General features: G+C 45.9%; 1 protein-coding gene across 3 annotated transcripts; it reads left to right on the top strand.

The window, feature by feature from the left end:
• The first annotated feature begins 32,340 nt into the window (after nt 1-32,340).
• SHROOM3 (shroom family member 3) lies at nt 32,341-137,982 on the top strand. Of its 3 annotated transcripts, none has more exons than XM_064450687.1 (10): nt 32,341-32,491; nt 104,943-105,071; nt 115,374-115,505; nt 118,512-121,764; nt 124,838-124,914; nt 128,418-129,338; nt 130,417-130,935; nt 131,781-131,931; nt 136,065-136,337; nt 136,992-137,982. In XM_064450687.1, exons 3-10 carry the CDS (start codon nt 115,447-115,449, stop codon nt 137,349-137,351), a joined length of 5,613 nt encoding a protein of 1,870 aa, XP_064306757.1. In that variant the 5' UTR covers nt 32,341-32,491; nt 104,943-105,071; nt 115,374-115,446; the 3' UTR covers nt 137,352-137,982. The 3 variants fall into 3 exon arrangements, with proteins under 3 accessions (XP_064306757.1, XP_064306756.1, XP_064306758.1); XM_064450686.1 differs by lacking the exon at nt 32,341-32,491 and adding an exon at nt 44,097-44,273; XM_064450688.1 differs by lacking the exon at nt 32,341-32,491 and adding an exon at nt 87,160-87,241.
• Nucleotides 137,983-143,435: the final 5,453 nt, after the last annotated feature.

Raw genomic sequence — 143,435 nt, 5'->3', positions numbered from 1 at the left:
AAGAACATGGACACAAGGGAAGAGTGGTTGTCTGGTAGCTGCTCAGCAGGCAACTCTGAGATCCTTCTGGCAAGATCAACTGAAGCTGAATTTGTCATTGTTTGGCTTGTGTCACCCAGCTGGTCAGGTCAGAGGGCTTCTCTGACCTGAGCTTGCAAGTGATGGACAGGTCTGTAGAGGGCATTATCACAACATAATCACATGGAATGAAAGGAAAGCTGTGTGTGCCTTTCTTAACTCCCCTATCGCCCCCCTATTCTCCAAATCTTTTTCATTTTACTCTGAACCTGTTGATGCTTCTGTTATGTAATAAGGTTTTCACAGCAAAATATGGCCTGGAGAGTGGTAAATGGAGCTCTTCCAAGGACCCACAAAGATCTGCAAAGATTCTGTTGCACTGCTAAAGGAAGCGTTGATCATGGTCAGAAATATTTCCTGCTGGGTTGTAGCATGCTCTCTGGTTTCCTTTGTCCCTCAGACACTAGTGGAAATTCCAGCTGGCAAGGAGGTGGGGGGTATTTTGCTGGTTTAAGTTAGCTAAATCGGTTTTGGAGTAGAACAGAGGATCTGTAAGTTCTCAGCGGTATTACTGCTCTTGCCAAAAGCAACAGCAGCCAGGAAGAAAAATGGTGGAAAACCAAAGACCCTGGTCAGGAGGAGACGAGAACAATAATTCTGTTGGCCTGGGGACTTTGAAATTCCTTTTGTCTTTTTGTACATCTGTATAATATGTGTGTTGCTGGGTTGGGGGGGGTGTAGGAGATGTGCATTCGGAGCAGGCGGTGTCAGAAGTTTGGTTGTTCATTTGGATTTACAGGTTTTATTTGGTCGCAGCATATTGACCACAGCATGAAAACTAATTTTCAATTGAGGAAAGCTTAAAGAACATAGAACTGTGAAATATTCTTGGTTTGGTGACCTGTAGAAAGAGACTAGTTCTTGTGGACCCTGAACCAAATTGCGGCAAGAGAAAAAGAACAGAAAAAATTAGGGGTATGTGTTGAACTAAGAAGTTTTTTCTGACCCTGAAAAATAAATGCAGGTGAATTTTGAAATGAAAATAATAACTGAAAACAAACCCAAAATATTCTGCTTTAAAAATGCCAATGTTAAAAGTTTCAACCCTTTTAAATTATTCCTTCTTCCCTGCCTTTTAGGGATCAACACCATTTACTGCATTTACCCTGCACTGGAAGCAGCCTTGTTCATGCCACTCAGAATCACACTAGAGCTAATAATGATGCCCCGCTCTTGTCAAAATACGTCTTTCCAGATAAAGCTCAACTTGAATGTGGAGCAATTTAGACTTCATACAACCTATGAATGACATTCCTTATTATCTTTGTAGCTTCTTTTGACCTTTTGTCTTCTGGTGAAATAGAGCTGAAACTTGCCAGAATCCTCCTTTAAGACCTTTTCTGAATAGTACAAGGGATATATTAAGCTCCTAGGAAAGTTTAGGTAGTGAGGTAGAATTTTCATGAAGGAATGGATGCGGTAATATCCCTGGATATTATTCCTGTGCATTTGATATTTCTAATGCAATTGAGATGCTTCAAAACATATCTTTTATAGGGGTATGCAATGATATCCATCAATTTGTGCGGTTACTCTTTTTCAACTTGTGTATAGGAGCAATAAGGGTGGATCGGAATCACCCTGTGCTGTATAGTCTGAGCAACAGTAGTTGCCCAGACAGGAACTAGAGGAGGTGTGTCTCTAATCAGCAGTTCTCCAAAGCGTTCATAAACACATCAAGACCTGGCACAGTGCCTCAGCACACGACAGTATTCTGCTCCTCTTAGAGCTCCCCATATCCTCCGAGCACGGCATTGCAGTGAGGCCATAATGAGCGCTCAGAGACCAGCTGGCGATGAGGCACAGGGCCTGTGGCTAAAGGCTCTATAAAATTAGTAATAGGAGGCGGAGTGGCAGTCGGGAAAAGCAATACTGGCTGACCAATGTAGGCTTGGTTTTGTTATGCGGCGTTGCTGGCATTATTCCAGCATGAGAGGTGTCAGCAGAAGAATCCCAAAGCACAGAGTCATTCAGGACTGTGGGTTACTTTCACACAAAAAGCTTTCATACAAAGCTTTTTTTTTTTTTCTTTAAGAGCTTCATATTTCTGCTTGCAAGAAATGCCGATTCATTTCATCCTTGGCTACTGACACAGTTTTACAATGGCTAACAAAAAATGTTTTATGGGCCCCTTGATCCACTGTAGCCTATGGAGTAATGTGAATCAAGCAAGGATGGGTCAGCAGGTCAGGGATGCAGGTGAATTAATCCTTTGTTGTTCTTGCACTTGTGAAATTGTATTTGTGAGGTACCACTCACATTAACGAGAAACCAACTTTTAATATTTTTTGATTACCAGCAGTTCTAAAACAGGCAGTCAGAGCTCTTCTGCATGGCATATTATTTGAAAGAAAAGGCATCTCCATGTTAGTACTGGCCTCATGATCAGATGTGATTGATAAATAATAATATTCACAGGATAAATATTTATTGATTTACATTTGGGTTATATATGCTGTGTGCTGCTTAGAAAAACATTCTAAAAGGTAGCCATTATCCTCTCTGCTTGATGTGCACGTTGCAAGCCAAGGACTGGAAATGGCTTGTTTGATGTCAAATAGTCAATGTCACCTTCTCTAATCCTTAGACATGTTTGCAATTCGGTACCTGCTGGCAGAGATCCATGCACCAAGACCATGTTAAGAGACTCAGCGCTTAATGCAGGAGATAGAGATTTTTTTCTTTTACCAAGGACCAGTGGCTTGCAATTTTCCCTTCAAGTGTAACCAGGAAAACATCTCTGAAAATGACGCTGAGAAATGGCACAAACGAGTAAATGTGTTTTCGGAGACTATGGCAGTCTCTGATGGGGAGGAGTGCGATAGGTAGTGGGATGTACAAAATGATGTTACGCATCCCAAAGTGCATTGTCACCTAACTACAGGATTGATGTGCTTCCCGTCTTTGTACGCTGGGCATTTTTGGCTGCTTGGTGAGTTGAAGAGAGCTGATGTTATTGTATAACCTCTTTTTCTGATCCAAACTGATGAATCTAGTCAACTTTCTCTGGGATTTCTTACGCTCCTTACTGGCACAGTATCTATTGTGTGAAGATGGAGCACAGGTATGGAAAAAGGGAGATTACTTATGAAAATAATTTTTCCATTTTCCCTCATCTATTTCAAGTCAACAGAGATTTTGTTGCTGCATGGGGAAATAAATGCCATAGCAAAGGCCTACAGTCTTCGTACCTTAGTGTTATACCTAAAGGGAGTTGATTTTTACACTTCCGACTCCCCAGAGTGCATCCCCTGGGCACATACTGGAGCAAAGGTATGCGTGTCCTTCTCTTTTCTTCCTGTATCCTGAATAAGGAAGACAAACATACACTGCCTTACACCCAGCTATCTATATCTTTCGGCTGTAAACAGTGTGGCATTGTCAAGGCGTGCTTGGGAAAGATCAGGCAAACACAAGACTGCAAAACAACCGTGCTCTTATTCCACTTGCTTGTGTGTGAAAGGCATTGTTAGCAGCCCTTCTCTATCTGATACAAATCCATTAAATCATTTCTGTAGCACAGTCATCCGAGGCTTTCCTTGGCTGTCTGTAAAACGCTGGCCAGATGTAACACCTATCTTGTCCCTATATTGCATTGCCAGTAAATAGCGCTGCCAGAAATCTGCAGGGAAGGTAGGGCAATAAGATATTTATCTATCTTTATTATTATTGGTAACTGCAGCTGAGTGAAAAATGGTTTTTCAAGTCACTGGATGTTAAAAAAGTACTTGCATTTGATCCGGATGATTTGTTTCAATAACAGTTTTAGTTTTGACAATTCCCAGAAATAACTTCAACTACTAAAATCAAATAATGAAATTTTAATTTAAACTGAAAAACTGAAAGTTTTTGTTTTGAAAATAGTGAATTTCAGGCTGTTTTCTGTTTAGTGAATATCTTATCAGATCAGTATGTGTTTGGAAAATGTTCTCACTACTAACATGTCACCAGTTGGAGTTAATCACCTAAGTCACATAGACATTAGAAAAGTTGAGCAGTCTTGAAAGCAAAGTAGATGAGAACTGGATTTGCAGGAACACTTAGTGTCCAGGGAGGTTTCCCTGGTCCTTAGCTCCAGGACTCTTTAAAAAATCTTACTTTCTCACTCAAGTTCCCGGTGGCTACTGCTCTTGTTTATTGATACGCAGAAGTTCTCACTTGTGGTGTCTTTCCCTCAGAAGGGACACTGTGGCCCTTTGCCCATGAATACTGCAGCAGAGAGGGGCAGGGAAAAAGAGTACTGTGAGGTTACTCTGCTATGATGGCCATCATCCCCAGGGCTGGCAAGGGGACCTCCACGGGAGAACAGAAGTTCCTGCTGCCAGGGCTAAAAAGCTCAGCTCTAAGCAGAAGATTGTGAAGACCTGGATAAGGCCAAGAAGGAGCAGCTGTGTGCTCAACATTAGTGCTTAACCTCCCCCCACATCCCCGGCTGCCTAAACCTTGTTATTTCAACTATTCCAAATAGTTCAAACTTCTGAGATTTGTCTTTAAATCTGGGGGTAGCACTAATCCAGGGAAAGAGGTTTTGGTAGTGTAAGGCCTTGTCAGTAGAACAGCTTGTGAGCGTGAAGCAGCTTTTCTGAAAGCTGGCGTATATACACTGGTCTAATACTTCCGTGCCAGTGTAAGCTGTTGACTTTGCGCTAGATTCCCCCATGTAGGCTCCATTTGCATTGGCGTCATATGCATGTGTTAGAGTAATGTGGACATCACCAGCCCAAGCAGGCCTGTAGCTCTCCCACGGCTGAGACCAAAGGTTAGACAAGCGATACTTTGTCACGTTTCGCCATTCTTTACTCAGTATTACATGACCTGCACCACAGCCACTGAGCTCAGGTTCTGGCTGCGCTGTGTGCTTCATGTTTGGCAGCTAACTGCACATTGTTGGTTTTTATCAGCCTGGTGGAGCATGCGATGGGAGCAGGAGCTACCTGGGTGCTGGTGCTCAACATAACCCTCTAGCAGCCCACAGCAATGTCAGCTGGAAGCTCAGGGGACTTGGCGTTTAACCGACTGGGCCAGCTCTAAGGTTAACTGAGGACAGCTGTTGCATGCAGGACACTGGCTTGCTCTGTGGCAGCCTCATGCATCTCCTCTCCATGTGAAACACGGGAACAGTCTGAGCAGTATTGGAGAGGAGGACGGGAGCACAAGCCAGACCTCTCTGGGATGCGTGCGTGTGTGTGCTAATGAGGCCCAGAGGTGGTGCCAGCCAGCTATCTCAAAGTGTAGTTTGCACATGAGTGCACCAAGAATGCACCAGCTATTCAACGATAATAAGTTTTTATAAGTGCACGTTTCTGACCATGTCAACTTTTGTACCCATTCAGCTGCTAAAATCCATGGAATTTTACACTGGGGAAACAATCACATTTGAGAAGAGCTTGTACAAAGGGGACCTCACATTGCTTCCCAGCTAGAGCCTGAGCAGTTGACTGGCTTTTCTAGCACAATATCACACATGTATTGCTAAAGCAAGATTAACACTTTAGAACAAGAAAGATTAGTCAGCAAGATCAGAATAGAAAACATTCTTAGAGAGTTATATTAACCATAAAGAACCATCTGCTTTCCACGACTGCAAAAGCAAAAGGAGCTTTTTCTTCCACAGTTTTGGATGGTAGAGTTCTACAAACACAGAAATGGGGCCTAGTCTGTTCTCAGCTCAGAAATCCCGTTATTTTCTCTAACATTACTTATGTGGGTAAAGTAAAATGTGCTTAAGGGTGTGAAGGAGTTGAGAAAACAAAAGAGAATCGTGTTCCTAGAGACCTTGGTGTCCAAATACCGAGACAACACCAGAAGAAGCTGATGTGCCCAAGGGTTCCTCACACTGAAATGAGAGGGGAAAGCAATATCTTCTCCTTTAGAGAAAAAATGCTGGAAGCTAGATCATCCCTGCTGTAGAAAATCACTGGTGAGAGAGACTCAGCAGCATCAAAGAGGGACAACAGAAAGAAACGGGGCCTGGGTATGAAGAGAGAATAAGGATCAGGATGATGCTAAATAAAGGAGGAGAGAAAACAAGAAGCAAAACTGCTTGGATAACTTTGCATTTACTTTGGCTAAAATTGACATACCGAAGGCACAAGAATTTCCCACTCAGGTGGGATGAACAGGCTGCATCAGGTTTGAGCTGGTGTAAATCAGCATCATTTCATTAACATCAGGAGGCTCACCCTCAGGTACATTACCTCTTCTTGCTTTTTAAGACTATCCTACAACTCATATTGCCTCTCAGTACTGTCCATTCCTTAGTTTAAACAGAAATGCTGCTGGGCTTAAGTAGTTCCCGATTCAGGTGTTGTCACGTTTGCACTAGCAACAAGGTGTCGTCCTTTTTATTTAGAAAAAAGCTCTTAGATTGACTCTTTTTTTGTCCACGTTGCCTTCCTGAATGAAATATTGAAGTACAGGAGACAAATGCACTGAAATCTCATTTCCCACACTGCTAGTCTGATATCAGTTTACCACAATAACCACTCTCTGGAAAAATAAACATTAGCTCAGAAGAAGGCAAACTACAAAATACAAAGAGATGAAATATTAAGGAAATGGTGAGCATTCACTTGAGCTTGTACAGTAGCACTTAACTTTTTCACCCCAAGGTCTCAAGTGAGGTGAACGGAGTTAGTGAAACTCATTAACCATGAATCCATTGTTCATTTTAAGCTTTTTCTATGGGATGATCGATACTTCAAAAACTACATGGGAACTGAAGGGAGATCAGGAACAAATAATAAAAGTACAACCAGATTACAGGCCTGATCCTTTCTCCACTGTCGTTTCGTGCAGTTTAATTCCTGGGTGGTGAGGAAAGCAGTGTGGTTCAAGGGAAGGGGCCCTGAGGGAGGACCAAGGAATTTCTGCTTAAAATCTGATTCCACCTCTCATCCCCACTCATGCCATCTTTATCTCATTTTTGTTTTGGGGCCGGAAGAAACTCAGCAGGCTGTTGAGGGTGAAATAAAATTTTCAACTCTGCCATGACAACTTTCTGTCTTTAACAATGGCTTTGCACAGTCCCTGCAGCAGCGAGGTGTGGGTTTTCAATAACCTGTGGTTTATATAGTCATTTTTTGTGATGCAAAACACTGCTGACCTCTCTCCAAATATTACACCACCAGAGCAACCTGCTGTGGGACAGCACACAGTTTTCAGGCTAAGAATTGGGATCACCAATATGTATGTTACCGGTTCAAGACAAAAATGCAGTAGGAAAATACTCGTGCTTGAGCTGTACCCACTGACCCCTGGGAGATGTGTGACAAGAGCAGACACTGTCAGTGGGAGCAGGTGACAAAGTCATAGTTGTAGGTGATGGGCCACGGGACTAAAATGGACACAGAAGGCTTATTGAAGTGTTGCACAGGGCCTTTAAAAGTAGGACTGCTGAGAGCATCTGTGAGGGGCATTATGAACCTTCAGGATGGGAATCTGCTCTTGACACTGTCCTGCGGTAAACCTGGAGTCAGTGAAATGTCAGTAGTATTTCTTCCGCTGTGCGCTGATGTAACTGAAGCAGAATTTGGTTCTAGCTACTTAAGTGTGATGGATGAGCATTATTATCTGCCTGGAGAAACTGAGAGGTGACAGCAAAGGCATCTGAGGACAGCCCCTGCGAGCTGGCCAATATCCCATATCTGTGCTATAGCATCAAATGACGGCATTTTTTTATCTGAGCTGCTTCTCTCCCAGCAGCAGGGAAAACAACCCCTTTCCTGTCTGATACACATTTACTTTATGCCTTGTCCATCTTTTCCAGGCCACAGCTGGGCTTTGAATTATCTGGTGATGGGAGAAAGCAAAGGGGGAGCTGTGCCTGAGCTGCAAAGAACAGACATTTCATAGAACAGAGAGGCCAGAGCTTGGGAAAAAGCCTGTCTTGTTCTGGAGGGGGATTTAAATGACCCTACTCCCTCTATGAGTTAAAGGAGCTGGTCTGAGCTTGTTTCAGCATACTGAGACTTCTCTTTCCCCAGGTGAAGACAATGACTGAGCCTAGAATGGGCAGATAGGAACTTGAAAAAAGCCATTAGAGCTGGAAACAGGGAAAATTATGGAGTAATACTGTCAGCTGGGCTGGGTTGGTTCATGGTGAGGAAAGGGTGTGCTCACAGGATCATGCTGTCCGGGGAAAAATTAAAAAAAAGAGGGAAGAATTGTGTGAATAAAGTAGAATTCATTACTGCTACAGAAATAAAGTACGATGGCCTTTTCCTCTGAGTTCTGAAGAAAAATGTATGTGATGCTGAATAGCCATGTGACCTTTTTCTTAAGTTGTGGGTCAGTTTTGCCTTCTCCATCACTCCCATGAAAGCTACCTGATTCATCAAATTCATCAGATATAATGCATGTAGGAATGATTTCCAGAGGTTAGTGCTTTAGCTGATGTAAATCAACACATTGATCCTACCAGAACAACACCAGGATCTCAGCTGAGAAATTGGCCTGTGTTTTTCCTTCACCCTGCCTTTCTCTGGAGTGACTAATGCGGCCCTAAGGTACAAAACTAATTACTGTAAGCATACTTCTCTCTCACAAATGAAAGACTCAGGAATTCAAGTAGGCAGTGTTAGGTATGAAGCTCAGGCACAACGCTCAGCAAAATTTTGAGAGAAAATAATTTTCTATCTGCCTTTCAGATTAGACCCTTTGGATAATTCACTTGTAGTAGTTTCAGGGGGATTTTCCTGCCTCACCCTGCTCTTTGAGGAAGGATGCCAGCAAGACCGTAGTAGTGCGCCCTGTTATATTTGGTCTTAGAAAGCTAGCTTTTGGGATAGAAATTCAGCAGAAGTAAAGCAGGAGTAGAAGTGACACCATCTTGTAACAGAATTTCGCGTACTGCTTCAGCAGTACATTCAACCTCTGAACTGACATTTCAGAGGGGAGGAGACAGGAAAAAATGCAGAGAAACTAATAAATGCATGAAGTTGTTCAGGTGAGTGAGTTCTTTTGCTACCCAAATAAAGAGCTACAGGGGTGTTCTTCTGAGAGAAGCCTTTCCTTTGAAAAGGTCGGTTTAGCAAGGAGCACTTATCATCATCCCAAGAGAGAAAGAGGTGTCTGTTGCCTGACATTTTCTTAAAGATGAGCCACTTCCATGTTTGCTTGTGAGATTGGAAGGGATCCCAAAAGAATTTGGTTAAGCAACAGCATGGATACTTATGTTGTTGGAAAAATGGTTCCAAACCTGCAGGTTTCATACACTGTGCTATGGATGGGGTGTCTATATGATACAAAAAGCTGCTGTAAAGAATGGTATTAGACAAGAATAGTTTGTAAGGTCCAGTGCTATAGAATGGACTGAAATTCTGCTGTGTATAACGAAATGTGGTAATTAAACTGAAGTCAATGTTTGTGCTATTCAGCTCTTGCTGCTTCATGTGTTTTATATTCTTAACATTGGGGGTAGAAAACAATAGGTTATATATTTCAACTCTATCCTCTTTTCTGCTGTATTCATTCTGAATGCCTAGATAATTTATAGGGACTCTCAGCCTCTTCTGCTTGCATCTTGCATCTGATTTATTCTCAACAAAGGGCAATTTGAGCACATAAATCTCACATTTGTGTATGCGTGTGTGTCTTAAGTCATTCCTCTCCGGGTTTGTGTATATGTAAACTCACAGGATGCTTAATAGAGCATTTGAAACCCGATTGTAATAACTGCTCATTGTGTGCTTTATTAGCAGACAGCATTCCTCTGTGATTCTTTCTCTTCCCTGCGAGAAGGTGAACAAGCAGTGTCAAGTATCAGCGTTACCATTTATTGTATCTACCATACATCTTAGCCTGACACTTCAGACAAAAAAGATGGAATTACCAAATGCGTCAGCCTTCTCCCGAGGCCTTTAAGTGCTGGAAGGGCAGTTGGTGGAGACGTGCAGAGAGCAGATAGTTGGGGATAAGGGTGAATGTGGGGGTGAAATGGCAGTAGTGGGAAATTCCTTAGCACTTCATCTTTGTCCTTGAGCATTTGTGAAAGCTACTGAGAAAATATCACCTGGGAGAAGCAGAATCTGCTCTCCACAAAAGGTGTTTTTAACTTATGATCTCATGGTGCTCAGAGAATAACAGTTGGAGAATGAAGCCAGTGGGAGCTTGTGCTTTCTAATGAGAGAAAGAGGTTGTTTGCTGGGTAACTAAGATCACTGGAACTGGAAAGTTCTCTTTTGGTTCTTTTTCTTAGCTTTGTACCAACTTGGCTGGAATTGCATTTCTTCTTTGCCGATTGCAAGCTTCCAAGGATGTAAAATGCTCCTGTGACGTTTGCTGTTCAGGCACAGCCTTCAGTTTCTGTGGGCATGGGAAAACCTCATCTGCCGAAAGTACTTGTGGTTTCTTTTTATGTGTGAGGTTCAAACATGCCAAGAAAAGGGGCTAGGTGGTCATGTACAGATACATTTCTGGCCTAAGGGAGCCAGAATAACTCTAATGCCTTCAAAGTCCAGTTAACATGGCCTGGGGAGCTCGGCTCTATGCTGTATGGCTTTAGTTCCCTGAACCCAGTGAACCATCTGAACACAGTGAATCCTGTGGCCAAATTCTAAACATTCTGCTGAGGTAATGGAGCTAGACAATGCAAGAGCCACTAGATTTTAAAATGTGGTCTATGTTTTTGGAGTGATGAGGAAAATGTTGTTAGCTGGTTTTAATGCATTTTCCTATCACATTAGTTGATCTGGATGCATTTATTTCTCCCTCATCAATCAGATAGTAAAATTCTGATTTTAGAAGTGTGTTCTGTCCTCATAGTACTCTAAAATCTGTAAGTAATTCTATATACTTGTAGTATTTTGATGCCTAACTCCAAACTGATTTCACCTGTGTGCCTTTGGGGACCTGGGTCTTAATACTGCTCTGCATTGCTTTCTTCTCTGTACTTCCTGAATGAAAGAAGCATTTGTGAATCTATGAGAATAGGAGAAACTAGAGTATCTCAAAAGGTGACAGACACCTAAACATATTGTGAATATTTGGGCAAAAGCCATTGTTCTAAAAAACAGTTTTTAAACCAAAGTGGTAGGGTTGCAGTTTTGCCAGCATCTTAATTTCTTGTTGGGCCAGGAAAAAGCCATATTTGAAGTTGTAATAAACCTGCAGGTTATCTGGCTGTATTTCAGCCTGCCTTATCAGTCAAACTGGCATGTGTCTTCCAGTTCCAGAAATGTTATTGTGATGATGATGATGTGTAAAATGGAAACAAGACAATTAGCGTTTCAGACACGCCAAGCTGGCACTTGAACCAACTTATTCTAACTCAAAGGGAACAAATCTGACATGGAGACCATTCAGTCTAAATGGCAGCTACAAAAGAGCAGTATGCCTTTATTTTCTGATCACGGTAGGTTAACAACTGCTTGTTAGTCCCAAGGTGCTCTCTCCTTCCCCGAGTCCATTACTTTGGAAAAGAAATGGGTTTTGCCCTTGTTACTGAAATTAAGAGTTTTGATCATGAATCTCAGTAAGTGGTGAAGCATGTATTATGAGCTATTAGAACTTTATTGGCAAGTGTCAGGGCAAAATTGTTTCCGGGCTTTGAGCACAGGAATGGATGACAAGAGCCTTTTCATTTATTAATCACTTTAGTTCACATCTGAAACTCAGCCAGCTGAAAAATAATCAGCTCTGGAGAATGGGCACATAGAGCAGAACACGGTCAGCTCATAGCTTGGTCTTGACATCTACAGTTTACTACTTGTACTTTAGGAGGACATGCCAGGTTTAATGACTCCGGACAATGATGAGAAAATGTTCATTATATGCGGAAGTTTATTAGATTAACTGACTAGGAGACATTTTGTGGAGAACTCTGCTGAGACACTGCCAATCCCGATACTTCACATTTTAAATTGCATATTAAGTGTTTTCAGTTTAACTACAAAAAATATATCACCAGCGGTTGGATGCTGAAGCTAAAGGTTATAATTAGAAAAAAGGGGTAGCTTTTTATTTGTGAAGGGCCATTTATCAGTCGAACAACTTATCAAGTATCTACCACAGCAGCTTCTGAGTCCTTGGAAGTTTTAAACTGAAGGTGGGATGTTATTTTTTTTTCCCCAGAAAAATGTTTCAAATTAATTTATGCAGGAATTAATTAATCATGAACCTGTGTTACTATGCTGAATGTTTGCAACCACTTTTTCTGGCAGCATAATCTAGCAATTTATCTCATGGGGTTTGTGGCGTTTACAAACTTGACTAACAAACTGCAGGAAAATTGTAGGAGTCTTTTACGTCCTTGCAGAAGTTGGTACAAGCTCACAAAACAAATGGGATAGGCCTATGACTGCTTTCTCAGGTCACAGATCTTAAAATCTTATAAAGGCAATATTGTAAAGACTTTCTGTGGACAAATTTTCGAGTGATTTGCACTCAGAAGTGATTTATGTTTGCAAGATTTTCTAAGAGTTGCTCAGCACCAACCTTACCAACAACATCTGGTCAGGAAGGTGACCAGCTGTGAGAATGCAGCACCAGTATTCATATTTGTTCATAGAAACTGAATCAGATTCCTTTCTGGCTTCCTAGCATCCCTCCAGCTCTCTGTCTGCTCTCAGTATCTTGCAGAGGAGGGAAGGTAAGATCAGGAATCAAACTGTTAATCTGTTTGAGAGGTAAAATCAGAAATGTTTTAAAAAATTCTTATTGCACACGCACATTTCATTTATAGGACTATCAGTGCAGTGTCACAGTGGCTGTATTTAGTGCTATGACTGTGTTAGTGCTAAGAGAGCGTTTGTTCCCAGGAGAGCAGAAGGGAGCATGATTTGCTCTCAGGAGCCTCTTGCTCTAGGCGTAACCAAAGCACACAGCAAGAGACAATCCTGATCACGAAGAATATATCACTTAACTGAAGGGATGGAAGAGAAAAGCGGACAGAGGAAGTAATGCTCCTTGGTTTGTAACAGAGCCCATTTGATATCACTTCCGTAGTGTTAGCCTCCAGATGATTCAGTTTCTTACAAAAGGTATGTGTGTTCAGCGGGCTGGGCTAGACAAAGATGCTGAAGGTTTTAACATTTTAACAGCTGGACTGTACTCTTGGTTTGCTGATATCTGAGACCTTTGTTTGAGGGCCAACAGAAATAGCTGTGATTGCTTTTAACATGTTTTTTGCTGTCAGATCCTATCTGAGTTCTAGAAAGTCTTTAAGACTTAAATCCCCTGTAGCCCGTGGAGATGGAGGCAGCAATAGATATCTCCATAGACTGATGGACCAGAGAGCAGATGTTGTGAAGCATGTGAACTCCCATGGCCTAGTAGGAGGAGTATGTTCATGTGGGAAGCGGAGTGCGTTTGCAGTCACATCCAAGAAGGCAGTTGGCAGATACTGATCAGCCCTGCTGTCCCTCTACCGAGGTTACCCTTGCTGCTGCTTGGAGTGGATGGAAAAGGAGAGGATTTAAAACATCTTTGTTCATTAAAGTATGACAAAAGACCTTATTCTGCCCAGGCATACATCCCAAAAAGCTGTTTAGGGATTGAAAGAATCAATTGAGGTGATCCTGCAGTAGCAGAACAAAAAATCTCGGCCAGTATAATTAGCTAAGTACTACATGCTGTTCCTTCAGCCGCCACTTAGTTAATCAGTCAGGACACTGAGTGATGATACGTATTTCAGGCAGACGGCTGAGTGGAAAACATCTCTTCCTCTGATAGGCAGGCTGAGATCATACACTGGCCAAAATCACCCGGGCTTCTCTGAAAGCCATGCCGGGGTTGCACAGTTCGTATGCATACATTTTATCAATAATTGAAACCAACTTCCCAACAGATGGACATCCAAAATGAAGGCAGTTCTCGGGACAAATGGTGACATCACAAGTGGCAAGTACAGAGCAAGAGCTCTGTAGCCAACGGAAGACCTGTAAAGTGAGGGGTGTCTCAGTGGTTTATGCCAGCTGAGGTGCTGCATGGCAGAGACTGATGGCAGCATGCTCAGTGCTGAAGTGTAGTCACTTAAAAGAACCCTTGTAAAAGGAGTGGGGGGAAAGGAAGCGTTTTCTGCAATATAAGTTGGAGTGAACTGCCAGGAACAGATTTCGTCCCTCGGGGTGCAGCAAAACCACTCAAAAATGTGGACTCCTTCAGTACTTAGATAGATAGGGCAAAGCTGAGCGCTGTGACACATGTCATCACGTGTCTCTGTTAGGCATTCAGGTAAGCGTCACTGTGCAGCTGCCCCAGCTATCCCATTGCAGCAGCTGTGAGATAGTGGAGAGCATGAGCACTGTGGGAAACTCAATTCCTTGCCCCCAGAGCTGCTAGTTAAGCAAGCCTGACTCGGGTGCAACAAGGCTTATTAAAATGCATCTTTTAGTCTAGCTGATTTGTGGAAGAATACTAGTAAGGAAGAGAGGAAGGCACCTCTATTATATCTATCCTCTGATTCACCAAGTCTGGGATTCATGAGTTAATTTCTAAGGCAAAGCAAAGATGAGCAAAAGGGCAACCTGGAAGTTAAACATCGGGCTAGGACTGAGGAATGTCTTGGTTCTGTTTTGGGGTAAGTTGCAGGCTGTTTTATGCAGTCAGCAAATCCCTCAATCTGCCCACACTTTCACCTGTGAAATGGATAGCATAGCACTCCATCCCTATCTATGCTTTGCATGTTTTTTAGCCCTATGAGGACATACATAAGCGTAGTGTTGCAGCTGTAATTTTGGTAGGGATCTCTAGGATCCACTATTGTGCCAACAGCAACGGTCAAGAGGCCACCACCATCACTGTGCTGTTTGCATACATAGTGAGAAACTCCGTATTTTAGCTATCCATGTGATTAAGGCATTAATCCTTGCCCCAATAAGGGCCAAAATGCAGGAGAGAATCAAACTGCTACGCCTCTGTTCAAATCTGGGGGTCTGTCCTGTCAGCAAAAGGACGATTCCACAAAAAGAAGGTCAGCTGGCTCTGGTCCTAATTCAGCTTGAGGAACAGATGCTGGGATTTTTACCATAACTGTTGCTCTGTGCAGCTTTTCAAAGGGCCAGGACTATAAGTTTTAAATTATTATGTTGGCAAGGGCAAGAATAAACAGCAGCAGTTCAATATTAGCATTCACAAAAGCCTCTGCTGGGACAGCTGGACTTGTCCCATTTCCCCGTGGTTTTGCTCTTCTCCTGCCAGGCCCTTTGAATGTGATCTGAAGTCTTTAAAGCTCATCCAAACTTTTCACATGTTCAACACAGTCTGCTTCGATACAAATTAGGCAGTGCCTGGTTTTAAATTACTAGGTTAAAGACACTCCCTCTGAGAGAAGGGATATCTTTAAAAGTTGTCCTCTCCATGAGATACCCTGCTGCTGAACTAGCGGACGTGAGTCCAGGGTCACGTCACAGGCCTTGCTGCTCTCACTCTGCGCAGTACCTTGCTCTCTGGGTGGTGCTGGTGGAGGAACCATTGAAGGGCTGAGGTGGTGCTTGGTGTGAAGAAAGCTGGGAAAAATCTTCCCCAAGATTTAGTTCTTAACTTAGGTTCTGGAGGTTTTTAATGCATAGGATCAGTGGCACAACTGACAGCAATAGAGCTAGTCTTGTGAATCGCTGCTTACTGCTTCTTGGATTAAGACAGGCCTAGCATGGACAGGGGCTGCTCTCTGAGACAGTGGATCGGGCTGTCATAGAGAGGAGGCTGCAAATTTCCAGGTTCAAAGTGTGGCTTTGCTTTGCATTTGGCAGCCTTGAGGGAGGGTTGCAACCGGCCATCTTTAGTCACAGCAGAGTGAAATACCCATTCCAAACCCTCTTACAGTGGGAGGACTTCTCTGAAAAATAATTCTATATGGGCATCATCCAAACCCCATTAAATGGAAAAGCCATATACCGAATTTAGCAATGCTTCGTCAAGTCTCCAGAAGTATATTAGTTAAACTGATTCCAAACAGCCTGAGCAGCATCTGCCACAATATTTCTGCCTTGAGGTTTCGGGTGTACTTTTTGTTCTTTCCTATTAGAACTTTTGCGCAATCTTAAAGTTTTCTGCAGCTTGTTTCTCTCAAAGCTGTTGTTGCAAACTTGTTTGCCAGAGGGACATTTTCATCATTCACAGGACCTATTTTTAAATTCCACAAAGATTCCTTAAGTGAGAATGACATCTCAGAGAACTGTACAGGATGCTGTGGGTATGGCAGCTGATCTCAGGGACGTCGCGGAGCGACTTGGAGCTGAAACAATTGACCGTATTCATTGAAGCGGCGGGGAGACCAGAGGGAAACAGAATGTAGTTACCTTCACTGGAATTTGGCCAGCGTCCCAGCTACCATTAATGCGTCTGTTCTTACAGGAATGTCCTGGGATTTTCATTAATGTATGATTCAGCTTATAAAAACATGCCTGCTGCCTTAGCCCCTGGAGCTATGGCAATGAAAGAAATGCGATTTAGCCAATGCGTAACAACTGGCATTAGCAGGCACATTCTCTTCCTTTCTTGTTACTTTTGCTCCCCTCACCTTCTTTCTTCTGCCCATCCTCAAGATGCAAGAGTAGTTTCCAGTGCATTGCGTAAACAGCACATGCGATAAGTCCCTGTCCCTCTTTCAGGTAGTGTTGTGAGCATATAGTCTTCACATACCTGCACGGTCACAAAAGCGTGCTCTGTAAGATCAATCAAATGCATTTCAGAAGGGAATAATCTCTGAGAAGGCCTGATCCTGGCTGTCAGACTGAATTACCTTCTGCCAAGAAATGAGGGCCAGATGGGTGTTCTTGACTGCTCCCATCACCATGAAGCAGGAATATGATTCTTTGGAGCTTAACACTGAAACCAAGAGAACTGAAAAGGTTGTGCAATATTCAGATGTAAAGCGTTCCCTGCTCCAGCTAAGCTCAGCCACATTCATACATCACCTTGTGTCTTTAATGTTGATACCTCTAGGAGCCAACACTACATGCAAGAACAGAGGAAACTAGCAAGTCAAAGGGACCTTCTCATGGTGCAGGAGTTAGGGCACTTTTGTGCGCTGCCCTAGTTTAGGTATAAAACTGGAGTAAGCCTAGCAGTACTGATGGAAAAATGCCTTTGTAATCCAATTATTTCCTGAGATCAAGGGCCTTTTTCTGCTGATGGCCAAACAGGTCATTTCACATTGCCCTTGTTAGTGCGAATCTCGTAGTTGTTTGTCCTATCAGTTTATTTTCGATTACATGTTTGGGAACAGAAGAGAAACAAAAAAATTGAGAGAACTGTGAGAAACCAGGAAATGGTACCAAGTGGAGGAGAAGGCAGGAACGGAATGCACATTTTAAGTTTATATTTGAGCTGCTTGTGGTGGACTTTTCCCTGGCACATATGGCAGAACAAGAATTTGAAAACCTTACTCTAAAAAGGCATTTATGTGTCGTATTGGTGGGTGTAAGCCCTGCATTTTGCATGCAGGGCAAGGGGTAAATACAAGCTTCCACAAGGTTAGCAGCCATCTGGACTGAATATTGAGGTTTCTTTTCACAGAGAAAACGTTTTCAAAAGACTAAGTTAAAAGCAAGAGCTCTCTGGCGTGCAGGAAGGAGGAAGACAGCGGGCAATGTGCCCAATGATTTTACAGGTATGTTTACCTCATCCATCTCTCTGGCACCTGACAGCAGTGCTGGCTCTGAGAACTTGGACCTGCCTCAACCTGAACTGCAGCTAAATTCATTTATGTGTCAACTGCAGCTAAAAAGAGTTTTGCCAAAAAGTGGTTGGCTTGATAAATGAATAAGCTTGGAAGTGCAGCTATAAATCCCCTTCCCTAAAAGAAGGGCTTGATAAGACAATTCCAGGAAAGATGTAGCTACTTCAGAGGATTCAAGCAGGGAGAGGAAGAGGTGCTGTGCACCTATCTTAATGAACTTCAGTGCTGCTAGTACAGCTGGGACAGGACATAAAAGAGCAGAGCCTTACTGCCTGAGCTGTTAACTTGATTTTCTGGGCATATTCTGGAATCTGAACTCCATGCTCAACTCTGATGCTGGTGATCCAAAAATAGCTAAGTCCAAAGTCCCCCCTGCACATCTGTATGAGCTGTAGCGGTTTGGGAAGCTTGTGTCTTCTGCAAGAACTGTTGAGCTGGGGGAAAAACTGTTGCCCTCTTGAGACAATAAAGGCTGGACCTTAGGTAAACAGGCAGTGTACTTTATAAGGACTGGGAGCTCTTCCTATGCGTCATCTGTCAGGATACCTGTCAAAGAAAAGCAGAGAGCAGGCACTAGTATCTTTGCTTTTCTATCGCGAGAGTGGCTTTAGGGAGTACCTTTCCCTGTCACCCGTATCTGAAGGGATATTTTTTAACATAGAAGAAAAAAAATATGCATCCTTGCATAGCCTAGCAGCTTTGGCATTATTAGTGTCCACATCTGTGGTGTAAAATTAACAAGGAAGTTCCTGGATTGCTATGAAATGCCTTGCTAATCACTAGCTAAGCCTGCTTTTATCATCTTACTTTCAAAATTGCTCCAGCATTTTCTTGAGCTGGTTAAAAAACCCTCCATGCGCAGATTGAAGACATTTAGGCTGACACGTGGGCAGGGGATTCAAAGATGCACTTGGCCTCTTGGGTACTAGTTAAAGAATTGACACAGAGCCCTTACAAAATGAATTCAGTGCTTATGAACATGAAAGTTATCCAATGTTTAGCAGCCTAAGATGCTTTCAGGACAAACTAATAGGGAACAAACATGCTCAGAACCGTGAGGTTAAGTGTACTATCAGCAAGAATGGTAGAGAGCTGCGGAGCAAAGAGACCAGAGAGAACGTGGCTGGCAGAGTGGGAAGGTTTGAAAGGTATCAGCCAGACGGACTGAAGAGGTCAGGACCCCTTTTCTCTCATTTTGTAATTAGACAGAGGACAGCAGCACTCCCTCATAGGTCTGGCTGGGTTTTCAGTATCTAAATTAAGAAGTAAGGTATATAAAGAAATAAGGTTTAACAGTTTATTCTTGCTTTTCCACACCATAAAATTTATTCACATGTCTGCCTTTGAACCTTCGAGATATTCACTCTGGCTTAAGTGCAGCAACTGCTCTATCTTCACGACAGCAGTAATAATTGAATGGCCTTTCAGATTAATTTGCTGCTCATGCATAACTTATGTTACTGAAAACAGAACTACCCACAGGTCTAAAGGGTGAAATTCAGACTTAGGACTGAGCAGACAGGTTTTCATTCCTCCTCTTATTACACTCCCTGAGCTGCTTTTTTAGCCCATCATTAGAAAAGCATCCCTCACGGTTGAGACCCACCAGCTACAAGTGAGATAGTAGCGCAGAGAAAAGCAGTTGTCCCTTGAATTTCGACCTGCCACAGGATGGCAGCAGGGTACAAGGAGAGTGGCTGCAGGGTGAGGGATTTGAACGAACAGACCAAAGCTGTGCATCAACCTCGCAGTTTATTCCTCTACCTCCCTGCTGCTCCCAGTAAGACCACGAAGCCCTGCAAGGCATCCACAAGGCCTGAGCAAGGACAGGCTTTTCAGCTCTCGTGCTCTTTTGCCTTTGGATAGCTTGGTAGGACCCTGTTTAGGATAAACTCTCGTGCACAGCTAAGACCGCACGCTTTCATGTGGGGAGTAGGTTCTCAAATGCTCAGCCAGCCTGTCCTGGCACAAAGTCACAGGATGATGTGGGTGTGCAAGTAGGTGTGCACAGCAGAAGGTAGATGGTGGTCAGAAGAGCCTGGACGCTTTGAACTTTAAGATATTCATTCTTTATGTATGAAATTGAAACCAATTCTTCCTCTCCCTCCTGTGCTTTTGATAATTTCTGAGTATTTGATTGAAATTTTTTACTATTTGGGGGTTACAGTAGTGTCACAGAAAATGCTGCCAGGGAATTCTTTACATGGGTTGATTTGGGGCAAGACGACTCTCACAGATGGTTCCATGAACTGCGCTTCACGTGAACACCCATCCTGCAGATAGCCATGCCCGTGTACACAACGTGCTCACATGGTCTGGTGCATGGGGCACCAGAAGCAACACATTCTGCTGCCCGAATACCTGTTTTTTAAAAATAGCTGCTGTATTTGGATCTGTGGAGCTGGCCACCTCACTGAGGATCTCAGAGAAATGATCTTCCTTTTGTCTCTGACACCTCTTCCTTCAAGGAAGCACTAAAACATCCTGGAGGTGCAGTGGGGAGAAGGGGGCAGGGAGGAAGGGTGACAAGCTGATGTGTAGGCAAGCAAAATGAATCTCCAGGGTTGTGAGCCTGGCATCTTTCATAGGCACTAAATTAACTTGAGAAGACTTTTTAATAATTATAGAAGGCCAGGGGAATAAAGAAAAGGTTTGCCAAGTGTGATGTGATGACAATGGCTTGGACCGTAAAATTCCTCTTTTGTACTGGCACCGTCACTCTAAGCTGCGCGCTGTTGCCATTATCTGGTCCGAGGGGAGTTCTCGCTGCGGTATTGTGGAGTGTGTGTGACCTGGCAGCGAGTCAAAAAGCATCGAGCCGCCGTGCTGTGATGAACTGGCCCAGCTACTTCTGCAGAGTCCGTTAGCATTTCCTTCTCATTACCTAGGGATGCCAGCAGTACTCTCTTGCCCTAAAGGACACATCTCTTGATGATGAGCTGTGTTTTAGTTGCTGTTGGCTGCTCTCAGCTTCGACCTTCAAAGAGTCCCTAAAAATTTTGATGTCTGATTCTCATTAAAATGAGCAAGAAATGAATACCTAAATCCCATAGGCTGCTATTTAATGTCTGGCAGGAGCTCCTGTTGGTTCATCAAGCATGGCTCTACTGCATCACCTGGGTTTTTCCTCTCAGATGTAGACCATTTAGTTGTTATTAGTTTGTATTAGTAGGGTCAGGGAGGAAGGAGGAGCATGATGAGGAAGGGCATATAGGGCAAAAGAAAGAAAGGGAAATGCTAGTGCAATGCAGAAGAGGACAACCACAGCAAATAGAGAAGAATGAAAACTATGGAGACAAGTGGGGAACCAGAAATATATGGAAGAACATCCAGGAGCAGTTCCTTTTGGTTGTAGAAAAGGGAAAATTGCCTTGAGAGAAAATGGCTGGGGACCCGGTAGAAATATTAAAGAGGGGGAGTCTCATTTGGCATCAGTACAGCGTGACCTGGCAGTCAGAGTAGAGTGCAACGCCAGCACTAATGTGTGATTCTTTCTGTGACCCTGGAAAAGTTACATAAACATTGCTTCTGTTTTTATTCCTCTCTAATTTAGGAACAATACTTCCTGCTGTCTTCCCATGGTGCTGAAAGGTCAAATTAGCTAATGGAAGGAAAGTTCTAGAAGATCATTATTACTGTTGTCATTACTATTATTACTGCTATTTATAATAACAGGTATAATGGAAGTGTTAATACTGGGGAAGGGTAATAAGGGAAAGAGAAGTGGGAAACATCAAAAGCAGTAACTGGTCATGCTGGGGCCAAGGATCCATCTCCAGGAGAGATAAGTACTACTTGTTCCAAGAGCCAGAAAACCCTGCAGTTTAGGTTTAAGGTTTACCTAATTTACGGAATTACCTGATTGCAGGGCAGATTTTCTTGGCATTTCTGTTCTGAATTCATGTGAGCAATATGCCAAGGCAGGAAGTTCACTGTCTAATCATGTGGTGAAAAAAATCCTCAACAACTGTACTTTGAGAGCCTGCTGGTTGGTTTCTTTCTTCTCCGAACCCATCACAGGTGCACACATCTCAGCCGTATTTTCTTACATGGCCATATTTTCCAGTGACACCCAAAAAGATACAATCCAAAGAAAGTCTTGTGGCAGTTGGTCACCCTGTCAAGCTACAACCTCTAGGGGTTATGGCAATACAGGTCATAACAGCAAGCACTGAAAAGTAATACAAAAATCTGGGAAGACATGCAAAGCATCCTGGAAAAAGAGCACAAAGCATTGCCATGTAGCAAGGATTGGAAGGCAAGTTCCAAATGTTGTCATTTGCTCCTTGTTTTTAGAACAGGCAGGAGGGAGGTTAATTAACTAACTAGATTTCCTACTATGGCAGTTCCTGTGATGCTAGTTTTGGCTTTCCCCAGGCTTGAAAAATTGTCCTTGGAGTAGGTGACAAATATAATTTTGCAGACACGTCTCCAACTGGTTTGTTTTCCTAGATGGCAAGGACAAGAGGAGGGAGGGTACGTCAGGGCATGCTGTGAGAGGAGAGTATGCAAAGCAAAAGAAACTGCCAAGAGCAAAATAAATAATAACGTGTTCCTATGCCTATCCATTTGCACTCAGTGCAAAAGGTGATGTTTCTTGATGTGGGCCAGTCCTTGCACATTTTACATTTGGTTTGTGAGTGAATGTTGGTCCGTGACATCCCACAGTTTAAGGGATACCCTGTGGCCACCAAGAAGGGCTGTTTGGAGGTAGTATGGGGGGTGTGTACAGGAGCCTGTGGAGAGGATTAGAGAGAGCTAGATGCCATTGACTCAAAATCCTAGGGTTTGCAGGGTTCAGGTGATCTCTTAACAGTACCTCACCTCACTTTTAATAACTACAACTGTTACCACAGGTGCATGCTGCTTTGGCTCCTGCAGTGATGATCAGGATAGTGACGGTGATGAGGATGATGAGTGGCACCCTGCACACCAGGAACACAATAGGAAGAGTGGCCAAGGAATGGGAGTGTGTGAGGAGATGTGGGTTTGCTAGTGATCCTCAGTTGCTATGCTCTTCCAAGCTGTTCTGCTGCAATGGACTCAGTAGCTGCACAGTAGCTTTGAGGCAGTGCTCTCTCATATGTTGGGTGGCCACGTTTGATAGCCCCGCACCTAGGCTGTAATGGGTTTGTTGTCTAAATGTCACAGGAACTGGGTTTTTAATTATTGAAATCTTGTGAGAAATGTGAGAAAGGACTGTGAAGCCAGGGGCAGGATGGCAAAGCAGGGTGAAAAAAGGAGTCCTGAGTGCAGAAAGCTTGGGTGTGTTTGAGGCAGAGCAGAAGACTTTTCCAGCAAACTCTTTGACAAACAGCTATTTTTAACTCTCACATTACAAAGCAAATATTAACTCTCAGACATGTGCAGTCACTGGCTTTGTGTGCTCTGGAGAGGGGCGAGCTGTGTCAGATACAACAGAGTAACAGGGAATGAGTTATTGTAGCCCCTTGAGCTGATATCGCCCTGATAATCGCTGCAGACCAAACAGGATCAAGTTAACGTGCTCCAGGCCCCAGTATTTGTGTCACCTGGTTATATACCCTCTGTGGCATGTATGGAATGATTTGTTTGCAAAAACCAAAGAGTGAACAAAGAAGTAAGGCTCTCTGATTCCCATGTGCGCTGGCAGGGTGTGTTCTGCAGGCAAGACTCTGCTGGGATAAAAGCTGGCCTCATGCAGGAAATAGAGGAAAAGCAGGAGAAAGCAATCCCTCAAGTTTTAATGCTACAAAAGGGCAAGCGTTACTCTGCACCTGCACAGGCACTGTGTTTCTGTAGTGCTCTGTCTGTGACTGAGGCGCACATCAGTGAGAAAGGTAGGAAAAAGCATTAATGATGTCTCAGATCTTGGCTCCCTGGACACCCTGACACGGAGCAGCAGGCAGCCAAGTGCTGGGAGGGCCAGGAAAGCAGCCATCTCCTGTCCTCTAGCCACCTTTTTCTTGTCTCTCTGGGTTAGCAGGAGAAGGACTGTTTGCTGCCACTGTATAGCATGTCAGAATGTCGTTTTGCAGTTGGTCCCTGGACATGTCACAACTGGCTTTATGCTGGCTGAAAACAAGCTGATTTTTGCCCTGTCCTGCAGGTGCTCTGGCTTCTCCTTGCCTTTAGGTTCAGTCCACATGTTGCAAATGTCACCATGTAGCTGAAAGCAGGCTTTGCTGCTGTCTTTCTGCTTCTTGTTGTCACAGCTTTTCCACATCTCTGTTTCCTGTCCCTCTGTTTGCCTAACCAGTTCGTTTATACTGTAAGGCTTGGGGCAGGAACTGTCTGTGATGATGTGTTTGTACCATGCCTCTAAAAGAGGACCCGATATGGCTCTAGCCGTTACCGAAGAGCAAACACAGATTAGTTCCTTGTCTTATATATATGGGGAGAGGTGGAAAAACTTTAATGTTAGTTTTGCCCCTTGTTACAGAAAAGATCCTGGAGGCTTCTTGAAGGCCTGAATCAAAGCTGTAGCCTAGGTCCCATCTTTCTTTGTGGTTTAGCTGAAAGAAGACTTGATTTTCCCTGCCCTTTCCACTTTCAAATGTAAAAATCTCTGTGGAAGTCTAACAGTTCCATGCTGGAGAAGCTGGAAAATTATCTGAAGCCTTCTTTCCTCTGCTGGCTTAGGAATTCAGAGTCACCAGGAGGAGTCAGATGCAAACTCATCCAAGCATGTCTCCTTATCTCTTGTAGTTGAAGCCGGCAATCTGTTTTCCATTCACTTCTTGCCACTTTTTGCTGAGGGGCTGACTGCTGAGATTAACCTTGCTCTCAGGACAGGAAACAATCACGCAGGAAATGGAAAGGTGTGGAAGTGTTGGAGCCTGCAGGGTGGTCCTAGGAATGACCTTGAATCCTCACCACTTGTCAGTAACTTGCATCTACCCTCCATGGATCACTGTGGCATTTCTGCAGCTGGACCGCTGCTTTGGTGCCCACAGCCACTTTGCTTTGGTGCCTGCCCTCAGTAAATTATACTTGAAAAGGTCTTAGTCCTTCAGGGAGCCTCTGCACTGGTGCAGGGGCACTCCACTATATTGCCTGCACTCCTGGTTTCCAGATCATCCAGGTTCAGAGACTGTGGCAAAGCAGACTGGTTACTCCTTTGCTCCTGGGCTGGGCTTTCCCCTGAAGTGGGGACAGCTGGGTGTGCAGCCAGGCACTGTAAATGGCACAGGGTCCCTGCTGTTCTAGGAGAGAAGGGGCTGTAGAGAAGGTGTGATGTTCAGTCATCAAGTGGCAGCAGGTTTCCTTCTGGGTCTTTAGCACTTGGTGGGGAAGAGGCAAGACTTTGCTACTGCTGCATGTCCTTCATTTTGGCTTTTGGGAACACCCCTAAAAGGTGAGGTCCCCTTTGTATCAGAGGCTCTGTACCATTTTCGCTCAGCATCCTGGACAGATTCTAGTTTGGGTAAATATAACTCACTTGACTTAAATCCCTCCTCTGAGAAAAACATGGGTAGTTCCTGCTCATTTCAGCTTTCATTAGGCCCAGCCATAGGCACAGACAAAATAAGGATTGCCTCAGACAGCAGAGCAGGGGAACAGGAGAGGAGTAAAGCCACAGGGACTAGGAGTCATTTCTCCAGGCATGTCTTGAAGGAAGCTCTTCTGTGCCAGATAGGGATGGATGGCCTTTCTGTCTGAGCAGCACCTGCCTTTGGCCACCTGGAAGTGGGGGAAGCAGCTTTGACAGCAGAAGTGCACCCCAGCACTGGAGGGGGGAAGAGAAAAGGGGCTGGGAGCTGGCTGTGATCCTTGGCACCCCACTTTCCTCAGGGCTAGCTGCACCACTTGGCTATCCGCAGCCAAGTGCACCTGGTGCTGGCAAAAGAGCTGAGAATGCCCAGCTTCTGCTGTCTTGGTCTCCCCAACTACCTGGGGAGAGCACAGCACTGGGGGAAGCTCTCTGCCACAACTTTGACGTTGAATTCTGTCATTCCTGAGAACTGAGGCAGCATATTATATATATCCTTAGAGCCTGAGCTCATGAGTTCAGTGGAGGGTCAGGTGAGCTGATTTTGTCCTGACAGGTAGGAAATAAATGAATCTGTCTGTGCGCAGAGACACACAGGCACACACACATACTGCAAAGAAGCCGTGAGCTGTCTGGGACAGTCTGGTGCAGCCCTGAGCTCGTGACTTTTCTCTGTATGGGGTCAAATACTGCTGAGTTTCTCTGATGTCAGCCACAATGCTAAAATCAGAGCTGGTGACTGTCACTGCCAACATGGTGAGTAGGTGTCCCTCTAGATTTAAAGTGGTGCCTCTCCGATCTAGTGGCTGGAAAATAACCCTGGGGATGCCAGAGTTGTTCGTGTTGTGAAAGGTAAGGGCTGGAGTTTTCCTTACTAGATGTCTTGCTCCAAGCCAAGTAAGTGTATTCATTAACATGGTTCAGGCTGAGTGTGGGAGAAAATATGTCATTTTGCCTGTGTTAAATAACAGATAATTTTTTGGAAGTACCAGAAAGATTTCATAGCACTGCTAACCCTTCAACACTGTGTAGTTTAACTTGTTCTTCTACTGAATCAAGTTCAGCCTCTCAAGGTGAGTTTGTTCTATGTGAACCTTGTATGACTACCTGGAATAGATAGCCTCTCTACTACTATGCTTTGTACTTAGGAGCAGAAATGTTACTGTAGAACAATCCAGAGCACTATGAGAAAAAATCCCTTCCTTGCTTCTGTGCGGAATAGAACAATAACTAATTTGGCAACACTTTCTTTAGCTTGGAGTAAATGTCAATAGCTAAATTCCCTCAAGATGCATGTCTGCATCAGGGATGGGGATATCCAGCAGAGACACGGCTCCAGGAGGAGACCTTTGACTTAACTGTTTTTTGCTTGAATTGTCTTGGCTGCTCTGTCACGCTGACACAGAGGTTGGGGACAATGAGGAAGAATTTCTGTCTGCGGCATGGGAAACACTCACTGCCCCCAAGTTGTGACATGGCATTAAGTCTGAATGAGGGGAGCAGCATATTCTCTGGAGTCATTCAGCAGCTTTGCAACTTTGTTTTTAGGTTTCAGAACCATCTCGAACTCCACGGGGGCTTAAAAATTTCTATCTCCTACATAAAGCCTAAATCAATCACTTACTCAATGAGTTTACTGAGCAAGCAAAATTCGTCCCCTTGGGCCTCTGTGTGTGCTGCTCTGTAGTGGGTGCGCTACACAACTGGTCTGGTGTGGCCTAATAGTGGACAGGTAGATGAAAGACCCCTGTCTCACCTGTTTGGTGTTCCAGTCTGGGCACTGAGAAGTGATTAAAGCCTCGACTGTTGAATACAGTCAGTTTTCCTGTGTTTTCTCTCAAACGCACAGCTGGTTTAACCCTTTCCCCCAAGCTGCATTGGTGCTCATGACCTTGTGAAGGACAAGGCAGAAGTGAACCCCAGATTGACTGGAAATGCAGATTCTCTGGAATCTGCAGAGAATGAAGATGGTTCCAGCAAAATATTTGAAAACAAGGGGTCCAAAGCAGAGAACGTTTTTCTGTAATGCTCCTGGGTGAGTCACGGACTCCTTGCAGCGAAGGAAGCCACCTCTCTCAGTTCCTTCATGGAGCAAAATGTCTTCCTCTGTCACCCTGTCGGTTCCTATAAAATCTTCTTCGGCAGCTCAGGAATTCTGGACAGCCATCTCCAGCAGTTCATTTGTGATGCTTCCCTTCCCATCATTATAATATCTGACACCAAAAGGGCAGTAGTTTGTCAGTGCAATTGCTGCTGTTTATGTCAACACCCAGCTATGCTGGCTTACTGTTTTTTCCAGAGCATCTCCTGGTGTCATTCAGCAGTTATACTAACCTGCTGCGTGGCACAGCTCTCACTTGTGTAACTGCGTACAGTGTGCATATATATTTGCTTACTTGATTCTTTTTTTTTAATTGAGAAACTTTAACAAGTAAGCTTACAGTTTAGGAATCACATGCACTGTTTGTAATATAAAGGACACAAAGATGGAATAATCCATCTTAAAAGCTACAGAGAATTTGTTGTTACAAAAGCTTCTCAAAGAAAGGGAGGAGAAAAGAGGAATAAATAAAAAAAACTTCTTTAAAATAATCAAGAAAGGATCTCAGACAGCATTCTCTGAACCTACAGTAACCATAGCAAACCGAACAAAAGACAGTAGTAATAAGTCTTATGTATCCTTGGTGATCTGCTTAAGCAACTTCTTGCTTTTACAGTAAGCCAGAAAAAGGGAGAACAGATGCGTTCAAAGTCTGCTGCAGGATCTGTTGAATGACAAGAAGCCTCCTCTAATGCAAGAAAACAGACTGGAGTGTTAATGTAAAGCAGGACCAGGGGTAGCCTTTGGGATTTTCAGGACAGGACAGTGGGCATGGAAGGCTTTACTGCTGGAAAGACAACTGAAGGGACTTGAATTTCCGTCAGCCCGAGGAGACTATTGAGATGTTTTGATGTAGGTGTATTTCAGGAGAGCCTGGCTTGGCAGGGAAGGTCTTGTTCTCTGCCTCTGAAAGAACCTGAAAGGATCATCTAGATATGTTTGTGGAAAACAGAAAAAAGGAAGAGGTGTGGGGGAGATGCTGAAATCACAGAAGTTTGATGGGATTTCACAGGAAGTAGGAACCACCTTGTAGGTGGTTGGTGGAACACCCTCTCGAAGGGGATACTTCCCTGTTGCATGGTTCTAACTGGCATGGACTCTCCCCAAGGTCAGGGCCTGTGAGCTAGGGATTTGCAGAGACAGCCCTTGGAATGAGCCGAGATTTGGATCATTGCCACCCACAGAGAGCTCACACTTTAAATAGACAGGACAGACAAAGGTAGTAATGATTGTGTCCATTTTACAAATGGGGAACTGAGGCACAGGAACCAAGGGTCTTTCTGCTACTGACGAATGTTTTGCTGTACAGATGCTCCTGCTGATTTCAAGGAGAGGGGTTATCCCCCCCACGTGGCAGTGCCTGGGCAGCTGGCTCTACTCACTGCACCTGCAGTAAGACCAGCCATTGAATCCAGCCCTCTAAGGTTTGGCCCAGCACATGAAGTTCAAAACCAGCCTGTTTTGTAGGTATTCCTCCACCCTGAGCTCGTCAGTCGCCTCTCATAACTTGACTTGGCAGAGTGGTTGGCTCAATCCAGCCAAAAGGAAAAAAAACTTCAGTCTTTGGCTGGCCCCTGCTGGCTTGTCCTGTTCCTGATGGATGAGCAGCGATCCTACACCCAGAAGGTTCGCTGGCGGCATATCACCTTGTTTTTCCCAGGTTAAATAAACCATAAGAGGTCTTATTGGCTATTGACTGACCTCTTACACTAGGTCCTGTAGCTCACGGCGGTTATGTTTTTGGCGTAAGTGACTGTTGAGGGCGATTTTGGCAGTGCTGTGGCTGCTCAAACTACTCCGACACAACTTGTACACTTAAAACAACAGAATGGATTGCTGGCTCTGCTCTTTCTGGCTGACAGCACTTAGAACCACTTGAGATTTGGGAACAGCTGAAGACTTGCCTTCTCATTTACTCTCACTTGGGACCTGGTCCACAGGGTGAGACAGGTTGTTCAGAGAAGGTAACCACATGCAGAAGTGGCCTGCCTGCGTATTATTTGTCTGCTGTGGCGTGCATACCTTTGCAAGCATCTTCCATCCTTACCTGCTCAGTGCAGCACAGACCCAGCGGAGTCTCATCCTTGGCTTGGTTCAGCCTTGCCCAGTGAAGCAGGTGTTCATTTAAATAGGTTCCACGTATGCCGAGGTTTGTTTGCTTTGTTGATAATTGTTACGCTGGGTAGAGAAAAAGCTTTGTGTTTATAGTGCAGCTTGTTTTGTTTGAATCATTCAGTCCTTTCCTTGAAATATCACCACTCCTTAAACACAAATATTTTCGGCAGCATTCAGAGAGAAGAAATGAACGTGGAGCATCTGAGCCTTGCTTTGGGAGACAGTGCCTTGTTTCTGGGCTTTTGGTGGAACCTTCAGAGTCTTTTTGCCTCTCTCGACTCTCTGAGGAGTGGCAGTGCCAGGTCACAGGCCTGTTGTGAATGTTTTTCTTCAGGAACTTTAATGAATTTGCATCCAGGGAACCCCAGCCAAATAGATGACACAACTCTACCTAAGCAATAGACAGATGAGAAGGCTAACACATTACTGATAGGTGAGGTAACTACGTAAACAACAGAAGATCAATCCTCATCTCCATTTATAGTCTCTCTAGGTACGTAAGTAATACGGTTTTGATGCTGCCATCAAAAGCTTCTAATCACAAAAAAATGGGTCTTGTTTTAGGTCTTGCTCGTCAATAGTTTATGTACACAGGAGCAAAGCAGATCACTTGCAGCCTCTGGAACTACTTGCAGATGACTGTATACTCGTCCTAGCAAACTCTTCTTAAAGGCATTCTTTACTATGGTATTGCGGCTGGCTACACGGCCTTGCAAGCTGCAGTTTAAGAGCCCTTGGCATAGGCATAAGCTGGAACACATCTAGATTTGAAGAAAGATTTCTTTCAGAGCTGTTCATAATGTTAGCAACCTTATCAGAAGTGTTGCGGGGTTTAGTCTTTCCTTAAAGTCTTTGATTTTACATTATTTATAAAGGTGATTGTGGAAGAATCCAAATTTCCATTTTCACTAAAAAAGAGGACAAAAAGAAATGCCTAGCCCACGTGATTGCAAAGAGAACATTAAAACAGTTATCCCGTGGAGTGAAAAAAGCCTACAATACAAAAATACAACTTGGATTATTAGAGGATAAAGCACAGACCACAATTTTGTGGATTTTTTAAGGTAAGGGTTCATCAAGGCAGAAGTTAACAGAAATGCTCTCAGCCTTTGAAGCTGTTGGTATTTGTTACAGGAGATATTTTTCCAAGAATGTCTTTTCTCCATTGTATGTGATCTAACATAACAAAACAAAAACAAACACAAAAATCCCTTCGGTTGACTATGTCACAAGTTAATCTAACCCATAGTATCCCACTCTATTATATTTCATAGAAATGATACCCACCTATTTTCCTTTACAGCAGCAACAAACCGGACCAACACTGCATTTTTAGTTAGTTATTTATTCATGCTGGCAGCAAGGTCTAATGTTTCATCTCTCACCCTTCCTGGTAATTGTGATACAAGGCTCTTTATATGAAGACTCATTCCTGTGGTTTTATCCATTCTTAAGAAGAAAAGAAAAATCTCATTCGTCAGTGGAATGACTTCCTGGTACGACGAATGACAATGATTTTTACTTACCGTTGTAGGGAGTTCAGAGAATTTATTAGCTAATGTTTATGGAAGTCAGATTTTAAGTTTTAGAAGGTACGTGAGCTGGTATACTATTGTTCAGAAGAACAGACTGGCTTTGCCTGTGAGAAATTACCATTCAACACTGAAACCAATGTTCCGGTAAAAGTCTGGGTTGTATGTCTGCATGTGCTGAGTTACATGTCTGGGTTATGGCTCAATTACACTTTGCCTGGCATGACCTGAAATAAAAGGAACTTGCAGAAGTGTGTGTGCAATTTCACTGGTACCCCTGCAAATTGCAGCCCTTCCCCTGGCTGGATCAGAGTCTTAAGCCAATTCAAATACCTGTCTCTGTCTCAGTATGATGTCTGGGTGCAGGCCTGAAGGAAGAGATTGTCCTTCTAATGTGCCATCAGATGTTATACTTAAGTCTGGGTCACATGACAATTATGAACACAGGTCACAGCTTTTGTTGAACAGGGACTGCCAGGTGCTTTGAATATCAGATTTTGTGGTGGGAAGTTTTGTAATAAAACCTATAGCAGTTGCACTCTGAACCAGTGGCACTCCTGAGTCTCCAGAAACTCAGGATTTGCAGTGCATTAACCCATATATATAACCTTGCCCTCTGCTGTGCTAGTATGCCTTTGCAGAGAGGTAGTGCATTAGTGCACAAGGCTGAGATTCAGAGACTCTGGGCCAAATTTTCTTGTCCTCTGCCTTGTCACTTACTTCTTTGCAGACTTGGTGTATTTCTGCTGGCACACTGATGGAGAATTCATGTGCATGAAGGACTACATAGTGTACGTGATGGCCCGTACAAAACAGAGGAAAGTGCCCCAGGATTCTCCTTCTAGCTTTACCACTACACATCCTTGAGCAGGCTGCTTACTTCCTCATAAAATCAAAATAATTATCCACTTTCTTTAAATCCCTAGCTGAAAAACCCTGCAGAGGTGCTGCACGTCATTAACTACATACACCTATGTGCATCTGCTTTGTTGCTGGCCAGTAAGCAAGAAGCTGTTGTTAATCAGCCAGCTAGATCATGAAGAGGAGCTTGCACAAAAAAATCACATCCAAGCTCTTCTAATCCCGGCTTTGCTCTTGGGTTTGTGCCTAGGTTATCAGAAGGCATTCTGTGGCCGTTTTGCTGATGTTTACTGCTTCCAAACACCAAAGACTTTTCAGGCTTATTCAAAGCAATGCTTTCTGGCAGAATTAATTTGACTACCGATCCCCAGCTTCTGTCTATATGAAACATTGGGGAGGGAAGCACGGACCTTTGAGGAAGCTGGCTGGCAAAGGGAGACATTTCTTAGAGAGCTGAGTTTGGGGCTGGTAGACCCAATTCCTTCAACAGAAATGCGTGCTCAGCTCTGCATGTGATAGCACGTCTCACCGTTTCTTTCTCCTCTCTTTCCTGTGCAGATCGAAGAGGGAGGTAAAGCGGACTCCCTGCCTTCCAAGCTGCAGGCTGGTGACGAGGTGGTAAACATCAATGAGGTGGAACTGAGCAGCTCCCGGAGAGAGGCCATTTCCCTTGTTAAAGGGTCCTACAAGAAACTGAAGCTAGTCGTCCGCAGGTAGGACAGATCCACCACTCCTTCCCTCCCTCTCTCCTGCCTGCAGGGTGACACAGTCATTCCCCTTATCTCTCCAGCTCAAAGCCTATGACTTGGCCTAATCTTGGCAAAAACCTTGTTTAAGCATACAAGCCCAAGGGTGAATGTTTGTTCTTTCCAGCCAGCATTTCTGACTCCTTTATTACTGATACCTCCAAGCACATGAAATACTTGTCCAAATCTCTCCCGCTGCTCCCCTGCCACATGACAGTCCAGGATTCCTGTTCAGTGATGTACAAGCTGTCCCGTCTTCCTTCAAAGTGCTTAGGGCTCCCTGTGAAAGAGTGGCAGTTCTGTACATAGCTCTTGCCTCATTTGCTGCATGTTATCGCTGTTTCTGTGACAGCAGAAAGATTTCCACTGGCCTCAGCAAGATTTGGAGCTGTTTCACGTTCTGCAGGTGAGTGATAGAGTGGCTCTGCTGACCGAGAGCAGTCTGACCAATATTGTATTCAGGATGTGGTCTAGGGCAATGTGCATCCACTTCACCTGCATCTTCTGAGCAACAGCCTCTGTGCTATCACACAGTCATCTCTCACATGCTCTATGTCGCTGTTTCCCTGGCTGTCAAAGGCCTTGTAAATGGTAATGAGCAGTGATGCCAGTGTGCAGGGTTTGATGGTGTGCTGAGTGTAACTCAGCTAAGCAAATAGTGCTGATGATCTTTGGTGACATGAATAATAGATATGTTTGTCTTGGGGTCAGGAAACAGAACTTGAATCTTGATGCACATTTTGAGTCAGAGGTGTTTGGGTCTGGAATTTGAGTGGGGGTGGGGTGGTGTTAAGACCTTAATAGAGATGCTTCCTGTGTGCTTTTTACTGTGGGCATGGCCAAACAGTTTTTTCTGTGCCATTTAGGTGATAGCTGGTATCGCTTAATGCAGCGCCCTGCCCTGAATTTCCACACTTAGCCAGAAAGGAATCTGGGTCAAGACCAGCATAGCTGAGGAGCTGTCATTAGCCAAACACAAGGTATCAGCTTGGGTTGCTAAGTTGGAACAGCTGACTAAGGTCTGAGCGGTGATGTCCGAGTAGGGCAGGCATGAACAGCTTAGACACCGTCCTGCTCTTTGGGTATGTTCCGTGCTTATACTGGCTCTATTCTGGTTTTTATCTAAAGCACCTTTACTGACAACGACCTTATGACAAATTCTGGATGTTAATATACAGAACCGGGAGATGGTTTTTATAGCCATTGGGAGGATATTTGCAAAAGTAGTTCATTGCAATTTGAGTGTTTTCCACAAATAAATGGCTTTTATTTAAGGCCCATGTAGATTGTAGTCCAACTGTATGGACTGAACAAATTGTTTAATTCAAACTAACTTAGCAAAACTGGAAATAGAACCCTTTTGTCACATCTTAATTTCATTTTGCCAAGATGAACTAGTAAAATGACTGGTTCTGTTTGGCCTAAATTGAGAATTGTTTCTGGCATTTGATCTGTCCACCTAAGAAGTAGAAAGAAAAGGAAGGAGAAAAGGATAGACAACCAAAGCCTGGAGTCCTATTGCAGTTGTTTCATCCCAGACTTCTTCTTTGCCCCTTTACTTAGATATTTTCATTAGCAACATTTCTCTGGTGGGGACTAAAACCTGCCTAAGTTCTGAAAAGCTCTTTTGCTTCCTACAAACTGGAAGAAGTACATTGGGAAGATCGTTCCTGTGTGTATCAAACTGGACACCAGGAGTGAATAAGCACTCTCTCTGCCTGGATATGTACGCCCACACACACACATACATATACATACCTGCATGCGTGGACATATAGGTATGTATGTATGCATATATGAGTTTATACATAGAGAAGTGATGTCCTCGAGGTCAGCAGTGTCAGTCAGGCCAAAATTCAGCAGTTCCTAATATTTCCTTGGGAGATGCCTGAATCACAGGGCCACATCTCTTAGAAAGCTTTGAGGCCTCTTTCTTCAAGCTAAAAGAGAAAATTATCAACTTTTTGATTTCCTTGACTACTTTTTCACAGGCAGTAGAAATCATGAGAGGCAGAGCAATCCCAATGAGCATCAATCACAGGGTTCTCGTTACAGCTGAGTTACTGAAAGCGGAGGTGTCCCACCTCTGAAAAAAATTGATAATCAGCCAGCAGTGTTTGATATTCTGAAATTACGCTTCACAGTGTAACGTAATAGTTTCTCTCTCCATTATTTTTATGTTCCCAAGACGTTTTCACCTTTTCTTCTTCTTTTTGATGAGTATGCAAGGGTATTTGATGTTTGCCTTTTTTGGAACACTATAGTGAACTTGAAGAAAATTTTATTTGGAGGCTTTCATGGTTTCATTTCATCACTGCTAGAAAAATCAAGCACATTAACTTTAAGAGGTATTACATTCACATACTATTTCTTTGCCAAGGTATTTTGAGCCCTTTGTGCACCTTTAAAGCTCAGTGGTGATCCATAAACTTAGAACTGAGAAATTGCAATTCAGAGCTAAGAGCCCAGCCTTCACTTCAGGTAATTTGACACAGTCCCAGCTGACCCTGCAGTCCTGGCATGAAAGCAGCAAAAGAACAAAAATGTGAGGTCCCGACTTCTTTGTGGGCAGTGGGTCACAAGTTTTTCTGAATCCTCTCTGTCACCAAAGGTGACAAGACTCAGGACTCTGGCCAGTTGGTGGCAAGGTAGAAGACAAAGATTTTGTCTCCAGTGCTAGAGGGAAAGCGGATGAGAAGGGATAAAAGTAGGACCCCAGTGGAGAATGGGGAGAAAGAGGAAAGCAGCAAGGGGAAAGTGAGGTTCTGCATTAAATAAAAGCTTCCAGCAATATGAAATTAAACGAGGCAAGATGCAAAAGAAAGCAGCAAGGGGAAAGTGAGGTTCTGCATTAAATAAAAGCTTCCAGCAATATGAAATTAAACGAGGCAAGATGCAAAAGAAACAAATTAAGGAAAGCAGCTCAGTGCAGAACCTGAGCCACGTGGAGCCTTCATCTCAGTTCGGGGGATGCTGCTGGGCAGGCAGCATGTCTGTGTGACGAAATGTGAACAAACAAAGGCTTGCAAGCCAGACCTGAGGTAAAGTTACAGCACCAAGGATGTGCAGATTATCTTTACCCCAGACATAATGAGTTTAGCCATTAAGGCTGGTAAAGGAAGCGCTAGTGAGCTTCCCACTTGGGACCGTTTTTTGTTGTGTGGACAAGGAGAGGATGTTTTGCAGTACTACGTCTTCTAAAAAGAAGGGTTTTTTTGAGTGCTTGAGATGCTGATTTTTGTAAATTGGCCATAATGATTTAATTGAAGTGCATTAGGGTTGCTTTCTGCAAATACCGGCAGACTGAAAACTCACTAACCAGTCATTTGTGACCTGAATTTTTGGTCTGTGATTTCAATATTCATGAGGGCTCTTGCTTAGGAGTGACACCAACTCACACTGACATGGACTTTGCCCCTTAAAAGTCATATGCAAACAATAGCTAAGTCTGCTTGGTGTATGTGGTTTTGGTTCTTTCCAAGGCATATTCAAGGTCAGCATGTTTTTGAAGGTTTCAGTGGTTTGGGTTTTTTTTTTTTTCGAGTTAAAAACTCAGGAGCTCTCTGTAGCAGTGTGATGGTGACTCCAGACATGACAATGGACAGAAAGCACAGATTTTTTTGTTCAGATGTATTGTAGTTAGACCATCAGGGGACCAACAGAATACATTTGACCCACTCCATGCACTTGTGTAGCCCAATTAACATACTCAGATTGCTATTTAATCTTGCTTATTATTTAGGACATAGGTAAGCTTTTAGTACCAGTGGCAGCACAGTGAGCCTCTACTTGCATACTAAGCAAAAACTGATGTCACAGCACCTTGCTAGGTCTGTAGACAGGCTGATGCAATGACATGTTTTTTCCCTTGGAATGCCGCCTGCAAAGCTCAGTACTGATGCACCATTGTCAGTCTTCATTAGTCTGTTATTGATCAGTTTAATGGAGGAGAGTGGGAATAGTTCCAATGAAGGAAAGGTGAAGGGAAAATCAGAGAAAATGCAACATGAGAGGAAAGACTAAAATACATAGAGATGAGAAAAATGACCTCTCTCGCAAGGACACTTAATAAATATGAATGGTTATAAATAAATTACCAGGACCAGAGTAGTTAGTGCATGAGGAATTCTGTCTGCCTTTCACTCCTGTGCAAATGTCCTGCTGACATCAGGGAGGGATTTGCTGTAGGAGAGACCTGTAAAGTTGTGTATTTATACACTTTCTGCTTCCTTGCTCATGGACTTACAGTAAGGCAGAGGCAGAGAATGACCAAGTGAGTCCTAGTGTTAAGTAAATACTGTGCCCATTCCCTAAGACAATCCTTATTTGGGAGATAACTGTTAAATGATTTTTCATGGATGCTCTCTAGCAGCGTTTTGTTTGTCTCCTCCTCAGCTCAGGAGCCCTCAACGGCAGTTTTCAAATGTTCAGCTTTCTCTGCTTCTTTAACAGGGCTGCTCGCATCAAACTTGTTTAGAAGGCTGTTCCTAAAGCCAGTTCCTTTCTTTCTGCCCATTCCTTGCTACCTCCCTGTCCTTGTTTTGCACATTCATTTCCAGGAGAATAGGCTCAGGCATGTATTTTTTCATTCCTGTAGACCTCAGGTCTGCAACTGGTGTGCTATGAGGAAGCTTGCTGATACTTCACAAGCCAGAATAAGCCAGAGGAAGAGCTACTCTGCATCTCAGGGAGTTACAAAGCCTTCCTGAGTGAACCTTAGGTGCACTTTCTGGTCCCTGCTACACTGAGTTACAATTTCCTGCTTCACATACCCTGCTGCTAGTATCGTTTGTGTGCCTGCTGCTGGCAAGGTGGATTTAGCTTGGTGGTCCATTCTAGTCCTTTTTCTGCCATCTGATTTTTAAGACATTTAGAATTACACAACAAAATTACCTGTTTTCTCCTTCCCTGCTTTTTAATACAGGGCTTTTTAGGACACTTTGCTGGCCCAGAAGAAAGCACATTCATTTCATTCTGATGTATTTCATACCTGAGCAATCAGGCAAAAAACATACCACCGCTTGAGTGTTCAGTCCTGCTAGCCAGATCAAATTGCTCCAGGTAAACAGAGGAGTGAGGGGAACAGCCTTTAAAATTATCACTGGGCAAAGAGACAAGATAGCATTGTGCTACAGGGAAGGACAGAAAAGTATTGCTTCACTGGTGACAGAGTATGGGGGTGAGCCAAGAAGCTAGATCTTTAGAAGAGAGGTCTCCACAAGTATTTCCCGTGATAGTCTTCAATATATCCATATCACTGCTGGAGCCAAATGTCTCCCACTGTGGGTATGAGCAGAACCAGTTCCATGAAGCTTGAGGAATCCACAGGCTGATTCTGGGCAGATTTTTTTGCTCGTGGGTTGCCAGTTTGGGAACAGGTGCGAATCACTATGAGAAACTGGAGAGACCAGTTTGTTTAAAATTGTAGCGGGAGGCTTGCCTACTGTCCTCAGCAAACTACCTTAGATAGTTTTTGATACTCAGTTGGTCTTTAACCAGCTGGAGCAGACTGTTTGCAAGCTAAAGCTACAAGCCACAGAAATAAGGCTTAGTTGTTTAATTGTGCAAGATGAGTTATTTTTTCCAACTTGCTTTTTTCTGTCACTTCCTCTCCAACTTCAGTATCTAAGCAGAGTTGGGTGCAATTAAAAAAGATCCAGGCCTTTTCAGTGGTATCAGTTCGATCTAATTGTGTTGTGCATGCTTGTATCAGCTGAAGATAAGGCTCAAAATGTGGGCCTTGCCTTTCTGCTTTACAGCGACCACAGCGGCCTACAGCAGTTGCCAAAAATAGACTTTTCCACAGGTCAGTAAGCAAGAATGGCTGTCAGAGCGTCACACTGTTTACATAGTTTTATATTCAACATGTTCGTAACAGCAGCAATTAGACCACTGAGGCATGATGGCAAATGTAGCTGTTGTGCGAATATCATGCTAAAGGGAACCACAGTCACAGGGACAACAACTCTCAGACACCCTTTCTAACACAAACACAGTTTGAACTAAGGCCTCCTACAAGCCATTCCTCAGAGTTGCTGCAGCATTCACTGTTGCCTGGTGCAGAGAGGGCAGAGGTGAAAACATGAAGTCATTCTTGTTGAGACGACAGTATGCTGTGAAGTGAGCTTGCCACGGGCAGTTTGGTCCACGTTCTTGGTGGGTGTAAAGCAGCTCCATTGGCTTGAATGGAGTTCAGATGAGTTACCTCAGGTCAGAGTTTGGTCCTTTGATTCTTTAAATTCTTGGATCCAGTGTCAGTCTTGGTTAATGAATGCAAAGCTCTATTAAAATTTGCTAGTGGAGCAGCAAGTAACAACTTTCTGCAGAGAATTACTGGTGTTTTAGGCCCTTACTCTGTACATGCTGACATGCAGGAGCCCTGCAGAGCTCTTCTGGGCTGCTGTTTTTACCGTCAGGCCATCATGTAGGTTCTGACTTGGGATGTGAGGGGCTCTGGTGGTGACACTTGCATTTGCAGAGCCAGTGAGACTGCGTGAAGTATGAATCTCTGAAGATCTGTGGTTCACAGCAAAACTGCGTACTTCCAAGGTGCACAACATATGTTGTTAGCATCATACCGATCATACAGATACAAACGACTATAGGAAGCCTGTTCAAGTATTATTTATGTGGTATGTACAGTTTTATATCAAAGATGAAGTACATCCAGTTCCTATAGCATATAGCTCCCCTAACATCTTGTTGCACTCTTGAGGCTCAAGGCACACAAGCTTAGTGCTTCTGAGACCACTGCAGTAAAAGCCACCCCTCAGCCTTATTCTTCTCCAAAGCCGAGCAAATCCTCTGCTCATACAATCAGCAGTAGCTTGAATGGGGATCTGATGTTTGGGGTTTGGTGCTAGCCATCACTGTCAAGATAGATACTGCAATTAAAGTACGTGGCTGCCGCTGCTCCTGATACCTACTAATAGCTTTACTAACAGCTTTACCTGTCCCAGTTCTCACAGTAAGTTTTTTGTAGACATTTGACTGTATCATCTCTCACTTTCTGGGACAGCTCTGTTGTGAGGTGTAAGTAAACACTGAGATACAAACACAGCAAAGATCAGTATTCCAGGCAGTTGATTCTCTATTTTCAGTGTTGGTGGTTGGTGGTTTGTGCCTGCCTCAAGCTTAGAAGTGCCTGCAATTCTTTTCCACCTCAAAGAGCCTTAGGCTAAAAATACAAGTCAAATAAAGGAGGAGTGGGGATAGAAAACATTATCCTCATTTTCCCGTTGAGCTAAAAACTGTACAAAAAGAAAGGATTAAGCTTATCCTTGGCTATAACCGTAATCTGCGTGTTCGTTTTCATGCTTCCCTACAGATTCCCTGTGTCACTTGGGTTGTTCGGCTTACTCTCTTGGCACATCCCGGTCCCTGGGCCCCTTTGTCTGAACTATGAGACCTGGGGGAGATGCTGGGAGGAGAAGTTTGCTACAGTCCTGAGACCCGGAGTGTCAGGGGGAAGCTGGCTAAATCAGGTGCTGAGGGGACTGACAATTCATCCAGGGATGCCTCCCCTGGAAACACCGCTCCTGTGGCAGACAAAAACCTGCCACAGTTTAAATTAAGAATTAAGGTCTCATTTAAAGATCTCTGTGGCAAGATCAGGAATTAAACCCAGGCATCCTGAATACTTACACCTGTGCCGTAGCTACAAAGTTGTTCTTCTTTTGGCAGCAACTTTCTATAACTAAAGCTTTAAAAAAGAAAAGAGAGAAAAAGTCTTCACTCTACCTATAAATGACCCTATCAAACTGTAGAAGTGTGGGAGGAAGATGTCAGTACAACTGACATCTGAGGCTCAGGGCTGATTCGAGCCCATGGAAATTGGTGGAAAGATTCCCACAGACTCAAAAAGGCTTTGGCTCAGACCCTCACTGAGCAGTGATTTCCCCTAGAGAGAGGGGAAGCTGCTGGCATTTTTACAAAAAGCCAAGTGCCAACACAATTCTTCAAAGAACCCTGTGGACTAATCCTTTCCTCTTATGACACTAATGTAATTTTGTGTTGTATTTGACAGTGTGCCAAAAAAATGCATCGAATAAATCCAAGTTTTGTGAATGAAATTAATTAGAATAGGCATTGGCTCACACCCTGCTCTGGAGCAATGCAGGAGCATGTTTCCAAAGAGCTGCTATGCGGTGCCGTTATTTTTTGTTCAGTGACGATGACTGGGGGAAGAAAGGAAGGTTTCGTGCACATGAAATTTTTAAGACTGACAGCTTGAGAGGCCAGAGCTGGCATTAACACTGGTAGAGGGCTGGCAGGGTGGTCTTGTGGCTAGCACTGTTATATGCGGTGCTGTGAATGCCTCCACAGCTTTCCAGTGTGCCCTTGGTCACTTGTCCTTGTTTCTCAGCTCCCCGTGTGCCAGGTGTCGCCGATGCTCTGTTGCGTGAGATCTTGGGACAGGGAGAGGGTCTTTTAAAGGATATCTTTGTAACACTCTACAAAAATGAGCCTGTAGTTGGAGTCTTACTTGAAGAGACAGCTCCTCAGTTGATGCAACTGGGGGCGACCAGCCAAAGCCCATCAGAGCCCTGACCCATTGTCTGTACAGTATTTCCGAGGTCTGCACAGCCTGCTCCCAGGTGAGTAAAGGCTTGAAAATCTGCTCGTGTGTTGGATCAAACTGGCAAGCCTTTAACTATCTCAAACATCAGTGTTTTCATTAAAGGAGTTTTCTGTGCATTCATCAAAATATTTGCGGTTCCTCTCTCATTAAGAAGGGTCAATGCAAAACACGGGGCAGACAGCTAAAAGGTGAACAGAATTTAATTTTGAAATCACTGGCAACAGCCTTGCTGTCTAGGATTTAATTAGCTACAGCTTAGGACCGCCAGGCTTTTAGGAAACTTCCCACAGTAAGTAGTAAATATGAAGAAGATCTAAATACGATTTTTGAAAAAAAAAAAAATAAAATTTACGTCTCTAATGGGGATAGCACAAAAATGCCTTGGAAAAAAAAATTGCCAGCCTCCATAATGTGTTATCCTATATAGGACATTAAAGACTGACCTCTCACCTGAAACTGCATTAGAAACACGGCAGTTTCTGGCCACTGCCACTCTGCATTAGCTGCCTCTTTCACCGAGTGCATTTGGATTAGTTTGCCTTCTTCAGGCAATAATCAAACTGGGGTTTGATTTGTCAGAAGGTGACACCGGAAAAGCTGGGCAATCTCTGCCAGCGCCATACAAAGTGCTTTTTAGGGTGTGAATCTCCTTCTTTTGGAATTTCCTGAGGATTAAGTTGGAGCTGGATCAGATCACGATAATATGAAAACTTGAACAAACAAGCATGTGTTCTCCTGACTGATCTGTGCCTCGCTTCTCTACCTCTGTTTGTGTCTAGGCTGACCTTTGGTCGATAGGGCAAATACCTGGACTTGCATGAGGTTCTGGTTACCTGTACAGGTGCAAAGGACTGTGGGATGACAGCTTCGCAGGGCAGCTGCGGGGCAGAACTGAGAATAACTGAATATCATCATCTTTATTGTAAGAAGCTCCAGTTGCATGGCTTTAATTTCAAGGGCTGACTATATTGATTTATAAGGGGTTTGTTAGTTGCCTGGCATTGATATGTGCTGATGTATACATATCCTTAGCTGGGTTAAATATTTATTTTACTCAGCTACACTAGTTACCCAGGAGTATCATACAATTTCTCAAGACCTTTTCCATGCTTTTCCTGCTTGATCCAAGGTTTTCTCTGAAAGGAAAGGCTATTGAACATTAGCGTAATCCTACTGATATAAATTGAGTTTGCCTGGATTTACTTCAGTAAAACAGATGTTAGGGTGTAGTGGCTTTTCATTTTTTCACGAACGGACTTGTAGGGGTCATCCAAATCCCTTGGTAGTGTTTCTCCCTTGTGGCTGGATAAAAGCAATATCTCAGCCAAAAGAATAATGGAAAGCAGAAACTGCACAGACATTATCAAATGGTGTTTTATATGCATGAGTCTTCCTATTTGTAGTGAAAGGCAGCCTGACTCACTCACACAAATGCGGGTGGACAAGGAGTATTTACATGCATGCACCTGGCCAAAACACTGGCTACACCAATAGCTCTAGCATACAGAACTATGGTTTTTTTCCAATAGCCTTTTCTTCAGCTTTCAGCCTGCTTCAACTTTGGCATTAGAAGGGAGACAGGGATGGTCTTCAGTACATGTATGTAAAACATTTTCATGGAGGTTAAACCTGTATAAGGACACCATAAAATTTTTTTCATTACATAATGTCTAAGCTAATTAAAACCAGAAATATTGGTTAAAAAAATACATCTTTCAGACACTGAAAAGAGCCAGTCAACTCAGCTCAGAGTTACCTCTTAGTCTTCTGTGCTTACCAGGCTTTTAAAAATTATTGCTATCGTGAGGTGAGGTTGCAGGAGGAGAATGAAGGCAGTAAGTGCCATCCTCTGTCCTGGGGAGACGGGAAACTCCTCCAGGTGTTGGGCTGGGGCACTGAGTTTGGTTCCTCCTGCTGATAGATGTTGTTATGTGGCTTTACTCCTCATACTCGCCTCCCTTATAAAAGAGAGAGAGATCTCTCCTGCCTGTAGGGTGTCAGGAAGTTAACTGCATTGAAGAGAATGATGTATTCAGACCATTGAAGTAAAGGGGACGTTGAAGTTGGAGAAAGAATGCTAAAAAGTGTGGGCAAGACTGTGAATAATGTATGTTTTGCTCTAACAGTCTGACTGGGAAAAGAAAATATTTAGGGTGAAATAGAAGTGAAATTGTGTGTTCCGTTTGGCCTGAAATGAAACGTTTTGCTCCCTATAGGAAAACCATGTTAATTTAAAGAATGTTCCTTATAGTTAATGTATGTTTTCAGCATTCTCTTGGAGGCTAAGGCAGCCTGGCTGGGTAGGGGGTAGCTGAACCTCCCTGGCTGCCTCAGGCTGACAGCATCTATATCAGGATGGGTCCAGTGTGTTGAGGGCCACGTACTTTTCTGTGATATTTCCATGGACTTCATACAGAGCCATGTGCCTACAGCCTTCTCCTCTGCCGGGGCTCAGGCCCGGTGCCTTGGCGCAGGAGAAGGGGCAGTGAGACCCACAGAGCTGATGGTTGGCAGAAGGGAACCACTGTGGGCATCTTTTTCAACCCTGAACCTGCAGCTGAATTAGTGTGCCTCAACTTGTGGGCCAGTGAGCCACAGAGACCGATGTCCCTGCTACGCCCTTCCTTCATGTGGGTTTTTATGCCCCACTCTCACTTCCAATTACTTTTTTCAAATGAACTTTGAATGGTGAATTTCAAGAGAAACAAGAAATGATTCCTGGCTGGCTGAAAACACTTCTTTATTGAATTTAGTTCCTTTCCTCCTCTCTCCCCAAAATCCCAGAGTTAATTAGAAGAGGGGGCCAACCACCAATGTGCTGGGAGTCAGGACAGAGCTGACTGGCACTTTCACTCAGCAAATTTCCCCTTTCCTCACGGTCTCTGCTCCTGTCTGTCAGACCTGCTGACGACTGCTTGGTAGGAGGGCAGTAATCTGAGCTGCCTTTGCTGAGCAAACCTCCTGCTTTTTACTGCGAGATTAGTCCTGAGGTGCCTCTGTGCACAGCACCTGTATCTGCAACTTGTTATCTTAATCACTATCCACCTGTTTCTCCGCTTTCCGAGGCAGTAGTGCCGTTCCCTCCTCTGAGGACTGCACTCGCCAAATGGCAGGCTGCCTCCGCTGCAAGGATGGGAATACCTGAGACTTGGTCTTGTGTCTCAAAAGGTAAGCAGCCTCTCAACAGCTACAGCAAAGCAATCCAGGCACAGCTTTGTGCTTGCGGAGGCAGTCGGACCTTGCGGCCAGGCTTTGAGAGAGGGAGGACAGGAGCCTTAAGGACTCTGTTGGTCCTAAACGTCATGAGCATCATAAACTTCAGAGCAAATGAGTGTCCAGGCAGTGCTGGGGTGGGGGTGGTTCAGCTGCTGTTGTAAGCGAGCTCTCAGCGAACGGGGAGCTGGTATCTCACCGCTGCTCAGGTTCTGTCACTGGTGAAGCTATAGAGCAGTATAAGCAAATCTATCATGCTTTAGGCTAGAAGAGTGCCAGAAGCTCGCAGGAGAGGTGAACTGAGAGCCTCCAGAGTTGTACAGCATGCTTAAGGCCATTCCATCCCTTGGTGTCAAAGGGTGCTAATAATAATGCCATGCACTTGGGACGCTGAGTCTCATGAACAGAGGATCTGACTCACATACACACCATGATGTGTCAGTTGCATTTTACAGTTTTATAGTCTGGAAGAGTCTTTACTCAATTATGTGGCACTCTTTTTAGCCTTCACCTTTTATAAGTTGCGAGTTGTTTAAAGTGGGTGTCAAAGAAGGCCAACACTTGGGCTAGCCATACAGTCTGGGATATAGTCTCATTTGATTAAGATGGTAACGTTGCAGATAGCAGAAGGAGAACGTGAAAGAGACTGATTCTTAAGAGATGGCAATTGGCATAGCTCTAGTATGGGCCTGCACAAATTTACGTTCATTGAAGATCTCTCTTACATTATACACACCTACACCCCCTTTTGGATGAGTTGTGAATCATAAAACTAAGTTCATTGAACTTGGATTTTGATTATTCCCTGAGACATTAACTCCTTTTGTAAACTCATTAACTAATCTTGAAACTCATTACCTGCTTCATTGCTATTAGGATATCTTTAGGCTGGTTTGGTGGGGTTTTTTTTTGTAAATATAGGCCAAACCTTTAGCTGTGCACTTTGGCTGAAATTGTTGTAACTGTATGTTTTTTCTATAATGTGGTGATTCAGTCCATTCAGTGAAAGTTGGCAGCATGGGTGAAAGCAAGTTGAAGTGGTGCTAGTGGAATAATGGGGTCTGTGTCCCTGTTTGTGTAAAATGGAGTGGGTTTTGGTGGTAGATTATCTACCTTGCCTAATATGTATTCATTGTTCCAATATTTAAAGAGCAGGGAGATTTTGACAATAAAACCAGACCTGGTTACAGCAGCAAATTCCCAGTCACTTTAGACTGCCCCAAATTTCCACCTTTTCCCTTGTCTGAACCAGGTCTTTAAAACCAAATCAAAGGAGTACCTGGCCAGGGAAAGACTGTCCATGTGTTGTTAGCTGCAGCTCTTCACAAGCCAGCTGTCCCATCTGAGGAAGATGTGCGCGGTGAGCACGTGTATATTCCTGCCTCTGTCTGCCTGCTCTCAGGAGCACACATTTGCTTATGTACGTGCCATCAAGGGCAAAACTGGTCGGCATGTGAGTAGCCCTAGAGGGTCCTGAGGCAGTGGGTCTGACAGAGATCCACAGCAGGTAAGAAGAGGCTGTTTTGCAGCACAGATCCCATCACCCTGAGGCATGGCCTGATGCCTGCATGGGTGGGCATGTTCCCAGCCTGCAGTGATGTGAGGAACCTGCTGTCCTTTGCTGGAGGACCCATGTAGGTACACCACGAGGCTGCAGAGAGCTCTGCAAAGGACGGCATCAACTCTTCCCCACTTGAATCTTTCACGTGCTGTGACTCTCTCCTGAAGGGGACTGCAGGCAGGCAGTGTTGCAAACGAAGCGTTCAGCTATAAATTAGTGTGGACAATCATGTATGGGCAAGGGATTATCTTGGGTCCTAATCCACTACCTGCCTGAGTGATTTGACATCTCCTGTGGTCTTCATATCAGATTGTAGATGAGCCAGACATATATTTCTTATCTGTTCCTGGGAACAATCTGAGCAGAGTGATTCAGTGCTCTGTAGTATATAATGTGAAGAAAGGTGGTGTATGTAGTACCTGAAATTTGAACAGATGCCTGAATTAAAGAGATTCAGTGGTTGGCTGCTTCAAGTGAATTGAAAAAATCATCTAGAGGTGATGTTACTCTTCTCTCCGCTCTGTTTTATAGTCTCTTAAAGATAAGTCTTTCTGAGGTCTTCAAAGGGTTAAAGGCAATACCTCACAGAAACCCAAGTGGCTGAAGAAATACCAGATATTAACATTTACCTCAGTTGCCAAAGCCTGGACACTTCTTTCTGCTTTTTAGAAATTACAGCCTGCAGGGACCATTTAACAATAAATCGTAGCAACTTGGCTGTTATAGGGCAACCCATGTGCATAGGCACTTAAGGGCTGTGCCAGCATCTCCTTTGTTCAATAAAAGTAACAGCAGGAATTTGATTAAAGACTGATAGAAAAGAGAGGGAGAAACATAGGAAAGATTAAAGAAAGAGCGAGCCACCTGGAAACTTCATTCCTCTTTTATTTCTAACTTAAGCTCATAAATACCAAATCTAAACCATTGTATGTGTGAGAGGGAGGGAAAATTTCCTGCATGCCTGCACAGAAAAGTCTGCACATGCAGTGGCACAAACCGACTTTTAGCAAAAGTCATACTCTTCTCAAACTTAATGCTTGCTCCTTATCTGCATCAGAAGAAAAACGAACCAGAAAATAACTTTATTCCCTGGTGCTTTGGAAGGACAACATTTAGGAGGGTCAGGCAAGTCACAGCCATAAAAGAGAGTGGTGAAGGATTTTGGCTGAACCTGCCGATGAGCAGCGAGCACATTTCCCAGGCTGCCTCGGAGCAGCCCTGCAGCTCAGCACAATGCGAATGGCCAGCTGCACACGTCCAGCGCCGCTCTTCATGGCTGGCCTACAGCATCTGCCGCTTTGTCTACATCGTTGTTGTATCCCCCATCCAAAAAAAAAGAAGAAAAAAACAGTGACTCCAACAGCCAAATGCAAATAAGCCCCAAAGAGCCCTCTTATGTGTGATCAGCAAGCGACAGGCAAATCACATTCAAATTCCTTACTGCAGAGCCAACACGTCTGTTGTTTGGGTTTAGGAGACCAGAACAGTACGATTAAGTGTCAAACGTGCGTGTGGGAGCGATGGCGGATTGACTTTTCTTTAGCCTGGTTGTCCTCTGGGACCTGCGAAGGCTTTGCTATGCGGTTGGAAGCACACTTTGGTTCTTAAGCAGGACTCTGCAGGGTGCAGAGAAGAAGGCTGAGACCATGAACTTCCCCAGAGCAGGGGCTTCTCAAAAGGGTTTTGTATATTTGCGGGGCTCTTGCAGGTAATCTTGCCCTGCACTAGACTTGCTGCTCTGTCTGAGCAGCAAGGCAGAATGCTGTACCTGGAGCTCATTGCTGCTGCTGCTGCTTCTGGTGTCTTCTATACACCTGGGCATCTCTGCTGCTTAAATCATGCTTTTCCCCACCTGGTACTTCTCTTACTCCATATTTACGTTGTTTTCTCTCTACACACTTTCTCTCACACTTTTTAGCTGTTACTAATGTCCATTAGACAGTGAATCCTTTCTGGCAGTGGCCATGGCTCCGAAGTGTGCTCCCCTAAAGTGTTTCAGATGTGATGGTGTCCTCTGCAGCAAAGCAGACATCTCTGCTTCAGTCCAGCCTTTCTCAGCTCAAGCCATTACCCTGAAGGCTGCTGCCTCCTCTGTCCGGGGCACAGGAAGATGCACAGCCCTGGTCAGGATCAGGCCCTCAGGGGCTGTTTTCTCTCTCACTCTGATTCAGACCAATGTGAGGATGCAGAAAGTGGCAGTGTCTGGGATTGAGCTTCAGGTTAACAAATTGCTTTCTCCCAGAGATTCAAATGCTCAGAAGATAAAGTATTGAAATTGTATATCACAGCTGTGGGAAAACGCAGGGATGGAGAGGGGCAGCGGAAGGCAGAGGGGGCGGGAGGACTGAATGTCAGCCCGCTGCTTGCATCCCGGCCCCACGGCTTGGCGCAGGCACCTCGAAGACAGAGGTCGGTGGGGTGTCGGTGGGGACCGGCCGCCCTGTGCCGAAGCCACAGGACCGGAGGTATGTGGGGAATGCGAATGGTATGCTTGAGTGGACAGCTTCAGAGCGAGGCGTGGGGATGGCTCTCGCTGCCATCTGTTGTGAGCCCCGCAGGCCCATAGCAACCGCGTCTCAGGAATGGGGCTGCTTTCTTTTTTTTTTTTTTTTTTTCATAAAGAAATTCTTCCTTGCCCTCTTCCCCGCTCCTGCATACGGACACTCATGAATAAGCGGGAATGGGGCTGGGATTCCTGCTACAGTGATGCGTGCTAAAGGAGAAAAAGATCTTTTAGAGCTCAGCTTGTATTTGGTCTAGGGAGGCATTTTCCTTTCTGAGCTGTGACATTCTAGGAACATGAGCCGATGTGTGTGATTTATTGTTAATTGCCAAAATCTCATTCTATTCAAATCATTTGTGAATCTGTATTTGCCATGAGGTATATTCAGTAAAGTCTCCAGTGGCTGTGTAGCCACGCAGTTGTCCTCCTTGGTAAAACAGAGTCCACTTCTGCTTTATTATTACAAATGCCAAGGTTATAACTGATGTAAATAACCCCAACGTATTGATTTGTTGTGCCTGGCATTTTCCTTGCACCCCGGAGCACTTCTGTTGTAGGTAAGGGGCTTTGCTGCCTAGTGAAGTGGTGGGACCAGGTTCCTGGAGGTTGTAGGTACTTCAGCATCGCTGATGCTACTGAGAGGTGCAAACTTTTATGCCAGGGAAGATTTGCCACGTGAGAACTCTGTCACCTAAAGACAACAGTGTTGAGACAGCATGCTGCCAGGAAGGGTTAATGCTGAAAGAGCCTTTATTCAGGCAGCAGGGGTAGGAAATGTCTGTCTGTCTGTCTGAGTGAATGGTTTTACTCCTTCCTTTCCCCTGGAAATTCACTTCTGAAATGCAGACTTCTTTTCCCCCCACCCCTCAACTTTTTTTCCTGCTGTCAAGTAACTGTGGCCTCATTCCTGCAAATTGCTCAACCTCTTGCTGTGACTCAGCAAAGCTGATTGTTTTTAAGCAAGTGTTTTAATTCCTTTAAGACAAAGAATTATATTTTGTAAGAGTACATGAGAGTTTTAAGAGGTCTGAGGTGAAATATTCAGAAGGTAGGGCTGTTTAACACTATATTTATTTCTTTGGTATTTCTATGCCTAATGTCCTGCAATAAATACAGAAATTCGCAGAGAAGCCCCCATAGACGAGAGGGAGTCAGGGAACTGGCAAACCAAACCAAATCTCTCAGATGTTTCATGCCATTTGCAAAGAGATGTCATGCAAGAAAAGAGGGAAAGGGAAAAAGCAGACAACCCCCCTCCCATCCAGTGCTCCAGGCTGTGTTTGAAACTGGGCACACAGCTATAGTGGCTTGGTCACAGGGAGGAGGGTGCAATTTCAGTGAAAGCTGATAGGTACATAGGGGGGCATGAAACTCTCCCTATTACAGGTATTTATTATCACTTGACAGCTGTCAGTTTGCAGTAGGTGATTTGCCTTCCTGTTAGCTCTCTGAGAACTAGGTATATTTGCCTAAGGTTGTAGAGAAGGGTAAAAATCCTGCTTTCAAGTGCAGGTATCATTTAACCATGATAAGAAAGCAGGTAAAGCATTTCTTCTGCAAGACGGCTGCAGAGAACAGGATAGTAAAGTCTTTCTGGTCCTACCGAGATGGGAAAAAACAAGTCATTAAAATCTGATACCTACCCCCTTTTAATGAGAGGAACGTTGTTCAAAGAAATAATCTCAGCCCTATCACCACCAAACTATTTTCAGGAGCCATTAGCCTTTCACCTCCTTGTATGTTTTTTTCTTTTACTTTTGTTCTCATTCAGGGAAAACGGCAATGCTTCTGCAACAAGAGATTGGGGCTTTAGCTCTAATCAGGAGCTTACTCGGTCATAACCATGCTCTCGCAGCCTTTCCTTTCCAGTAAATGACCTGCGGAAGAACTAGGGGAGTAAGGCATAAAAACAAGCATTGAAATCAAGCACTCAGTGTCTTCAGACATGCTTATTCCTTCAGTGAGCCACTATGGTTATTTTTGTGGGTTCTGTAATGCTCCCTTTATCTTTACCCTCTTCTTCCTCCCCACAAACATTTTTCAGCAACTGGGGGCTGTGGTCTGTTAGTTGCCAGTTTGAACTACAGGCATGAGGCTGTTAGTATTTCTGGCCTAGCTGGAAAATGCAACGAACAAGAAGAAGCCGTGAATGGATGTTATGAGCCGCACTGAGTAGACACAGAATGTGACTCAATTTAACTCTACCTTAGCATCAAGGTATGCCTTACGTTTCTTTGGTTTGCTGTATTCTCTACTTGAAAGCTGTTGTCATGTAGAATAAGATCCTTCGTCCATGCACGGACTCTCCCACAATCCCTCGGCTGTAAGGAAAAAAAGCAAAGTTGGGTTGCCTTATTTTTGGACAGTGGGGATCAGTAAAGGAAGGTTGTAGGTGACTGAGTGCTATTAAGGTTCAATCTCATTCTCTCTCATCAGTGTTTATTACAGAATTTTGTAACTTGCACCATTCTGAAGAACATTTTAAAATGAAACCAGAAATGCAGACTTCATTCTTTACTGAGACAGGGTGCTATTGCACTCCTATGTGACGTACAATACTTGCTTTAAAGTTCCAGCTCCTGGCTCAGGAGATTTGTGAAGCTATCTGGTTTTCAGGTTTCTAGCTCTTATCATTCAAAGCCTAGAAGGCAAGTCAAAATCCTACATATCTTAATTGTGACAAATAGATGGCTTTTAATCTGCTGATGTGATTTTGGTGGCCTATTCATTCTTTTACACAGTTGAAGAATAATGTGTCAGCATAATGCAAGGGGCAGACGCTTTTTGTGATATTCAGGCTTCTTCCTCCTACAAAGATCACTCGCTCCCTTCATGGCTCCTGGCACCGCATTACCCTTGAAAATCCAGCCCATGGCATCAAGAGAGCATCCATTCATCTCACTGTTTCGTGTGAGGCCGCTCCAGCAGAAATCTGTCTTTTTGCAAGAGCACAGCAACATTTATCATTGCATTATAATAACTTCTTTGGGGATGGGGGAGGAAGGAAAATGAATAATTTCCTTTGGCATCATTTCATTATACACTTCCACCCTGAAAACCATTAGAGTTTAGAGAGTGGAGAGGAGAAATGTCTGCAGAAGAAAAACTGTCTAATGAAGCCCACTGCAGAAGGGGCAGTTCTCCCTCATTGTCAGTCTGTCTTTCTTCAGACCACAAGAAGCTGGCCACAGAAGTTTTTAAATCTTGGGGAAATATAAAGCCTCCAATCTGCTCAGTTCTAGGAACAGCTACTGATTTGTTCAAGGAAAAAGCTATGGAAGTTGCCTGTTCCTTGCATCTGACCTCCCCAGAGATGTTTCCCAATTCCTAGCTTCATAAGGCATCATGTAATACTGGACTATCCTACTGATTCACCCAATTTGAGATCTTGCTTCAGCCAGTGGCTGGTAGAGGAGGTTCAGGAAACAGCCCCTTAACACACCTCCTTGGACAAAACCCTTGTGACAGGACATGTCACGGTGATTCCACATGGAGGCTGGCTCCAGGGTAGGACAACTGCTGGTCCAAGCTTCCAAGCCTTTCTTAGCTGATGCAGCTGGAGGTGCTGGGGACCGTGACAATCACCAGGTCTGGGTTAGTCTTCCTCTAGGATCCTGGTCCCATCCAACACTTTATCCACCATCTGTATTGAAACGCAGACGCTTGCTTGAGATGAGAAGACGAGCTATCTGTATCCTCTGTCTCATGATGTCCAGGAGTCCATTTCTCTATATAAATTTTAGCTGCTGTTGTTGCTGTTCCTGCTCCACAGAAGGTCTCCAGAATCCTTAATGTTCTTCGAATATTTTCTACCTCAGCCCCAACATGTAGCGTTAGATGGTCTTTGATGCTGATTTTTTTTTCCTCCTGCATTTGTTTTATTCAGACTGGGATCTTTTTTAATTCCAGCCCAGTTTTATTTCAAGTTATCCATCATCAGTACATGAGGAAAATTTCTTTGTTGAAGACAATTGACTGAAAAAGAATGTAAGTTGTAAAGGAGATATAAAATATATACATGTTTATGTCAGTGCTGCTTGTCCATATTTATTTCTTTTTCTTCTTTTTATCTATGGATATCAAAGAGTGAAATATGCCAAGAATGCCACTGAAGTTATACTGACAGTATATTCAGAGCAGTCCACGACAGCAGCTGTATTGCCCATATATCTTCAAGCAGAAAATTGTACATCATCTCGGACAATGCATCGCATTACAGACCTACACAAGGGCCACATTGCAGTCACGGTGGGAACCATCACTCGAGTCCCCTGGTTTGTTTGTGTGCACAAGAATCATGCTTATAATATTGCTGTAACATAGCACTTTGCATCTAATTTAAGCAATACTGGGGCTTTTGTTTGTCTTACAAGGTCTAACCTAAAGACAAAAGAGGTAGTCCAGCCTGAAGTTTATGAGACATTACCAGACATTCATGTTCACACATACACGCTCCGTCAGAGGAATTTATGGCCATTACGATGTTCTCTAATGGGTACAAAATGAGACCGTTACATATTCACTTAATTAGTTTGACAGATTTTCATTTAAATATAAAAAGACTTCTAGTCTTTAGAGAACAAAAGGAGGGCTTTGTTTCCAGTGCAGTTTTTGACTCTGCTTTGCTGGAACAGGAGGTTGGGGGTGACAACTGAAGGGAGACGATTTAGTGTGAATAATTCTCATCTTTTGATTTCATGTTGCCATTTTTTTGCTGCTTTTCCAGTTCCCCTGGAGTACCTTGAGGAGAGCTGTGTGATGTGGCCCTTTCAGTTGCAGCCAGGAAAGCTCAAGTGAGAGCTTGGCTTTTCCAAAGCATGATGGATGCTTTGAGATTTGGGGGGTTGGAGGGAGCTCTAAGAATATTAGAGAGCTGCTGTGAGCCCCGAGTGACTGTAGTCTCCAAACCTATTAGCTCACTCTTCTTGCTATTGGTCTAGTTCTTTGGCCATAGTATCAATGTAGGCGACTCCTGCTTTAATAAAAGTTGGGAACACACATTATAACTTGCTTACAGTTTTATTATGCCATTTTAGTGGCTCCATGCATTACAAAGAGTTCCAGAGTACAGCACGAGCCTTGACACACAGCAGACAAGCAATGCTGGGACTTGATCTTTGTGGGAGCCCATTCATTTGTGCTCTTTAATTAAAAATGCTTTCTCAAATGCCTGCTTTTGAAGATGGACTGTGGTTCCACGTCTCATAGGATAAAGTGGATTGGTGTGGGCCCTGGAGCTTGTAAGCTCTTTTCTCATATTTGTAGCTGTCCCTTGAGAGCATAAAAAACAACCAAGTGAGGTTGCTGTGGGCTCACAGTGGTCACTGTAACATATGCTATCCTGAACTTTGCTCAAGCCTTTCCAAAAAACCTAATGCTTACCTGCTGTAAGCTTAGTGGCATGGAGTAGTCTCCAGCGTCCTTATCTATGTGCCTAGGCATCTCCTAGACAGGATCAGACTGTGTTGGTAAATAAATGCCATTGTCTGAAGGTGTGGTAGCAACACAAACTCGGTCATGCTTGAAGTTACCCACGTGCCATCGGAGCAGGAGGCATGTAGAGAAAATGTGCTGCAAAAGCAGCTGCTATCCATGTGGAAAAATGTTGGTGCTTCAGCAGAAATCTTATTTTTAACCTTTTTTGGAAATAGAGGTGTATTTTGTTCATGGTTTTCACTAAGAAGGGGAGAGCTTGTAGACTATCAAGCGATATGTCTTCTTTCCCTCTCTGCCTGTGTTTTCTACTCACTGCTGCCGTTTCACTCCACACAGATGGATCACGTGCTGCCTGGGGCAGTACAGCACTCTGAGCGAGCAGCAGCAGTGGGTCTCTGCACCCATTTTTTCTGCTCTGGACTTAGCAAAGAAAGTGTCTAATCCTTCCATTGTGGACTTGCAGATTTCCCCTTTGTGTCTCATATGCATGCAGCATGATAGCATGAAAAGAGGCGGGTAGCTGCCCCTACACACCCAACATTCTGCTTTTTATGGTATTTCCTTAATAGGACAGCTCTGCCAGTCCAAATTCTTCTGAGGGGAAGCCCCTTTGATCATATGACTCTGCAGAAATGTCTGTTCAAATTTCTGAGACACGGGAATTGCGCAGTAGTGTCCTTAAGCCTCCTTCTTAGCGTGATTGTGCTCCGTATGATATTTTTCCGTAAGGGTCAGTAGGACCATGAGGGCTAAGGAACACAGCACGTTCTACCTTAGCAGTGTGTCTCCCACAGAGGAGACGTGTTTGGGCCAGAGAGAAAATAACATGGTGCATACATGCAAACATGTGAGTGAGAGCATCCCGAGAGAGCCACAAGTAGCTCACAAAAACTGCTGCCCTGGAAGCCTCATCTTTCCAGTATGCCGAGGAAGATATTAGCAGAGGAAGTTACTCTGAGAACTCCAAGGAATTGTTTGAGGTTGGTGTAGGCTAAGAGTAAACAGTCCCTTTTTACTGTGCCACATTTCTATGTGGGGACAAATTTGTTTGTGGAATTACTTCATTATAGAGGTGAGCCTAGCCTTAGGAAATTAAATGCATGTATGTTATTTAGCAAAAATATAAAACGTGATCCTAGGTACCATCTCTTCTGATGAGCTGAAGGAATGTGTCCTTGCTCCTCAAGCTGTCAGTGTCAGATACTGTGGTGGCTGTTAATGGGAATAAAACAACAATGACTAGAGATTTTTCACCTTAATATCTTTAACCACCTGGAACAACATGACCTTTGCCGTGGAAGCCATGCAGGGTACGACCCCAGCTCTCCAGGGCACCAACCACACTAACGTGTATCACAGGCATCCCCTCCGTGTGCTCGCCGCAGGTAGTGGCACCCTAAGGCATGTTCTCCATTTGCACTGAACTTCTCCTATCTTCATAGAGAGCCCAGGTGATGAACAGCAGGTTTTGTGATACCTTGGATGTTATCATGGGGCACCTTCGGATAACACTTAGTACCCAAGTCCCTTACTGGCTTTGTTTCTTCCCAACATAGCAACTAGTTAATCTTAAGCAACCTGGGGCTGGGTGTGGCCCTGAAAAATGTCTTCACTGAATTTGCATAACAGAGACCTTCTAAAATGCAAACGGTTTTGAAGGTTAATAGTATTTTAGCAACATATGCATTACTCTTTCTAAGAAGATCAGTGTTCTTTTTACCCTAGTGTTTTGTCTCTAGTGTCACTTAACAAAGGGAGCTTCGGAGTACATAGAGTTGGCTCCTTTCAGTAACTTACCTGGCAAACAGTACACCCTGGAGACCAATTCTTGTTTTAGTCTTGCATTTTTTAGGATCTTTTTCCCTATATCATGCTGCAGCAGCAGCAAGTTCTGATTCTCAGATACTTGGGGATCACAAAAAAAGAGGTGGTTTGGGTTTTTTTAAGATTTTATTTTAGTTATAGTGATTTTGCTCTGGAAAGGTTAGCAACAGCTATACCAGCTTGCTCTGTACCTTTTCCCATGCCTTTTTTACGTCTCTTCTATCTGCGGTCATCTATCTTTCAGTTTATTTGTTTCTTTGCATTCCATATGCTCTATTGGCATCACTTCAGCTGTGGTTTTTGTTCCTAAATTGGTTGGGATACACAGCTTTTTCAGTAATTCATAATGGAACACTTCCTTAACTTTGCTTCTATGTTTTGGAGGCAACATGTTGGCCTGGTCACCTCTGCATGATGACCACTAAACATAACCATTTCCAAGGACATTTCTGTACTGACTGGCCGAAATTCTTAAAAGTCAACACGAGGTATCCCCCCGAGACCTGTGTGTGCATCCAGCATATCCAAACCAAAACTCCTTGGATTTTGGTAGATTTGGATCGCTTTAGGCTTGGATTATTCACCTCAGATCTGCTGTCTAGTACAACAGGTTAGTGCCCTTACACCATTTAAAGTGTTTCTTTGGTTTATAACCTGCCGTCTGTGGGGCCACTCACCTTTGTGTAACCGGCCTATATCCTAATCAGAGCTGACAGTTTGTTCCTGCATGGAGGTTACATGCTGGGAGCCAGGACTAAGTGCAGAGCGACTTTATTTACACATCTAAGTGTCTCTTGGATGATGCTGGTAAATGCATGGATGCTTGAGGTTCCCTGTGACATTTTAAAAAACAGCTTTTGTACTAGAAGATCTTGTGCAGAGCACATACTGGCTCAGCCACTGCGACACTTCCCACACCTCCCTTGAACCATTTAGAGCTTGTGGCCCGGTTGTGCTTTGGTTTAGTATGAATGTCCTGTCCCAGGACACGCCTCCCGTATATTGTGTCAGGCTGAGAGTGGGAAAAAATTTTTCCACGGGTCATGCACGCCCACACTCTGGAAATCGAGCTGTGAAATTTATAGAGAGCACAAGGCATTTTGCCACTTTCATGTGCTAAAACCTCAGAAGTGCCTGATGTTTATCCTCAGCTGCTGGCATACCTGAGAAATCCCCCTGCCTTGTCCTTCCTGGAGATTGCCAGGTTGGCTGCTAACGTCAGGTAAGAACTGACCTTTTCCCTGACCGAATGCAAACACAGCACTTTTTGTGTTCCATTCAGGATCCAGGTGCACTTACTCTGTCTTGTTTAGCTCTATCTCCCTCGCCTAGCATAGGCTTTTTAAAATGATCTAATAAAAAAGGGGTTTGGGCCTAATGATGAATTAGTGCTATTGGAATTTTAACTGCTCTTGTTTTTTCAAGTTATTCTTATCAAAGAGGCTGTGCTTCTGGAAGAGGAACAGAGGGTGCTCCTTTCAGTAAAGCTGCAAAGCAGGAAATGATCAGCCAGCCCTTCACAAAATCATACCTGAGCATTTACTTTGAGCAACAGTGGGACAGACCCAGACTTATAAATCAACCTATTAAGCCTTCAGACATGAGTTTTTGGAACCTCCTAGGTGTTTCTGTTTTCTGGTGCTGATAAGAAGTCTTTTTAAGGGCGCAAGCTTCGTGATATCATTAAGGACAAGAGCAAGTGATGTTGCTTCAGGCCTGGAGTCAAGGCAGTGAGGGACTTCAGCCGTCTAGAAACAAATACCAGCAACTTTAGCTCTGCATGAGAATGCACATTGAAGAAATCAGACCCTCTCAGGCTGAATAAGTGATTTCAGAACAAATTAATGCATTGAATGAATGTGGGCTTTCCACTCTTCCCTTTAAGAGCATCAAACCAGATGCTGATACTTCTTAAAATTATCTCTTTTTTAAGGGATCTTGACTCATACTCTTGAGTAACCTTTTCCAGACCATGACTGTTTTCCAGGAACAACTAGCAGAGGTCGTGTTGTGCAGTAGTCAGAGGTGTTGGCTGCAGTGTGTGTCCCAGGAGCTTAGCTTTGGTTGTGGTGTAGGACACAGCCTCTTAGATCTCTGTGTGCTGCTGCTTCAGCTTCTCAGAGAGACATAGGGACCATGACTTTGTCCCATTTGCTTCCTGGATTATGAGCAAGCTGCATATGGAGATGTCAGGAAACGTCCCCGCCTCTGCCAGTCTCTTTGAAGAGGGTCTCTCTGTGACTCAGACCTCCCTAGTGGTTCTCATGTGGCTGGGAGCTCCATGTTGCCTTTTAGTGCAGCATCAGAACATTAAGTGTAGCCAGAGTGAGGGGCTGAGGGGGAAAGGTTGATTGTCTTTTTGCAGTTCAGTCCTGCACCATGGAGGACAAGAGGCATTTTGGTGTGTCTGAAATTGAGCCCCCCAGTAAGACCTGTGTGCAGTCTTAGTACATGGGCATATCTCTTTGCTCTGCAAAGAGACAGCAAGCCTTCATGTGAATGTTTAGGGGCAAAGGAAAATACAAACTGTCAGCACTTATCATTTAAATTTGGAAGCAAGGCAGCTAGTATTATTCTTTGCTGTTTACCCAGCTCGAATCCCCTTGGAAGCTTAAGGAAAGAGTAATTAACCAATATTCTTAAAAAATCAGCAGTATACCTCTTTACTCATAGAAGGCATTGAAATAAAGGCCTGTAGTTACATTGTGTAAAGTCTGATTACTAGGTGTACGATTTCAGACTCTTGTTGGATTGCTATAATGATGGGTAACTGTTTCCTCTGGGGCAATTTTGTGCAACTTGATGTTTTGCATCACGCAGGCATTGGCTAGGAGCAAAGAGGCAGTGCACGGGCGGCTTAGCACGCAAAGATACGCCACTGGCCCAGACCTCCTATAGCAAATGGGATGGAAATCTTGTGACTTTGGTGAAGCGATATCCGTTTAACCTAGAGAAAAGTGCTGGTCATTTTAAAACGCAGGAGCTTAGCACTCAGGGAAAGCACTAGCCTGTTGGTCTTTGTCACATTGTGTGACACTGCTGAGGGAGAAATGTAAATGGTGGCTCCTCAAGAAAGAGCAAGATCTGTCAAAAATCCCATCACTCCCCAGTCAACTTCCATTGCTCTAAAAAGAAACCCACTGCTCAGAAAAGCAATTGCTTAGTACATAAATGTGCCTTTGATGATAAATGGGCCCTAGAGTTGCAGAGAAACCTGTATCTTACCCAGCAAGCTGGCTGGCCTGCAAACAGACAGCCTCTTTCTCCCCACAGAACAGGCCTATATCAGCCTGAACTTTTCAGCAGTGTGTTACTGACTCCCCTCTGTGTAGGCTGGGAAGGGACACTCTGGTCTCTGTGTGCTCTGCTCTCAGCCTCTGTCCTTGCAGGGCTGGCTGGTAGGAGAGCAGTAGAATAGGAATCAGATTGTCACTGCTGAGCAGAAAAGAGTTTTCTCCTTTTTTTGAGGGTGTCAGGGAGAGATGAGTAGGGGGCCAGGATGCCTGGGTTTCACTTCTGCCTGTGCCACGTATTCACTGTGAGAAGAGAGGTAAGATGTTGTCTGTTGTGTATTTGGATTTCTCTGTCTGGGCAGTGTGTGTGACAGTCCTTCCTAAGGTGAGGGATGTCTTGAGGCTTAATTACCATGTGCAAAGCACTTTGCAAAATACATTGCACCCCTGAAGGTATGAAATGGCAATTAACAGGAAAAAATAAGGTCTTTCTCTCTAATTTTCAGAGGAATGTCTTTGTACTTAGACTTGGCTGCTGTAACCACAGCCCAGGAGATTTTCCTGCTAAGTAGATGGTGAGAACTGCTTCTTAGCAGAAGAAAAATATTGCCTTCCTCAGCCTCAGTCACCCCAGAATGAGCCTTTTGAAGCTAAAAAGAGAAACAGATTCTTCATCATTCTCTCTCCCATCCAACCTGTGGGACCCCCCAGGTCTATTCAGCCCCACAAACCCAGGAGCAGGAATCCACCGGTTACAGGGAAAGGCATGCAGGACGTTGCTGGTGGTGGTGGTGAGTGTTCAAACTTCATGTAGCTGGAAGGATGCCATGTTTGCGGTGCCAGGCAAGTAGCTGTAATGACTTTCCAGCACTTGGAAGATGGGGGCTGTGGTCACGCAGCCAGTGTATGACTTTTGCCTTTCTGCTTCCCCTTTTCCCCACTGCCTAACTGGTCTTTGCGATGGGGCTGGCACCATGAGCACTACAAACTTGGTTTGTACTTCCCGTGCCTCTGAAAGTCTGTGTGGTAAACAGACCACCCCAGGTACCTGTAACTCTCCATGAGTGTTAGAATCTATAGGATTTCACAAGTGAAGCTGAAACTCTATGGTCTGCTCCCTGCTGTCCCAGTAAGTCATGGTGTTGGCTGAAAGTCTTGCCTCTTGACTCCAGATCTCTGCTGAAAATCACTTCTACGCTTATGATTCTGGCATTTCAGTACCCCCGAGGATTCTGCAGTGCGTCAGCCCTCGTGGGGTTCCACCAGAAATGAAGAACACATGACAAGGCACAGGGGGTACCATAAAGAAGTTTGGCTGCAGAGGAGAACCCAGGGAAACGCAGCTTTGTACTTTCCTTTACATGTATCTTTGTTTGTTTGAAGTTGAAGATAAATCATAAGCCACAAGGCTGGAAGCCATTTTACAGCTCATGGTGTAGGAATGGGTGTGTGTGGGTGCGGGCACATTCATTGCTTCAGAGTAAACCAAAGGTAAGCCATATTTTTCTGCACACTTGTTGAAGACAACTGTGCAGGGAAAGAAACAGTGAGGAACAACAGGGCGTTTGATTTTGCTTTGAATATTGTCCATACGTCTTTTTGGCTATTTTGTTCGTTATGCAGTTTACATACCAGCAGGCTGCAGGTAAGACTTGTCCTTTGATGGAAGTAGTGAGGCAAGAGCCTCTTCTCCTACACATGCTGTTTCAGGAGGCAGCAGTAAGTGCTGCGCTGACCCTGTGAGTTGTTGTGCAGACTGAACAGAACAGAACAGCCTGAGCCACTAATGGATCTGTAACACTGAGTTGGAACAGCTCTCATAAACAGGTTTTCCTGTAATATGCTTGTTAATCCCAGCCTTTCCTAAAGTTGCTTCTATGTCTTTGCATCCCCTGTCACACCTGCGTGGCGCAATGCCACACGATGACATTGCTACACGGCACATCCAGCCTGCGATGTGTGGGGCCACCAGGAAACCACCAGCAGTTCTTTCCAAGGACTTTTGCCTCACTGACAAGGACAAATACTAGAGGAAAAGAAAGAAGAAAACCAAAGGGATGGACTGGGAAATGTGGGAAAGTCACAGTGGATGAAGGGGCTGCAAAAGCACCGCTGCGTATGTCTCAGCAGTTTCCATCGCTAAGGCTTCTTCTCCTCCTTCTGCAGGTTTACATGGGCACCCCCTCCCCTCATGACTGCAGTGGGATTAATCAGACAATAAGGATTACTCATGTGAGTAAAAGCTTGCAGGCCTGAACTGCCAAGTGTTGCCCACACTCACGTTTGTTCTTCCCAGCGTTGACCACACCCTGGGAGATGTGCAGAGGAGTATTTTCCAGGGCCCTGAACTTTTTAGCAGCAGTCGCGAGGTTAATTTGAGCTGTTTTATGACCTCCTGACCCACAACATGCTCTGGGGTGAAAGGTGCTTTGTTCCTTGTCCCAGTTTTGTCTGAGCCTCCGAGGAACGGCCAGCCTGAGGAGTGAATGTGCTGTCCAGATAATGGAGAAAGGTCCAGCAATGTCAGCTTTATTTGGCGTTAATGACTGATCCTGAATTTCTGTTTTAGTGGATGGTAGGGTGGAGCTACTCCTTTGCAATGTCCTATATCCTTTTTTAATAAATGGCTTGGTCAACTTCATGACCTGGTTCCTATCAGTGGATACTTTGGATCAGGTCTAGTCCTGCAATGCTTTGTTGAAAAGAGATAGGTGAAATGAGGGGAGTAAGACAAAATGTTTTTCAAATAACTGAACAACCCCCTGCTCATGAGCTGGAGGCAGTAAGGTATGCTGGATACAGCACTGGCCTTGGAATCAGGACACTGACTTCTAATTACTGCTAGTTGTTATCTTCATGGTTGTATCTCATACGAGCCCTGCTCGTGGGTTAGGAACCAACAGTGCTTGCTGCCATAAAGCAGAGCAAAAGGCAGAGCCAGGCCCTCAGGCAGCAGGAATCCCCAAGTATGCCCTGTGGTATCAGGCAGTCCTCACCAGCCCAAAGGGCATTACGGCCATCATTGCATCACTGTAACCTCCAGGGCTGATTCAGCAGGTCATGCTTCTTTGTGACAGAAGCGTATTGCCTGTGAAATTACAGTGTGGGGTTATTTGGCCCAAGTACGTTTCTTTTATTAGTGACGTGTGGTGTGACGTTTTTGTGTTTGAAAAGCAGTGAGTGGCATAGCAGCGCAGCTGGTCTGTGAGCTGCTTTGAAAGAGGCCATTGCAGTCTTGAGCTGTTCAAGAGACTTGTCTTGTGAAATAGATGAGCTTTACCAAATGCCTTCCATCCTCTGTAAGACTCTTCTTCTTGTTTATCTTTCGTGATAAGAAGCAAATGTGATGTCGGAATGTCTTCGTGGTGATTTCGTTTTTCATGTAATTTCCAAAGAACTAATTCACAATTAAATGAAGAGATGCCATTTTAATAACCTCATTAAGTAGGAATGCATCTCTTTTTGAATGTATGGTATCACTTGTGCCTATTAGGTATGTGAGGTTAGTTCTCAAAGCAACACTCAGTAGCAGAAAGTCACGTGGTTTCTTACGCATTTATGCACTGAGCTGCATTCCCTGAATCCCATCTGCACCAACAGACCGGTGTTATGGAAAAATAGTAATTTCTTTGGAGAAATCATTCCCAGCAGCAGGACATGAAACAGCACTAGCTGTTACTGAGAACAGTTCTGAAAATTGAAATTTTGCGAAGTGTGCTGTTTGGTGACAAACATCGATAGCTGCAGTTCTGTACCGTCAGAGGTGGTGCAACTGGTCTTTGCAGCCTTCCTCTGCTCTACAGGGATTATTCATCTTTCCATTAGGTTCAGACAGGAGAGACCTCATTCCACTCCCAGCTCTGCCACTCATCTCCAGGGTGGCATTGCATTTGTGCTTTACCTTTTCCTCAAGAAAAGACCTAACAGCTAAGCATTATTTTTTCATAGTTAAGGCGTACATAAGAAGACCTCGCTTTAATTTCAAAGTCATTAAAATATTTTCTCTCATGGGACTTCACAGGCACACATCTTTCATCTGACTTACCCCTTGGGAGGGCGGGGGGTGGGTGGGTTATGAGAGTTTGTAACAAATGACTTTTTAAAAGAATGAATAAGGGTTCGTAGTTACCGTAAGCTGCCTAAGAATTCTGAAGGATCTTATCTTTTTAATGAAAATTACTCTAGTGTAAATCTTATGCCAGCTCTGAGGTTGTGCTGTCACGTTTCAGGTTCCTTACCCACATTTGCTCTTAGGGACCAGCGTTCCAAGATGGATTCACCAAAGATAAAAATTTGCATGATGGGAAGATTTTTATTTTTCAGTGTCGCTGCCTTTCAGCTTCCCTCCAGGGAAATGTAGAGTCCAGTATAATAGCTGCCGTGATTGCTTGCTGGCTGAACAAAGCAATCAGAGTTCATGCTGGAGGGAGACGGTACATCGCTGTGTTCCCGTAAGGCAGGAACAAGTAAAGTTTCTAAGAGTATTCCAGGAAAAGCATTCCCCGATTATCTTTGGGAAGATTTCGCTGTGATGGTGCGCAGCTGTGGTGCCCTTCCCAGCTCCTGAGCTCTGCCACTGGCTCTAGTGACTCCTCCTCCTTCAGGCAGATACCAAACATCTTGCTAGTTCCTTCTTCTGGAGAAATAGAGAGGAATTGGGTAGAGGCTGGAAAGAGGATCCTTGGGAATTGTCCCTACATCTTACACCCGTGCCTTAAAAAAAAAAAAACAAAGCAAGAACTTGACTGCTAACCCATGTGGTTTTGGGTTAAGCCAAGCACTATTCCTGATGTTTCAGGGCCTAATCTCTAAGAGCCATACGTATTGGTCACCTACCTTTATCACCTGGCACTTTGGTAGGACCCGAGGGTGGTGGTGATGTCTGTTCCCTAAAAGCAGGGGCAGAATTTGTCCCTGAGGTCAAGGGACCAGCTTGCCTTTTTGCCAGATTGGAAGCACAACCTTTCCAACCAGTTTGTCAGCTCAATTATTTAGCAACCTGCTTTGTTTATGCTATAAAACCTGGCTCCTGCATTGAATGTGGATTGCCAGAGGGCACCGGAACAACAGACTGAGTTGCTCTGAATCCTGCACATAAACTACATCAGGCCTTAGAGGTGTAAAGAGGAGGTCTCTCTCTTGGTAGATTTATTCTCAGTCACATTCCTGTGACCGTGCTGGAGGAAACAGGGTGAGCAAATGGGGCAGAATACAGCTCATGCGATGTGGTTAGAATAGCGAGAGCTGCAGAGCAAAGACCAGAACACATTCTGCACTGCTACGGGATTAAAGTCAGGCTGACAGACAATAGGGGCTTTAACTCCCTGCAGATCTTTCACCTGATATTGTCTTTAAACCCACTTGGGCTCTAACAGAAACAAAGGTGAATTAGAGGAAGATTTTCCTTGAAACCTGAGCTAAAGAGTCTTGAGGATGTTAATACTCACCTTGGGCTCAGACCTGCAACATGCCTTTCATGGTGAGTCCCCATGAGTTCAGTGAGCTGCTCCAGGCCTGGGGGTCATGAGGTTTGCTCTACTTACAAGTACAGACATAGTTAAAGGCAAGCCAAAACCGCATCATTTACACTTCAGTCTGGCTCTGACCTGTCCCAGAGTTTGGAAAATGCTCCACTCATATTTTCATTGCCTTTGTCACTTACTGGGGATGTTTGTTGGGCTGCTCAAGCAAAAGGACTTGTTGCCTGCCGTCAGGAGTTTATTGTGCAAGGCAAAGTGCAGGCATATCCCTTCAGAAATGCCTTTTGCATGCAGTGCTGCCATGAAGGTGATCAGCAGACCCGATAGGAAGGCTCACCAAAATAAGTGACTCAGTCGCGTGCACTGCCAAATATTCTGGTTTGATCCAGAAAAGCTTTTAAGATCATGATCAGCTTTAAGAATGTGAGTAGTTCCACTGAAATGATCTGGATTACCCCCGTGCTGGCGTTGGGACAGCATGCACGGCCTCGCAGGATCAACCCCTTGGATAGAGAGGCCATGTGCCAGAGAAAGGGAGAGAGGTGACTGCAGGCACTCCTGTCACAGAGTAGCACCCTGGGATTTAGGGCAAAAGCACATTGGACTTTTCTGTTTAGTGCCAATCTGCCTGAACTCCTCAAACCGTGCAAGCTGAGATCAACAAAGGAGGCTAAAACCTCTAACACCAGTGTATCTTATTTGCTGACAGCAATGTCAGGCACAAAATCAAATTCTTTCTGCGTGTCAGGTAAGTCAAAGACTGCAGAGTGCCCCAGAAGGGGATTCTTGGGGATTTACGTTCCATCAACAAGACGAGTGATAATTAAAGCCTGAATATTTCTGCTAAGCTGGGAAACAAAAAAGAACCATCTTAATTCCTTAAATTCCTCATGCCAGGCTGTAAAATATATTCCATTCATGCCTGTGTCTTGCTGCTTGTTCTCTCTGTGTCTCTTTCTTTAGTATTCAGCCACCTGTTTGTAACCAGTGTCCTGCAGGTTCTCAGGGCGGCTTTCTTCTCCACTCTCTCTGCCCTTGGTCTTGTTGCTTTGACACTGAGGCCTCGTTGTCTGCGAGAGACAGTACATTAGAGCTCCCTGGCTTGCCCGGCTCCCATAACTTCATTCTTGGAAAGTTTCTGAGTTTCCCGGGTGATAAAACATGAGCAACATTTGCTCTGACCTGAATCATTTCTGAAGGCATTCAGCCCTGTTTTGTTATGAAGGTTACTCAGGGTGGGTGGTGGGGCATGAGAATTCCCAGTGATGGCAATTCCTGAAAAGTGTCAGAAAGTCGCTGCCCGCACCTTTTGCGCCGCAGGATTGTTTTGATTAGTTTTTTAGTGTATGCTGAAAAATACATCTGACAAGCTGGAGGGTGAGAGGCACCAGCAGAACAAATCAACGTGCTCCAAGATCGGCTGTCGCTGCCTTCCCCCGGCCCTCACCAAAAGGAAAGAAAAAAAAGGAGGAAAGGAAAAAAATCCAAGCTCCCACTCTGTATATATAGCAGCTATCAAACTGTCGCAGATCACTACTATTACAGCTTGGGTTAGAATAATATAATAGTAGAGTGTTTTCTAGACTTGTAAAACCTTCCGGTTATTCGCTGGAGACCAAACTAATGAATCAAGCAGGACAGTGTTTAAAACTGTTAAATAACCTGTAAAATGACAAAAAAACCCACCCAGTAAATACCTCTGGAATGTTGTGGGTTGACTGCATGGGATTTTTTTTTCTTTATTCTGCATTATTTATCCCCTTAAAATTAATACTGTATGCATGATGGGTGGCTCAGGGCTTTACAGAGACTTACAGAGAAAGTTCACTAACAGTTCTCAAGCAATTATTTTGGAGTCTGGTTCTGTTCTCATTTACTCTGGAGTATATGGGAAATAATGATGTGCACTGTATGTCCATTTCCCTTGATGTAGTGTATGCTAGGGAATAATAAGACCTTGAATTTCTGGCCTCTGCAAAGAGAGTCCGGCCGTTCTATCTTGCTTTTACTACATTTCTTGTGCCCCCATCACACCCACTGACTTTGCCTTTCATGAATCTTACCAGCACATCGGCAGCTCCTGCCAGAGGGGCCAAAGGTCATCCTGCAGCATCTCTGCCATCAGGAAACAGGAAGGTTCATAGCTAATATTATGCCAAATTAACAGGCAGGGGTTTAATGCAACATCAGTTATGTATGAATACTTGCAGAAGGAATAATGGTCCTGCTTTAAGCAAAGCTCTTGGGCATGCACTTCAGGTTAACATAAGCACTAAAGTGCTTTCTTGTGTTGTGTCTTGGAAGTGATGAATGCCAAGTTACCTTCATTTTTTCCTGAATAAAAAATCTTGGCTGTGACAGGTAACTTGGAGCCTTTTCCTGCATAAATTTTGTCACAATGGCAGTAAGGCAGACTGAAGAAAGCTACCAAAGAAATCTTAGCGGGAGTTTTACACTATGATATCCAGTGAGCTTGTGAAGAGCTTACTGGATGTGGAATTGTGAAACTTCACATTTTGTTATTAAACCCCTCCAAGAGGCGAAGGAGCTTTTGGAGACCTACCAGTATCACCGCTTTAAACAAAATAACATCATCCAGGTAGACAGTTCTGCAGAAGAATGATTTATGTGAGATCCAGGGACTGAAAACACCTCTGTGTTTGATATTTGGAAGTAACCGGTTGCTTGCCACTGAGATGCCATCCTTACCGAAGTAATTTTGCCTCGAAAGAATCAGGATTTTACTGTGCCGCTGATGGAAGGAGGTAGAATGTTAGATGGGAACCTTTGTGCCCTCTCAGCAAACAATTGATTTTCTTTTAGATGGAAAAATATAATTTTCCATCTGGTTATGATTTGCAAGGCTGCCAAACCCAGTTTGCTGAGCAAATCCCTGTAGAATGAAAGTTGGGTCACGGTCCCTTTCAGTCAGACAGACACCTCGGCCACCTGCATTCAGGAAAGCACCTAAGCCTCTCCGTCACACTAAGCCTGTGTGTGAGTCTTACTATAGTGGACTTCAGATTGTGCTGCAAATTAAGCATGTGCACAAAACGTAGGGACGTGCTCAACAGCCAGTGCCAGCTTCAAGCACCCTCCCAAATTAGGGTAAAAGTAGAAGCTGATATTCTTCCCATGTTCAGGGTGACAGGGTGTTGGAGGAGGCTGATAAGAAAGATCATGCTCCTGTTCTGTGCTGCATCAAAATTAGAAATGGGATTCACCTACACCAGGGTCCTGAGTGCTGGACGGGAGTAAACTACTTTGCTTGTAGGATAACTGAGTGAAAAGTTGTGTTATAAGAGCGTCCTTTTTTCTTTAGAAATATGGACGTTCTCAACTATCTCACAAATTGCGTAATTTGAGTTTCCCCCCAGAGTTCTCTGTTTATCAGGCCATTGAGTCAGTACCTTTGGTGAGATCCTCCCAGAGGAGCTGTTTCTGCAGTGAGCCCTGCGTATGTGAAAACCCAGTGACCAAGGCAAAAGGCCCTTCTGAGGGACTTATGCCCACTTGGAAGAAGTTGGTCACCCAAGACCAAGCCCTGTACTCCGAATCCTCTTGCTTTACGTTTAAAAGTAAGGGGGTGGCTTAAAGTTTTTAACGCAGCTTCCTTTCATAGCTGGCCAGAGTTTCTGCACTATTTGTGTCTTCGGTTTGGTCAGGTAACTCGAATGCTATCAGTGTTTATAAAAACCTGTGCTTTATCTCTTGAGCAACAGAAAGGTTTCAGCTGGGTGTAAGATACCAGTAAAGGTGCTCACTGATATATTTGCCTAAGTAGGATATGCTTCTGAAAAGCAGATGTCACAGCATTTATAAAAGATGATCATCTGTTTTTCCTTACTATAAGAATTGTCTGAATCAGAGCCTGACTGTGTTTTCTGCAGGCAGAATAACTCAGATTAAGAAGCTAAATGCAGCTTTTATGTGGCAATAAAAGGAAATTTACATTGCCTTAAAATGTTCTGCCACCTTCCCTGTGGAGTGCTTTCACTTCAGTCATTGTTAACTGGCTTTATTTAATTCCTTGCAGTCACATAATGCATTATCTTGTCATGTCGTGTATATCAAAATCCACACTTTATTTTCAGCATCACAGATACCTTTGCAACTGCTTCTTACCTGAAGTCATAAGGGTGTCTCTACTATAATAGAAATGATGGCTTGATGGACTTTGAAGAATAGCACGTGCTCAGAAATGTCGGATATTAGCATCACCCTGCTCACTTACCTGAACTGAAGCCAGTGGCAGAGACAGATCCTGGTTTTCCTCCCACATTTTATGGGAGTTTGCAAATTCTGACCATGGAGCAAGCATTAGAGGACAATCCGCTTCCCTTTTGGCAGTACCGTTGACAAGGGTTTATATTCTAGATATGAGATGTGAATGAATACCCTGCCATTTCTGCCCTGTTGTGTTTTATTGTTTAATTACAGTGTTACACAGAGCCCCTATGGGGTCTCATGGGTGCGTGGACAGATGATGCTAATCCAATCAAGACAAACACTAAGGCAAAATCTTTTAATGCCCGAAATGTTTGACAAAAGCCATGAAGTATTAGCAAGGCCATGGTTAGCATGTACAGTGATCTTTAATCCAGGGTGTAGCTGCTTTCAGCATTAGCAGCTCTAGAGATGTAGATGATGAGGAGGAAGGAACCGTACTTGGATAATTTGACAGAGCAATTGGCTACATGGCAGTCTAGTGACCAAATGCAATTAAAAACATTCCTGTCTCCAGCACAAGGCTTGTGAGTCTGTCCTGGCCATCTGTAATTAGAGATGTTGAGTGGATATATTGGTTTTGGAGTGAGATTATTGGTACTTTCCTTGCTTCTGGTCCTCCTGTTTTATGGTGGCGTGTTCTTCGGGATGTCTGGAGGAGTTCAGTATCAGAAGCGATCAGGGAAGGAGCAGAGGAGGAAGTAGTGCGAGCAGGTTGAAGATCAAAAGAGAGCACTGCCCTGCTGCTTGCGTACTCTCTAAAGAAAACATTTTGAATTTCAGCACATCGTTAATGAAGCTCAGGATAGACTGATCTCCTGTTACTGGTACAGTGAGAAGACATAGACCCCTTGCATGGGAGAGGAAAATAACCATAAATTTAGCAAATACACACTGTACCAGGACAGTGAGAAGGCACGGCAGAGCTCACTTGGCAAAATTAGCACCTTCCCCCCAGAGCAAGCCCAGCAGATTACCGTAAACTGATGGATTACACTGAGCTCTCACGCCAAGCCTGTAATGTGCTTGCACCTTTATTTTCCTCAGCCCTGCTTCCCATCCCAACCCTGACCTACAGGCCAAGCTTTCAATCAGAAGGGATCCTTATCTTTTTCCTTCTTTTCTAAAACTGTGTGAATGGCTGAGCAGGACTCTTTGAAGTCAGCAGGGACTGCAAAGTGGTCTGTGCTTTTGAAACTCAGGCCATGAATTTAGGCACCTGCTTTTTAAAGATCTTTATCTAAAAATTTAGCAGTGCTTCAGCTTCCCTAACTATATGACAGGTCAAATAATTCCTGCTTTCTTCAGGATCTGAAAGAGGGGCAGTGGGGCAAAAATGCCCTTATCTTACAGGAAAATCTTATTTAACTTCATGTGGATGGGTACATGATGGACCTAACTGAGCCACTATCTTTCAGAATATAATAAGGAATTAAATCCTTTTCATAAATGTTTTATAGTACCCTCTATGAGAAAATTATCAATTTAATTTGATAGATGGAACAAAATACGCACTGAAAGGTTATCAGGTATGATTCAGTAAGGTGACCTGCTCTCATAAAGGTTCCCTTGTCTGCCTTTCTCTGGGTTTCTTTTTCTGTGTGGTTTTTCTGTCATTTCTTTTTGTGTTCCCTTATTAATTTCACCATACCTCTCCCTGCCGTTTTCATCTCTTTCTCTTCCCCTCGGGGCAGGTGAGAAGCAGCAGCAGAGAAGGAGAGGGACCTGTGTGACAACAGCTTTTCCCCAGTCGTCAGCCCTGCACTATCCCTCCATACAGGGGAGCAAAGGACTGGTTCTCATTGCTAGAGGAGAAAAGGCAGTATCTGAAGAGGCAGTATGTGAGCCAAGAAAGACCAGGCTATTACTCAACCACGGGCTTTAGTTCCCAATGCAAGGGCTGGGCTGAGAGCACCTGTAGGTGTGGTTGTGAAACTGGCAGTAAAATCTGTCTCCAATCTCTCTTCATGAGTATTAGTGATCACACAGTGCAACTGATCAAAACCAGAAAAGATGTGAGAACTGCTGGTATTGCCTCTGTTTCTTTTTATTATCATTTCCCAAGAAGCCATGACTCCACTGTGAAACTGAAATAGGAGCTTTTATAGTTAGTTATAAGAACCTTTCAGGCTCTGAAGAAACTGTGCATATGGGACTGGAATAAATCATCACTCCCCTGTGCAAGTCAGGCAGCTCTGGTCTGTTTGAGCTTTGACAACTCAGGATCACTAAAACACAGGGGCCTGCCATTAGCTTTATAGCGGATGGCAGTGCTTTTCTGAGGGCTAACAAACGAGTCAACTTCTCTTGCATTCCTTCTGCTTTTCCTTCCCTGTTTTAAGCACCTTGCTCTCCTTTGCTCCTGTCTCATCAGCTCAGTGCCTGCAGCAACAGCAATTACTGCAATGTGAGCGTACGAGCTATGGCTGGCTGACTGCTGGCGACGGGAGCTCTGTCATTATTACTGCCTGCCTGTTAAAAGGGTGAGCAGGGTTGGCTCCTTCTCCCTTCCTGCCTCTGGCCTGCCTTCCCATGTGCTGCCTCACCTTCCCCATCACAACCTGCAGCGCTGATGGCGAAGGTACTTCACTCTCTTCACTGAGAACAGCCTCCTGGCAGAGCTCAGGATGCAGTCAGATCTGCATGCACTTAAGAAGATCCTGGCTTTCTGGACCGCATCGCAACGGTGCGTACCCCAGCTCCGCGGGTTTGATGAGCTTGTGCAATTTTCACAGTCGATTTGGCATTTTACACCCCACTTAGGCACAGCAGATCTTTTGCGAAGCATTCCCTGGCAGGCCTGTTGCTGTGGCTTCTTCGTCTATCATGAAAACTTTTGCTCCCTTTGGTTGAAGGCAATTCACTGCTATTTGTTTTGGCTGACTTGTTTTGTGAGGGGTTGGACGCTCAGAGACATAGTGAGCTGGGACGCTGAATTTTACTGTCACCTCTCATTCTGTTTTGTGTCATTTTCTTCTTCTTTTAAGCATGAACCGGTATAGGTCAACACAGTTGAATGTGTTGTGCTGATACAACCAGCCGTGCATAGGAAATGTCATTTTTCTGCAAAGCAGTTCCAGCCTACCCCAGGCCCGCCAGCAGCAACCTGTACATGGTGCTGTCAGTGGGCTGGTTTGCTTTCTTCATCTGTCTCGTGCTCAGTCCCTGCAAAGCCTCTGTACGGCCTCTGTATTGTGACAACGTATGTTTCTTGTTGAATGTGTTGTTATAGATGACCACATGTTGATCAGAATAGCATCATGCCATGCTGGGAGCTTAATTGCAGGTGGGAATTGTGTCATTCAGACAAGTCCTGTGTTCGCTTGGTTCGCGTGTTTGATCAGCAGTCATATGAAATGCATAATTTTTGCTCCTTTTCTGTCAGTTTGCTTATTCAGGGGCTGGGTGGGAGATTCAGTAGTTAGCTGAAGTACTGGAGACTGCAGAGGGATCTGTTTTCCAGACCCAGCACTGAATTTGCAATCTTCTGGATTCTATTCCAGAAAACATTCTGCTTTGCCTTTGCACGGATGCAGAAATGACCACGGTGGCTCTGAGTATTTTCACCCAACAGGAGTCAGGACCTAACCATACCAGGTGTGGAGCAGCCTTGCTTTATAGCAACAACGTAGCTTATAATTTAAACTTGACCTTATAAAATGACAGGACACCTTCCTTTTCTGCCAGGGCACTCTGCCTGCCAGTGTCACCATACTTAATGCGAATTGCACTGAGGTATTTTGTAGGATGGACTCTCTCTTCTTGAGAGTGGATTGAGGGCACGGGCTTGTTTTTGGTGGCTGCTCACTCTTTCAGTGTTCTCTTGTCACATAGTCTTGAATCACTATGTGAGTCCTGAAGACATCACTGTTCCAGAGCTTACCTTTCTTGGAGTTCAAGTGTTTGGGGATTGAAATATAACCGGCTTGGCTTTTCATAGATAACTGGTATCTATGACAATCCCAAGGACATCAACATGAGTTGCAGCTTAGGCATACTTAAATCTAGGCATTTCTATTCAGATGTCTAAGACTTTACTTTAGGTGTTTTACCCAACTGCAGATTAAGTCATTCTCTACCGCTCAGCTTGGCCTCTTCCCATGTAAATAAACCACAATTTCTATTAGTGATGGCAACTAACAAGGGTTTAATTGTGTGACAGCACAGGGCGACTGACATCGTTGCATCATGGCATCGGTGTTGCGATGCTGAGTGACCCACTGGGCGGCCGTAGCAGAGGGGTGTTCCCTCTGTCATAGCTGTCAGACCACAGGGGTGAATAAGAGAGATGGGAAACGGCAGGGGTGCTTCTGAAAGTGCCATCGCAAAACATCTGAAAAAAATCCATCAGTACAAAGTAGCAAGACCTGTAAATGCTCCTTAGAGATTGATGCTAAAGGAAAGAGTTTCCTCCCACTGAACTGAGCCTTGGCCTTTTTTTGGCAGGTGTGTTAGCCACATCCCTACTATTTTCCTTTGGCAGTTTTGAGCTTGTGCCTTCCACCTGCGGATGAAGCAGCCCAGGACAGATAGGTGCCCAGTGGCAACCATGCAATGCTGAACACCTGCACGGTGCTCAGAGCGTGGGGCCAGCTCTTCCACAGGATGCCTGGGAAGAACAGAAGGAAATTGTGTCCAGCCGTGCCTTGTTCTACCAGCTGGGACAGTATTGGTGGGAAGGAAACCTCCAAGCCAGGCTTCACGAAGTAGTGCTGACCTAATTAGGAGCAGAAATAAACCCTTATACATACATGTTGTAAGTGACGTTTGGTACTTGCCACATTCTCCATCCCTCAGTCTGGAGAAAGAGCTGAACAAATTCTGTTCTCTGTAGTTTCAGCACTAATGTGTAACTGCAAGATTTATACATGATATTGTATTCATAAGCACAGGGGAAAGTTTTTTTAGAGCTGTTGACTTGCAGATAGTGACTTGATTCACACAGGGGAAACAAAACTTAATCCAACTGTAAAAGGGAATGGAGGGACTTAAAATTTTAGTCTGGAGGTTTCAAAAGTTAATAAAGGTTAATTTAAGTGTGCCTTTACATATATCGTAAATGTAGTTCTCATTTCAGGAAGTAATTGGCAAGATGTCTCATAGAGGACTAATAACAGGGTAGAGCACGCAGAGTCATCATGCAGTGAAATAGGTCTGTGTCCTCAGAGTGGGCATAAACAGTAACTACCAGCAGTGCATGACACAGGCTTTACCACAGGCTTGTTCCTGCTTATTACAGATAGGCAACCCACAGGATTCCTGTTCCTGGGAGAGGCTTAAATTAGCTCAGCCTATTCTGAGACAGAGCAAGAAGACTCTGCTAAGGGATCTCGTAGGATAACAAATGAATTAATTTCATCGACATCTTGAAAACGTCTCAGACCAAGTTCATTGCTGGAGAGCAGAGCAGAGTAATGTGGTTCTGTTTCAGTTTCAGTGGTTCTGTGCAGTTGGCCACTGGCACGTCAAATCTCTTTCAAAAACATACCTGGCCTACAAACCTGGTGATGATAATTTGCAGGTCTGAATCTACCTTTGCTAGCTTAGAGGTTTTCACTTCTGTGGCTCGTACCTGTGCTGAGCTCCTGTTGCTAAATCATTTGCAGTTGAGGTTCCCTTTTTGGTTTTATGGGTTTGTATAGTGGTTACTTGTGAAACAGCATGTGAAAGAAATAGAATTATTCTTCTTACCAAGACTTTGAGGGATCCCAAGTGTATTTTGGCATCCAGACCTATGAAATTTGTGCAAGCCTCAGGCACTTGTCTTTCCCTATGGATTAAATAATATTCTTCCTTTCAGGAAACAGATTCCAGTTGACCTGAGCCCTTGTCACAGAGTTAGGGTCTGTGTATACATGTGGCAACTGAGATCACAGCTCCCCCATTTTGGCAGAATTAGATCTGGATCAGAAGTTCCACACTTGGACACCATTCAAAGCCTTTTTCTTCATTTTCTCTCACATCATTCAAAACTTTTGTGTCTATTCTTGGGTGACTTCATGGTGACCCTGAGGGCCTGGTGGTCAGGGTGCTGGGATCCAGCCAAAAGGTCCAGAAGGGCTGGGGACCTCCTCATCATGAGCTGACATCAGAGTTGTGCAAGCTGTATTTAATTGCAAATTATTAGGTGATAAGAGTAGATGCTCCTGCTCCTTACTTGCTCTTAAGTTAGATTACACACCTCTTAGTGAATTTGATGGAGAGACGGCAGCAGCGAAAACACGCTTATAAAGTAGAATAACTCATAGGCAGAGCAAACCAAGAGGGCACATTACACATGAAATGTGACCCGCTGTGTATAATAAATATGAAACTGAGCCCGCAGAGGTTGTGATGCAGTTGAGGAGGTGGCTATATTAGATAGGTTAAAGCTTCAGAAGTTGCCATCAACAGGACACAGGCTGTGGACTCACAAAGGGTTTATAAGAGGCAGCTTTGCTTGTGGGCACCTCGCTCTGCGACTGCCCCAAACAAGCAGCTCCAACTCAAAAGAGTTGGAGGCTGGGTACAGTGTTTGATGGGGCTGTTTGCAGACCTGTATCTTTGTTCGCCCTGAAGATGTTATGAGGGCAAATGCATAAGGATGGGACCTATTTTCTGCGCTCTGGTGACTGCCTTTCTCTACTGTTTCCCTGAGTTTTGCCAGTAATTCAGTGTAAACTCCCCCTCATTGAAACAGTGAGAATCAACAGAAAGCCACCTCTCATTAAATGTTAGGCTACTGACTTGCACATAAGAATGCAAGCAAAAACTCCATTTGTTTCTTAAACCTTTATAAAGCCGTTAAAGTAGAAGTGACCACTGACCTAGAAATACGGCAGCTGCATCTCTGGCAATCACTAAAATAGCCTCTTGCTGACCTAGTTTCTCCTAGCAGTGAGCATCGTGCTGCACAAGCGTGAAGCCTTTCTAGTAAACTAATCAACAAATGCTTCTTGCCGCTGAGATTTTGGAGGGGTTGCAAATGAAGTGGTAAAATGGGAAGGAACCGTGAGGCTTATAACTGCTTGGAAAAATCTGGCTTTAGATAAGCCTCAAAGGCAAGAATCATTCAGTCGTGAGTGGAATTTTTCAAAGTGTCTGAACAGCTGCTTCAGATCTAAATGCCCAAGTCCGAGTTTTCAGACACAGCCCAAATTACACAGGACCCATTAAAACTGTGATTGCTGGATTGTTGGATAAAATTGCTGGATGTTTTGGGAAATGTGACCTTTTGTCTGTTGTTTAATCCCAGAGCTGCTGTGCAGTTTGCTCTTCCAACCGCAGTAATATTACAAGGGAGCGCGTACTGTAGGCTTTCAAGGTGCAAAACCCAAAAAAAAACTACCCTGATTTTCAGCCTTTGGGGCATTTTCTCGGTGTTTCTTGCCACTTAGGCTGCAGTTTGCAGAAGTGATGGAGTGTGGAGTAGAGGAGAATTTGAAGCCTGCCTGCTATGCAAGCCCTGTCTGTCTGTACACGGGTGTCTCTGATTTCCATTCTGCATCTTTGCTAGCCTTGGTAATAGCCTTCCTTTTTTACACATAGCTATTAGCCTGACCTTATCTCTGTAGCTAGCAATATATGCATTAGACGTGCACTGACGAAGCCCCTGAAGAAGCTGTCCAACCTTACTGGCACACACCAGGTTAGAGACTATTAAATGTAAGCCCTTGGGAGCTCTCTCCTATAAGCTTATTTTGTTTTAATTATCTTTTCTGCTTTCCCACTTTGGCTTATGTAGAGCAACAGTGACATCCATTGGCCTATTAAGCTAATCAAAAGTACTGTATACACAACACACATTTACTCAAGGTGGAGGGCTGTACCGGCGGCCTCCAGCACTACAGTTTCTCATTTAAATAGCAGCTACTTGCTCTCCAAAACAACAGCCTCTCTCTTCTGGTAGCAACCTGTTTGCATCCTCATTTCAGATACTGACTCTTCATGTTGTAACCTAGGATGCTTAAAACATACTTTTTAGGTTGTAACTTAAAGCTAGATTCCCTTTTCACGAGAGGCACCAAGGCACATAGAGACAAAGCTGCAGTTATCCTGGAAGCAGAACTGTGGCAGATCAGAGCCGGTGCAGTGACCTTTCTGCGTGTGCCTTGCATGTGAGAGATTATTATTTGATGGTTGGACTTGATGATCTTGGAGATCTTTTCCAACCTTAATGATTCTATGACTATAAAGTGCTGCATTCTTTGAATAATTTTCAGCACTGAAGAACCAACCTAGGTAGGAAAAAGTTAATTTTGCTTCAGCTTATTTGCTGGTGATAATGTGTTAAATTTCGATTCCAAAAGTGAAAATCTGTTTTATTTTAAAAGCTTCATCCTTTCTTGAAGGGAAAAGGTTTAGAAGGACCACAGGGAGAGAACTGGGAGAGACTGGGACATGTGGTGGAGGAACTGACAGCTGGAGGATTGTAAAAAGAAATACTGAATGAAAGACTCCAAGTCTGAAACAGAGGGTTCAGTGACAAAAAACAAAACAAAACAAAACAATTTATTCATCTGAGAGGGAGATCTGGAGGATTCTGATTTCATTCCAAAAAACCTGAAAACAGTTCCATTTATTTTTAACCTTGTAAGTAAATCAGTAGATGTTTCCTGCAGCCGTTCCATTGAACGGAACCAGTGTCTGTTGTAAATTTTTGACCAGCTGTAGTTACAATCCCATTTCAAGGTCAAACAACCTGTGTCTGAAAAGGAGTCTATTTGAGAAGGAGGACTGAACTTACAAGCCCGCAGGCCCATTTTCGTTGCCCCATAGCACAGGGCAGTTACTGCGGTTTGTATCTGCGATGAGGTGCAGCCTCTCCCTCATGACTGGGACAACTGGAACTTTACCCAGCAAGGTCAGCACAAGGTTCTTCCCTTCTGGCATCACCAGAGATAGAGGAAAAAACAAGTTACGCTGATTCGTGCGGTCTGATTTGGAGTCTAGTTCATAGCTTTTACTTAGAAAGGAAATTGTAAGTGCTGTGGATCCTTCTTTGGAGCAATCATAACTGAGGGGATCTCGAGGTGCTCAGCATAAGGTCTTCCATTCATTCCAGCAGCTTTGGATCAGGCATCATGTCCACCGCACCTGAGAAGAGGGATCTTCCCTTTATTTAGATCATCATCATTTCCAGCAGGAGAGCCCAGAAAATGTTTCCAGGTGATGCTCAGTGTCTTGGAGAATTTCAGACTGCACTTTGTGAAGGTGTGCACAGTGAGCAGGAGGGAAATCCATGAAGCTTTGCCTCCTGTCCCTCCAAACCGCAACATGCTGGAAATGCTTTTGTCCAGCTTGTGTGATTTGAGCCCTTTCCTTCACCTGCATGTCTCTTGCATTGCCACTCTGTATGATCTCACAGCTTGCAAATCTTTCTGCTGGATATTTTAGGTACTGCCATGTTATACAGCTCAATCCAGACAGTCTGTTCCCTTTTGATACCCTATCTTCTCCCTGCCTGACTTCAGGGACTTCTTTGTGGAAATTCACCGACGCTTTCCTTGCTTTCCCGCCTCCCCTGAAGTGCTTTCACGCCTCTCCATGGATGCATGTCTGTAGCTAATGCCAGAGCACTATTGCTATGCTTTCATGGACCGAAGGAGAGCACATCACTTCTTTTTTCATCTCTGTTACTCATTCTCTAGCTGATTTCTCTTTCTTACACGCACACAGCTGCTTTGCAGGTCAGCTACATACAGCTTTTGGGTTGGTAGGAGCTGATCTTCCCGAGCCATTACCAAATGCTGGAATTTCCCTGGGTGTTGACTTTTTGATGCCTGTTGAGTTCCTTCTCTCATTCCTGCAGTATGTGGTTTCACAGGGAGTGGCTGGCTGTTAGCTCAAGTTTCTCTGAGTACACTTTGTATACGTTTTCCGTGATCAGGGACCAAGACCAAGCACCGGATAAAATCCTGCTGTTCGTGGATAACAACGGATAACATTGTTGTGCTAACAGACATTTGCATAAGAGATATGAAAACAGCCCCACTCATACCTTTCTGTGACGGTGCTGCGTCTTAAAACTGCTTTGAAATTTGAGGTGGGTTGATTCTCGATTGCATAAGGCGAGCGGCATTGCCACAGCTTTCCGCAGGCTGCAGGTGCACTGGAGTTATCTGTCCTGGGTCAGCCTGCCAACAGCAGGAGGATAAGGACAGCATTCCTGCCAGTGCTGCAAAGCTCCTGGCATCCCAGGGGAAACTATAGACTGCTTACGGGTATCTTGTCTACAGAATTCATAGGATGGAGGGAAATGTATCATATCTGTGCTCCAGAGCAGGCTTAACACCTTTCTTACCCTCAAAGTAGGGATGATTTAGCAAAAAAAAGCCCCAAACCAACCACATATGCCTTTTGGTAATGAATAAGCCAAAAGGTGGTCCCCTTTCCTAAGAAAATATTGTCATTTCATTGAAAAACAGAATACCCCAAAAGTGCAATTGCGTATACGGCACCATACATGACAAAGAGTGCACCAACCAGTTGTTACACCTGGGAGACCTGCATTTATTCAGCCTTTCCGGTGAAGACAAACAGGGTTATCATTCTCGAGTGTGCTTGTAGCCTGCAATGAAAGGAAGGCTTTCTTTCCCATTGCTAAGGGGAACTAGGGTTGATGCTCTCCTGTCACATAGGGACCTTGTTCTGTTTGTCCCTAATTAATAACATCCTGTGCTGATTACTGGTGCCACGCAGTAGCTTCCACTACTGCCCACTCAGGTACTTTATTTTGCTTGTGCTGCTACACCAAACTGGCAAAACACAGTAGATTTGAGGCAGCAAGGAAGCTTTAGTTTAGAAAATTCTCCCTTACCTGGGATTCTGCAAGGAGCTACTTTAAGTCTTGCCTGGGTGTCTGAGGTGGCATGATGTGGCCCATTCCTCTGGCCTGCCTGGGATACCCCTGTGGTTATGGTAGAGCCGGGTCCCTGCTGTGGGCTTTCATGGCTCTGCTGTAGCGAACGGGAACTGGACGGTTCCTCTTTTGCTGAGCTCCTGGTGCTCTCACGTGCAGGAGCTGTTTGCATGTTTTCAGCAAATAATGCTTTATTACTGTCTTGGTGAAAGGACGAAGGCAAAATTTAAAGAGAGTGAGAGAGAGAGGACATCTTGTGAACCTGCTGTTCTCAGATCTCTCCGATAAGGACAGTTCCAAGTGCGTGAGAAGTTTCCTACTCCAAGATTTATTTACTTCTGAAAGAAAAGCCACCTTCATCTCATTATTTGATTTTCAATACAGGTTTTAATTTGGTGAGAAAATATCTCCCCCATAAAGAACCTATTCTGCCTCATTAACTCCTATAAAAAGCATCCCCCCCAAGCTCAAAATGTTAAAAGAAGCATAAATTAAGGCTAAGTTTGTTGTTTGCCGCTTTAATCAACAAACAACGTTAGAAGGGACCCACAAAAGGTTCTGTACACTAAATTTATTAGTGAGCAGGAAAACAGGCCTTCAGCTACAACTTCCTCCCCTTCCCAGCCCCCTGAATTTGGAGGGGGGTGGTTTTTTGCAGTGACTGGTTTTGTTTACAGTGCCTCACTCTCTTAGGCAGGTTGCTGTGGTCCCATGGATCTCTGTCAGACTTTTGTGATGCAGCTGAACTGAAGTGACTTGGGACAGAGTCTGTTAATTAGGTCTTCAAAGCCTCCTTTTTTCTTCGCTGTACAAATGTCCTTTTTTCCTCTTCTTTTCCTTAAATCTGCTTGTCAGTAGCTCAGAAGGAAAGAAGAGGTTTTTCATAGCTAGCGAAAACGGCCATTCTGTCTGCCTTCCTTTCACCTCTCCAGGATGCTAGAGGAAAAGTAGATGCACATCTATTTTCTGCCCTTTTCCTCTCCTTGATAGGTTTAAGAAGCCTTCCTCTATTTCCTCTTTATGCTGTCATCATTAGTGTCATTTATACCTTCAGGATATCTCCAGCCACAAAGTGGTGCTCACAGTGACTGCGGCACCAAGACTACGGGGAAAAGCTTAGGGACATAATGTAGAAAGTTTCAGTGCAGAGGACAGGACAGTTGGATAAAAACACTAAGAATTATCTTTCCTGAGCCAGCACATGTGAATATGTAATTTCTTTCCAAATTCCCCTTGATGTAACGGTGAACTCCCTTACAAACCTCTTGCATTCCATTCCATTTCAATCTTAAACCGATTTTTCGCTGGTTTTATTGGGAGAAGTCTCCATGAGAAAATTTAATAACAGCCTTTGTTCATTGTTGCAGGGTTTGGACTTCCTCGCTGCTTAATTTTTTTCACAGCTCAGTCTGAGATCTGCAGCCTAAGAGAGATCCAAGAAAAATCACTTTTGTTCACTGGAAAAGAATGGTCTTGACCCATTAGAGAGAGTTTTCTGATATTTATCTGTACACCTTCTCACCTTCCAGGAGTTAATTTGAATTGGAGATGAGCCAAAATAGGGAGTTTCTCTAAACTTCCCCAAGCTTTATGGGCTTGGATTCAAACCGTCCTGGCTCTGAACAACTTGTGGTTCAGGTTTGCAAAATCGCAAGGCGACTGGGCACGTTCTGCAAAACCTGAACCTCCCTTGGAGTTTTGCTCTCCTCTGATTGATAGCCCCATCTCCAGCTCCTCCTTGCTCTTGCTCTTCATGGTCTGTGGGTAGGTCAGCGTTGCAAACAACTCCTCAAAGGAAACCATCCTTCTTCAATGCAGCCCATGTCTTATTTCAAAAACTCATTTCCTCTGTCCAACCCACGCCTTCCCTTCCTCCACCAGCAAACGTGACACAGGTCTCACATTTCACACCAGCTGCCTGAGCAAATGCACAAACTGGTCCAAATTTACTGTAGCCTGGCATCTGCATCGGCCAGCAAGCCAGTGACATAAATTACAGGCACAAGACTGTTTCCTTTTGGGGCATTTGACATTGTCTTTTCATCCTTCAAATAAGATCTTTTTTCCATTTCTGTGAGCCAGCTGTAGCCCAGCTCTGTGTCCAGCAGCTCGTGTTGTGAGGAACAAGAGGACGGGGAGGCAGGGGAGTGCAAGAAGAGAGGGTGCACAGGGATCGGGGAGTCTGTGCCGTTCCCATGCCACGCCGCTCTTCCAGTGCCATCGCCAGGGCGTGCGGGTGTGTGGCGCTCCCCGCCTTGCAGGAGACATTGCAGCTTTATTTAATGAGGAAGAAGGAAGTTTTCTTGGTTATCCAGGGCCCTGGGAGCGTGCTGTTCATTGAGCAAGGCAGTACCTGGCATCCAGGCGCCAGGGAGCCTGCGGCCAGAGAGGTGGAGAACAGGAGCACTGGCTCCTGCTGGCGCCAGCCCTGTTGAGCGTTGTTGCGATGCAGGGCCCACGTGCATCAGGGTGAATACAGCCTCCTAAAAATACACTTGGCGTGCACGTTCTCTGTGGTACCTGGTCTTTCTCATTCTGCCAGTTAGACTATATCTTTCTTTAATTTGCTGTCGGTCCTCTGATCACAGAGGTCAGTTGGTACTCTGATTTTTTGCTGTTTCTTTCGGGGTTTGGAGGCGCTTTTTTTGTGGCAACTAGAAAAAAGCAAAAGAGAAAAAACTCCTAGATGCACATCTGAGCGTTTTGTTTCCCCACAGCACAGCTATTCCTGTCTTCTGTGGTGAAATACATGGTGAAGGGGAAGTATGTGGAGTTATTCATGGCATCAAATTGAAAAAATGTGCTTGAGTGCTTTGCAGGTCTAGGGCAGTTGTACCCACTTACCATGCACGTGAATTGATCCTGCTAATACCCAACAGCCTCAGCTCGATGAAACATGCTGTGTTTATTCTTCCGTTTCCATTGCCAAGTCCATCAGTGCCATGAACTGAAGCAGGTTAATAGCCTGAAAGCCTCCATTACCCTCAGAAATGCCCCAAGTCTGCGTTTGACAAGGTGTGCAGCTCGTGTTGTGTGGTCCGCTGACCAGAACGCTAGGTTTTATGTCACCACTGGCAGTGAACAAATTTATGGCACCCAAAGTGGGCTGCTGTAACCTGACCCTCAAAACATCACGCCCGTGGGTCGACTCTCCCCTTACCATCAAGAGCTGTAGTTGTGGTGGCTCCTGCGACTGGTTTCCAGCAATTATTTGCAAGAGCGGTGCAAACATATCCCTAGGGCGTCTTCATCTACTCCCAAAGGCAAACATAGCACATGCGCATCGAGGTGGTGTGTACACAAGTTTTTCTCAGGCTATCTCCCCCCACTCCAGATCCAGCTGGCAGGCTCCAGAGCTGATAACAGCAGTGTATGCACTAGCTGGTCGCTGTGACGTGGGAGCTAAAATGAAATTGCCCGCCTGCTTTCGACCTGACTCCCACCATTGCCAGATAGGAACGGGCAGTGAGACGGGCAAGGTCTTCACCGCACCCGTTGAACACTTCTTCATATCCTCCTCTGCCATAGTTCACTCAGCTTCTCATGCAACTTGCAACAGTTGGGAGAAACCCTTCAGAATGCCATCTGGGCAGTGGAGAGTCCAGCTCTAGTTTCTCCACTTTTTCTTTTAAGTCAAAGGACATAGGTTTTCATAGGCAGTGAAAACCTCAGCAGGACTGAGGAAAATCCTCTGTATCGATGACTGCAGTTTGTAGAGGGAGCCGTTGGAAGCAAACACGAAGCAAGAAACCAAAATCCTGAAAAAAAAGTGAAAAACAACCCTCTGAGTCCTCCCCCTGATTCTTATTCCTTGCAGGATATACCATTCGATACTGGTGTCACAGGAGTCACCTGGTAGAGAAATCATGCTTTGTTGTACTTTTGAGAAATCACGCTTTGTTACGCTTTATATATTCTTTCATTTGTTTGCATGGAAGGGCTTTTCTTTCCAGAATAAGCACTGAAGGGCTCGGCATTTAGCCTGGTCCCTGCTGGAAAAAGTTCTGGAGGTAGTTCAGCAGAAGCTGAGCTGTGCCACAGAGATGGCCCTGCTCTGCATTCTGGCCTGCACACAGGCTGCCTTGCGACGCAGCGGCTCCTTCAGCACGTACAGGACAGCACGCCTTCCGGGGCTGCTCCAGCCAAATGGTGAAAAATCACTATTCTGTTGAAGCAGGATCAGGGGAGAACTGCACAAAGGCAAAAGTGTAATTTTCCAAGCTGGCACTTGGCGGAAGGACCAGACATCACCCAGCAAGATGTGAACACGGCTTTAGATGTGAGCAAAATGGGTTTAGCTGTGTAAGGCCGGTGAGGCATCCTAGCTGGGACACTGCCACCACCACTGAGCAAGGCACTGGTCCAGTGATGGTACAGGAGGTCAGCACATTCCCCTACAGCCCAGCTGTATCCTGCAGGAGAATGGTCCGTGCATTTTAGAAAGATATTGCCATCTAACCCAAAACAGAAGTGGTGTCGCCGATGCAGGAGAGACTCAAGGTGAGCTGTGGACACCGAACACCTCCTAGATGTGGCTGTCTGTCAGCCAGAGCTACCTGTAGCACCTCAACTCCCCATCATGGATGTTTGCCTGACCCATGCCTGTTTAGTTGAGAAGGGAAGCTGTGTCATCACTCCAGGGCAGTAGGGCTGGAAGTCATGTTGACGGTTTCCTTTTGTCAGCAGTATGGGCTTGTTGTGATCCCTCATAGTTCACTCCCACTTGGACTAGCTGCCTGTCATCTGCCTCAGGGTGAGCACCTGTGCTATCGTAAGTACATAATGCTTAAATAAATACTCTGGGGTTATGGGGAGCCTCAGGTTTATGCTATGGGTGGTGATTTTTTTGTTGTTGTTTTTATCACAGAAGGACAAATGTTCATGAGCTTTTATGATTACGTCCCAACGAAGGACTTTGTTTCATTGCCTGGTAACTTCTGGAAACTGTTTACCACTCGATATCTCTCAGAGTTGCTGGCCAAGATGCAAAGTACACTTGATGTCTTTAAAGTCTCAATAAAACCATCTGGAATCATTTCATGAAGCAAATTATTGCAGGTCCATCTGGCTTCTAATGGAATGGTCCTGAACAGGTGACACACACTGCATGTGCTGGTGCGTGGAAAATAGCGTGTTCCACATAGCTTTCCAGTCAGAGAAATCACGCTCGGGATGGGCAATAGCAAAGGTCATGCCTTTAAAGTGAATGACATCTGCAAGCAGGAGCTCTGCTGGCAGCAAGCAGTCACGGTTGCTTCTGGATAAAGGGATTGGTTTTTTGGGTGTGTTTCGTTCAGTTCAGAAAGGGACCCTTGCTCAGAAAGCAAAGAGGGCAGGCGTCACCTGAGTAATCCTTCCTCACCATTATTACCAGGCTGTTTAATCCTGTTTCCAAAACCTGACCTTCCGTGTCGTAAGACAGCGACTTAGAGCTGTTGAAATCATTAACCCGTTTTGATGGTGCACCCCCTTAGGCACACGCACAGGAGGAGTATGTTGCTGTCCCCCGCTGGAAATCTAACTGTGATGGCCATGCCAAGTGTGTAGCGTGCTCAAAGGCATCACAAACCAGGGCTGTATCCAGGGGTGCCAGATTTTATGGAGACAAGTGTTTTTCACTAGGACACATGAGTGGGAAAAATATGGGAAATGGTACTTACTCCGCTGTGAGAGGTGCCGCTTCACAAGGGGTTTCATAACTGACACTCATAGCTAATGCTTACCACCGTTATAACGTCACCTCAGTCGTTTCTTCGCATCTCCCATTCTGGTTTGTCACAGGCTCTGTGATTAATGCATCTTGTTAAACATTAAACATTTTAGGCTGGTGATTACGAGTTAGCAGATAGAGAAAGAGATGTCAGCATGAAAAGTAGCGCTGGCTGAGCTAATTTAACCTGATATAGATGCACCTGTGCAAAAGGCCATTAAGCCACTTTTATCATTTTGGGGAAGTAGAATCTTTTAGTTCAAATAAGACCGACAGGAACCATTTTAAGCTAAGACAGAATAAGTTACTTACGAACTGAAATAAAACTATCCATGTAATCTTTTATGATAGCTTAATGGTGGGTGAATAAGTGGCTTTAGGGAAGGCAGTGCCTCTTTCTTGTGGAGAGAACATTGGACAGTGGGATCCTTTCCCATTCGGATTAAAAGCACATCCCTTTTCCTTCCTCTGTAAAATACTAATTTCTCCCTCTATAAAATAGGGATACTTTTGGATGGCCCTTGGACATCACTGAATAAAAGATCCATTCTGGGCCAGATACTCATGGTGTGAAGAGCAGCTTTTCCAGCATCCCCTTCAGTCACCTCGTTGGGGTCAAAAGGTATTTTCTTTCCTTCAGTGAGTATGCGTCACGTTCTCCCCCCCGGACTTGCCATCTTCCCTCTGCACAGCTCTCCGGTGTTCAAGGCTGCAGCATTAGGAGTAGGTGCCATATTCGCATCCGTGAGCAAAACCAAAGAACGAGGGTGGTTGTGGAGCAGCCTCTCGGGAGGAAACAGCAACTGGACAGAAAACAGGAGTCCTGAAGGAGGATACGGGGCAGAAAGGGAAAGGAAGGTGTTAGACATCGAAAGGGCAGGAAGGTGGATGGCAAGTGGCAGGGAGGGAAAGCAGAAACCGATTTCATTTTACCTGCAAAAGCTGTCATCACTGGGAACAGGAAGGTGAAATCCTGCAGGCTTCAGCCAGGAGAACTTCCACAATATGAAGCCTGGCCACTGTAATTTCTAGACATAAACCTGCTCGGCTCAGTTACAGCACTGTGAGTGTTTTATACCAGCCAAGTACGAATTCCTGCTTTAAACTTCAACTCCTTCCCCTGTGTGTAACACAAATCATTCCATGGCTTCAAAGGGTTTTTTTTAGTTATTCAAGGCAAATGTGAGAAACAAGAAGGGTTCATTTATCTCGTCTCTGCCTGTCATCTTCCTTCATGAGATACAACAGTTCAGCTTCAGGTAGCTTTTAAATTCATTTAATATAGCTCATTTGCTGATTAAATGTCCTGTATGAAACAAACCGAATAGGTGACAGCAGATGCTGTTAAGGCCACCCCTGCATTAACGTGCCTTGCTGTGGCTGGTGAGACGGCAACGTTGCGAGAGTGCGGGATCAGCGTGCCATCGGAGGCATCCCCAACGCATCCCGATGGCTTCTGATTTATGGGATGGTGGGACTGCACTTTTACTGGGCCAGGGAAAGGATGGCAGTGCTTCAGAGGGAGCCCGGCTCTCTGGGCGGGAGCTCAGGCTGAGTTCACGCTGTTGGCACAGCTCCAGTCGAGCTGTGCGGGGAGGAAAAGCTCAGTCCCAAGCCAAGTTTCGCAGCGTGCGACAGCTGATTTGGCCTTCGCAGCCGTAAAAAGCACAAGGCAGGGTGAGTCAGTAGCAATTCCTTGAGGACTCATGCGGGTATAGGCTGCATCTGGAGCATGTGGTGACCGGTGGCTGGATTGCTGTGGTGGGGTGCAGCAGCCAGATTTTAGTGGCTTGCCCCTCGTTCTTGGTTCCTTGCCCCAGCACCCCGCACTGGGTGCTGAGGGGAGGCGGGAAGCGGTGTTGAGGCGGCGGGGGGGGCCGCACCACCAGCTCTCAGGGGGGTTCGGGGTGCAGCCTTCCTGCCGCCCCCCGACTCTTGCGAGGCCGCTTCTCCCGGAGCAGCCCTGGGGCCGGCCGGGCATCCCCGGGCCGGCGGGGCGGTGCTGGGGGCGGGCTGCCCTCCGCGGCACCTGCCGGGGGCGGCCGCAGGCTCCGCCGGGCTCCGGCGCCCTCGCCCGGCGCGGCTGTGAGCGCCGCGCCCCGGGGCACGGTGAGTGCGGCCGCGGGGAACCGGGCGGCGGGGGCCGGGAGGGGGCCCGGGGCTGGCGGCGGCGGGGGCACGGCGAGCGGGGTACGGGAGGGGACACGGCGGCCGGGGTGATGGCGAGCGCGTTACAGGAGTGCGCGGCGGCCGGGGATGTGCGGGGACCGGGGTACGAACGATGTGCTGGGACCGGCTTGCAGGGGGCGGCGTGGTGGACGCGGACCCGGCTAGCACGGCAGCCCGGGGTGCGGGGGGTGCCCGGGGTGCGGGGGGAGGGGAGCCGGGCCCCCGCTCCAAGGGCAGGGCAGGGCGGGCTAACAAAGGGCGGCCGCCCCGGAGCCCGGCTGGCACCGGCGGAGCCTCCCGGGGGAGGGCGGTTGGCGGCGGCCGCCCCCTCCCGTCCCAGCTGCTATCTTCTGGTCTGCTGCTTGTGGAGCCTCTGGATGCAGGGAGGGAAGGGATGTAGCATCAGACCCCGCCGCGCTGCGTGCTTCCCTCTGTCCGTATGTGAAAGCGCGTTCCTCGGAGGGGTTCTCCAGGTGCGGTTTAAAACCCACCTTTTTGCTCCGATCGCACGCACCCTTCTGGGACCACATCATTCACCTGTCCCATCTGGCCATGCTGCAGCGGGGCGAAGGTCCCTTCGCAGCACTTTCTCTAAAGGAAATCGCTGGGCATCTGAACAGCGGGAGGTTTCTCGTTTGCGCGCACCGCGTGGCGGTTGCGTGTTTCAGTAAGTAGCGTAGTGCTCTGGGAGGTGGTACTGCTGGCAGGCACCTTGCAAGGAGGTGCGGGGGCAGAAGCTGAGCAATTTTATCAGAAGTTATATAAATTTCTGTGGTTGGAATGACCCACAGGCTCCTTAAAATGGCTAAGAACAGAATGATATTCAAATGCAACATTATCGGCCAGCATCTTTATAAATCTGGGAGGACTGTGACCCACTGACCTCATTTACCCATTTGCCTTTACTCCAGTTTTGGGGGGCTTTGTCACTTTTTTGGGCCTCTTCTGCCCAGAAGGTCCGGAGGTCCATTTTTCTCATTCCCTGCTATAATGCCTTTTAAACGCTGACCTCTGCATGTTCTTCTGCATATACCCAGCCTTACATTTCCTATCTGTTCAGTGCTCCCTGTCCATTAGGTGACACCAGCAGCACCTGTCGAAGTATGTGCATTCTTCTTCCCAAACCTCACTCATCTTTTGCCCTTTTTTGCCCAGCGAGCAGTGGGGTGAATCTCAGCAAACCCGGTGTGTTTTCTCAGCAGTGGAGGCCTGACACAGGCCCTGCTAGATGCTTGTAGAGATTTTCCTCGGCTCCAGCAGGGAAAAATCAATGCCCCAAAACACCTTTGACTCAGAGAGGTTAAGTCCAGGCCGGCCTAGACTTGGGAGAGAGATGGGTGCTCCTGCAGGGCAGGATTTAGAGGTTTGAGAGCTTGTTGGCCCATATTGAATGGTGCTTGGCACCAGTGGTTCTTAAATCGAAGGGTGAAGTTCAGTTTGACTGAAAAAAGGATTACTTTAATTTTTATGGGAAAGTTCAGGTTGTCATTTAATAATCACAGAGGCTTTTCTTCCAGAGATCGGCAGGCCAGAAGTTTAGGTATAAAACATTGCTGAGAAGCCAACGACTACATACACAGTCAGCTCCAGCCTCCTAGGCATCGCTCTGCAGAGAGGGCTGCTACTGCCGCAGGTGGTAGTCATGCCTCTGGGAGACAGGCAAGCTGTGATGCTGCAGCAGCCAAGAGCCGCATCAAACGTCCCTGTGTTCAGTAGATGGCAAACAAGCAGACCCCGGATTTTTAAAGAGAAGAAAAGCGGTGTGCTGTAGAGCCCTTCTCCCTCTGCTTAGTGGCCTAGCTCTTGGCAGCAAGGGGAGACAAGCTGTGCTCCTTGCAATAGGATGCAGGTGGTGTCAGTGAGCAGATGGACTCAGAAGGGTGCTGAGGGAACAGCAGTGACAGGGAAAATATCCTTCCTGCATTTGTTTAGTTAGGGTGGACCCTACTTTAATGGTAAGCCCTCTGGCTGAGCAATCTTCCTTCACCGTGGTGTTTGCAGAGCTTCTGGCACAGTGGGGCCTGCCCCATTCCCGGGCTTCCTCATCTCAGTGGTGGTATAAGTAAATACATAAGCAGGATATGACACCAAATGCAGTATTTTATAATGCCTTGTGTGATTCCCACCAGAACTTCTAGCTTGGCTAACATTTGTTTAAACAAATAGTTATCATGGCCGGCACTGGGTGTTTGGTAACCACGGCTCAGTGTCTGTCCTTTAGGCATCCAGGTGAAGACTGCACTACCTCTGCTTCTGCAACGGTGTTACGGGTACAGGAGAACGGGTGAAGGATGAAACCCTGTTTTGAGGGCCCCGATTCAACAACACACACTCAATTTTAAACCTGGGGTAGGCTGAATTGACCCTTAGGATGGGTTTCAGCGGAACTAGTGTGAGGAGTTCTTGGTGCTCGCAGTGGCACACTGGCTGACTTTAATGATAGTGAGAGTAGAGAGTGGCTTATGGTCAGCAGGATCAAGCCTGCTGTAGCCACGCGATTCACAGCGTATTGGATGCTCGAGTCGCTAGGAAGGCAAACCTATGATCCATGCGGAAATAGAAAGAAGCTGATTTTTGCTAGCTGCAGACCTATCCCCAAATCTGTGACAGGTCACACATTTGAAATTAAGTACTAATTGCCCATTACAAATGCTTATTCATGAATGTCCCCAAGTGGGAGCTTATTTGTGCTCTGGATTCCTTTAAGAGTGCAGTTGGGAGTCTTGAGTCTCGCCACACAAAGACTACCTTTATATCACCGGGCATACAAGCAAGCTGCACAGTGGGGATAAAGCGTATTGCCCTGAATGAACAATACCTAGAGCTCAGCTAAACTCCTGTAAACCAGGAGAGAAACAATGACAGTTTTTCCTAATTCTTGTACCAGTTTTAGACAAGCCCTGACTCCACTCCAAAAGTAGGATTTCACAGCCTCCCGCCGTTTCAGCCATCCTGTCGGACAGCCTCCGGCATGGCGCTGTCCCTCATTTTGACAGTGGCAAGCAGAGAGCGGGTCACCCTTCTCCTGTCACTTGTGGGTGCAACAGGGATGTTCCCCGAGGGTCATCTGTCCTGCAGAGGGGACCGAGAAGGATGCAGACTGTCAGTTTGCACGCTTGACTTCGCAAGCATTCCCCTTTTCTTGGCTGGCGCTGTGTTGAAAATAGATGATTCACTCCAAAGAACCCAAAGCTGCAAGAGGATATAAATACCTAAAGCTTTGCGATAACCCAAGTGGAGAGAAGAGACACACAAGAAAAGACTGTGTATGTTTGAAAGTGATGATTTAAGGGGGTTGTTACCAAGTTTAACTTGAGTGAAAAGCTTGGCTAACCATGATGTGATGCATGCTTGCCTGTATTCAAATGAGAGCCACTTCTCTAATCCTTTACAGTCTAGTTGCACCAGTCCTTGAATCAGTGGCACTGTCCTTTAGGTTTAAAGAAACATGAGGAATTTCAATCATCAGTTGTTCTTGATGGAAGAGGGTTGGCTGGGTTTTTTTGATGTAGCAGTACCTGCTGTATCGGCTCAGTTCTAGTGGTAGGGAGAAGGATCAGAAGGGTAAGTTTCTGCCTTTGAAAGAGGAATCTGATGAAAATGAAACCAGCCCACTTCACCCTGATTAGATTTCATCATGTTGTGACTTCAAAATGCCTTCAGCATCCTGGCAACAAGAGCAAAGATTTGAGAAACATCCAAAAGTTAAAAGGACACAGTTCCTATGGATTATCAGTGTATCTTTTTTAAAAAAAACCCTCATCTTTACGATTCTTTCAGTAACTTAAAACGGCATTGAAGAAAAGTATTCGGGCAGACAATAAAAATAGCCAGGCCAAGTGCTCTCCAGCAGTGACCTGATCCCGTCTTGTGTGTTACGGAGGGCACAGATTCCTTTGCAGTTACAAACAGGCTCCAGGCTGGAGACAGACTCCATTTCAGACTAATTTAAGTAAAGTATGTGATGATAACTGATGGCCAGTGCACGGTACAGTTATAGTGGTGAGAGGCTCCCCTGTGCAAGATGGCTGCATCCTAGTCATGCTATGGCAGCCTAAGTTTCCCTGGATAGATGGGAGCAAATATAAGGCATAGCTTGAAAAACTAAGCTATGATGGAAATATCAAGCCTGGAGTTTATTTGTCTTAATATTGTGTTTTCCCATCTAGGCAAGGAGAAGGAAGCCATATTGTTAGGCAGCTCACGAGTTCTTTTTAAGTTGGTTTCCCAACAATACGTCTGTTAAGGGTATATATTGGTCGTGGCAGTTCCAGGCAGATTATTAGGTTGCAGGTGCTGAGGATGAGGAACAGTGTAGCAAGCATTAAAATGAAACAAGAAAATGTGGGGTTAAAAGAAGGCCTAGCAACAGTGTATAAACAAAACCAAATTTTTGCCTGTCTCTTAAGCAAGGGGCAAATATAAATCCAAATACCTTCACTGAACTACATCAGTTGAAAGACCTGGCACTGTCGTTGTGTTTCACCCAATGTGAACTTCTATTTGTGAGGAGATGCAGAGGAAAGCTGGGTCTGTTTCTGGGCTCCAGCACAGGCACCATCGGCAGAGTCATCTGGCAGAAGTTAAGCCGGGCTGGTTCCCTTCCCAGGTTTGCGGTGCTGCTGTGGTGCTGTTAGCGCACCCGACGAGACGGCGTATACCACCACCCAGGGGCAGGAATGATCCACGGGGAGAAGGAGAAGCTGCAATATTTGAAGTGGCTCTTGCAGCCAAGGAGTTCACCTTGTGAAATCACGGTTTTGTTTGTCTTCCTGTGCAGACGTTTTTTGCCTGGGAGCTCTCTTACTCCGTGCTGAATTGAGTGCTTCATGCACTGCGGTCCAGACCTCAGGATGGTGCTGCTCTGTGTCGGGGAAGAGAGCGGTTAAGCCAGCAAAGCCTCTGCAGACCAGAGAGAGGTGTGTGTTGAGAGGTAGATTGAAAGGAAAAGATTTTATAGGGCCTGGTGGCTTTGTTGTGAAGGATGCCAAACCTTCAGGCTGGAAACTGGGGGCTATCACTGTGCGAAGCAAAAAAAGGAGCTTAGTTTCTAAGTGGCTAATGAGTTTACTACCTTGTTTCTGTTGAGTTTTGCAGGGGTGATGCTGATTAATGTCATGTCCTTTCCCCAAGGCTATCCCCTTCCTCTTCCATCTCGCCGGGCTCAGTCTGACACCATTTATTAGGCTACCTGTCCCTGATTTGTGAGGAATAAATATTGACACTGATGGCTGCTTAATAGGATTTGGGTTTGCTGTTGGCTCTGTGAAAGGGTTTGGCGCTTCTGAATCAAATGACAATTTGTGTTTGGGACTGGCTCCACCAAGGCTTAATTTTGGAGGGTTTGGTTTTGGTTTTTCCTTTAATGAGGATGGTCACAGCATGTCCTGTGTATGAGGAGAGGCATACTTCAGCCTACATACAGGGATATGTATTGCTCCCCTTTTTCCTATTGACATGCAGAGCAGAGATTTCCAGACTGTGACTATATATGACTGCATGCCCCTAGCAAAGATGTGGCTTCCTTTGAGAGGGTGCTGGTGTTCACACTGGGAAAAATAACTTTTCATGTGAGCTGTCTTTCGTTAACTCGTAAATGGCCGTCTTCTGCTTAGCTGTGGAAGACCTCGAGTCAGACTGTCCGTTGGCACGGCAGCGGGTGGTTGTCTCCTCCGTGCCTTCTTAATGTGCATGGAGCTGCTCTAAGGAGGAGCAGTTCATACTGATTCAGGGTGGTTTTGGGTGGATTTTTAAGATAAATCTTAAGTGACTTGTGAGGAAGGTCTCATTAAAAGTTGATAGGCACCTAGGCTGAGTGGGGCTTTCTGAGTTTCCCGAGAGATGTGAAAAGTTCTTTATCTACAGAGTAGAACCTTCATGTTCCCAGGAACCCAGCAGGATTTGAGACATTTCCCTGGAAATCAAAGCCATATGCTGATCTTTACTGTAATTTCTCTTAAGTGTTACTGGGAGGTGCTCTGCCCCGTTGGTACTCAAGGGCAGCATCACTGGGCAAGACCCTGACCTCATCCAGGTGAATGTGTGAGCTTCCCCCAGCCTCTGCGGGTGCTAATCCAGCCCTGCAGCACATGCAGTAGAGCATCCGAAGTACCAACTTCAGATCTTGCTTTGAGACGAGGATTTGGGTCTGGACTCAGGATCGTCAGACCAAAACACATTGGATGAGGTGATGTAGCATAGTTTTCCTATTGGCAGGGCGCATAGAAGAGCTCCCACACATAGGGCTGTGTACAGGAGAGGTAGGTGTAGTATCTTTTCAGCAGGAGGAAGGCAGAGGTCTATTTATGCTCCTAAATGGCCTGAAATTTCTACATTCCCCAGCCCTATGATAAAAAAAATGTTCATGACTTCTTTACTATTAGCAGTTGTTCATGTATCAGTGATGATGTTACTAATCCTGTTTCTATGTAGGCTGTATAAGACTTCAGAGAGTTCTTCAGAGAGATGAGTTAAACTCTACTTAGCTGTGCCGTGCAAAGACAGGCAGCATCGCACCAGGGGCTGCTGGCAAATGCAAAGGTTTTTGTGGCTCTGGTGTTAGTTTCTCATCCATCTCCGTTCAGTGCCAATCATGACACTCAAGCCCACTTGTTTTTTCCACCCTTACAATGCTTCCTCAGCCTGCTGAAACTGGAATAATTGCTTTATTGTCGCTTACGGTCCTCCCTATTCTTCAGCTCCTTCCCGCTTCTTTTTTAGAAGTAGCTGCTTTGTGCACATCCCCCGAGCGTGCCCCTCACGGCAGGCGTGTGCGGTGGGGCTGCCTTTCCCGCACCGCCGGCACGGGGCTCGAGGTGGCTGGCCCTCCACTGCCCCGCACTCCAGCTGGCTTCGCAGGGCAGGGGTAGGTGGCTGGCCCTTGACTTTGTTGGTGGAGCCGCAGGTGTCGGGGGCCTCTGTCGCTGCCGGTGGGGAGTGGAGTCGGGAAGGCCAGTTCCTGTGAGCACAGTGGGGATGCACAGAGGCGGAGCACCAGGCAAGAGTGGTGTTGGGTTTCCAGGCACTGGACTTGTCCAGTTAACATGGTGCAGAGGAGGTATGATGAACCAACATTAGCATTTCTTGCCTCAGGGATGGACGGACAGCTAACAGGCAGAGCTGGGTTCTGTGGTAACCGTAGTCTTCTCTTTGCTTTTCTATACTACAGTTGCTGAGAGCTACAGGTCTCTGTGCGAAATGGTGCTGCAGAGGTTGAGTTTTGTAAAGCAGCTGGCCAAATCCTTACTCTATACTCAGTCTATACTCATTTCTCACCTGAGCAAAACTGCTGAAGTCCTGAGGAAGTAAATGGATGCTGTGTTGAGATTCAGAAATTTGGGATTCAGAAATTTGTCCCGGAAGAGGTGGGTGAGGGGGATGGAGGAGCAGCTCATAAGAAGTAGACCATATTCTGGGGATTAGGCATTGCTACACTTGTGAAGGTGATTTAGGCCTGTAAAATGCACTCTGCCCCTCAGGTTACTGCAATTAAAATCTGGCATACCAGGAAACACTGCAAAATAATCAGGTTAGAGAGCAGAGAGACAACTGAGCTGCAGACTTGAGTCTGTTCTTGATGCCGAATGTCCACCACACCTGTGACAAATGTGAATATGAGGCTTTCTTTTGCCCCCTCTGAAGAGACGCTCAGATTGTCACTCGCTCAGTACCAACCACTGAGACCAGTTTTTCAAGAAACAGCTGGGCCACTGTTCCAGCACTTCAGTAACATCCATGTTTTCAAAGGAGAACTGCTAGGGTAAAATTTCAGGACGTGTTCCTTAAAGTGCACTGTGTATGCAAGCCAGGAAGAGAGATCCAGCTGTGCTGGTGGAAAAGATTAATGCCCTCACTTGCTCATCAGTGCCAGAGATCTCATCCATCTGCCACTGGAACAGTTCATGTAAGCACTCCCTTAATCTTTAGCTTTAAACCATTTACATTGTTGGTCTGAACTGACCTAGTTTGTTTTGCCTTTAACATATTAGGAAGTGCTCACGCAAACCACTGCACCAGCAGATTGAGGCTGGCCCCAGCTCCTACATGCTGTTGGAAAAGGTCCCAGTGAGGGCTAGTCTTGCCTTTCAAGTCTCGGGTCTGCACCCCGCGGCCAGGTCCCAGGTGGGACAAGTCTTGCCTGACATTCAGACCCCTCTCTAGGATGGCCCTTTCGTATCTGGAAAATATCACAGTTCTGAAGGGTGAGTGTAAGAAGAGTAATTCTGGGAAAATATCTTCTGCTTAATGAATCTCTCCCTTTGAACATAACTATTTTTTTAGCATGGAGGGCTTGTAGTCTTTTCCCATGGAATGGTTTTAATTCTCTGATCCTAAGATGGAAACCTGTCCTTATTTTATACGAGTATGACTTTTGCTTCCTTCTTATCCATGCCTTTCTTTGTATGAGCTGCAATTATTAATTTTAGCTTACAGTTTCCTTCAGGGACAGCTTGTGCTTTGTTTTGTGTTATGTAAGAAAAGCTAAATGTTGTAATTTTTACTAATTACTTTTAATCAGCATGATTCTGCATTGGGATATGCCAGAACCTGGAAAGATAATGTTATTGTTTTACCTGTGTGCGGTGGTCGTGGTCCTTAAACAGACAGATGTGTTAGTGATTCTTCTGCTTGCGTGAGCTCTGCTGTACGTTGTCTTCATTGCAGGCACCTCTGACTAACAGATCTGAGCACTTCTGCCCCTCAGAGACAGTTGATCCCGACCTTTTATGGCCAGGTCTGAAAGATTGTTCCTAATGGCCTCCTGGTCCTGAACAGCCTGTGAAGAGGGGGGATGCTCTGTTTCCCCAAGCAAATCCCACAGTGTCCCCAAAGGCCGGTGTGACTTGAAGTGTCTGTAAAAACCCAAGAGATTTTCAATCATGGTCAAGAGCAAGTCTATAGATAGTCCTGTTCGTTCTGGGGTAGAATAGAATGAAAATATCATTTCCTTCTATTTTTACTTTTGTTTTGTCACAGTAAGTAGGTAGAACCTTTTTCTAAGGGGGTTAAAACTCTGTGAGTGCAAGGTGAAGGAAAGCATTTCACGTACAAGTAGAGTCAGGGTGGATTGTGGTGGTATCATCTGACAGACCAAGACAGTTGTAACCCCAGTTCTCACCTCCTGAGAAGGTGAGCTCTCCCCCGAGCTGGCAGAGTGCCGCTCAAGTCAGTACTAATTTACAGCAGCTGAAAATGAGGGTATTTTACTTCCAGTGAACTACATCTTTACAGAATTAAGCCACACGATCCTAGAAATATTTGGGCCAGAGCTGCACAGAGCACACTTTACCCGTGTGGGAGCACCAGTAGGTTGTAAAGGCTCCTGAGCTCGATGGGTAGAGCAAAATCAAAGCCAGCAACAAACCCACCTTGTGCACAGACAGCCACAGTGGTAAAAGCCCTGCTTTGCACAGAGTTGGTGCTGTGGAGCTGGGCTTTTGGAATTATTATAGGAATCATTTTTCCTATAATAAAAAGGAATTTTTTATTTTGTTATATATCGCTGTGTGCAATCCAGAAACGGTGGGCTCCAGAGCCTGAACAGGCAGGCTCTCTGGGTGGTACTGACGCACAAACAGTAAGCTATAATTGAGTATAACCGTAAACTTCTATTCTAAAAAGCCAGGAACTGACTAAGGATAAAAGCTAATTTCTCAGCCCTACAGGTTCTTCCTTCCAGCTTGGGTCCAGGTCTTTTTGGCAGGGCCACGCAGGGAACCGTGCACTCCGACTGCCGGCTCGGCAGCACAAGAAAAGACTCTGAGCTTCAGGGCTGCGTGCCCAGCTGCCTGCCTGCACGCTGAATTCACATGCGCTGTCTGAGGGCAAACCGCTCATGCAAAGCAAAGGAAGGCCCGCATTTCAGAAAGCTTCGATTTAGGGTGTCTTTAAAAGGGTGGCAGTCTGTGGGGTTAAGGTCTGGGTGCAGTGGAATGCCTATTGTCAGATCTAAAGGCCAAAGCGAACATTACATATTGTGGACCCAAACGCAGCTGGCACAAACCAAAAATGTGCATGTGAGCGCCTTTCTAAGTACCCAGTAATCCTCCAGGGCAGAACGAGGATTAGGTCTCCCTCAGAGACAAAGAGGGAGTTCATTTTCTCAAAGATCCCTTGGCCAATACCAAATGAAGTGAGGAACCCAAATGAATGCGAACACTCCTTTCAGATCTCTGCTTGCAAACAGGTATGGCGCCACCGAAGCAGCTTGTTTGTGCATTTGTGTGCGTCTGTGCAAACAGAGCGCAGCCAGATTGTGGGATTGAGGTTGGGTCAAATAAAATCCATCCAGTCTCAGAGGAAAGGGAAAGCCAGAAAAACACTGGATGAGTAGGACTAGGTGGTATTGCACCGTCAAAATGAGGTTTCCTTTCTCCAGATTTTTTCTCGGTGGACCTGAAGGTCAGTGCTCATTGAAGTTGTTTAAGTTGGAGTTGTGTAAGTGAAGAGCCTTCCTAAAAGGAAAGATGTGAGTCTGGATTAATTCCAAGTGACTTCTCGGTCTCTGTGTTTCTTTGCCCTGAAATACTACGTGCTCAGCATGACCATGTAGGAGCCATTAGATTGAAAGCAATGGGTGATTGAATGTGAGATATGTCCATCTAAAATTTGCCATCCCAAAACAGCTCCATGTTTTCTTAGCCCTTTAATTTGCCTTCAAGCAATGACCTGTGCTTTTAGAAAAGTACAAGCCACCTCTGCACTGTTCCTGGAAAATTTCTTATTTTCCTTTTTGGTGATTGGCTTATGGCACGAAGATTAGCCCTAGTAACCCTGTCCTAACAGACACCAGCATGGATGTCCCTGGGATGCATACAAAAATATTTGTATTAAATAATCCTGTTTCTTAGAAGCAGCAGCCGGCAGCACTCTGAAAGGTTTTGAGCTGTGTGTTTTTACCCCTGAACTTTACTGACCCATCTGAATCCAAGACGTAGATATTATTGTTTCTACTTGAGACTTGGATCTTGCTGCAGAACTCAAGGAGGAATACCTAATTTGGTCCCAAGATTCATGTGCTCAGTAAGCTTTACTGAGATTTCAAAACCTGTCTTGCTCTGCAGGAAGGATGAAAAAGTCCTTCCGTGGGTTTTCACCGGTACAGCCTGTTGTGTTTTGAGATGTCTGTGAAAAGCCCCTTGGATTCCTTATCTGCCTCATTAGGTTGTGGACTTGAACCTGGCTCTTCCCCATTTCAGGTGAGTGTCCTAAGAGGCAGCCTAGAGATTTTACCTGGGAACTGAGAGACTTTCCCAGCAAAAGCTTTAGTCCAAACTGCATGCCCTCCAAGGAGAAGTTTCAGTTCAATTTACAAGAATTTTTCTGATTAAAAAATTGTTTTGTCCAAGTATTTCCAGCTGGTCCCGGTTCTTTGTGTGGCTTGGGGATCCCATGAGCACAGACTAACGAACCTGTGCAGACGTTGCCGCTACCAGCTAAGACCTGCATGTGCTCTGTCCAGGGGAGGACCTGGGCCTTTGTGCTCTGACACACAGGGCACTTCCACTTCAGCTAAAGGAGATTCTGTGAGCGTGACAGATATGTGGATTACAGGCTATTTCTGTAACAGCCACAGGAGGTAACAAAATAAGAAATACGTAAGCAATCCAGTCTTTTAACTTCAGGCGGAGCAGGAGGATCTGCAAAGCAGCATGCCCACCAGCGAGTGCAAGGTCGGTGCCCGGGATGAGGGTTGTCCCTTTCCCCTTTTGCAGCCCTGCCCAGCGGAGCCCTCTCCTTAATGGCATGGAGGAGGCAGGAAGGCTTGCTGTTTGCCAAGAGATGGGGTGCTGTCATGGAGGCGGCATTTTCATTCACAAGGAGACGTAACTCCAGCTCATCAGCTGCTGAGAGCTTTCCTGTAGCCTGCAGGATGAGGATAGCCAGAGGTGAAGCTGCCGAACTGTCCTTATGTCACTTGGCTGAGCTGGGGATCTCAGGAAGCCCTGTGGCATTGTGTAACGTGGGGTGCTGTAAGGATAAAACAGCAGCTTTAACTCCTTCATCTCTCTCCTTGCAGGGTTGTCGGAGTCGAGTTCTGCTTTGTTGCTGCTTCTCCTTATTTTCGTGTCTGTGCTGTGCTGTTGGCTGGTTCTGTAGCAGAGGAGGGTTGCCTCTTACGTTCTGATTTAAGACAAAGGGGAAAATATCAGGAAATGCCTACACATCACTGTAGAACTTGGAAGAGGAGTTCCTTGCTTTAATCTCAATTTCAGAAGCATCAGCATGTGAGCAGTTCTTTTTCTAGGAAAGCCTTTAATTCTGATAACGGTTTTAAACACTCCTGTTGATCCTGAATGATTTGAAAATGAGAATTTAAGCCCCATCCTCTCTTCTAGGTATAACACTGGGCTTAGAAGTAATGAGACACTGAAAATTACTAAACCTATTAATGTTTGGGGGTTTGATCCTTTGGGACTTAGGTCTTCTATTACTGTGGCAGCAAACCTGACGTTAGTTTAAAACGAGTAATCGTGACTGCAAGAGGTGGAACCATTAGAAGAATACCCATTTAGAAAAAAAAACCCAAAACTTTAATAATTTTTAAACGTAAATGTAGTTCCAGGTGCTGTTTATGGATGATCTCAACTGTATCCTAGACTTTTACCTGGAACTCCAGACAGCTAAGCAGAAAAGCAGACTACAGGATGGCAGCACAGGCAGAAGAAGTGTAAGGCTATGTGCTGGAAAACAAATGCTATGAGCAGACAAAACTTCAGAAGCTTGGTTTTTTATGGCTTCCCTGTATAATATCACTCTCTTCTGTGGGAACTGTAGCCAGGCAGCTGAGCTCACACTGCAGCGTTTCCTCAATGAGAGCAATGATTTATGCTACTTCCATTACTCAAGGAACTGTTCTTATGAAACGTTGAGTTTAATTCATTGAGAATAATATCTCTGCAGACCCTGGCTGAAATTGGTCAGCTGGTTCAGACATAACTGTTGGGGGGTCTGCTGGGCAGAGGCACGCGCCCCCACGTATTGTCCAGGCTTGATTTAGGAAACCAGTCTGTATTGGAATGTGGAGGTTATACTCAAGGATAAGGAAGACCAAAGAAAGTGAGAAAGAAGAGCCAAGAGCCCAAAAGGTTAAGATAAATGGTATGAAACGTTTCAAGTATGCAGGTAATGGGAGGTCAGCGCAGGAGGCAGATAAGGCGGCCAGAGGAGGTCAGAGTCGTCTCTGGCCAGAGGCAAAGGACCTCCCTAAGCAGCGAATGAGTTCTGCAGGGACTGTGGCGGCTGGGAAAGGACGTGAGACATGAAATGGCAGCAACAGGCACACTGGTCTTGTAGGGAGTTGATTTCTATAAAATAAGGCCACTGATGCTTTCTTGTTGAGCTTTGAAGAGGGTGATAAAAAACAGGGGAATGCTTTGCAGATGTCTGATTCAGAAAAGACAGCGCTGGATGTGCAGAGGAGTTACTGCCGCATGGGTCAAGAGGCGCTGCCTCTTTCTTCTGGCGGCTGGTGCTCCCTGCACAAGGCAGAGGCAACCAAGCTGTGGGGCAATGAAATTTCTGAGGAGCAGGCTTTTCTTTAAAAAAGGCTTAAATCTGTAGCACTGTATCCTTTCGCTGTTTGTCGAGCAAGCATCAAGAAAAAAAATCCTAACAGGCCATATTTTTAGATGGGGGAAAAGCTGACCAGTGTCTTTGTACAGCTCCTTATTAACATGTGTGGTATTAAATACCAAAGGCACCATGCAAGCAGCAAGTATAAATAACAATTCATAATTAAACATGAACTTTGCAGAAAAAGAAGGATTTCAGAGGCAGCTGCCAGCCTCAGGTGGGAGGTAAAGGAGTTTTAAATAGACTGCTCTAGGTTTCCTGTCTCCTGCTCACAAGCTTTAGAAACAACATGATAACAAAAAGAACAACTGCAGGCCACTCCTTGCCGGGGATACTTTTTAGCTATGCAATTGTGAGGAGGCACTTTGCGACATCCCGAAATAAAATGCAGCCCTGACACTAAAGTGCATCCCAGCGGGCTGAGTCCTGTTGCAGAGAGCTGGCGCTCTGTGCTGTCCTGGGGGCGGCTCGGGCTTTGGGAGAATGGTCACTCTAAGGAGAAGGCGTGAGTGGTGATGGTCAAGATGCAAGGTAGGCCCTCAACATCCTTGCACTAGGATGGTTGTTTCCATGCGATGGTTGAAGAGATATCTTTACAGAGATTAGCACGCTCCTGATCGTTAGGCTGAGCTGCCTTCGAAAGCGATTTAGAAATGTCTTAGAAAATCTTCCTGGATAGGCAGTCAGGTCGCTTGACTGAGTGTGAGGGAGAAAGCTGCAGGGGGAGGAAAGGTGCTGGGTTGTGGGTGCTGTTTGAGGGAGGTCTCCACCTCTGCAGCTGCAGCCCTGGTGCTGGCCTCAGGTATTTTCCCTGCTCAGCCAGCTGTGCTCTTGCTAGAGGCACCCCTGCCTGGGCTTCGTCCTCTCCAGCAAAGCACCCGGCAGTGGCCGCTGCTGAAGGGCTGCTGTGCTCCATCCCTGATGTTTATGAGCTTCACTGGCGGAAGGATCCTCATCTCTTGTGTTCCCCACTGAGCTTGATTAATGGTGTTATTTATAGACTGGCTGATTAGTTTTCAATGTCTTATTGAGCCTGCCGTTCTACACAGAGCTCAGTAATTATCGTTTTTTAAGAGGCTCACGAAAAACTCCGTTGCGTTTCCTTCTTACCCCCGAACAACAACGCCAGAGCCCATGCAGACACTAATTAACGTTTCTTTGTCTCTGCGAGGTAAACCCCCAAGTTATGCATGCTGGCAAGCACGGGTTTCTCACTGTGCGAGGGGGAACACCCAAGCTGTTTACCCTCCCGCTGCTCGTAGCCACCGATTGTGAGGGTCGGGTCTGTGTGGGTCCATATGGGAACGCTTGGAAGTGACTTATTAGAAAGCTCTGCTCACAGCAGAGTTTAGAGTCTGTGTTGTCTCTTGATTTCTTCATGTGTCTCGAAAGCTGTTTTTAGGGGGAAAAAAAAAAAAAGTTACCTGAAGTGCTGAAAGATGACTAGGCTCTGGTGATGAGGAAGCTGTAGCACTTACTTCTTTATATCAGTTTCTCACGCTGCTTACTGTTTCTTATGTATTTGGCATAGGGGCAATTTCCCAGTCCTAAATATTGTTATTGGCTACTTTGGAGATAGCTGACTGGGGAGAAGATGTGACCAGCTTTGCTCACTGCAGGAGTACAGCTATTGTGTAGCCTGGGAGAGCCAAAGTCTGCTATTTAGGAAATGAACAGGGAGGTTACGGCTGAGCACTGCCAGAGGTGTGTTAGGGAAGTTCATTGCTCATCTGAGGTGCCTCCTATGAACATGGCAAAGATCATCTTCCACTATGTCAGTATCTGCTTTGAAACAGGTTGAAACAGCCCTCTGAGAATTGTCTCAAAGAAATCGGCTTGACTTTGTAAGCGTTCTGGTGTTGTGATGAGGGTTATAGCACTGTGGCACTTTGGGACATCCAGATGTCTTTTCCAAAAGGGCTCAGCACCTGCATTGCCCCTCAAAATCAGCAGGAGCCACAGGCATCAGCACTTCTGCAAAAAAGGCTGCTGGGCCAGCCCCCAGTTTTTCCCTTGACTCATGCAGGGGTTACCCCAGATCAGTGAGGCAGGTACGGTCACAGCCAAGTGCCTGTCCCCCCCTTTAAACTAAGCTCGTGTCACCCCAGCATGGTACTGCCTGTGAAGGATCTCCAGGTAAACTTCTCTTTATGGCCCCGTTAGCAAACCCGGGAGGTGTAAGGGATGGCAGTTCCCTGTGTGGGAAATGAGGCCGGAGTAGGGCGGTCAGGATTTACCCTGGAGTTACAACAAGTGCCTCTGCTGACACCCTTTCCCGTCTGATGGGATCCTGCCACGACGCTGTCAGCGAGACAACTCATTAGGCTTCAGCACGATACATAGCAGCCTCGCCACGAATTTGAGCTGTGCTTAAACGCTGCCAGGCACTTTGTGGGGCCCCTTGTCACAGAAATCTCTCAAGGGGCAGTGTTGTAGGGGCAGAAGTGCAGCTCTTTGTGGCTGGGACCATCTCTCCGGTGTTTCCATACAAAGATTTAAATGGGGGACTTTGTTCTCTAAACTCTACAGCAGGAAATATATTTTGCTTACAAAATTGTATGCCTATGTGTGTATATACATTTTTATGTGCAATCTTTTAAATCCTCATCTGTAGCAGACCTGCCATCCTTTATCTTGCAGTGAAATCTCTGAAAATCAGTAATCTTTCATGGTAAGCTTAGTAAGCAAAAAGAATTGGAGCAGTTAACGGTATGGGCACTTCACAGGGCTGCAGTAAAGGGGATTGTGCTCCTTAGTATATAGCAAGGCTGGTACAGGAGCAGGGAGGGGGATCTTTCTAGTTTGATGAGAGGCTTGACATCATCTCAGAGGAGTGGGGTGGCAGAGACAAAGCAGAATGGGATTTGGCACACGGAAAGAAAAGGCAGCTAAGGCAGGATTTGGAGTAAAAGTTGGATGAAGATAAGCAGGAAGAGCAAAAAGGCCGTTCTGGTCCAATCGTTTTCCCTGATGTAGGTGAAAGTGCTGCTGCGCTTCCCTGGTATATCTCATCTGCAATGTGAGGCTTAACATTCCTGCCTGGCACGTGGGGGCTTGGGGAGGGAGCGTGGGGGAGGACCGAGCCGGACACAAAGACGGCTGGCCTCTCACTGGAATGGCATCCAAGCCATCTCAGCTATCCAAAGCCCCAGATGCCGGCATGTGCGCTCAGCCTGCAGCCCGCTAAGCACGCAACAAGAGGCAATTACAGCGCACCTCGGGCCACGGCCCGCTGTGGGCCGAGGGAGGCGCGGAGGGGGTCCTTTCAGACGCGCTTTTATTCAGCGTGGGGGTTCCTTGAGCAAGCAGAAATTTCAACTCTCTCCCGCGTTTCAGTGCTAAAAATGGGAGCGAGTTGGAATACTGGATCTTTTCAGGCTCTCCTGTGCCTGGAGGAAGGAAGGAAGGAGCTGAAGTGATGGTTACACGATGTTTGTGTGCCTTCTGCATGCATGTGATGAAGCGGGGTAAATATTTGTTTGCTAATTTTATGGAAGTATCAGTAGAGGGGGGATAGGCTTTCTTTCTTGCTCTCACTGTGTGGACCTTTCTCCTGTGTGTTCAGAGTGTTCCCTGAGCTCTCCTAAGGTGGTTACATGTGGAAAGGGCATATCCCACAGGAATCCCTGAGCCTGGGGATCACTTAGGGAAGTGAACCCACACTTAGGAATTTAGAGTCCCAAAATGCAGATGCAGAATAATGAGTTTTGTGCCATGGATGCTGCGGCTGATCTCGCTCCTGTGTGCCGAGAAGCAGCGCTGCGGTATTGTGCAGCTCCTCCGAAACAGTTTTAAGGGGCACTCGCAGGGGCTGAGCACTGCTTGGGTATAAAGGAGAGCAAAATCTCACTCTTATAGCCTGCCTGGGCAACGACATAGAGAAGAAAAGGGATACACATGGCTTTCTGTGACATTTTCTTTGCACTTTTTAAAACTAGGCTGATGCCCTGGCCTCGCCCCCTGGGTCTGTGTATTGCCTTCTTTCCTAAAATCCTTATTAAACGTAGGCTACAAGGGTTGAGGTTTTGTGTGTCAATGTTTCCATGGCCTTGGTTTGTTTCGGCAGGGACACACATGCAGCAAAGGGATGCACCAACCTGTCTCCCAGCCCGCTCAGTCTGGACTGTGTGACCACTGACTTTCAGCCCAGCAAAACCACGTGGTCGGGAGGAGTTAAGTTACGGCTGAAGACCAGGTGAGAGTGCGTGTATCCGTGTCCCTATCTGCTGTGTGTGTTTTGTGGCTGCTGTTCTTGGAGAGCGGCTGGCAAACTTCACTCCCCTCTTGTGGGAGTTTCCGAATTTCACACCCACCTTTTCCCAAGGCTTCCTTGCCTTCAGCATGGGAAATGAATTCACCTCTTGGGCCTCCAGTCAAGCATCAACATTGCTGGATGTCAGTAACATCCGCATAAGGCTGGGTGTAAAATAGTTACTGCTTTAGCTGCCAATACACCTGAAGGTGACTCACGGTGAAGGAGTCCTGAAGAGGTGTCTTTTCTCCTTAAAAACATTTGTCAGTGGTGGTAAAGCTCATCAGAGATGCTGGACCAAAATATCCTCAGAGAAGTGGTGTAAGCCTGCTGTGGCTCCCCAGCTTTAGGTGTCTAGCTTTCCAAAATCAGCTGGCTTCTTCTGAGTCTGTGAGTTTCAGTGGGAGCTTGGCATTCATGACAACCCCACTGAGTACCTATCTGCACTTTTAAATGACTAAATGCCTTCAGAAGTCAGTTTCCTGAATTGCTCTGAATCGGCCAGTGTTGTGGCAGAGCCCAATTTCCTTCCTTTGTCCATGCAGTTTAGGACCAAATCCTGCTGCATTTACTCAGGCAAAGCTTCAGCTGGCATCAAGAGCCTCTTACATCGATCAGATGGTAACCTGGATGACCTCATAGATTTTTGTCTCAGTCTTCTGAGATTTGCACCATGAAGTCAAAGCAACATCGCGTTCAGGCCAGACCTTGACTTATCTGAAGTCAAGAAGCTGTACTGGTTTCCTATAGTGGGAGGAAATGTGGCCCAGTGCCTATTAGTGAGCAGCTGAGAAGGGAATGTGACATGTGAAGTCACATTCTGATCTTATCAGGAAGGATGCACTTCTGGAGCAAACTCACTGACCTTAGTGGACTTGCTCCAGCTTTTAGTCACTGCAAATAGTTAAGGATGCTGAGCCAGCACAGCCCAGGTGGCTGCAAAAGGAGGAGAAAGGGCTCAGCTCTCCCGCAAGTGTTCATGTGTGTAACCTCACTAAATTTGTATTGCTTTCCTCCAGATGGGGATTTGCACCACAGATTATATCTCTTTCGGATGGAGCAGAATCCAGAGGCTGAAATCTCTGCTCAAGCTAGTTTTATCAGGGAGAGATTTATCTCTGACTGGGGTGTGGGACTCTGCAGTTCCTGAGGTACGTTACCCACAGCAAATTTGGGAAAGGAGCTCCCGTACATCCACCACGTTCCTATAGCAATGAGTTATTCAGCATACGCCCTCTGTAAACCCCACTTGCCTGTTGATCTAGCAGCAGAACTTCGCAGAAGCTCCAAAGTTTAGCATTTCACTTGGCTTAATTTGTCTTTGGATGCAGAGCCAATGTTTTGCTTTACTTTTCCGGCAGTGTCAGAGGCTGTGTCTGCATATCTCAGTTTAACTCGGGCTGAAGCTTTGGTTACAAACAGGAAGTTGCTTTAATGTATAAGAATTTGAGTGTGGGAGGGTATTTCAGACTCAGCGGCCTTTGCTTTGGCCATAGCGCCGGCTGCAATTCCCCTGCTTGTTTACTTTCCGCAGACCCACCCCAGGCGAGGAAGGTGACAGGCTGTCAGCAGTCCCAATCGGTTTCTGAAATTTGGGGTGATGAATGAATATCCTTATTCAAAGGGGAAATCCAGAGCTCAGGACCGGTTTCTCAGGTGTTGCATTGAGCATCCATGGAAAAGAGGAGCACCGCACCAGTCTGCAGTTCACCCTCCCGAGCGTACACTGAACGATTGCTCAGTGAAGCTTGCCTCATTTCCTCCGCTGTGCAAAATAAACAAGGCCAGGGTGGTATTGCAGTGCAGCCACGTTACTACAGCTCTACCCATCGGTAAAGGGCAATCTGAGATGAGAAGGAGGGAAGAATTAGGTCTAGAAATCCAGATGCAGGGGTGTCTTTCACCAAAAAAATGTTTATTAACAAAGTAATTAAAAGATTCCCAGAGGGAGAGGACAGGTTTGTTGGCCACTCTGTGGCTTGCATTGTGTTAGAGCACTGCAGATCTGCGATTTCACTTGCCCAGCTGGTGCAAGCCCCAGCGATATACTGAAGGACAGCCACCTATCCCACCCGCTCTCTGCAGGAACAGTGGGAAGGTGAATTCCCAGTTAGGAGTAAATCATGAGTTCACCTGACTAGCTAAAGGTTTAAACTCCCCTTGATGCCCTTTGCCTTTGTTTTTCCCTTGCAGTACCTCAGCAAGCAGTCTGTTTCTGAACAGATCAACCACACACACACACACACAAAAAAAAAAATATACGTACATATATTCAGTGCGTGCACCTAAGGGACCTTCTTCTTCTCTCTCATTTATCGTTTCTACATTAGCAGTTTGGTGGTGAGTTTATTAGCCTTGCCTGTGATTTGTAGCCCTGTAACTTGGAGGAGGACCCAGCTACTGCCTGAAACGCTTGCCCTGAAAATCCCCTTGGTTACCTGCCGTGACTCATTGTCCACGTTACATTTGGATAATCAGGCTCACAGGGCAGTGTTTCTGCTGCCAGCCACCGAGTTCTTCCTAAGCACTGAACAAGACTAGGAAAACACATTCCTTCCATTGTTTCTAAGTCTCTCCTGTTGCAAGTTGCTGTGTGTTTGATATCAGGGGGTGAAAGAATCTAAGCTATGCTTGTTTTTCTGTCTTTTTAACTAATTTACTGACTGGAGAAGAATGAGGAAAAATTATTTGAATTAAGCCTGTTGGGCCAATTCATCAATACAGATAAATCAATGCAGTTCTGTGACTTCTTCAAAGCCATGGGCAGGGGAAGCCACTGTAGGGTCTGGCTGCTGAGATTTTCTGCCCATGCTCTGAGAGATGATGTGAATGCCTGGAGAAGACAGGAAATAGGGTCCTTCTCAAAGACTGTAAGTCAGATAGCTGTCTCTTTTCCATGTCTGTTCTTTCTTCCTCTTTTTCCTGTGAAGGAAACAGAGTAAAATTGTAGCAACAGGAAAGTTGTAGAGGATCTTTAATTCAGTACTCTGCAGGTCCTCATTCAAGCCTACACATGCTCTAAGTACCAGGCAGGAGGCTGTCTTGGCTTCCACATGTCTAAGCCACAGTCCTGTGTGAGCAGCACAGATGGAACAGCGGCAAGCATTATCCTGGCAGCAAGTGCTTTCTTGAAATAGAGATCTGAAACACTTTTTATTTTGCAACTTAAGTCACACTTGTCATGTTGCTTGATAATGCTTTCTTTAAAAACGAAAGCTGTCAGAACATCCCAGTAGGACAAAGTCCTGAATCCAGTAATCAACATGAATGTAGCTTGTATACATCATCTCTCACACTAATAACCAAAGCCCTGCTGTTCCTGTTGAAGCCCGTTGTCTGGTTAGTGTCAGGGAATGTCAGTGGGACCCTTTCTCTGTGTAGGGCAAAGTCCTCAATCTAAATATCATCTGTCAGACATATGCTTGGGCGAAGAGAAAATGAAGCAGCAGCACTCAGCCCAGTTCCTAGCTCTGCACTCTGCGGTAGGCCCACGGGGTGATTTTGCCTAAGTCACTTCACCTCTTGAGGCCTTTGTTTCCTTTTCTGGAAAACGGATAAACACCCCTTTCTTGGATAAGACAGCCTAGGGGTTACCAAAGAAATGTGATAACACAGAGGTGTGACGTGCAAGACCAATAATCATTAATAACAATGTTTGACTGTTCCTGAGTTCAACTAAGGAGCGACCGTTGCTCACAGCTGCCATCACCTCTGAGCAATCCCAGCACTTCCTTCTGCAGCCTGGGGTGGAGAGCGTTTCTTTCCAGAGAAGCCATCTTTGGTCTTCTGCAAACTCTGGCAAATTTTGCTGCAGCACTTGACTTTTTCATGTATCCTCAGCCATACACACCTTGTCCCTCACCAGGGGCAGCATGATGAACATTGCTGTGCCCTTGGCCATTCCCACCCACAAAATAATCTTTCTGCACCGTGTTTCTCTGCCTACTTGTGGTGTCAGGGAGAGAAGAGGAGGAAGAGAGACGGTCTGTTTCCCTCGTGTGGAGTTGAGAACGGTAGAAAAAAATCTGTGTGTACATCCACATACGTGGCTGTCACCCCTGCTTTCACACAGGGCTTTCCTTTCCAGTGGTATGGTGGGGAGTTTGTCCCGAGGAGCTGGCGATGGTAACGGTAGGAAATCTGAGCAGAAACCTCTGATTCTCTGCTTCTTCGCCCCAGAGGGACTTCAGGGAGCTCGGTACCTGTCTCCCACTTCTGAGTGGCACTCAGGGCCTGGTCTGATGCAACCCAGACATCCCAAGTGATGCTTGTCAAAGGGAAAAAACAAATGGTGTCTGTCGTCAACTGGAAACAACATGCAGGCACGACATCTGCTCTGCCCCTGGGAAAGGGCCCGGAGAGACACATAAGGCCAGGCTGATCTGGGGTAGAGCCCTGAACGTGGCTGGGGTATTTTTCTGAAGGATTTTCTTTTTTTTTGGTTTAAGATTGAGGCTGCTAAAAACTGTGAGATACTCTGAAGGGATTCCCTGGGTGGAGAGTTGACATCTAGAAGTTGCAGAGATTAACATATTGTGGAAAAGAATTCTCCAGGAACGAGAATATTCACAGATTTCATTTAAGTGTTCTGAAGTGAGGGTTTTTTCAGTGTGTTTTTTACTTAGGAAATGTTCTAATCTCGGGATGAAGAGGGGTGGGGGTTATGACTCTCGCTTTCCTTTATAGGTGAGGAGACACTCTTGCCCAAGATCCACGACATGGAATAACATTTCATACACTTCAGGTCTTTCTAATGAGTCCTCCTCCTTTTTAGGCAAAATTGCGAAGGGACAGCGCTCACTCCAGGTCTCTCCTGCCACATAATTTACCAGAAGGGCTCTGTGAGCCTAAAATGACATATTCAGTGAAAGACACATCAAGCTGACACCATTATGGTCCGACTTCTTTCTAATTGGCCTCGTCTGTTATGCTTATTTTTAGAACCATGACTGAACCTTAATTAAGAGCGACGTTGCTTTGAGTAGATTGTGGCCTCGCTCTGTCGAAATCCTAATAGGCTTCTGAGTGCTTTAGTTTTTCCTTCATCTCCTGCTTAATAGCTAGGCATAGGGACTGCAGCAGCGTGTTAGGATGTGTGTAGAACGTATCCTTGTGTTGCTAGTGCTCCTTTTAGATGTGGCCATCTTGAAGAGAGGTCTGCACCGGTGAAAATTCAGATCGTTGTTTATGCTCTCTGTCGATGCAGGTACACAGTTGCCCTGGGAGGGTACACATGAATTGCTATGATCAGGATCTCTCCATACAGAAAGAGCCTGCTGCTCCATGCGGTTCAGGACATACTACCTCTGCCGCATACTTTTTTTTCGTTTAGAAATATCACTAGCTTGAAATCTTAGCCACCTTGAGGATGACAGGGTAAGGATGGGCAGCTGCCTTCTTGGCATTCTCCCTTGTGACTCAGTGCCTGGGAGCGGATCCATGAGGCACAGTCTTTGCAGTTGGGTCCAAATCTTTCTTCTCTTCTACAGGAGGAGGGTCTCCACTGCAGGGCCCCTGTCCCTTCCCAGGGCTATCCCTTCCATCTCCAGCAACCTCCCACACAGCCACCTGGGCAACATGGCTGCTGGGGGAAAGCACATCCACAGGGGCTCTCTCTATGCCTTTCCTTTCTTGGTCACGTCAGCGCCCATGTTAACATGCTGACAACAGCTAGTCAAAACCATTCCTGCAGGTCATGGAGAATGTGTCCCGGTGACCACTGCTCCTGCCTGGATCCACAGGTAGATTTTGCTCCCTGGGGAGAGATGCTTTTCTTGAAAGGTTTTGCTGCCTTCATCTTTAGCATTCCCTGTCTCTGCTGAGGATTTTAAAGCTTGCTGGGCAGAGAAAAAATGAGCACAAGGTCAGTGGTAGAAGAAGAATTGTTCACAAATTGTTTCTATTCATCCTAATCCATTCAGGATGATGTGTTTAACAGAAGTGAGGCTGATGAAAACTTAACTCCCCGCAAGCTCTGTGAGTGTGTTGCAGTAGAAACAGATCAGTTTATTGGGGCATTGATGACTCTGAGTTGCTAATTGATCCGCCACAATATCCCCTCCTTGGCTTTCACTCATTAGCTCTCTAAAAGGCTGAGTTACGTGTTATTATTGTCTGCAAGGATAAAATTTGGTCTGTGTTTCCCAAAAGAAGGTTCTTTCCCTGTGAAATCTTACACTATGTCTAATCTGTGCAGCCAGTACGTCCCAAGATGTGAAAGACCAGGATATGGCATGTGAGGGGAGGGAAGTGCTTCTTCCTTCCTGCTTCTCATCCCAACGTAGAAACCAGTCCCATATATTGGGTGTAACAACAGTCATCCACCTGCGGTTGTTCTCGTCGCAGCAGCGGTGGTCGGTATTGCTGTATCACTGTGCTCCTCAGCCTCAGCCAAAGTGTGCCGCTGGCTGCTGGCAGCCTGGGGGCTGCTGTCGGAAACCTGGAGCAGAGGAGCCTGCAGGGGTTATTTGAATGTCTTCTCCTCATTTTCTTTATTTTTTTCTTTCCCTCTCCTCTCCCCATCCTCCCCACCCCCCCCAGAAAAATGCTCTACTTGGAGGTTTAGGAAAAAGGAAACTTTTATAGGCAAATGTAGAAAAAATGAAAATGGCAAATCGAAGAAGCTAGGTTGTATGCTTTGGTTAAAGATACACAGAAGTATCTGTGTGCTCTTGGAGGACACCGGGCTGGAGCACATTTGAATTGCAAAGTGCTCAGGTTGTACATGTACTCTGGCATCGGTGAGGAACAGTATGTAAAGAATGGAAATTAGACTGAATTCATTGTTCTGAGTGGTTTTAGTTTGTAGCCTCGGGAAAGAGGTAAATCAGCCTGTCAGTTATAATGTGCAGAAAGCTTCAGATGGCTGTTCTTTAGATGCTGATTCATTTGTGGAGTTAGTGCCAAGGTACGTTTAGAAAGTCCCATTGCTGTTTTGCATACAAAGCATAAAAATCATCTACAGAGACTATAGAGAAGAACATGCTCAGCTCTTCCTAATAAGAGAGAGCTACAGAGCTATTAATGGTAAAGGGCCTCAGAAATGTCAGTATGGCCCTCGCAGCCCAGACTGCGTCAAGCCTCTGCCAGACTGCCTTAGAGGAGCCTGCTAATGTGCCGCTCACGTTTCTGTCTGAAAATGCTGTGACTAGTATAGCAACAAGGAGCACACAGATAACAGCAGCTGGACAAGATTAAGGACTGTTCATTTCCCTTTGGTTTTCCATTTAATGTGTGAATTTGGCAGTATCTCATATGTAATCAGTGTTACAGCTGCCATGGAGCCTATTTATATGCCAGCATTGCATCAAGGTCCACTGACTTCTCCAGGTATCTTTGCTCTGAGGCGTTTGTCGTGATGCCAGCCTGACCTGGATGCCCAGGTTATCTGATCACTGGAGGTGTCCATGAGGAACCGGCAGTCTCTTTTCCAGCCTTGGCATTTACAACAGAGGGATCACTTTCTCCATTATCTGAAGAGGAGAATATTTTAGTAATATCGTTGTCTAAACGCATTCGCAAGTACGGTACAGGTGCAGTCCTTGAGGAACTAGCATAAAGGATAAGGGGATGAGGTTGTGGTGTTGGTGTTGTTACACTAATTATTACAGCTCTGCATTTTGAGATCCTACAATATCCTGGAATAAAGTGTCAGCTGTTGCTCCTGGTTTTGTTGAAAGCAACTGAGCTACACCAAATTTATACCAGTTAAAGATATAATGATTTATTTGTCTTCACTCAAGTCAGGAATTAGCTGCTGCATTTGCAAGTTTTATCACTTGGCCGGTTTGTCTGGGATGAATCAGGATCTGATGTCGTGGGCTTTACAAAAACAGTTCTGCCCCGCTTGCCAAAAAGAGTTTAATCTTGCACTGGATTTTATTGCTTCCTGAAACTTGTGCTCTGCGGTAAAGCAAGTGTAACCAAAAGCTGTTGCAAAACTGACAGATTAACCGTGTTCAGCTCCCCCTCCATCTGTGATGGGAGGTAGCTCTTCTCCTTTAGACACTGTGGCGCTCACTGTCATATTGCACTCCAGTTCCAGTCCTTTTCCCTAATTAGGCAAAATAACTATAAACTAAGCTTATGGAAGTAGTTGATTCAGCGGGGACCGGATTAGGCCCCCTGTTCTCTGCCTTTTGGTTCATGCATGTTCACACACACCCTCCATACTTCCATCCTGCCACCTCCTCGGAGATCACCTGCGTGAGTCTGCAACATGAGCTGGAGATCATGTGTACTGCAGAGCTTCCTCTCTTGGCTTAAGCTCGGCTAAGATTCAGTTACCCTTAATCCATGTTTCCAGGATCAGGTGGGTGTGGAAACAATGCAAGGTTATCCTGCACTGAGCTGGTATGGCATGTCTTCTGACTTAAATTCACATCTTCGCTCTCCACGTGTTGTATTATTACAAGAGTATCAACCAAAAGGGCTTAAAATACCTGCGGCTCCAAAGAATGGCTACACAGCTCCCTTGCAGCTTGTTACTGATCAAATCAAGGGATAACATGCTTTGCTTGTGATCATTCAGTGTGCTTTCTCAAGCAAAAAAATAATGCTGGGGGCTCGTACGACTCAAAAGTACAAAGAGAGCCTTTAAATCCCTGCAATGGAAAAGGCAAGAATGTGGGTTATTCTTAATAAACCGTTTGTCAACTTCTCTTCCTGAAGCATTCAGCTTCCTTGTTTCTCTGGGCAAGGAGCTTAACAAAAGAGTCCTGTTTTAAACACACCTACACACATGTAATGGTAAAACGGTGCTCGCTTCAGCTCGCCCTCTGTAAACCTCCAGTTCAGCTTTCCTTAAGACGATCCTGTCACAACAGATGTTAAAAGGAAAAGAGTGTCCCTTTTCCTTTCTTCTTTTAGCTGGTGATGAAAGAATGACCTGCACTTCTGAAATCTGTATGGAGAGCCTACGGGTGAAATGGTTCTACCTCTCACTTTGTGCCGGTGCTTTTCCATGTCGTAGAACATCAGCCGGTGCCGGTGTTAGCTTGTGCTAGTATCGGATCTGACCCTAACAATCCTTTTGTACTTTGTACATTTTCCTGTATTGTTTCTTTTCACAATCTCAGGCAGTAGTAGGAGAGTCCTCTTTCAGCGTCTGGTTTACATCTGCAGAGGGCATTTTATTCTATTTACTGACTTATTCAGGCCATGCTGTACTGTGAAATTTTCCATGAGACAAAGCCTTTAAAGGTGTGTCATATTCTCCTCTTGCATTTACGCTTTAGAGGTAGTTGAAGTTGCCTTGCAGGCTGTTGTGTTTGGGACTTCAGTGGTACACAGGTCCAGTGCTGCTCCTCATTCTCACAGGAAGAGTTAGAAACTGTGGAGATGAGTGCTAGAGCAGAGGGAGAGATCCCCCATGGAAAGCAGAGGGAGGATTAAGGACACGCCCAATGGCTGGGGTGAAAGAGAGTCTGTGTGGCATGTTCAGGGTACTTGATCGCTAATCCCCTGCTTTGACTTTCCATTGCACCATTATGTGCTTTAAATAAGGTTGTCGGTGTTTTTTTTTTATCCTAAGAGCCGATGGAGGCCTTCCTTAGCATTGGTGGCTGAAGCAAGCAAAGGCCAGCCGTGCCGTGCCTGGGACGCACCCAGGCTCACATGTTGCAGGGGGACAGCTGGCCGGCTGCAAGGCCCTGGGCGATGCGAAGGATGCACATTGCTGGCACTTGGTTGTCATGTCTCTTCCTGCGTTTTTATCAGCACTGAAGAGAGATCAGAACAGCATTGTGCAGGCTTCCACCCCCTCATGGTATTTGATTCTTTAGACGACTTTGCCAGCCGTCTCTTTAAAATGAAGGGAACCTTTTCAGAAAAGCGCTCCTTCGGCATCCGTAAGAGTCACACGCAGCCTCCCCGTTTGGTGCATCGTGTGGGAGTCCACACGAAGCCCAGCCTGTAAACTGATCCCTGTGAATGGGCCCCCAGGCTCGTCCCTGAGGGGTAAGGCTTCTGGCTGGGAGGTAGAGGGGAAGACCCCCCGCATTCAGTGATAACCTGCTCATCTGCCCATGCCTCTTGCCTTGCAAATATGAGGGGGAGCGGGTTGTGTGAATGTCCGGAACGGTGCGTGGTTACTGCTTGACTCGCTTGGAAGAGACAAGAACATAGCAGAGAAACAGAAGGGAGCACAAGCAATTTTAAATGTGGCTGTTGGTGTTACTTCACATTCATCTTCCTTGGAAGAGCTGGCCTGTTGCTGATGTGCAAAATCCTTCTGTTTTTACCTAGGCGGAGTGAAACTCCAGGCCGACCTCACTCCTGGCATTCGACCAAACTTGCGGAGAACCAACCCGATCCCAGCATGATGCAAATATCTCAGGGTACGCTTGGCACCCCTTGGCATCAGTCCTACCACTCCAGGTAAGCACTACACTGCTGTGGTCCTGTGCTGCATAGGCAGAGATGTAAAGCAGTGTGCGGTTTTGTTTTAGTATCATTTGCCCTGTTTTGATATGTCTCCCACAGGTGTAGAAATCAGTGTCCCAAGCTGGCACACCTCTAAACTGGTCCCCCAGTCCTATATCCTTTCTTGTTTCCAGTGTCATGCTGGCTTCAGGAAGGCTCTGCCTCATGCCCAGGGATGTGTCTTGATGGTACTGACTACAAGATCAGGGCCTAAATCTAGAGTACAGGAGTGAAGGAAAGGGACAAAAGATGTGGTGGAAAATTGTTACCAGTCACCTCCATATAGCTGGACAGGTTTACAAAAGCCAGGGTTAGGATTAGAGTTAGGAAGGCTTTGGTTCCTTTTCGGTTACCCAGATAAAGCGGCCGTGTTTCCTCCTTTGAGTGCTCTCTGAGGTGATTAACTGCTAGGAAATTAATGGCTTTAAAAATCCCCCTTCCTACGAAGGTGGGAGCCCACTGTCAGGATATTAATGCATCTTTCTGTTGATCTGGATGCAGGAGCTGGAGTCCTGCTCTGCATCCTGTGGACTGCCCTCATGTAGAAATGCAGCATGATTGTTTCCCCAAAGGAAAAGAAATCCAAAGTCAAAATTAACCTACTAAAAAAAAGGAAGAAAATGGTATAGGTAGCAGGGCAACTGTGCCCATCAGCGTAACTGAGCTGCTCTCAGGGGTAGCTGACAGTAGTGCATCACCGACAATGCTCCCAGGGCGAGTTCACCAAGGGATTTCCTGGTTTTGGCAATCGTTTTCTGCAGGGGTCAGCTTTATCATAACTGTATGTGCATGGCTGTTTCTCTAAGAAGTTAGTACAGTGGTTTGTCAGTGCCCAAAAGACTAAACTAGTAACTTTAGTGCTGTGAAAAGAAGGTGGTATGAGGTGCCTCGGGTTTTGGCTGTGGACGGTGGCTGAGGCAGATTGGAAGAAGTGATGCGGTCCCAACGAGCTGGGGCTGTTCCTGTGAGGCCACACAGTGTGGTGAGTGTGGGGAGGAGAGCTGCCTAGGGCAGGCATACCCCTCAGGTACCCTGAGCGGCCCCGAAAGGTTCTTGGTGGTAAGCCCTGGGGCTGCTTGAGAGGGGACAAGTTCAAATTCTGCCCTTGGATTTTCCCTGGAAAGGCAGGAGGGTTTCAGGAGCAGGAAATCTTATAGCCACTGGGATTTAAGCATCATTTCTTCTACAGGCAAGACTGAGCCTTGGAAGAGGGGAGGAAAAAGAATACAGAGCATTAAAAAAGTGAGGAGATGGCTGTAGAAAAAAATGTATGTTTGTCTCTGGCCTTCGGCACAGATAACTCTGTAGCATATTTATTTCCCACCGAGGGGCTTTGCTTCCCAGCCACAGGTTCTGGCAGAGCCTTTGGCAGTGCAGCTCTCTCTCCTAAGTGCTTGAACAGGAGCACGGGGAACATCTAGTGGCCAGCTGGCCAGGGCTGCGCTGGGCATTGCCAGGAAGATATTTATTTTAAACTAAAAGAGAGTGGTGCATTTAAATGAGTAAACCAGCCTTATCCTGAGATTTGCCATATCTTTTTCCACCTGTCTCTGTGTTTGTCTGCATCTCTCTGCAGAACTGTTGCTCTCTCCCCTCACAAGCACGCTTTCTTCTGCCTTTTCTTGTCCTTAGCAGCCTTCTCCCCTCTCTGTCCTTTGGGCTTGTGGGTGTTAATCCAGCAGGGTGGAAGTGACTGCGGTGGGATATGATCTGCAGCAAGCTTTAGGCTCTCCAGCAGACACTTGTTAGGGAGGGGGCTGTTACCAAATGCAGGTGCTGCCTCCTTGACTCCCAGGGTTGCTGTGCATCCCCAGCTCCTCTGCTGCATGGAGCAGGTTTGGTTTTGTTATCCCAGTGGAGATAGGAGAAATGGAGCTTGTCTTTCCCTATGCCAGCTGAGGCTGCAGCTTGCACCCTGGCAAACCCAGTTTCTCTCCATTCCTGCTTCCAGCTCTGAGCCTTGCCTTGCCACCCTTCGTGTCTTTCCTTACCTGGCACTTTCCTGTGGCTCTGCCAGGACAGCACATGTAGCTGCACAGGGAACTACAGAAAGCGATATCTCAGGGAGGGGAGCTGGGATCAGAGGGAAGGAAAGTGAAATCCTCAGGCTACACTCCCCAGTCCTCACTGTATTTGCTTTGGTCCGGGAGGAGAGACTAGCCAGGGAAAACTCCACATAAATTTTGATATCCTCATGTGATGGGTAAAAAGAACTGTGACTGGCACAAGGACTTTCCTTCCCACTGACAGAAAGATCTCTGAATATCCTTCCTTTTGAACACATCTCTGGCAGCCATGAGTCCTCTTTTGACACACGTGTATCTCAGAGCAGGTGCCGAGGTGTGCCTGCACCTGCTGAGCTACATGAGGAGGAGGCTGAAGACTTCCTGGGGCATCCTCAAACCATTTCTATTGTTGCACCCCCAATTGCCTCCACGCACAAACACATGCATCTCTTCTCTGTCTTGTCGGTTTAGTTTTCTCGCAGCAAACAAACTATCCTTGGGACAGCTGAATTTCCAGGAAGCCTGCCAGGGCATAGCCTTCATCTCCATAAAAAGAAATGAAATGAGAAAAAAAGAAAGAGATTAGATTCCCCCCAGAATGCCTCTTGTGCTTCTCTCTTCCTCCTTGGTGGCGTCGGCGCTCATTCAGCTTTCCAAGTGCTTTGGATGGGTTTGATGGGTGGGGTTGATCCTCCCTGGCTCCAGAGATGCACTGTCTTTCTGTCTGCATTTCCCTCCCACCCTTCTGTGGTAAATAACAGCCATGTGTTGCAATGTCAGGCAGTTCCTCTTTGTGAACTGGGATGACTGCAAACAGGGGATGGAGTAAGGCCCAAATATGGGTTTTCATCTGCACTTCTCAAAACTAAACATCTTGCTTCTGAGCTCACTTATAAGTTGTTGTGCCTCTCCTCTGCTGACAGTGGGTTTTGACTCTTCTCTCGCACTTCCCCAGCTCCTCAACCAGCGATCTCTCTGGCTACGAGCATGGCTATCTGAGGAGAAGTCCTGACCAGTACAGTTCTCGGGGCAGCATGGAGAGCTTGGACCACTCCTCCCCTGGCTACCACCCTTGTCACCTGTCCCCAGCCAAATCCACCAACAGCATCGACCAGCTCTCCCACCTCCACAGCAAGAGAGACTCTGCCTACAGCTCCTTCTCCACCAACTCTAGCATCCCCGAGTATCCCGCTCCTCCATTCAGCAAGGAGCACTCCTGCTCCACAGACAGCATGCAGTCCCGAGGAGGCCTGCAGGAGGGGATGAGGCAAGCTGACATCAGGTATGTCAAGACAGTCTACGACGCCCAGCGGGGGATCTCCGAAGAGTATGAGGTGAAGTCCTCCACCTTGCTTCCAAGCTGCGAGGCCCGGGCCTCGCTGGACACTTACGGCCACGGCAGACTCCACGGCTTCAGCCGGCACAACGCAGCTCCCTCCTGGGCGCAGCTGGGCCAGGGCTCCTCAGACATCAAGAGCCCGCCCCCCAAGGGACCTCCCTTGCCTCCCACTCGAAGCGACAGCTACGCAGCCATCAGGCATCATGAGAGGCCCAGCTCATGCGCTGGCCTTGATCTGAACAAGCCTGGTCGAACCCAGCCAAAAGGGACCTGGCCTCCATTCGTCAGCACACTATCCCAGGGACCACTGCTGAAAACCTCCTTTGGAGAAGGGCATCTGCACACCGTGGTGGAGAAGAGCCCGGAGAGCAGCCCCACAGTGAAGCCCAAGCAAAGCTATTCCCAGCCAGCCCAGCCAGGGCAGCCCCTGCTGCCTACTGGTGTCTACCCAGTACCTTCCCCAGAGCCTCACTACGCCCAGGTGCCCCAGCCTTCTGCAAGCAATAATGGGATGCTTTATCCAGCTCTGGCCAAAGAAAGTGGGTACTCTCCACCTCTTCCAGTCTCTTACGACAAGGCCGTAGCCAGCAGCACCCTGGGCTTTGATGAGAATGGAAACCAAAGCACTACAACCAGATCAAACATCTTCTACCAGCCCCCAGCAGCTGAGAGAAAGCCCGATGCCACAGTAAAACTTCTCCAGCAAAAGTCCCCTAGCACGGCAGGCCTGGAAGTCTGCCTGACCATGTCGAGAAAGGAGGAGTTGTTACCCCCTTACAAGGTAGCACACAGCAACCGAGAGATCTCAAGTACTGCACAGACCTCCAAACAAAGTCTTCAAGGCCCACAGCCCCAGCTGAGGGATGCCAGTGAGAGAAAAACCCATTACCAACCCAAAGAGGAGTGGACTGCTGAATCCCAGGAGGACAAAAATGGCAACACACAGATAAGCAAGAAAAACGCTGCTGCTCACCACCAGTGGGGTCACAGCAAGGCCAAGCAGTATGGCTTCTCCTCTTCGCAGAACATCCCAGAGAGCTCCAGGAGGCAAAGCAGCTCTGAGCTAAAAGAGATGCAACTAGGCGAGGGTTATTCCAACACCAAACTCTCCTTCTTGAACAGCAGTGGTAAAGAGGAGAAGGATCACAGGGGACAGGGACACAAACAGTGGAGCAATGTGGATGCACAGGCCTTTGCGAGGCAGGAGGAGGAGGGCACGAGTGTGACTCCGTTCCGTGTCGCCGAGCCAAAGTGCGAAGAGCCGCCTTCTCCACAGCACCCAGAGACCTCTGATTTTGGGAGGAGCCGGCTCAGCTCTAGCAGCACCCAAAGCTTTCCCTATAGCAAACCAGACGCCGGCAAGCCCCGCTGCTCCGTGCTGGAGAAGGTCTGCAAGTTTGAGCAGCGAGAGCAAAGCACTCACCGGCCCCAGAGTGCTGGTGTTCCCAGCTTCGGCCAGCACTATGGGCTGAGCAGGGCAAGCCAGCCCTCCAGCACGAGGTGCTCTCTGCACAGCCTGGAGGACATGCGGAACAAGCTCCACGAGCCCGGCCAGCTCCCTAGTGAGCCAGGTAGGGTCTCCAGCCCCTCCATCAGGAACGGGAAGCTGGAAGAGGCTGACTGGCGCCCCATAGAGCTGCAGATGGTGGCTTCGGTGAAGCAGGCAAGACCCAGCGAATACTACAGCCTGTGTCCTGAAAATGAGGTGCAAATAAGGTCGGCTCAGCTACCGAGGAGTAAAAGCACATTCCAGCTGGGAGGTGAGCCTGAGAAGGAGATCCTCTGGAAGGATAATGTCCAGGATGCCCATGGGTCACAGCTGGACACACCATTTAACAGGGCCTACAGGAACAGCATTAAAGATGCTCAGTCCAGGGTGCTGAGGGCCACATCCTTCCGTCGCATCAGCCCCCCATTCGGGGGCACACCCAAGAGGATGACCCAGAGGCCCGCCTCAGCCCACGTGGGCATAAGGAGCATAGCAGCATCTCCCCACACCCCGAAGGAGAGGCACAGCGTCACACCGACAGAAGGCTCCACCCTGGACTACGCCAAGACACAGCATATCTTGCGCATTGGGGGCCGAAAGCGGCTGACAGCAGAGCAGAAGAAGCGGTCTTACTCAGAGCCGGAGAAGATGAACGAGGTGGGCATCTCTGATGGGGAGCCATCGCCGTTCTCCTTCCAGAAGAAAGGCATCCATTTCATCTTCCCGGAGAATACGGTGGCTGACCGGCGTAAGATCTTCGAAAGGGACGGCAAAGCTTCTTCCACAGCTAGCCTCTCCAAGCCGGAGCTCAAACAACTCCAGCAGAACGCCCTCGCCGACTACATTGAGCGCAAAACAGGGAGACGGCCGTCCTCACAAGATGTCGGACTGCTGAGAGAGCGCTCCCACAGTTCCTTCCTACAAGCAGTTGGCCCAGACAGCCAGAGCCTTTCCTCCGCCTCCAGCATGAATTCCCTCCAGGACCAGAACCTTTACCGCCGGAGAGAGTCTGTAGAGCGGATATCTAAGACAGGGCGAATATCTTCTACCCTTCCTCCTGGGCTGATGGGCTGCTTTGACATGAGTGGAGATGAGAAGAAAGGACACCAGGACAACTCGGTCATGAGCCGACCGAAAACAGAGAGGTGCCGGGATTACAGAGCCAAAACGGAGCTCACCAAAGGCACACAGACAGACCTTCTGGGCGTGCAGGGCCAGCCTCGCTATGGGAAGCAGGAGAAGGTCTTTGAAACACCCTCCACCACCAGGAAATCTGGGAAATCGGTGTCTGTGGAAGACTTGCTCGATAGGTACGATAATCAGATGGTCCCTGTGCATACACGCTCCAGATCGTCTCCCACAGCGGATAAGAAACACCAGGTATGTGGAAACCAGGTCACACATGCAGGCAAACAAGGCTCTATGAACCAGGGAAAGCGGGGGGATGTCAGAGGACGGGCCGATGTTCAGTCATGGCAATTACTTCGTTGGTTAGAGAGAGAGGTCAAATGCATGGTGAGATGGAGACAGTTGACTGTGTTTAAATCACCAGGATGCTGTTTTAAATGCTTGCTGGTAGGGTACTGCTTCTGTTCAGCCCTCTTACTGCTGGGGCTACTTCAGGGGTTTCAGAGATGCTGGGATTTCAGCACATATGCTGGTAGCATGCGTGTGTTCTTGCTGCTCCTGACATCCCATCTGGGGTGTCCTGTTCTTACCTGCCAGCATTACCGGAGAAGCACAATCACCTTTCTGGTGGGGTCTATCGTTAAGGTGGTGATACTCTGTTGCTGCTGTTCTGCCTTAGCCACTTTCCTGGTACAAAGTAGAGCAGATTAAAAGCTGCTTGAAATTGCCCTGGCTCCCACTGTGCCTGACAGTGCTGGGAAATGCTCGGCGGAGGCACTGCCAAGTAACCGTTCTGTTTTGCCTCCAGCCCTGGAGGGAAACATTGCAGAGAAAACTTAGCGGAGACCCTGGCCGCTCGTTCCATGTCCCCTGCTTCGTGGTTGGGAACATTGCATTGATGTCACAAATGGGGAATTTGACTGACTCTGATGCTGGTAAATAGTAGAAACAGGCTAAATTCTTAAAGAATGACAGCCCAGGCCAGCTCTTCAGCTGGCCAAAATCTGTTCACACCTATTTAGGTAACTGCAACCAGTTGAGCTGCACAGATCTGCAGCAGTGGTGGGTCTGCTGCCCCATCCCCGTTTCCACGCCAGGAGAGGGAGGAAACAACCAAAATGTATGGACAGGCTCCTCGCTCCAAATAGTCTGAGTGTTCGGACAGTCTCACATATTTACGGGGCAGCTGAGATCCAGGACATCTCCTTCTGCTTTTGCACTTGCTGCTGGCCCAGAACAGATTATCTAGGTGCCATGAAGTGGTACTGAGTCAAGTAACGTAAAGGAGGCTCTGGGCAGCGTCTCGGAAGCAGGCCAAACCAAGGTGCAGGGGAAGGAGCCATCCTCCCAAACTCATTGTGTGCTTCATTCTAAATGTCCTCCCTCGACAGACCTCAGATCCCATGCTACATTTCAAAATAGAATTTAAAAAGCAGCTTGTGCATATCAAGTGACTGGAATGCATTTCCATACCAGTGCTATCTCATCCCGCCATCAGTATTTTTCCACATCAGCGAGGCATCAGGGTCACCTGTGCAATTTTGTCACACTTGCGGATCACAAAGCCTTGCATTCAGGAGGACAGTCCTTAAGAAAGTTAGGGCGAAGGCCAAGCTACAGCTCTTCCTCTGCTTCCCAGAACAGTCAGAGCAGCAACAAAAACAGGCATCCAGAAAGAGAAAAATCACTAAAATGTACTTTTAAATGACAGGTCAGACAACGAGCAACCCTAGCTCATTTTTACCCAGGCCCCTCTCTTGGGCAGGGGACATATAGGGTAGTTCTTAAGACCTTTATTTCCCCCGTTGGCTCATTTTTATTCTTGCATACATTCATCAGCCAAGCCAGAGTTTCTGCCTGTTGGAAGCTAACTCGAGGAAGACGATGAACAGCAGTGCAGACCTGCTCGCAGGGTCGTAGTTCAAGTGTAGAAGAGGGGAGAGCCCTTACCGCTGTTGCCCAGCGTGATTTAGCTGTATCCACTTCTGGAATGAGGATTTAGTCCCATAGGCAGCAAGGCCCTTGTGAAAATCCTGTTCTTAAATCCTAATGCAAGAAAGCATGTTTGACTTCAAATATATACACCAATCCATAAGTGTCTGTTTGAAAGGGAAGTATACGTTTAAGTGCTCTCTTAATTAGGTTTGTTTCTGATCTGCCTCCAATATAAAACCACAGCTATAAAAGTAGGGGACAAAGCCAAAGCAACAGGGTGATTTTTTGTTTGGGGTTTTGATTTTTTTTTTTTTGCCTTTTCAGACTTTTTGTGGGAAATATTTCCAGTTTAGCAGCAGACTTCTGTGCCTCGCTGTATGTTTTTCAGGGCATTGTGTACAGCGTCTAATGTTCCTTTCAGGCTGCATATAAATCACATTGCGATGTCACTGTAGGGACTTGTTTAAAGATATAAAGAAATTGATAGCCATGTGGAATTATTAGCTCTCAGGCTTGAGAATGCATTCTCAGCCTTCCTTCCTCTCTGCTTTTTTAGTCTGTCTCAGCTGCGTATTTCCCAGCTCCTAAACTCCTAAATCAAGATCTGCGCTTACCCTCCCTCTGCAGCAACACTGACCAAAAAAGTCAATTACTAAGGGTATGGGGAAGGGGGGCACTGAAATGCTCTCTGCTGGAAAGATCGTACGGGAGAAAATACCAACCTCTTCAAAAGCAGGCTTAGCATTTGCTTTCAAGTCTCATAATGATCTGGTGTCCTATGGTGGGAGAGAGTCAGATTCACAAATGTATTTCAGCTGCAAAATTTCTCTGGTTTTAGCTGACGTAAATACCTAAAAAGGAGATACTTCCTGTGCTTTGGTTTTCAAAAGAACCAAGTGCTGGATTTTATGATGTTTTTCAGCACCTCTGCCTGTGGCTGGAGTTTCCAACCTTTGTGGCGTTCAGCAGCCCTGCAGCCTTTTAGCCTTGTTCTGCTACTGGGCTTGGGCGCAGATTGTTCACTGTTTAGCTTCACAGGTTGAGGCTGCTTCAGTGATGTCTCAGCTTCTTGCTTGCACGTTAAACAGAGGTGAACACCCAGGTCCCACTGATGCTGATTAGCATGTTTTTAGAAGAGGCAAGGACTTGCTGAGGGATTTCAAAAAAACATTTCTCTGAATGAGTCTGCCTGTTGGTCCACAATCCATCCTGAAAAAGGCAGACAGGTCCTCTAAGTAGGGGTAGGATGCTGGAGGGTGGTATGCCACGCTAGAGTTTTCCTCCCATCTTTATATGGCACATGCTGTGCTCTCTTCTTACTAGGAAACATTGGTGCTTTGTTATTTTGTTTTGCTTTCTGCTCACTGCTAATACTGCCTTTGCACTCCAGGACCTGCTGAGAAGGGAGAGCAGTGAATTTGGCCCCATGGTGAGAGATCCTTTCTATGTGGTCAGCGCAGGAGCCAGGTAGGTATATGTTAATGTCCCCTTTGCCGCTGCAGGATCGGCTCTCGCCATCCTGCTGCCAGCAGCAGTTGTCATACATTGTCTATGTGAACGGATGGATCGTGACAAGCTAGAGACAACATCTGCACGGACACATTTCTGGGTGTGCTGTGCCCAGCAGAGTTAGGAGGAGAAACTTACTGTGAGCTTTTTTTTTTCACTGTAGACATTAATTCACTATCAAGTCCTTCTCATGTCATCTTGGAGCATGTTTCTGCAGCAAATTTCCAATTACATACTTTCCAAAATGTGTTTGATCTGCTGTTAAGACTCACATCCAGATGCTATAATAACTGAAGAATTCTGAAGGAAAAAATACCTTCATGTCCCACTCTGTCTGGTTTTCTCCAGCCCAGGGTGCTGCCTCCCCCAAAACCCAGTGAACATCTGTGTAGACTAAAACCGGGAGGTTTCATTTATCTTGCTGAACTGGGAGCTTGTGTTTAGGCTGCTTTCCTTTGTGCAGGCAGGATATTTTGCTCAGCAACAGGGGCGAGAGAAATGTTTTTAAAAATAGAAAAGTGTAATCATAAAACTCATAATATTAGGACTTATGTAACTATCCACTTAGCAGTGCATTTTTTTGACGTTAGCTAGAAGTGAAGTTGATCTTGCTGTATTTACATTTAAATAATTAGTAGATGCTTGCCCTAAGCTCTGAGTGCCCGAACAGCTAACTCATATTACAGTAAAAACCATCAAGAGGAACTAGAAGAATTATTCACAGAGAAGCTGTGTTTCTCACAAAGTTGCAGTAAATGTCATCCCACTCTGTTGCCGCGGTGGGAGTTAACACTGCTGTCTCCAAAGGTTTCACCATGCAGCTCTGGGTCAGGGAGTGACAGCTAGAAGTAGAGGAAGGCTCCTAGCTGCATCTTCCGTCTGACTGGCTGGCCATTTTTGCCCCTAAGACAACACAAATGTTGTTTTAGAGGGACTCAGTCTGCCTTCAGGCACATCCTTTTAATGATTATTTAAAACACACCCGTTTATTTTGATTTGGAATAACTTCTTCCATTTTTTTCCTAAGAGAACAATACAGCTGGTTTAATTCATCCTGCCTCCCCCTTTCTTCTAGAGACGGTATTTCATCACTCTTCTCAATAACTACTTGCTGCTTCCTTTTTCTTCCCCTCCAACCTATTTTCCAAGTAACGGGATTGAACACCCAGACTGAAAACAAGTTTATTGGGGCACGAATGTAGGTTTCTCATTTTCATGCTTCACTGCACAAAGATTATTGGTATTAACTTAACAGTTTTATGATGTTTCTGCTGCGTAGGCATCCTGCCTGCTCTGCGAGCACATTTATTCTGGGAGATATGGTGTGGCTTTCCCTTCTTGATCAGAACTGGATTTCCCAAAAGATAGAACGAAAGGATGGGAGAAGACAGGAGAAAGCCCTTGGTTCTGAGGACGCAGGGTCTCACTACAAAGGCTGCAAATCACTCCCTACGAGCCTCAGCTGCTGAGTGATTTTTCTTATGTTACTGCACCTGAAATGACCTGAAGGAGGATGGGCATGAGTTTTGGAAGCCACGGGGCTCTGATCATGCACTGCTGAAGCTAGTAGAAGTTTTACATTTAACTCTCAGTGAGATTGAGATCTGAATCCTCTGCAGACTGAAAGGGACAGGTAGAGCAGGACCTTACTCATGTCCCAACAATTCACAGAAGCGAGTTCCACTATTAGAATGCTGTTGAACATTCCCCTGCCCCAGGGTGAGTACTTCACAGTCTGGGTCATATGGGATTATTGTAGCATCTTTAGTCCATCCCTTAAGAGACAGAGTCTTTGTCTGCCCTGTGACTGCTAGCCCAAAAGAGCTGTTTTTCTAGCCAGTCCTCTCACATCTAACAATCACCATCCTATCGCTGTCTGCAGCACACTCCTTGCATAGGCCCTTCAGGGAAGGCAATAACAGGCAGCAAGAATTATGCTTCTAGGTTTCCTTGGGACACAGCTGCTTAATGTGCTGGAGGGGAGACAGGACCATCCCAACCACCTCTCTAGCTCAAGAGGGAAACTGTCAAATGGTGAAATTATGGAAGCCCTGGTCCGCAATCGCTTGGTCCAGTCACATGTGCTCTGTGACTCACACTCCGTGCTCTTACGCTGCTCCCCAGGCGTCATACAATAGCTGTCTCGTAAGCACTGTTGGGAAGGGTTGTTGCTTCCACAGTAGGAGAGATCTTTCAATTAGAGAATTATCATCTGGCGCTTCCAACAAACACTGAGCATCTGAAAAAAATACACTTTGCTACTGTCCAGGAACCACAGACAATACCAAGAGCAGGCTGTCTGGGACATTTCCCTACCCCCAGGCAAAGGTTGCCAAATTCTATTCTCAGTTACACCAGAGTAAAGCCAGAACGACCCATGTCTTTGACAGAGTTATTCTTAATTTGTACCAGTACCTCTGAGAGCAAATTTGGGGCCCGAGCCTCAAACATCACAGATCGGTAGTGTTGGATTATTTGAACAATGCATCTCAAGAACAGAAAATATATTGGCAGTAGAGCTTTATTGTATTTTATGGTTTTACGGTATGGCCTCATGTTTTTAGGCCATCTTCTCTTGCATCTTCTAGCGCTATTACTATTGTCCATTTTGTTTTCCAGCTAAACAGCCATACAGGCAAGTAGGTTTGGCTATGTATTCTGAGCAGGATCCGCACTTCAAAGGCCCAACACTGTTTCTCAAACTCACATGAGAACTTCTTACAAGACCTGGAAGGAATAATTTAATCTGCTGGCTTTGCAGCCTTAACATCCGTTTGCAGCTGAAGTGCATTGGCTTTGGGTTTTGTAACACCTGCCTAGCTGACTGGAACTGTTTTTTCTAACAGGATTCCAAGGTTGTAAGAGCTTTTTTATTATTTTTTTTCTCCGCAGTCAAAATAGTGCATTTTTTGGCCTCAGTTTGTTCTCAGAGACAGTTGAATCATTTTGATGGCACCTTTCCAAAAGGAGCAGATAGCATTATGGGAATTTTTGGCCCATAAAGCTGAAATTCTTAAAATTATCAGCAATTGAGAATGGAGTTGATGGTAGATAATGCCAAGTAATCTTTCTTACATCAGCTGCTACTAGCCCCACCTGTAACAAACAAAATTCAAAGCAAAGCTGGAAAGGAAAGCAGGCACTTAGGTTTTCCTAAAATTTTTCCTATTATGTTATCACTGTGATGCTTGCTACATGTGTGCACATGTGTGTGTGATCTAGCATACACTGCAAATGATGGGATATGGTGAGTAGGAATGGATCTGGCTCCGTGTCCCTAGTATTAGTAGACTGGATTTTACTACTAGTTTCAAAGCGCGACTGCACCTCACCTAGTCAGCAGGCACTGACCCAGGCTTCTGATATGGTTGCATAATTTGCTCACTAAGGAGGTGCACAATAGCTTTTCTTGCTCATTGGTTAATTATTAATCTTATTGTGGTCTGTCTTTTGGTTTTTAGGTCTTTCAGCAAGAAAGAAAGAAGCCAGTCAGAAAAAATGTTCCCAAGTTATTATCCCCATCCTCACCACAGCAGTGAGGTTGTCACCAGGTCCACCACACTGACCGAGAGCCACAAGCTCTCAGAACTTTCCAGGCCAGATAGCAGGACTTCTGCATTTGTCCCATCCCCAACAGAGGCAAGGAGTCACTACCCTGAGCAAAAGCAAGGCTTCAAACCTTTGTTCCTTAACCTTACTCCTTCTGGATCTGGCCGGGCCTCCCCTAATATGCCCACACAGACTCCCTCAGACTTCCAGAGTGCAGGTGATGGCCAGGCTCTGAGACAGCACCATGCCAAACGAGATGCTGTTCCCGCTGAGGGCAATGGTAACATTCAGGCGCAGCCTTTGGATGCTGTCCAGGACAGATCCCCCGAGACTCCCACGGAAGAAATGATGTGGAGAAGGAAAGCTGGGCTGCTTCACAGATCCCTCCCACCCAAAGTGGTGTGGGGTCATTCAGTCAAAGACAACAGCCACCCGAGGGCTGTGGTGTCTCCTCCAGCATCCGGACCTAAGTTCTTCCAGAGGTGGCAGTCCCTGCCGACACAGAGCAGCTCTTCTTCTGACCCAGAGATTCCTTCTCCCCAGGGGACAACCCATCTCCGGATCTCAGAGTCAGGCCTGCAGCTCACACCCTCCCCATTGCTGCAGGATGATGAAGACGACGAGGTGTTTGTTATGCCTTCCCAGCCTGGTGTCGGCGTCGTTGCTCCACCCTTCTCACCCCCACTACCATCCCGTCCTCTTCCTGAGCTGAGCTCTTGCGCTTCTGCAAACAGCACGGAGGAATTCCCACCTCCTCCCCCACCGGTGGTGCTTGAGGGGAATGGGGCAGCTGGAGACAAATCCACCAGGCTCACAGAGGAGGCCAAAGTGAGGTAAGGGAGGGCTGTAGTGCAGCGTCTCAGGCATTGTAGGGCCATATACAGTAAGATATGCGGGGCTCCAGGCAAATGTGACTGACCTCCGCAGCTCCACGTGCCGCGATCACCCACCCACAGCTGCTAGCTGAGCGGAAAGCTTGCAGAGGAGCGTGCACGTTATAATGGGAGAGGGACAGACAGACAGACTCACTGCTGCTAGGCTTTGCTGGCTGCCAAGAGCATTGTCAAATGAGGTGGCCAGGGCAGGGCACAAAGCAAGAAGGCAAAAAGCTTTGCGGCCCATCAGCAGATGCACTGACAGGTGCTTGGTAAGCAAGGCAAAGGGTGTTACAGGTGCAAAACTATCCTGGTCTCGTTCTCCCTGCAGTTACCATAGGGATTTCAGTGGGGTTGCTTCTCACTCACTCCAAGAAGACGACTTAAAATGGCTGCTGACTCCTTCCAGTTACTGGTTTTTGAGAGAGAAAAATATTAAAATCCATGCCGGTTTTTCCAAACAGTTAAGAGTTTCCCAGAATACATTTTAGACCTGGCACAAAATAATGCTGTTATGAAACAGTGACCATCTGCCAAGAAGTGACAACACAAATATGTCACAGTAACACTGTATCGTGATTTTTTCCCCAAAGGATAGGACTTTGGGCTAGGTGCCCAGCTGCTTTAACTCAGCACAGCTTCCCTTGCTCCCAAGGAGCTGCTCTGATTTCCATCCGGGAAGAATGTGGCCAGGGCTGTGGTAGTGATGGGCTTTTCCAACATGAAAAGAACAAATGAGAATAGGCTGCTCAGGATGGTACTGCCAGGTGGTGAGACTCAATGTCCCCAGCTGAAAACAAACTGGCTTGTCACCCACTAGTTCCTTCTGTGCCGGAATGACAAATGAGCAGTGTCCAGATTGTGGGGAGAATATGTTTCTGGTGCCAGCAGCTTCATACTGGGGGCTTTTCCATGTTGAAGTGATAAGTAAGAGGCAAAAGTAAGTGAGAGAGAAGGGAAACTTGCTTCACCATGTGTTTATAATGGTCCTGCGCGGTAAGTTTATCTCCATCTCACAGAATTTTTCTGTCCATAGCACCTTCAAAAGCTTTCCCAAAGCCCTGCCCGAGAGGGAGATAACAGGGTTGGGCACCAGTATCGATGAAAATAATTGGCCCCTCTCACCACCTACGTCAAAGAGGACTAGCTCTCCATCTGCTGTGGATAAGCAGCACCAGTTACCTGCTTCTTCTGAAGGGCCACCAAGTGCTGATAGACAGCCCATAACTCAACCTGAAGGCAACCAGAGAGAGCCAGCAGTCATCACCGAAGAGTCAGAAAATGGCAACGTGGACTCTGGGGCACTCAGCGCAGCACCTCCAGTTAAGACAAAGAAAAAGACCCCAGAGGATATTAAGTCAGAGGCTCTAGCAAAAGAAATTGTCCATAAAGACAAGTCTCTGGCTGATATCCTGGATCCAGATTCCAAAATGAAGACGACCATGGACTTAATGGAAGGGCTTTTCCCCAGTGGAACCAGCTTGCTGAAGGAGAACAACATGAAAAGGAAGATGACGCAGAAGAAAGCTAGCAGGACAGCAGTCAAAGATGACACGTAAGCACTTCGTGTTTGGGTGATGGGCTAATGTCGCAGCAGAATTCGCTGCTTGCTTGCTTTTAAGGACAAGCCTGTGCTGAATTTTTCTGCATCTGTATAGGTGGATGCTGGTGGGGAATGAGTTTCTCCGTTCCCAGGCATGAGGACTGGCGAGGCATTTCTGAACGCCCTTTCTCACGAGCTCGGCTATATGTGTGGCCCTTGAGCTCGCCTCTCCAGGCTGTGTAGAAAACGATGCCGAGCTCGGGCAGGAAATGAGCCACCTCTGGAGATGTTATTTGATTCTGCTATCTTAACCTTTGTAATCTGAAGCAATTCAGTCCAAAGCACAGAAACAGAGATATGAGAGTAAAATCAGGACCAAACCAGTGACGAGCAGAAAGATAATGAGGGGCCAAATCTTGGAAGGAGGGATGTGGGTGCCTACTTATTACAGGGGGGTGCTAAGACCAGCCCAAGTCCTCCAGTGTGTTTTTTTAAGATGGAGACTCACAGGTGACAGCTGGAGAACTATATAGAAATAAGTTGTAATGCACCGTGCCAGATAAGACAGTCAGTCTACCCATCACCAGCTGAGCTGTGCTGGTTTAGCTTCAGCAAGGACCTGATCCTGTATAGAGTTAACTAGTCAACATTTAAAGAGAGCAGCTGTGCTGTTCTGCGCAGTGGAGAGATGTGAAACCAGCTGACATGCACCCTCTGATGGCAGGAATCGGCCATTTCCCTCGTGGTTAATAACACTGGGAAGGTACCAAAGAGGGAGTGCTGGAAAACCATGGATCTAGGCATGGGAAAAAGCCAGGCTCAGACTGAACTCCTCCTTTTTCTCCACTGTGGTGTAGGAGAGAAGAAAAGGAAGCTCCAGTAACCCTGGTCACCTGTCCTGCTTATTACAATGTTTCAGCACCCAAAGCAGAACTGCTGAATAAAATCAAGGACTTGCCAGAAGAAGTAGGTGAGGAAGAGGAGCTGCTGGACATCAATGAGAAGAAGGTAAATTCAGCACACACCACCAATTGCTGGTTACATTCCTGAAATAATAATAAGCCCTAAAGTGTGTTTCTGTTTGATGTCAGCTTTTGGCAGTCCCAAGCTGAGGGGGGGCTGGGTGCATTTAGGCCACCTGTGAAGCTTCATTAGGGTGACCCAGATTGGATGAAGAGAGCTAATCTGAGTTACTCACTGCAAATTTGGGTACAAATCTTGCACAACCCTGAGGCGGGCCTGTATTACACCAAATGCTGAGCATACAGGTTGTAAGAAGCAGTCCCCAGACCCTGTCCTGTAGCAAGGAAGAGAGAGAGGGGTGAAGTGACTGGACCAAGGACAGCTCAGATTAGAAACAGAAACAGAGTCCAGCTAGTGATGCACCGTCTGAGTGCACGAGGTTTCACCCTAAGATTTTCCCTTTCAGTGAAGCCAATTTAGCCATTTTACCTGCTGTCTGCACGCCCTGCCTCCAAAGAAACATTGGTTACTCTTTTTCCCCCACACTTCATTGTTTCACTGACCTGCTGAAAGCCATGTGCACCTCAGCAGCTCAGTCAGCGCAACCTCGATGTGATGACTTGGGTGGGAGGCGAGCAGGACAGGAGAGGAGGAAACATTTTCCTCTCTTACTGCGGCTGCATTTCACTGGGGAATGGCCCCTGCAGTTCTTGCTGTAGGCTTGGGTGCTTCGTCTTCCATGGCTTTTGCAGGGCCTTCTAATTTGTCGCTGTGGTTGTCTCACGTTGGTTACCTGCTAATTACAGGCATGTTGTGAAGCCCATAAATCCCAGCGAGCCACAAGCAGATACTCGTCTGTCTGTGCCTCCCTTCACACACCTACTGCCTTCATGTCAAAAGAGGCTGTGCCTGCCTATAAATTTAAAACTTCCTACATGGCACTGGACAGAGTAACACAGCCTGTATCTCATGCTGTTTGTACAACAGCAGAGTTTAAACATACATAAGGATACAAATATTTGTGCAAGTCCCATAGCTGTAAATATAGTACTTTATTGTTCCTGCACTGAAATAAGGCATGGATTTAAAGAAAGGCTCCCGAGCTCAGCCTCTCTCTCAAAGTGCAGAGAAATCACATGTCTCTGGAAGAACTCCACATTTTCTCTCTGGGTCCTCATCCCCATGACAAGTGTAAAAAAGCAGAGAGAAGATGCGAGGCTGAGTGGTGTTTGCGAGTATGCAATTTGTTCTCCTGCAATTTGTTCTCCTGCAGCCCTTACTTGGAGAGCTCACCTCTTTTTCATATTGCCTTACTATTCCTGTTCTCAGCCTTTCTCTGCCAAGCAAAATCTGCTCCCTACCAAGCTTTAATACAATGGCAGCTAGAACGGCGCCCCCATCAAGGTGCTCTGCAACACAAATTACTGTTACTAAGTGAGTAGAGTAGCCCTATTTTGTGGAGCATTTGAGGTGCAGGTAGGACCCTGTCGAGTCTTTAGGAGCTGTCGTACTGTGCCACTGGAATGCGTTAGGGACACTTGCCATGCCTCTCATCTCTTACTTCTGTGGTCCTACGCACATTCTGGGTAACAAGTCTGCACAGATGGATTATGCATGTGTTGCTAATCAAAAGCATTTGCCTAAGGCCTTTGTCTGCTGCTTTAATTATCTGGCCCAAGCTATTGGTTATAGAGCACCCAGCTTCAAAGGTAATTGTGGCCCCTGCTGTGTCTGTAGCACTCGATCGATTCTTGCCCTGCCATGCCTGTAGCACTCGATTGATTCTTGGGGTGCTGTTTACTTCAAAATCAGCTGCCTGTTTATACCAACGTGAAGGGTAGGGAGTGATTGAACAAGACAAGGGTGCTGCTCCAAGGAGTCGGTGGACATGCTGCAAGCATCTGACAGGCTTGCAAGTAGATGTCCTGCCATGGAGGACAAGTCCCGGGCCTCAAAGGTTACATTTGCATGGAAAACAGAAATAGATGGGAGTGATTAGGCCCAGACAGCAAGATCTGCCTGGCATGTTTGTCCGTCGTCTGTGTGAAATAGCATTTGCATAGGCATTATCTGAGAAGTCAGCTACTCTGAGAGGTCATTTGGATAAACCAAGCTCATTTCCATTGTAAGTATGCAGAGGAGCTATATCGGTTGGCATTTGGGATTGCAGGAGAGTCACTGATTAATGACCACAGAGCAAGTGTTTCACAGACCCCGTCCAGCTTCAGAACAGAGGTACGTCACTCCCAGCAGTCCCGCAGCCTCCTGCTACAGTCAGAGGGCAGGTCTGCACCTTGGGCAAAGCTCCTGGAGCAGGGAGGAACAACTGCCAGTTCCGAGCAGCTTGGTCCTCCTGAAAAGCTGTCAAGGTTAATGCCGGACTTTGTGTCCAGCCCATACCATCCTGCTATAGAGTCTCCCCCCGGCATCATAATCATTGAAAATGGATCCTTTCTTTTGCTGCTCAGGATTTGGTCCAACAATCAACTGAAAAGGACCTTGGATCTTTCTTTTGAAGGTGGCATTAGCATTGTAGGCAGAGGGAAGGGCAAGTGTTGGTCCTTGTCTCTGTCCTACAGAGGGAAGAATCCAAGTCAAGGAAGTTCAGTCGCGCCTTTTCCTAGCAGGTGGGATTTAGTACCACCTTTGGACTCCTGTCCCCCTGAACTGTGCTGCTAACAAACAGCGTGACTTAGCAGTCACTCCAGCATAAGCCTGGTAGCTGATGTTTGTTTTAAGAGAATATTAGTTGCATTTTATTCAGTCTTTGCATATACATGGAAGCTGTAGTGCAGCCACAAAACCATACGCTCTCCAGAAGATACACGCAAAGTGTACCATCTAGTGGTGTCTTCCTAAACAGTGCTGGTAACTTCCCAGCTGTGAAACCAGCCTTTGAAACCCCACTCTGACAGGCCACCCCTGGGGATAAGGGCCAATTCAGAGCAACCCCCAGCCTGACCTGGGTTTGAAGAACCTTTCTCCTTCTAAGTAGACCACCTTCCTACTTGAAATTATGGTCAATTTTGATGGAAAGATGACTGTGTTAGTAAACTTTGAGAGAATTTTTTCAGGCAACCTTGTGATTTACTTCTATTTCATCCTGCAGTGTTCGTATGCAGAGCACATTAACATACATATAATGGTGCCTCAGCAGCGCATAAATTGCAGCGACTGAAAATACCCAACCCTTGTATGAAGAGCTTTCCTAGCTCTCTGTGCTCTCAGTTCTGAGTAAATGGAAGCAAGAATTGCAAGCCCCAGGCCACAGACTTCTGCATTTGCATATGTCTTTCCTATAAACCCTAACAGAAATTAGGATCTCCAGCACATGTGCAGCACTGCTTTTTCTGGAGTAACCAAACCCTGGGGGCCTCCTTTTCTTCAGCAGTGAAGAAAGAGTTGCCAGCATTTTCACAAAATGGGTGTGTGCTCTCCACGTCTTTGCTCAGTCATTAGGTAAATTTAGAGCATCTTTGGTGTAAATGCCTTCTTGATGCCTCTCTGTGCGAGGCAGTGCCTGCACAGGCAGTAAGTTTCAGCCACAGTTGAATTTGAGGCTTGCACCTCAACACTAAGGCAGCCGAGTAAGGAGCAGTCAGTAGTTTCAGGGTACTATAGGAGAGGGAAATATATGGCAATTCCTTCTTTCTTGCTAAGCCATGTGTAACTAGCAAGCATCAGCTCAGCCTCCTGTCGTGCCATTTATACAGCTTAAATTCATTTTTTCTGCCAGTTGTTTCGTATAGTTCTGGGTCATAAAAAAACATAACACCCAAACAAGAAATTTCAGGCTGGGGCAGGGAGTGGGGAATATGTGGGAGATGTGGCTGTAGCTCTTTTCACATAGAGACTTGAAAGAACCTACATCTTTCAGATGTAGGTAGCTGGGTGTCAGAATATGGTACACCAAATCAGATGTCTCTTTCACAAATGTTCGTTGGTGGTAGAACAAATACATCTTCATGCCATCTGATCGGGTATTCAGATTATCACCTAGATGTGGAATTTCAGAGTTGTCTCTGTTTCCTCCTTAATGACTTCTTTGTCAGCTGTTGAACACTTGACCCTACTCGTCAGGAACCAGAGCCATATCTTCTTGTCGTCATCCATATGACCAGGATGACCGGGATGATCATGGTAATGACCGATGTGGCAATGTGTTTCCCTTCTGACAGGCTGAGCTCATCGGGAGTTTGACTCACAAACTGGAAATCCTGAAGGAAGCCAAGGAAGGCCTGCTTGTAGACATTAAGATGAATAATGCTCTTGGAGAGGAGGTGGAGCTGTTGATCAGCAAGCTATGCAAACCTAACGAGTTTGACAAGTACAAGATGTTCATTGGCGATTTGGATAAGGTGGTGAACCTCTTGCTCTCCCTCTCGGGACGCCTGGCCCGTGTAGAGAACGTTCTGAGTAGTCTAGGGGAAAATGCCAACAGTGAAGAGCGGGTACGTATCTGCACAACTGTAGTGTCTTAGATTTTTGGGGGGATGTAGGACAGCAATAATCAGAAGAATGTGCTTGTGTAGGCTAGGACCTCCAAAGCCTCACAGGAAGGCAGGCGTGTGTCTTAGTGTTTATGTATAAGCAGTAGCAAACACGGTTCTACCCCTGCGAATTTTGGTCCCAGTTTGTATAAAAGTCTCAGATTCTGCAGCTTTTGTCTCAAAACAGAGCGGCCATGTTTGGGAGAGCATGTCTGTGACCCGCAGCTGAAGGAAAGGCTGTACGGCGTTGTGTGTCGTGGAACAACCCACTGCCTTTTGCCTCGGTTGAAGCCACTTTTTAACATTCTTTGGGTGGTTGTGAGAGGCAAAGCCAGATATTCCTGGCAGTTGTTGCTTTCAAGCCAGTTTTACTGACTCGTTTGGAGTGCTTTCTGCCCCACATTGACTAGAACGTTCAGTCTGATTCAGTGGGATTCACATTCAATCCGCAATGAGTTCACCCTCCTCCCCCAGGCTTTCGATTGCATGTCTGGGAGTTTAGCAGCCATCCCGCCTCCCCCAGAGGTGGCAAACGTGGTGTCGGGGGGGAAGGAGAGGGGGGGATCAGTGAGTTTGGTGCTGCTGATTCTGAAGCACTCTCTCTGGTGCGTGCAGAGTTCGCTGAACGAGAAGAGGAAACTGCTGGCTGGCCAGCATGAAGATGCCCGGGAACTGAAGGAAAACCTTGACCGTCGAGAACGGGTGGTCTTGGAGATCTTGGGCAACTACCTCTCTGAGGAACAGCTCCAGGACTACCAGCACTTTGTAAAGATGAAGTCCGCCCTCCTCATAGAGCAGCGAGAGCTAGACGATAAAATCAAACTGGGTCAGGAACAGCTCAAGTGCCTGATGGAAAGCCTCCCCACAGACTTCACGCCCAGGGATGCAACAGCAGCAGCTGCCCTCGCTGCAGCACTTGCTACCTCTGCTGGGGTCAGTGGTAAAACACCTCCAGCAGTGTCTTCCTCACTCTAACCTTTCCCAAGTGGACCTGGGATACAGTCCTCCTGCTCGAGTCTATTTAATCCAAGTACTTGGCAGATGGTTCTCTACAAAGACAATGAACAGAGACAGGTTTAAAACAAGATTTTAATGAAGGAAAAAGATAGCAATAATAAAGGTTTTATTTTCCTTTCCTTCCACTTCTGCTTCCTGGGAACTTAAATCAATGTGGGGGGAAATCTCCTCCTGCCAGAGATGAGGAAGAATCTCACGAGAATTAAACACATTATGTTTAATAAAATACATGACCTCCTCTCTTCCCTCCATTTCCTGCCTAGCCCAGCACCTCATTAAGTAATGAAGGATCTAAAAGAATGAAGCCTTAAAAATAAAACCAACCCATTCTACTGAACATTCTTGATATTTATATTTTTTAAAGAACAAGACAGATTGTGTAAGTTTTTGTACATACTCTTAATCAGTTACTTGATTCTACTTTGTTCTGTATGTAGAAAAGACATTTAATTTTGTATTCTGTGAAAACGTTAACAAAAAGAGGGAACCCCAAAGATAGTCACGCATTAGCTTGGAACATCTCTTCGTGGTTTTGTTGCTGTTGTTGTTGTTTTTTAATATAATAAAGGGCTACCAGAAGAAGCTCCAATCTGTTTCAACACATGCTAAATATACCATTAAGTGGCCTTGTGAAGGAGATTTTGATCAGGAAAATACAATCTGTCCTCTTCTGGATCGTGTGCTCCACTGAGTCTGGAGTTTAAACACGCTTTTATGAGGACCTGCATCTCAGGAGGCCAAGTCAGCATGAAGTAACGAACTCAGGTCTGGACTCACTGCAGGAGCGTGGGGGAAGCCTGTCTTTGTTTTGAATAATCTAATTCATGATCTGTGTTACTGTAGCAGCCTGAATGCATTTCTGTGAGATGTGAGAGGGATCTCCAATGGCGTTATTTATAGGCCTGTTTTTGTGAAGGGATGATGTACACTAGGAATTTTTTCATACAGCAATACCTCATTTGTCTGAACCCGCTTCATCAGAAATTATTTTACAAGCTAGAGGAGGCATTAACCAGAAATCCGATATTCTCCTCCTACCCACAGAAACCATGCACATGTAGTGATAATGTTGAGCACCCTGGTTAGATGGACAGGACCCTACCGTAAAGACTATCGGCTTATTTCCTAGTCAGGGCAACTTGGAGTAACTAAATTTGCTTGACTGAACTTCACCATATCAACTTACCTTGCTGGAGGATTGCTGCCAGTTTGCAGTCAGCAAAGCAGACCAGGGCAGACTCCCTCTTTCTGTATGGAATGTGCTTTCCTCCCTAACAAGCCGCATCACCGTCTAAACGAAATGGCTAGAAGCTACATGAACACATTACCAACCGCAGCTGATGAGCCAGATTCGGGTCATCTCTCTTCTAACCTTGCAGAGATTTCCTGCTGTAGCAGCAATTCAAGCTCCTCCTTTCTCCAGGGTGTTGCATTGTTCATCCCATCCTATCTTGCCACGAGAACCAGAGCAGAGATTTTAGTCATGTAGTTTTTAAGTCCATTTGTTTTGAATTTCAACTCTAGCACGTGACTGAAAACTACAACATTCGTTGCTTTCTGTGCTGGTTTTAAAGCCCCCCCTTTTTTGAATAGCTCGCATCATAGCTCTTCCACGGGCGGCTTGGCAGACTAAAGAAAATGCCAATGCACTTCTGTCATATCAAGCATCAATTCTCCAATACCCAAAAGAAAATCTACCTGGTTGTGTAATGCTTTTTGAAGCAGCAAGCCAATTACTTGTGATGACAGCAAACATACCCTTTTCATGGCTTCTGAGCTTGAATGCTGCACAGGCTCGCACAGTATTTCATGAGAACCCTAAGCAGGGGATCTGATTTTTATGCCTTAATAGCTGAATCTAAAACAAAATTGGAAGGAGAAGTATTTTGGGGGTCACTCAAGAAAAATTATTTGTTTGAGTGGAGTTTCAGTAAAACAGTGGGGGGAGCTGTTTCAGGCCAATCAAAACATTTCATTGGTCCTAAAAAAAAATATCCTACACAGCACTTCCACTTAGTTTATTATATTTAAAAGTTGTTTTCATTTAGATATCTTTTTACAGCCACCCTTCCATCCTACGCTTACCAAAACAGATCAGAAAGACTTGGCAAATCTGGCGGGCTTTTGTGAACAGCTTGAGTCCAGCCAACAGTGTATTTTCCATTTAGTAAATTCTTTCCTGAGAAAGAAAATCCTGCAGTCTACCCTCAGGCCGGGAAGACTCTCCCATCCAAGCAGAGTCTGCCTGTTTGCTCAGGAAACCAGTACTGACTTCAGGGGGAGCACCTTGGCTGTGAAGTCCAGCCACCTTCACCCGCACGGGATGTATGATTGACGGCAATCATCACCCTGCGTGCTGGCATTTCGCTGCAAGTCCAGTGTTTCCAAGGGGTGGGCAGTCAGCCAGCCTTGTGATGGTGGTATATAAGGCTTTACTAAATAGTGTGCAGAACAGTTTCTTTTGTCAGGTTTCCAGCTAAAAATGTTGAGGTGAAGGGTTCATGGTGGTTTACAGGAAATTCAGACATTTGGCATGGCTCTGCGGTCCAGCGAGTTTGGAGGTTGATGATGAAAGTCCTGCATGTGGTCCCATGGTACACACAAGCATCAGCTAACGAGGCAGGTGATGGTGACTTACATTTTTAGAACAGCTTATATCTTTAGGTAAAAAATTAGTTAAAGCCCACATTTCTGTTGTAAGCACTGGTAAGTTTATCATTAGGGAAACAGTCTTTGCACAACAGTTGCTCCCCTGACCGCAAGTTTTGCTAAGTTGGGTAGAAGCACACCTTGACATGTACTTAAAGGTAATTAAACATTAGCCAAGCTGGTAGATTTACTTCTCAGTGCCTTTGCCAAAAAGGGAAATCTATTCATTGCTCCTTATCCCACCTTGCTTTTCTCTTGTGTTTTTAAAGCTAGAATATAATGGAAACTCATTTCCCAGACTGACCACATGATTTCATGAACAGAATTTTACACTTACTCTCTAGTCCTTGTACACTTACTGAAACAAATCTGAATTTGGGGTCTGGCCACATGAGATTTTTAGGTCTGAACCTGTAGTTATGTGGCTGCAGTGGAGAAAACCAGTAAGCTAGATACAGTGAGCATGGTTTGCACCGCTACCCCTTCCCCAAAGTGCTTGTGCACCCCAGAGCTGGGGTGTTTCCCCTTGCAACTGCAGCAGGAACTAAACATTACAGCACATTAAAAGCAAATGATTGAAAACACATCTTGCAACAAACAGTAGTTCTCAACTGGTTAGCATTTTTGCTAAAAATGAGCATTATTTTTATAATTCAAACACCTATTTGGGATACTGGAATGGAATACCCTTCCGCCCACTGTGCCATGGGGACAGCCCGCGGCACTGGCTGAGTTCACCGGACAGCCTGCGTGGCCTCCCCAAATCAGTTCAGAGTACCTGAGTCAAGCACCTTTGCCAAAGCAGTCTCTGGAGAAGTCCATTGACTGTCAAAGGATCCTGCGCCAGCTACCTGGCCCGTTCACCTGGCTACAGTCGATGCCTAGCACAGGGTGAAGTGCGCAGTCTCACTTCAGTAGCTTGGGGACGAATCCTAGTAAGGATAAAGCAGTTACACTTTTGACATACATCGCCAGTTCCAAGTAAAAGCTAGTTGTACAAAAGCAGCAGGGTGCCTCGTTGCCTGTTATGTTACATTGTTTGCACATTACAGTTAGGAACATCACATTTTCCTGAGTCAGCATTCCTTAAATTATTATCTTCCATTTCCAGCCAACTTCTGAGACACCTCTCGGGAAAAGGCAGATATAAATCATTGGTCCACCACCTCCTGCTCAGACTGTAGCCTTGGCACTACAGAGCTGGGGTGCACTCCTCCAGGGCTTTGAAAGTAATCAAACTGCATTGCTGTCATAGCACCCAGACCCAGCACAGGGGGAACAGAAAAAGATGGAGGCATGCACTTGCACTGTGATGCTTTCTATTGCACAGGATATTGAAGCAGGTCTTTTAAACCTAGCTCTCAGTAAGTCCTCACATGCTTTTAGCAACACGCTGTAGCTGCAGGCTGCTCTGCCATGCCATGCCACGTGGTATAAGTGAAATTTATGTGTGAAAATCTAGTCACCTGACTTACAATTTGCTTTTTTTCATGAGAGCCCTTAAGCAATTGATGATCACAAGGAATTCACGTCAGATGCTTTCCTCAAGACTAAAATCTAGGAAAGAGTGTTTACTTGCTAGGATCTGTTGGCTCTAAGTTTATACACAAGATCCTTTGTGAAGGTTACCTATAAAATCGGTCAAACGCAGAGCACCAAAACAGTTATGCATCAGGCCTGATCCATCATCTCTACAATTTAGCCACCGTTGTGATCGCTTACACTAGTAATTAAGAGAAGCAGGCAAACCAAACTGGATAGCATCTCATACTCACGCCACACAAATCCGCAATAGTAACATGAACAGCAGCTTGTCACTTGCACAATGGGAAACAGACCGAGCTTTTACTAGGAGAGCTTTATATTGGTATGAACAAATTAGGCGCATATCTAGAGACCTGATCCCCAGGTTTCTCCATGCCTTATTCAACCATTCACCAAGGCAGCGTTTACATCAGGGCTTGATTCACATAAGAGCTGTTTCTTCCTTTATATCCCCTCCAGAGAGGACGTATGCTGACCATGGCACAGCATTATGGTTTGGCTATGCTCCTACAGGGCTGTTGCTCATGCCTCTGCATGTAAACTAAGTGCCGTACACCTCCCGTGTATTACAGGGTTTTTTTAGCAACGTGTTACTGAAAAAACATCATTTGTGTTGTGTAACTGAAGGTATATATGTGGCCAGAGTAGTCTCAGGCTAGGAGACGGTCCCTTCCTGCCTTGTTTGGCCAGACTCTGCTATCCCTCTTCAACACAAACTGCAGAAATAGGCTGAATTCAGGGTCTCAAGTGATGTGGAAGTGCTTGCCAGACACTTACATACATGCAGCTTATGCTGTTGCTTATGTGCATACAGTACCACAGCCTCTCCACCTGTAGGTCTAGCTTTTGTGGAGCTTGCTGCACATTAGTGACAAAAATCGTTGCAAAAATCTGCTTTCTCATTACTCATTGCAAGATGGCAGGAAGCTGGAGCTCGCCAGGCTCAGCACCCTCAGCTGGGTTTGTGGGGGGTGTCAGCACAGCTCTGCCTGAATTAGGATTTAGGATTAGGAAAAGGGGTTCATTTTCCACTACACCATAAAGAAAACATGGTACCTGTGAGCCAGGCAGCTTTGTCCTCCACTATTTGCAGCTTGAAACAATGCCTTTCTGCTAGAGTTGCTCTGTGAGCAGATAGCCTTCAAATGAAACAATATAAGCCAGGAGTATTTATTTCATTCTTGTTAATTTTAGCACTAAATGAATTTTTAGGACTGAAGTGCAAAAAAAAAAAACCAAACCCAAACATAAACATATAATTCAGCTGGGGAGAACAAGAGCTGGTGAAAGTGTGAGCAAATATTGAGGAAATGGCTTATGAGGGACACACTTTTGCACAGCTTGTTGTGCCACAGGTGTTTTGCTGAGCTAAAATAAGATTGTGGTTAAAAAAAGGATCCGGGTAAGCTTAGAAAGGATGGCATTTGAAAAAAGAGAAGCCATCGTGGGAGGTTTTGGAGGAGAATGCAGCTTTTTCAGCAGTTCCTCTTGGGTCTCTGAGCTGGCTTTGCAGCAGGCGCCATTTTACCTCACGAAGGGGGTGGGTGGGGCCACCCCAACCGCCTCACCATCTGCCACAGGCTGCTGAAGGGAGCGGCACGCAGCAGTGGGGACACCAGGAACATCCCCCCCCAGCACCCATCCCTCACCAAAACCTCCAAAAATGACAGCAGGGCTTGCTGCCCACCCCTCCAGGTGTGTTTTTACAGTTAGCACCTGTGGGGTAGTCAGGGCTAACAAGGGGCAGCTGGGCTCAGGGGCAGCCGGCCAGGAATCCATACACAAGGCACTACAGGAGGATGCACACCTCAGCCTGAAGCCTGCTGAGAAAAGGTAAGTACATATGTA

This window comes from Phalacrocorax carbo, chromosome 4 (genome assembly GCF_963921805.1).
Source record: "Phalacrocorax carbo chromosome 4, bPhaCar2.1, whole genome shotgun sequence".
Classification (NCBI taxonomy): Eukaryota; Metazoa; Chordata; class Aves; order Suliformes; family Phalacrocoracidae; genus Phalacrocorax; species Phalacrocorax carbo.
The sequence above is the reverse complement of the archived record's forward strand: the minus strand, read 5'-3'. Positions and strand labels throughout refer to the sequence as shown.

Coding starts and splice junctions, on each gene's coding strand:
- SHROOM3 (XM_064450687.1), top strand. CDS start 115,447: ATGATGCAAATATCTCAGGGTACGCTTGGCACCCCTTGGCATCAGTCC. Junction 124,915..128,417: donor GTGGTCAGCGCAGGAGCCAG/GTAGGTATATGT, acceptor TTTGGTTTTTAG/GTCTTTCAGCAAGAAAGAAA. Junction 136,338..136,991: donor ATGCCAACAGTGAAGAGCGG/GTACGTATCTGC, acceptor TGGTGCGTGCAG/AGTTCGCTGAACGAGAAGAG.